Source organism: Hyaena hyaena, unplaced genomic scaffold, assembly GCF_003009895.1.
Source record: "Hyaena hyaena isolate Hyena2069 unplaced genomic scaffold, ASM300989v1 scaffold_153, whole genome shotgun sequence".
Taxonomy (NCBI): domain Eukaryota; kingdom Metazoa; phylum Chordata; class Mammalia; order Carnivora; family Hyaenidae; genus Hyaena; species Hyaena hyaena.
Genome location: NW_024080785.1, coordinates 317,111 through 443,837, shown reverse-complemented (window position 1 = coordinate 443,837; position 126,727 = coordinate 317,111). Strand labels below are relative to the sequence as shown.

General features: G+C 39.7%; 1 protein-coding gene across 4 annotated transcripts; it reads left to right on the top strand.

Annotated features, from left to right (window-relative positions):
• The first annotated feature begins 21,601 nt into the window (after window positions 1-21,601).
• On the top strand, window positions 21,602-125,619 carry DPY19L1 (dpy-19 like C-mannosyltransferase 1). 4 transcript variants are annotated; one of them, XM_039239150.1, is made up of 23 exons: window positions 29,771-30,169; window positions 48,081-48,105; window positions 48,753-48,840; window positions 52,355-52,492; window positions 55,529-55,649; window positions 56,602-56,695; window positions 70,794-70,851; window positions 81,770-81,861; window positions 84,222-84,321; window positions 86,453-86,530; window positions 94,811-94,897; window positions 97,037-97,096; window positions 97,879-97,959; window positions 103,542-103,643; window positions 108,636-108,707; window positions 110,670-110,719; window positions 112,871-112,895; window positions 113,861-113,980; window positions 115,878-116,052; window positions 116,782-116,881; window positions 118,060-118,185; window positions 122,803-122,976; window positions 124,366-125,619. In XM_039239150.1, the coding sequence occupies exons 1-22, from the start codon at window positions 29,878-29,880 to the stop codon at window positions 122,957-122,959; spliced, it is 2,241 nt and encodes a 746-aa protein (XP_039095081.1). In that variant the 5' UTR covers window positions 29,771-29,877; the 3' UTR covers window positions 122,960-122,976; window positions 124,366-125,619. The 4 variants fall into 4 exon arrangements, with proteins under 4 accessions (XP_039095082.1, XP_039095081.1, XP_039095080.1 ...); XM_039239149.1 differs by having other exon boundaries at window positions 122,803-122,984; XM_039239151.1 differs by lacking the exon at window positions 29,771-30,169 and adding an exon at window positions 21,602-21,839 and having other exon boundaries at window positions 122,803-125,619.
• The last annotated feature ends 1,108 nt before the right edge of the window (window positions 125,620-126,727 follow it).

Here is a 126,727-nt window from a genome sequence, read left to right as displayed (position 1 = left end):
TTTCTCCCTAAGGTCAGGAACAAGACAGGTATGTCCATTCTCACCACTGTTATACAACATAGTATTGGAAGTCTTAGCTTCAGCACTCAGACAACACACACACACAAAAAGGCATCCAAATCAGCCAGGAGGAGGTCAAACTATTTTTATTTTTTTAATGTTTTTTTTTTTTATTTTTGAGAGAGAGAGAGAGAGGGAGTGGGAGAGGGGCAGAGAGAGACAGAGAGAGAGACACACACACAAAATCCACGCAGGCTCCAGGCTCTGAGCTGTCAGCACAGAGTCTGACAGGGGCTCAAACTCCAGATCCCTGAGATCATAACCTGAGGGTAAGTCAAACGCTCAACTGACTGAGCTACCCAGGCTTCCCTATGACTGAAATTTCTTAAAACATTATTATTCATCTAAACTGAGTTGCTCTTTATAGGATACAGAAATAGTATTAGTAAATTTTCAACATTTTTTTGGCCTCATGTGAACTAGTGAAGTTTTATGTCCAGGAAAAACTCCCTGTATTTTTAATCTTTAAAATTCTCTGGAGCTCCATTCATATTGTTTGATAAATCCATTGAGTCTCCTCAAAACAGATGGGGTGAGAGATAAAGACAAGTCTTTTTGAAAATCCTTAACCATGAGACACAAAAGGAAAACTTGAAAAGAACAGCTAAGTATATGACTTCATGCATAAAAATAAAATTTATATGGGTCAAGAACTTAAATGAAAACGGCAGAACATTACAACTTTTAGAAGAATATTGGGAAATGCAAATTAAAACCACATGACAGTGGTGCCCGGGTGGCTCAGTCGGTTAAGCATCTGACCTTGGCTCAGGTCATGATGTCGCAGCTCTTGAGTTCGAGCCCTGCATCAGGCTCTTTGCTGACAACTCAGAGCCTGGAGGCTGCTTCGGATTCTGTGTCTCCCTCTCTCTCTCTGCTCCCCACCCTTCAAAAATGAATAAACATTAAAAAAGAAAACACATGACAAAATGTGCAAGTCTGATAATAATCAATGAAAACAGGGAGTAACAAAATGGGTGCTCACGAAATTGTAGTAGGGGAATACGGCCATCTTGGAAAATAATTTTTAATTACCTAGCAAACTTGAAAGCGTGTAGTCCCTGCAGCCAACAATTTCACCCAAAAGAAATGTGTGTACAAATATGCCAGGGAAACCAATTACAAGAATATTTATTGAAGCATTATTGCTACCTTAGGAGAATAAATGCTGAAAACAACCTAAAGGGCCACCAGTAGACCAGATAATGAAGTATTCCCATACGATGGAATACTGTACAGATGTGAATGTGATCTACTTAGGTATCAGCAGGACTCAATTTTAAATATAATGTTAAAAATACTTAAGCTATCAAAGGTGGGGTGTGTATAAATATATAAGCCACTTAACTTTTTTAAGTTAAAAAATAAAAGGGCTGTGCTAGCACCTCAGTGGTTCTTAAACCTCAGAATCTCTTTCAGTGGACCCAGTGTGCTTATGCAAGCATCACAAGTTGTTCTGATGACTGCAGTCTAGCAGCCAAACAAAATGCCAGGCTGTAGAGTTTATTGAGCTTCCATTTGTGCGATTTATTTCTTCAAACAGCAGATGTGATGGTGCCTTTATTGAACACAAACTTGATAGAAATTTGATAGAAATTTGGTTACTTTAAAATGTTTCCTGTGAAAGTAATTTATGTGCATTAAGGGAAAGTTGGAAACCCTGAATAGCACTGAGAAGAAAACGGAGTATAACTTCTTAAATATTAGCACATCATGGTTCATTGGACTTTGAACACACACCTCTTTCATAGAAATTGTATTACAATTCATAATAATGAGCAATATAATGTGATTTCTTCATGGCCTTAAAATAGCCTCCGGATGGCAAGAGCTCTGTTTTTGCCACCCAACACAGTATATGTGATGGCCTATGTCTATTAAACACCCATGCTCTATAATATATAGGAAAATTACAAATTAAATTTGCTTTTATTTTTTTAAAGGCCAAGATTTGTTTTACCCGACTTTAAGCAGTACATTGATTAGGACTTCAAATTAGGCTCCCTGTTTCTCTTGAGTTATGGCAAATTACTTCTTCATCTTTCTGACAGTTAACTATCAAAATTATAAAAAAAATACACAGTGTACCTACTTAATATTAACACATCCATAAAGAGATTTTTTTTTTTTCCAAAACAGCAAAATTTCTAGCCTGGGTTTCAGTAATATTTAACAGGAGATATTGCTTTTCTTTGAAATAAGGTCTAATGAAGTATTTTTTTTTAAAGCTTAGTTATTTATTTTTGAGAGAAAGAGCAAGCAGGGGAGGGGCAGAGAGAGAGGGAAAGAGAGAATCCCAAGCAGATTTCACACTGTCAATGCAGAGCCTGATATGGGGCTCGAACTCACAAGCCTTGAGATCACGACCCAAGACAAAATCAAGAATTAGATGCTTAACTGATGGAGCCACCCAGGCGCCCTGGTCTAATCAAGTATTAACATTTGATACTTCATACTCTTTGAATGCCCTGTAGCTCTCGGCATCCTTCCTGTTTTTCTATTCAAAACCTACAATCGACTGTGTGGATACAGTGTGCAAGTCTGTCCACATGTACTTTTTTTTTTAATGTTTTATTTTATTTTTGAGAGAGAGAGAGAGAGACAGCATGAACACGGGAGGGTCAGAGACAGAGGGAGACACAGAATCCGAAACAGGCTCCAAGCTCTGAGCTGTCAGCACAGACCCCGACGCGGGGCTCGAACCCACGAACCGTGAGATCATGACCTGAGCTGAAGTCTGACACTTAACTGACTGAGCCACCCAGGCGCCCCTGTCCACATGTACTTTTAAAGAGACTATCTTCAAAGAGCTGAGAAGCCTCTGTGTGATAACCACTCTGTGACCAGTGCCCTGGCACAACAGAAGGGACGCCTGAGCAGACCATGTCATTTTACTTTTCTAGTACAGGTGCTGCTTGATCTGTATCCTAAAGAGAAGGTAGGAAGTAACCAACTAAACAGACCAGGGAAGAGGGGAGGCACTTTCCAGGTAGGGGGAGCAGCATGCGCAACAGCCCAGAACCAGTGAAGTGCATGGCTCAGTCCGTGACAGCGTGTGCATGTTGAAGGACTTACTAGAAACTGGATAGAGAGACAAGCAGGTCATGCAAGCAGCAGGGTTTGAAGGAAGATGCTCGTCTGCGGCGGGAAGACTATACACACGCCCTTACTCTCCAATCTGGTAACTCTGGGCCTCCACTTCTTTGTAAATTATTTCCCATGCCTTCCTTACAGAATTGTGAGGATCAAACAAGGTATTCCATGTGGGAGTGCATTATAAAGGACTCCACATGCAATCCATTTTAATAACTTCTAAAGACATTGAGTCAACTCTGAATTGGATGTTAACTAAAGGAAGCTCTGAAAGTATTAATAATCCAAAAGAGCAAATAACAAGATCATTTTTATTTGGCTTTGAATTAAGTTAGAGGAGCTTTTGCAAATACTGGTTTATTATGCCTGGCTGAGATTAAAATTCATTTGTCTCCTTTGAACCCATATAGACAATGGCCTTTATTTGAAAAATTCCACAGAAGGGGAACAATTCCATAGAAGAGCTACAGCTAAGTCATCTATAGATTCTGAGATTATTCAAATGAAACTGCAAAGCCCCTTCATACAATATAGCGAATTGAGTCAGGACTCAAGGACACAGGAATTACTATCTATACAAAAGTAGCACCTCAGTCATTGAAGAAAACAAAACCAAAAACCTGTTCCCAAGGCTTCATCAGGGAGACCTAAGGAATACACAGGGGGTCTTAACAAGAAAAATGTTTTTAGCTGGGACTGGGTGGCTGTCATAAAGGCACACCACCTCTAGGATGTTCCTTCAAGGAAGAACGTACTAGTGAGCTGCAGGAGTACAGTTAACTGATGGCCTCGAATTATAGCACCTGCGGCTTCTGGCATGGCGGTCAAGGAGTGGCCACGTTCCTCTGGGCAGTCCCCGGCCAATGACAGCATGGTGGGAACTAGGGCCTGGCAGTTTCTGCCCAGTGCTGGACTCCTCAAACCAGCAACCTTTTTTCTGAAGCCAAGACCCGGGGAATGTCTCCCTCGCAGTCCCTTGCCCCTCCTCTCCCAGGTATCAGATGGACCTCACAGCCTGCAGGCTGCCTCACCCAATCCTACCTCCTCTCACAGCCATTACCCCTTCCGTCAAGGCTCTTGCCCCCTCCTTTCTCCATCTCGGCTTCTGTTTCCTGGAGAACCTGAGCTAACCTGGGCAGACTGCCGACCCCAATCATAAGCAAAGCAAGTTCAGACTTTTGTTTCCGCCTGTCGGGCTGTCTGAGAGATTTCTGCCATTCCCTGTTGTAGTGGGACTTACAAATACAGAAAACCTGACTGACTACGGAAAACCCACTTTTCACTCCTTCACCCACCCATGCTAGTTTTCCATGGATTTTCCGGACTACTCAAAGATGGTGGCCACCAAGGAAATTCCTCTCCTTTTTAGGAACTTACTGGGGGCCCCAGGGTAATCCCTAGAAGGCTACCCTACAGCAGCCATTGTCAAGAGAGGGGACTGTATGCTTTGAGATGCCTGTCTTTTTCACAGTTCTGGACCCTCATCAAATTTTAGAGTTCCCCAAATGGAGAAAAGTCCTGTGAGAACAATAGAGGCCAGGCATTTAAACCGTTAATAGTACATTCACACTATTTATGACCAAATTTCAGCATTTAACGCTTCATGTACAATTATATGAAGCGTTAAATGCTGAAATTTGGTCATAAAATTAACCTAGCCAAGTTCAGCTATTTTAAATGAACAGTTGAACTTTGTTAGACTCTCTTTACAATATTGTGAAAAGCAAAACTAGCTTAATCTGAATGAAATACAGACTTGTTTATTCCCCCATACTTATCAAAATGGTTTACTGTATTATAAAAACTGGATTAATTTTTTAAAAAATAGACCCACTAAAAAAGGTAGTGTGCCAAATGTTCATTTTATATATACCTAGTGCCATCTGCTGGCTATGACATATTATAACATTAGTCATGAAATACCTATAAAAATTCTAAAGGAGCTAGTTTGCCTTTGTTTTAATAGAAAATGGGAGAAATCCAGGAAGAAACACCCAACTCGAAGACATGAACTACACTTTTTTTTTTTTTTTAATAGAATAGGCTCTTCTTTGTTTACCCACTCTACCTGTACCATGTCTTCCCTCTATCCCCCTCCTCTCTGGTCTTAAGAGCTTCTCTTCGCTTCCCCCCCCCGCACAAGATCACTGACGCTACCAACTCCAGTGCTAATGAACAGCTGGAAATCTCCAGCATCTCCTTGTCCCATCTGGTCTCCCATCTATCAAGGTCTCACCTGCTCTCGTACTTCCTCTTGCTGCTCATCCTTCACGTCTCTGCCCAGAAGCCCCCTCCTCTTGGAAGCTGGTCCAGCCCAGCTCCTCCGTGGTTTGCTCACCACTCTCCACTTGCCACGTCCATTGACTGTTTAAAAATTGTTTGCTTGGAGACGCCTGAGAGGCTCAGACTGTTAAGCATCTGACTCTTGAGTTTGGCTCAGGTCATGATCTCATGACGTGGCTTAGAACTTGGCTCTGCACTAATAGTGAGGAGCCTGCTCGGGATTCTCTCTCTCTCTCTCTTTTTCTCTCTTTTTTTGTGCTTTTTTTCTTTTTCTTTTTCTCTCTCTCTCTCTCAAATAATAAAGAAATAAACTTAAAAAAATGTTTGCCTTCGGGAGTCTCTTACTGTGTACTACAGGATTTATGCCTTATTTATTTCTGTGTTCCTGCCCAGTACCTGGCACATATTAAATGCTCAGTAAATATTGCATGAAGGAATAATGTAAAAAATGGTTAGGACATAGGAAAAAAATAAAGATAGAGGGGTTGGTGATCCCTTTGTGTCATTTTGTTAGTTTGTTTTCTGTCTCTACTACATGGCTAAATTATCCAAAAATAGATCAACCTATTCTTAATTATTTTCTGGGTATCCAGCACTGTATCTGGGTGTTCTGAGGAACAAATGCAAAATATTAGTATGTAGATTAAGACTGGGTTTGAATCCCTGCACTGTCACTTACTAGCTGACAATTCATTGAACTGGGGCAATTCATTTCAATGTTTATATTTTTTCTCATATGCAAAATGGAGATATTAAACTGTATCTCTTGAAATGGTCTTTTGAAGTGAAAAATGAGGTGCTACACACATAAAGCATATAAAATAGAGTAAGTGCCCAGGAGGTTACTTGCTGCTGTTCTTTTTGCCATTGTTCCCGCTAAAGTGAGACCAGCATAGAGCATCCGCTGACTGGATGGGGTTTCTATTCTCCACTCAATACTTTGCTTATTCTTTAGGGACCGTCTGTTCCCTCCGGAGTCTACTATCAACACTTTGCTATGCCAACTTGGGAAGCTTTACTATCGTGTTGTTTCTCTGATGAGGGCTAACTGATATCTTTAATTTTAAGAAGCCATTATGCCAGACATAGAAGATGAACACAGCCTAAATATATGACTATAGTTTAACTGGCAAAATAGCGGGTTGCTAGAGGATAGTGGTATTTTAAGTTTTCAAATAGCTTTGAATTTACTCAAATGGTCTTTACCTCCAGTCACAAAATAAGAAACACAACAACACTGAGCCTCCAGAATTTTGCTTCTGACAAATTTCTTGCTGGTAAAGGCAAAGCAAATTGAAAAAGATGAATAACTGTGTCTCAATTGGAAACAAATCTAAATACCATCAAGAGAGTTGATGTGCTATGCACAAATTTTACCTAATGTCACAGCCTAGTTGAGTGGAGGATGAGGGAAGGTGGCCATTTCTGTTTACTCTTGGAAGGACTTTGTAAATGCTTCTGTAAATTTCTATTTTTACAGCAGATGGTTTTACGATAAGCCAGTCAAAAAACAAAAAGGTAAATAGAGGCAAAGGTTCGTGGCTTGGTTCTTTAATAAGTGGGTATGTTGCTCTTTTTTCCTGTCTCCTACTCCTGAAACAAGGTGAGAAGGGGAGGGATGGTGAAGAGAGAAGATGTAGAGCAACATAGAAGGAAGTGGCAGTTTACAGACAGTAATTGTCTGGGTTGCACCATGTTGGAACAGTTTTCCAGAACCTCTTATTCACATAACTGGGTAGAGCCATGACATGGACATTTCCAGTAGGAAACTTGGGTTATGAGACCAATCTCTCAGATCATCCACATCGCATGGAGAGTCAGTCTAACTGGCCCCAGACTTTCTACACTCTGTTCCCTGTACTGACCATAGCTTTTACTTACCATAACAGGTGATTTTCCTCTGGGCATTATTTTCCCACTGCTACTGTCACCTGAGAAAAACAAACTTAAACTTCAATTTCAGAATATTTTAGCTAATGCCACTTTCTCATCGTAGGTGGTTTGTCATTATCGATTTGCATACCCTCCTATGAAATAAAATACTCTATGTCCATACTTTCAGACTTTCAGATCTTCATAGTTTCAGATCTTCTGGCACACGTGTAGAAACCACGCTCATATTCAGCATGTCCACAGTACACCAGAAGCAGGGCCATAGAGAAGCAGAAAGTAGAAAGAGGCCCTCCATGAAGAGACTTTTCATCAACGCCACTCCCTCCTGCAGGAAAATCAATACAGCCACCACAGTAAAGGCAAGAAATTTGGTGTTATAACACGTTTCTCAACTGAGTCTGTGGATACATCAGACGTTGGAATATAAATATGAGAGGATAGTATACAAGGACTTTCTACAAAGCCCCCATTTTGTTCTCCAGATCAGAAAAATAGGCAAGGATGAAACTTCTGCTTCCTGCTTTAGGTCTCCACTCTACTGATCATGACTCGCACTGCAGAATCAACAACATTTTGGTGCCTTTATTCTCCACTTCCATTTTCCTTAGGGGCATGAAACGTGCCTTAGGAAGAAAGCGGTTTCTTTGCCTGCCCAAGACTGAGGTCAATGCCTGGCTTCTCACAAGTACTTGGCAAATGTTCCCGGAATGAATTTATGTATACAAACAGATCCCACATGCATGGTTCCCACGGAGACCCAGATTTGGGCAGATATGGGAAATCAATGGGGGTTTTAAAGAAAAGGGAAAAGTAACTGAGTGTATTATAGTACTGCACTAATGTAGTACAATCTTTCAGGACACGTATCTATCTTTCCTGGTTGCAGCTACTTCTCTCCTGCCTGACTAGCAGAACACCTCACTTTCAGGCAACTCACTCCAATTTAGATGATTTCTAAGGGCCTCTTGGCTCTAAAAAGCCCATGTTCTGCATATGACTCACTGGTGCTGACACTTTTCCTTCAGGAGGAGAAGAAAAGAGATGCAGTTAAAAACACACAAAAATGTCAAGATGACTGAAGCTTTTGGATTCACCGGGTGGGAGGCGGGGACAGAAATATGTGAGCCCTGAGGTTCTGGAGAGGTCTATCTTCACAAGAAATTGTAGGAGATAGATTAAATAATGAAAATATCATTGAAAGACAAAAGCAAAAACAGGTAGCAAATAGACTGTATAGGAGCATATGCCTCATTTGAAAAGTAGGGAAGTTTCCATTCAATGTTTTTTCAAGGTAGCTCCAGAAGATGAAATTGGTGATTTCTTAATAACATGTTTTGAGTGTTTATTTATTCATTTGTTTTTGGGAAAGAGAGAAGGGCAAGCAGGGAAGGGGCACAGAGAGGGAGGGAGAGAGAGAGAATCTTAAGCAGGCTCCACACTGTCAGCACAGAGCCTGATGTGGGGCTCAAACTCAGGAACGATGGGATCATGACCTGACCTGAACCGAAATCAAAAGTTGGAAGCCTAACTGACTGAGCCACCCAGGCACCCCTCTATAACACATTTTGACCCTGCATTCAGTCGAGGTTAACTCAGTAGTGTGCTTTGTAAGTACTTCTTACATGGCTGGTGATGGAAGGGGTAGCAGTAAAGACCTGTTAGTCATGATTTTTATTATCTATAATTTGATGCTTTGGTATCTGGACCCTTGCTGACCCAGGAGGACTGCTCTCCCAGGGTTAGCTAATGCCCAGAGATAGCAAACAACTACACCTCTCATGTGCAAACTAACCAAACCATAGCCCGCACCCCCAGCTGCCTGTTTTATATGCTCTCACATTCCAAGGTCATCCTCCATCTGCCCTAAACACCAGGGCCAGGTACCAGGCAACGAGGGACGGCCTCTGTGCCCCAGAACTTGCTAGAATTATTCACATTAACCAATTCTAAGCTTATTTACATTTGTTTGCCCATTTCTTCCCCCAGAAGCCACAGTAAAGCCCTGTACCCCCATTCCTACCACCTTCCTCTGTCTCCTTGGCATTTCTCCATGAAGTGTGGCATGATGTGCCCCCTCTTCTCAGACACTAGTGACCTTTCTTCATGAAAGTCATTGCCCTGTCTGTGTGTCTTGCCCTACATGATTAAAACAAATCCTGAAGGCCAAAATCCAGGACACTGACCACCAGGTGGTGAAGGAAATGAAGAATAAGGAAGAGCTAGCTGAGAATAAAGACATGGGCACTCCGGCGAGTGAAAAATACGGTAAATACCCTGCAGTTAAAGAACTGAGGTTCATTGGAAGAACTGTCTCAAAAATGGCTGGCCAAGCAAATTACCCAGATCTTCTCATCCCAGACCTTCTCTGGGTTGCTGGAGGCATGGAAGTGCAGGGCTGGGCTGGACGTGGAGGTGGGGAGCCAGTCTCCACTGGACCAACAGCAGGAGGGAAAGGGAAGCAGGCAAATGGGTCCTCCTAGAACCCAGGAGCTCCCACCCACAGCAGGACCCTGTTCCTTCCATTCCCACTGATAGGAAGCTAATTAGTGGGGAGCTGCAGAGACCTTCCCTGAGCCCCGCAGCTCACCGCCCTGCAGTGGGCTCACTGACGAAGGAGAGGACCCTGCTTCCACATGGGGTGATTCAGCTGTCTGCTCTCCAGACTACTGAGATTCCCTGCTAGATCTGCTCCTGTGCCGGATTCGCTGAAGTAGAAGTGTGTGGCACTGGCCTTTGAAGCATTTTCTGTTTACTGGCGCCCTTTTGCTAGAATTTAAAATTCTCTGGAGGAAATCAAATTCCCATCTAAAGCAATTTGGTGACAGCGCAAGGGGTGTATGTGATTCAGTGTAGTTCCTGAGGGTGTGGAGCTGTTCCCAGAGATATGATAAATGTAGCATTCAGCCAGACAGGGCAGGTGCTCAATTTAGAACATGTAGGTGAATGGCTGATGTGACATCTTGCTGATACCTCTCGGATGCAAAGTTCCCCAAGTAGGTAAAAGCCTTGGAAAATAACGTGAAATTGCCTTGACTGCACTCATATGCCAGTAGAATGTAAACACTTTCTTTTTTTTAACTAAAAAAATATTTGTAAGGCTTTTGTTTCTCCATAGAATGGATGCAACACGGCCGTGGAGCACAGTGATATCAGGGAAGCATGGCATGCCCTGCTTTTGGTTATGAATGCGGTTAGAGACAGAGAGAAAGTCAGAAAATGTGTTCTTAAATGATGTCTTAATGCAAAAGTAAAAAATGAGTGATATTGAGCTGTCTGCTCTGCAGCTGAGGGAAATTGAAATCAGAACTGCCATTATGAGCCTGGGTTGACTCAGATTCTCCCTTTCAATTTCTTCATGGTGATTAATAATTGTAGGTTGATTAGAAAGACATCTGGGGGCATCCGGGTGGCTCAGTCGGTTAAGTGTCCAATTCTTGATCTTCACTCAGGTCATGATCTCATGGTTTGTGAGATCAAGTCCTGCATCAGGCTCTGCACTGATGGTGCGAAGACTGGTTGGGGTGTTCACTCTCTCCCTCTCTCTCGGCCCTTCCCCCACTCATGCTCATGCTCTCTCTCAAAATAAGTAAATAAACTTAAGAAAAAAAGACATCTGACTTTCCAGTGCTTTAGTTTGCCTGTCTCGGAAGTAGAGATGATTTAGAGGGACCTCTCCCGCAAGCTCCAGGACACTCATGTTTGTGAAGTGTTGACCTTTTCAGAGATAAGAGACTGTAATTATAAGATCATTCTCAGAGATGTGTAATATATTATTATTAGCAGACATGTTTAATACGACCAGAAAAATACCACTCATTGCCATCATTCATGCCAGGAATCTGGTAGTCAATTTTAAGGCAAAGTCAGACAATTAAAAATATTTTTAAAATCACATTCCTGTTATGTGCCAGAGACCATAAGGAGCTCAGAAAACAGATATAAATTCTCTGCCCTCAAGGAACCTTGAAGAGGAAACAGACATACAAACCAACAATTACACTAAGCATTACAGGTAATGATTGTAGTAGTAGTAGGGCGTGTCTCCAGAATGGGAACATAAAATTGTGACACTGGATTATTGTTATTTCTGAGAGGTGGAAGCTACCAATATGCAAAGGAGTCACCTGTGGACCAAGAGTCACTGCTCCCCTGACAAAGCAAGTCAAATTCCCTCGAAGTCTCTGGAATTCCCACATACCCAAAAAGGGAAGGACAGGGAGATGCAAGTTATATTTAGGATTCACTAATTATTGGATGTTGAATATAACTGAGACTGGCCAAGATGAAGTGAGCCCACAACAGTCTCTATACCTCACAAACTGTAGCTAAAAGCCAAAACCTCCTACTCCTTAAGGAATCTGAGAAGTAAATAATGGAAAGTAGGCTGGAGAGGGAAAACAAAAATAAGTAATACCAGTACTGGGGGGTTTGGGGTCATTTTTCGTCTCTCGTCCCACGGCCTTGACGGGATAGTGGCCCCAGTTATGGAAAGGCACACAGGCAGACATTAGAACCCTGAGAAAAAACTCCTTTCTTGACCAGAGCAGGAAAGGGGGACACTGTGACCTGAAAAGTATGGCACACGTCAACTTTTATCCTGTTTTCCCTCCTCCCTCTAACACAAGAGTGGACCCAATCTGAAACTTCGTCGCAGTGCTATGGGCCTGAGCCTTAAAGCACTGAGGAAAAACTCGTTTCTCTTGTCACAGGAATCTGGCAAAAGGGCTCTCAAGGTCCAAAGAATATAGTAGAAGTCCCCACTATCGTTTTCTCTTTTTTTTTCTTGCCATTTTGCCAAAAATGCACCACCAGTCATACGGAATTGCGTGGCAGCATGGTCTGAATAAATTCTAAGAGGAACTCATTTTTATGGCTAGAAGAGCCAGGTACAAGTGTCCCTGGGAGCCTGAGGGCAGGAGGGAAATCTTGGAGAGGTCAGACCTAGAGAAGAGAAAGCTCTAATTCTGTGTACAAACTAACACAAGGCCTGGGCTAATGACTAAGTTGCACATGCATGAAACAGACCCAAAAGCAATGTGGCCACCACTCTTGAGATCTGACCTGATGATGAAATCATGGTCTCACAGAACTGCTGACCTGTGTCTAACTAGGCTGGCTAACTGCTAAAGCAAACAAACAAAATCAACATTCTCTAGATTTATAACTGGAGAAAAAAAATTCAACGATTACCAGAGGATTTTAACGGGACCCAGAGTTCCACAGCATGATAACAAATGGTTTAGAATATAATTTCAAGTTAGTTAGCAAAGAATCAGGAAAATGTGACCAGTTCTCAAGGGAAAACCTGTCAACAGATGCCAATCCATTCCAAAACAGCAAAATGCATATTCTTTTAAAGTACTTATATATGCCACGTTCTGATCCTTTAGGTAAACCTTAGAAATTGTTAGATAACTGAAAACATACCAAGTACGTTCACAATAACATGTATGATCATCACAGAATTAGAGGGAAAAAAATAAAAAACAGAAAGATATCTAGTATATACCCGAACATTTGGAAATTAAACAAGGCTATTTTAAATAACCCACTGGCTATTTAGTGGAAAGAAGAAGTTTCAAGGTAAATAAATTTTATTTTATTTTTTAACATTCATTTATTTCTGAGAGACAGAGCACCAGCAGACAGGGGCAGAAAGAGAGGGAGACACAGAATCTGAAGCAGGCTCCAGGCTCGGAGCTGGCAGCACAGAGCCCAATGTGGGGCTTGAACCCAACTGTGCTGATCATGACCTGAGCTGAAGTCAGATGCTTAACCTACTGTGCCACTCAGGCACTCTGTTAAGAAAATATTTTTAAAGAATAACAATGAAAATACGGCTTCTGACAATGGTAGGAAGTGCTTAGAGAAAAAAATATAACATGAATGTACATATTAAAAAGAAAGTCTCAAATCAATAATCTGAGCTTCCACATTAAGAAACTAGAAAAGAATCAACTAAACCCAAAATAAGTAGAAGGGAGGAAGTAATTAAGATAAGAGCAAAATCAGTGAAAGAGAAACCAAAAAAGGGAGAGAGAGAGAGCAAGCAATAGCTAGCAGTATTAGGAACAAAAGAAGAGATGTCATTAGGAGGAGGAACACCAGGAGCCCCTTGTCCTTGGGGGGACCTGGGACCCTGGGACCCTGAAAGAAACTGGAGATTCTTTGGAGGAGATTATCAGGACCTGTGACCTCAGGCTGAAGAGACACCCTCAAGGAGGGACTGTGGATAGTTACTGAGACCTCAAAACAGTGTCAGAGTAATGAATGGGTAAAGCCAGGGTCTGGGGCCATTTTGGAGGCCATGCAGGAGGCACACGGTGGCCAGAATTGTGTTGTAGCTAAATTCTCTGTCATGTTTAGCCTAGCTCTTGAGAGATTTCCAATATCTCTCATGACACCATGAGGTATGACTGTTTATGAGCAAAGATTCCCTCAGGAGACATAGAGACAGAGTCTCTGAGAAGCATGGCCTTCTGATTTGGCCAGAGCTGGGTTGGAGGCCAGGACAAAGTAAGCATCTGTCACCCCTTTCTCTCAAAGGGGAACCCTAGTACAGCTAGCAGAGAAGGTGGCTGACACAGTGCCTGGCATATAGTAGGTGTTCACTACACACTGGTTTCTTCTCACTCGCCTCAGACACCATGCTACCCAAGGCCATTTGTCAGAATTGTCACTTTGGGGCAGAAAGCACCAAGTCCCAGCAGGACCCAGCAGAACCTGTGGCAGCCACGAAGGCCAGTCCCTTGAGGAGGATGAGATACAGGAGAGGTGCTCCACAGAAGAGACTTGAAGTGGGGGAACCTAAGCCTAAGAGACCACGGGCTGGCGGGTGGCCCTGGATGGCCTGTTTGCTCTGGTGGAAGAGCCTCCAGGAGGGGGACCTGGGCCCCCTGTGGGGTTGACTCTTTGTAGAGAGCTGAACAGAACCCCCAGGGGAGAAGACCTCCCAAGAGAAAGGGTGCGGGGGCAACAAGCTGAGCCTGATAACAAAGCCTTCGCTGCTGAAGGAAGGGGTGGGGGGCGGTCCGGAGCTCAGTGAGAAGGCAGTTACTCACCCCTGCCCGGCCCAGGCTCTGGGATGCACGTGCTTGTCCATTTCCTACTGAGAGAAAAGGCACTACATTTTTTTTTTTTAAATAGTAGTTTTGTCGGTAAATTCTAACACAGGGCATTCCCTGCTTGGCGTTCCTCCAACAGCCAGTCACACAGAGCTGCTCCTTCAGTCGCCACACCCGATTGTCACAGGCGACAGCACAGCTTTGCTCTCTAGGCATCAGTGTGGGTGGCACGCAGAGAGGCTGTCCCCCCACAAGCCGTGACAGCTCTGAAGACAGGGCACTCTGGTGACGGGCAGGGCACAGGCAGCAGGCTGGTTCCGGCACAGCAGCGACACGCCTTCTGGAGAGTCCTAGAAATACCAGCTGGAGCTTACAGGTGGAGGCGGTGTGAAGGTCGGGCACCAGGCGGCCAGACAACCAGTGAAACTCGAATTGTCCTGTTAATTTGACCTCATTTTATCCCTGCCCGGTGGAGCAACCTTGGAAAGATAAGGCGAGAGTAGTAATGATCAGTAATTACCATCTACTGAGGCACTATCGTGGGCCAGAACCATGCTTAATGTTCTAAACATATTATTTACTCCTTACTACAACCCTGAAACTCTCCCTCCTTCCTTCCCCTCCTACTCCTTCTTCCTTACTATGCAGAAGTACCTTGCTTAAAGGAAACCTAGAAAGCAGAAATATAGATTTGGAAATGAATCTTTTAACTGGGCTTTGATATTACAATACGCCAAAAAAAAAAAAAGGCTGGTTCTCATTTAAAAAAAACATATTTAATAAAGTCAATACTTGGTAAATATTTGTCGATTTAATTCATGAAACATATACATTTTAAATGAGAATATATATGCCCCCCAAATGAAAAAGATGGCTTTTTTTTTTTTTTTTTTTTTTTTTTTTTTTTTTTTTGCCTATCACACAATAGTACCACAGCACTGCAGCCCCGGTTTCATGGCTCATGGGTTTGTTTTTTTTTTTTAATGTAAGTGGCGCCCCCTGCAGGAAAGCCCCAGGACACCAGATGAGTGCCTGCCACCTAGCAGCCCTGAGTTCATTCCAAGTGAAAATGAGTTTTGTATATTTTATACCCTTTCAACCAATCTCTTTGGAAGAAGCAGATGAAAATTTATAATTTTAACAGAGAATGTTTATTTTAGAATAGAGAAGCTAGATTAAAAGATCAGCTGGGGCCCAGAACACACATATTTTTCCTGTAGATCCAGCCAAATGTGAGACCAGGGACTGGGAGTAATTCATCAGAGCCGAGCAACTCTCTGAAGGCAGGGTGTACGGCACCCACCTACCTTTGCAACACTGCCTGTCTTCAAATGCAAACACAGCCAGCCAACTCCTCGGAGAAGGACGGGAGGCAAAGCCAAGCCTGGCAGCTGGCTTGGCACCTCTAAGTGCCAGAAGCCACCTGCACACAGCATGGTGTAGAGAAATTGCCATAGTGCCCCGGAGCCATTTCCTTCTAGAAACCAGCAGTGGTGGGGCTCATCTCCCGCAGGGAGAGCTTCTGCGAGGGTGAGGTGGAAGGAGGAGGCCTAACCTGGGCAGGGTTTGGGCGGTACCTGAGTCTCCTCAGGTCCCCAGGGACCACCTTGTCTGGTTAATACCACAGTGAATGGAATGCATGGATTCTAGCCCTGGTGCCACATGGACGGCCCTGAGGGATCCTGGGAAGTTACTACTCTTGGGGCCTGCTATACAACAAAGCCCTCCAAACTCAGTAGCGGGAAATGAAAATAAGCATTTATTATCTTTCATTGTTTGGGTGTTGACAGGGCCCCACTAGGCAGTTTTGGGTCCTTCTGCAATTATCATTACACACTGGCTGGGCTCTAGTTCTCTCGAAGGCCTTTCCACTCACATGTCCGCTGCCTGATGTGGGGAGACCTAAACGTCTGGGGGCTTCTTGGACACCCCTCCCTGTCAGAGTGTGTTTTCTCCATGTAGACCCTCTGGCATGGTGGCTTCAGGGTACCCTTCTTACCCAAGGGTACGTGTCCCAAGGGTGTGGCATTTGGAAGTCAGTTGCCTCTTGTGACCCAGCATCAGGTCACACACTGATCTGGTCACCACATTGTTTTCCTGGAGGATTTGAAAGTCCTGTTCATGTTTCTGGGGGAGGGGAATGTATACCCCTCTTCTCGATGGAGAGAATGTCAGAGAATTTACAGAGGTGCTTAGAGATCTCCACAGAGCCTCAGTTTCTCCATATGTTAAATGGAGTAATAATACTTCTTGGGATACATCTTTTGGGGGGGAGAGTGGGCGGATAAACAAGGCTAATGCAGATGAACTTGTGGCAAAAGTTAACGCACTGTCCAAACATGAGAGATGAACAATTAGGAAAAGCTGTCTTGTATTGCTAACTTTCAAATTGGGCTGTATTATAATATTTCAAAGGCTAAAAGCAAGCATAGTTTTCTCAATGACATTCTTCTCTTCAATAAATAGATCACCTAAGCTGAAAGAATATAATTTCTCCCATAGGATCAACAATAAAACCATTTTGGATGGAGAGAAATATAGCCTGTAAACATTTGTGCTTTCTCCTGAATATGTCCTTGATCAAAATAAGATTGCCCACCACTGCTATGCATTTTGTTAACCCCATTGCCAAGCTCAAAGTCTTGCAAAAGCTGCTGCTGAGTGTGGATGTTTATACTGGAAAGAATTTAGGGGCGCCTGGGTGGCCCAGTCAACTGAGCGTCACACTTCGGCTCAGGTCATGATATCATGGTTTGTGAGTTTGAGCCCTGCATCCGGCTCTGTGCTGACAGCTCAGAGCCTGGAGCCTGCCTTGGATCCTATGTCTCCTTCTCTCTCTGCCTGTCCTCCGTTTATGCTCTGTCTCTCTGTCTCTCTTTCTCTCAAAAATAAATAAGCATTGGGGCACCTGGGTGGCTCAGTTGGTTGAGCGGCTGACTTTGGCTCAGGTCATGATCTCACACTTTGTGGGTTCGAGCCCCTCATCGGGCTCTATGCTAACAGTGTGGAGCCTGGAGCCTGCTTCAGATTCTGTGTCTTCCTCTCTCTCTCTGCCCCTCCTTTGCTCACACTCTGTCTCTCTCTCTCAAAAATAAATAAACATTAAATTTAAAAATAAACAAGCATTAAAAATGTTTTACATGCATTGTCATTGCCTATTTATCATGAACTACAATTGTTATTTTTATCTACCCGTAGCAGTAAGATAAGTAAAAACTTTTCCTTTGATGCAGGCAGTCTGGGTCCAAGGACTCAGGGAGTGGCCCATAGATCAGGCCAGAGGGCCTTTGGCTTCCAGTAGGATAAAAATCCAATGCAAGCTGGAGAAAGTGAAAGCAGAGTTCATTGCACAGCATGAATGACAAGACAGAGAATAGCAGACGAAGTGTCTGAGAGACTCAGAAAGGAAAGGAAAATTGAGTCTCACTCTTGCTTGGGGTTAGGGTTTTATATTGGAAAGGGGTCTAAGGTACACGTTCCTCCAGGAATCCAAGGTAGGGTCCAATCAAAGGCAAATGTTAGGTGAACAATAGGTGTTATTCCATAAATTAGCTAAGATAGGGGTAGTGCCAGCAGTAGCCGAGGTTTATTTGAAGCTAACGTTCTGGAAGATGTGTGGGATCCAGCTCTTCTGAGATGCTGGGCCTCAGGTGTTTGGGGCCACAGGTGTTTGGGGCCCAGGATAAAAGTCAGAGAATGATTAGCTTCCTTGCTTCCCCATTGACGTGAGGACGTAGCTTCTTTGGCTTATTCAGGAGCAAAATATAGAACGTGAGTAAATGGGTCTTGCAGAAAAACAGCGGAAACATAGCCATTCTAAAATGGAGTCTGTTCTGCTTTCCTACCTCACCTTCACCCATTTCAACTGTCATATTAATAACAATTCAGTCATTTATTAGTTAGAACTCTTGGTTATAAGCATTTTTTAAAAATGTGAGCAGGCTTAACAGAAAAAGGAACTGGGTGCCTTAAGCCCTGTAATGTTTGAACATGGCCGGACTTCAGGCAGGGTCAGTAAGCAGCTGCTGGTAGGAAGCAGGATTCTTCCAGATTCATTCACTCACCCATTCTCTCTCTCTGTCTCTCTGTGTCTCTCTGTCTCTCTCTGAGTCTCCCCCCTCTTTCTCTCTCTCTCATTCTCTCCCTCTCCCTTCCACCCCTGTTCTCTTGCTGTCTGTTTCATTCCACTCTTTCCACGGATTGATTTTTTTTTTTTTTTACTTCTCAGCTGACATGACAAGCAGAAGGTGGCTGCTCTGTCAGGTTCTATTTTGAGTCCTTCATTCAGCAGACTTGTCCAAACTAAATTAGACAAAATTCTTGGGAGAGATGATACGCTCGGCCCTGTGTGGGTCAGCGTCCATTCATCTGGGGTGAAGGGAAAAGTCCCACAGTAGAGCTGCTATATCCCCGGGTATAGGTGGGGGAAGGAGGAGTGGGGGAGGGGAGGGGAGGACTGGAGGGCGGGGACTGAAGGATGCACTTAGAAGCGGGCCACTCCGGAGGGTAGCTACTACCACTTATACTCACACATTTTCAGATGGCAGGGCAGGACTCTGTTTCATTCATTTGTTCCGTGTCCATATCAAGCGCACTGTCCATCCCATAGTGAGTACTCAGTGCATGCTGGATTTATGAGTGAAAGTTTTTACCATCACATTTAGTAAATAACAAAACCTCGGGCCATGGGGACAGCCTTTGAGAACCTTGTGATAATTAGCACATGAAATGGGACCGTCTCTTTTACGTCCACCTGGATAATTTGAAATGCAACCAAAAGGCGTGTACTAATGTATGGAAACAGACTTCTCCAATGTGATTTCTTCTTTTTGGTGAAATGCATTTTTAGGTGGAGTTCTTCCCATTTGTAATTGGTGACATGAAGAAAAAGTGCACAGTCCCCTCAAGGGGAGTCTTGAGGACATAGTATTTGGATAGATAAATACTTTTTAGGCTTGGAGTCTAAATAATGCTAATATGGATTGAATACAAGTAATGCATGCTTTAGAGTCTGTGGGCTAGTGATGCACCAGGGCTTTACAAAATCTATTCATTAGAAATGAAAAAAGAAAGTGATCTAGAGGTGGATTACTGGGAGAAGATTGAAGGCGGGAAGAAAACATTGAGTGAAAATCTAGCCTTCAAGTGAGCCCTTCTCAATGGGACTAAGCATTATACACCAGTCTCATCTTAATCAAAGCACCACACGTTTCTGAGCAAGAAGGGACTTAGGGGAGCATATATTTTATCCTTTTGCAGTAATATTCAGTGACTTTACCAAAGTCACCTAGAGGACCTGAAGTGTCAAAGGGACCCAAACGTCTAAGCATGCGATGCCCTGGGAGAATTGGCTCTTTCTTCCCCCTCCCCCCCACCCCAGGCTGTCATTTGCTGTTTCAAAGGGAAGAATTCTCGGCCAGCAGTGATTTAATCTTATGCAATACATGCTGTGGCTTCTGGGACTTCTGTCCTGTAGGCTTGGCAGGCAGCAGGATGCCCTGAAGCTTATCTCTGCAGCTCGACTCCAACACTGTGATATTTGCTCTTTCTGCCAGCTGCTTTTCTTGCCCACTTTTCCATAAAGGCACTAAGCTGGGAAGTCTGACACAAACTGCCGATGTCTCGTTTAACGCATCTTCCAGCTACCTTTTCCAACTCAGTCACATAAATATCTTTCCATTTAGGTCTATCCACCAGGCTGCTGCTTTCCAAAATGGTGGCGTTGCAACCCCCTGGGGTGTTGCCATGGGTTGTCAGCAGCAGGGCAAGTCATTGCTCACTAAAAATAGAGTCCCAAAGTCTGCAGAGGACTCGCTTTTGAATCTATAACTTAAAGGGAATTCAAGTCAATCCCTGTGATGTGTCACACTCAGTCACCCTGAACATACTTTCTCATGAAAGCCCGTAATTGTTGGATGGGTGTGTGTAGTCTTTATTTTCAAGGAAGCCGTTTTTAGCTCACAACTCATGCTGTCTGTCTTTCATGAATGTTTCACCCACAAGATAGTATAGAGCTCAGGATTAGGCAGAGGGGCCCCATCTGGGTCAATATCCTAGTCCTATTCCTAACTAGCTGTCTGACCTTGAACAAGTCACAGCCTCTCTGCATTTTCCCCCTAGTATGTTGGAGGTAATAAAAGTATGTACCTTGTAGTTTGCTGTGAGGATTACGTAGTGTGTATGAAAGATACAGCCCAGGACCTGATAAAGGCTAGTTTTCTAGTAGCTGTTACTATTTATTACTGGGGGTACTTTCTGAGGGTTTTCCTTGATGTTTTTACCAGTTGTTTTGGACATAAAGGACACAGACATCATTACTGTGTTGCATAATGCCCACACATAAATACACAGGGTGCCTCCGCCTGGATTTCTTTTGTTTTCAAGATACTTAAAATTCCATGGCCCTCTTCCTTGGCTAACACCAGAAATGTGTCTTGGGCTTGGGTAGCTCCAGGAAAATCGAGAATAGGTACCCACAGTGCGACCCCCACCCAATGTTGGTCTGGGTGTTGGGGTGTGCCACCCAGTCCCCCTTCTTCGGGTCTATAAGCAGGCGCCTAGGTTGCTGAGGGCTTTGGGTCCCTCTCTGGGGATGGCTCTTGGGTGTGCAAGTTCCATGGAGCTGCCTGGCTCAGATCTCTGTCCCCGCTCCTTATAAGGAGCCAGCGTCAATAACCAGTTGATATGATATCAAAGGCTTGAGACCCTTGGCACAATTTGGGATGATTCTGAAGGGCCATCCTAGTGCCAGAGCTCCATGTTGGATTGCCCAAGACCTCTGTGGCAACGGCTCAATTTCTCTTTGCCCAGTTGCATCTTCCTCCCTCTCTTATAGGTTTTGTTCTGGAGAGCACCCCCAGCACACCACTGGCACTCAAATTTTCATCTCAGAGTCTGCTGTCTGGGCCGCATGACCCATGGCAGAGGTTTCCTTCAAGACGCCTACATTCTAACAGAGAAGTTGGACAAACAAACAGGCAAGGAGACTGTGTAATAAGTAGTATGACAGAAGACAGTCTTGGTTACTGGATGTAGAGCCCAGGGGGAGGGCAGAGGAATGTTCCTACAGGAACTGATTTCTAAGTGAGATATGAAGGATGACTCAGCTCTCCTACTGAACTGCTAGGGGCAGCGTAGGCAGAAGTGGGACAGTTCAAGAGAAGAACACAAGTGCAGGTCCAGGGGACTCGAGGGCACAGAGTATTGGGGTGATGTCAGAGATGAGGCTGGAGAAGAAAGAGTAGTGGGAGGGAACGGTATGGCACAGATCAGGATGGCTTAGAACATCATGGGGAGGAATTTGGAAGGGATGAATGATTTTTTTAAAAGGAGCAACATTATCAAATTTGCATATTGGAAATAGTTATCTGGAAGATTGATGGGCAAAAGAGAAAATGCAAAGTGACCAGCTAGGAGGTGCTGCTGAAGGCCATGGGAAAAATAATGGTGAGTCTTGGCTCTAAGGATAGAAGGAAAGGAATTTATTTGGGAGATATTAATGAGACAGAATCAGTAGGTGTCTGTGATTGATGGGATGATGGAGGTAAGAGAGAAGGAATAAGAATGACTCCCTAGGAAGGGAGATAGAGGGAATCCTGGTGGATTTACTGAGATTAGGACACTAGAAAAGAAACAGGTTTGGATTTGGGGGGTTAAGGTGCCAAAAAGACACGTCAGTGTGCCATCAAATGCTCAGTTGTGGATATGGGTCTGAGATTCAGGGAGGAGATCAGGGCTGGAGACAGAAATATCCATCAAAGAGTCAGCAGTGAGAATGCCCAGGGAATGCACATAGAGTAAGAAGGGGGAGACACTCCTTTTTGGACCTGAGGGGACATCAACATTTAGTGAACAAGAAGAGCTTTCGAGGGAGATTGGAAAAGAAGAGCCAAAGAGACACAAGAAGCAAGCATGTGGGTCAGAGAAACAAAAGGCAGGACATGGCCAGATGACAAGATGGAGACTGGGGCATCCTGTGGACCCAGCAACAGGGAGGTTATTAGCAATCTCTGGGCAAGCAGTTCTACAGAGTGTTGGATGCAATGCCAGACTTCCATGAGCTTGAGTAGGAAATGAAGAAGCCCAAGCAGCAGGTCTAAAGAACTCTACCAGAATGTCTATGAATGAGGCAAAGAGAGGGAATGGGCCATTGCCTTGAGAAAATGTTGGTTTGGAGGAGGGTTCTAATTAAAGTAGGAGTCAATTGGGTAGGCTTATGGCTGTTTGAAGGCAGCCTGAATAGGGGAAAGATGGCCAAGCAATCGTTGGTAGAGTGAGGCACCAAGATGCTGGGATAAGATAGGAGAGGTTGGTTATGTATGGAAAGGGAGATTCTCCTTACGATGGAAGGAATGAGAGGCGCCTGGGTGGCTTAGTCGGTTAAGCGTCCGACTTTCGCTTAGGTCATGATCTCGTGGTTCGTGGGTTCGGGCCCCGTGTCGGGCTCTGTGCTGACTGCCAGCTCAGAGCCTGGAGCCTGTTTCAGTGTGTGACTCCCTCTCTCTCTGACCCTCCCCTGCTCACACTGTCTCTCTCTCTCTGTCCTAGAAATAAATAAAAATTAAAAATTAAAAAAAAAAAGGGTGGAAGGAATGAAGACCTTGGTTGAGTTTGTGGGTACATGGGAGAACAGGAAGGCAACTCCTGATAGTGTCCAGTTTCTCTGTAGTGTAGGAGCAAAGATCATTTTTTTCTGGGAGTGTGGGTATTGGTACGAGGGTGGCAGGTTTGAGAAACTAGTTGTCTTAGCTAACTCAGGCTGCTATGATAGAGTGCCATAGCCTGGGGGTGGGAGGGCGGCTATAAACAACAGAAATTTCTATCTCACAGTTTGGAAGTGGGGAAGTCCAATATTAAGGCACTGACAGATCTGGTGAGAGTCTTTCCTGGTTCATGGATGCCCTTGGTCTTTGCTATGTCCTTACAAGAAGGAAGAGGGTAGAGGACCTCTCTGAGTCTTTTTTACAAGGGCACTAATCCCATCCCGAGGGCTCTAATGATCTTCATGATCTAATCACCCCAAGGCCCTGCCTTCAAACACCACCACCCTGGGGATTACGTTTCAACACATGAATTTTGCAAGGACACAAATATTCAGTCCTTAGCACGAGTGAACCTTTGCAATGCCTGCTCTGGTGAATGGGATCAGGGAACATGGGAGGGTTTCCAGCAGCACTTAGGATCCAGCCACTGCTGGAAACGCAGAGTTCCTGGGGGTTACTTCTTTCCACGTTGTGGGATTTCTCCAGGGTTCCACAGCAGCATGGGTGCAGCTCTGAGGTTGGACAGTGACATTTTGCCAGGTTGGTGAGAGAGGAAGGCCATGCGGGGAAGGAGGGGAGGGGCGGGGATCTTGGCAGAAAGAGCTGCAGACAAGGCCCTGTCTCTCTAGATGGAATAACCAAAAGACTTAGAGGCATTGGAGGTGGGGTTGTTTGAATTATAAATGCAGAGGCAAAGCCAGTCCGCGTGGTGACAAGGATCAGGGTGAGCCCAGGAGAGTGGGTGGATGACACAGAGAGTGAGTGCAGGTCACCAGAGACAGGGAAGCCAGGGAGCTGAGAGGCTGGCTGTTAGACCAAGTGTGGAGGCCCCCGGAGCACTGGGAAAAGCTGAGGGCAGGCTGGGGCCAGGGCTAGAGGAAGTGTCCGTGAGGGACAACAGTGATGAAGGGCAAAGGTGACCTGGAGTTCAGAGGAGCTCTCCAGGAGGCAGAAAGGAGCTCTGGGGAGAGAGAGGGTGGCCTTGTCAGGGAATGAGCCTATCACAGGAGAAAGGAGAGAGCGCAGAGGTGGAGACCACCAAGAAGAACTGAGTATATCGGAGATGGATTGGTGGCCTCAGGGAGCACAAGGTAAGGTTGGGCAGAGGCAGCAGTTAGGGGTGAGAGAAAAAGTTGTGCAAGGCATCCAGATGCTTACCCTGGAGAATGGAGACAGGAGACTGACTGTACAATGTCTAGGTTGGTCAGTCCCTTACCTGATCCACACCTGGGGGCCTTGGGGACAGGTGAGAGGCTCAGGCTTCTGGCTAGGAGTCGGCAGAGGCCAGCCAGATGCAAGCAAGTCCTGCCCCAAACCCGAGTCTGGGGGTGGACATTTATTAGCTCCATGTATTTCTTTTCTTTTCTTTTCTTTTTTAGATTTATTTATTTTGCGAGAGAGAGAGAGAGAGCGAGCGAGCTTATGACCTGAACAGCTGAAATCAAGAGTGGGATGCTTAACCAACAAAGCCACCCAGATGCCCCTGGCTCCCAGTTTTTCTCAGGCCACCTGGGTGTGAGTGTCACTCAGCATTCCTCAGAGAGGAGCCTGCTCAGGTCCGGTTAGATTTGTGGGGCTTTGAGAGCCAGGAGCCATGCTGGGACACTCTGGGCATGTCATACTTCAATCATTACTTCACTTATTCACTCTTTAATCCATTTATTTATTCCTGGAACTTACAGCAGCTGTTTCTTCCCTCTCTCATTTCAAAAAGGATTTAAGATGTTCACACTTGCACCCACTATATACCAGGCACATAGGTTTTCAGAAGTATGCTGTCCATCTGCAATGCCTTTTCCATGTTTCCTTCTGTTCAAAGTCTATTGTTCAGACAAGGCCTAGACCAAATTTCATCCCCTGTCTGCAAACCTGTCTGTCATATCAGCCACGGTCTTTTCTCTTTAGAGCTTTCTCAGTACTTACACTCTGGATCACATACTTTCCTACATAACCCTACTTTGTTCTAGCCTACTCTGCCTCTCTGACTAAGCTGTAAGCCCTTTGGGGAGACTTAGTATCTGAAATTTTAATGTCTTTAATGTCTACTGACGCACTAGGGACATAGTGAGCCCTCAATGCCAGGGATTGCAGTTTAGAGAAAGACGGACCTTTGCACTGGAGTGGTTCCTGGTAATGCACTATAGCGACTAATAATGTACTCCCGGAGTTTCTCAGGAACACTCGTTTGAGCATGAACAGTTTAAATTACAAGGTCAGCTACCAGAAAGACGGGAAGATAAAACTTGAAAAGCAATAAAGTAGCAATTTACATTTGTTCTTACCAGAGACTAAAGGAATACATTATAAGGCAGTGACAAGTTAATGTTGGGAGCTTTGCTGGAAGTTGAATGTTACACAGATCTACTTTGTTGCACCCATTTTCAGTTTCTGTGAAGTGTGCTGGGATTTTGTAGGTTCTTTATCTTGACATGAGCTACTACTGAGAAATCTAGAACTTGCCAGAATCTAGAACTTGCCCCCAAGATGCTTCTCTAATGAAGGGATCGAGTGAGCTAGTCCAAGGAAATGTGAAATAGATGCCACGGTCAAGATTCTCCTTTTGCTTCATTCTGTAGGCAGGAGAGCTAGTGGGAGGAAATGAGGATATTTGGAAGTTTTAATGTTTTTATTTACTTATATTCTTAAGAGAGAGTGAGAGTGAGCACAAGCGGGGGAGGGGCGGGGGGGAGGGGAGACACAGAATCTGAAGCAGGCTTCCAGGTCCAGAGCTGTCAGCACAGAGCCTGACTTCGGGGGTTTGAACCCACGAACCGTGAGATCACGATCTGAGCCTAAATTGTATACTCAGTCCACTGAACCACCCAGGTGCCCTGAAATTTGTAAGTTTTAATGGGGCCTTTAAAATACCAGTATAGAGAAATAAGGAAATTGGTTCCCAACGTAGGCTTCTCTTGACCAAATTTTGCTTTTCATCACCCAATTAACAATATTTCCTTGGTTGCTTAATGTCACGAAGCTTTATTTCGGTGCATTTACTCACCTTCCTCTATTATTTTATGCTCTTCCCTTTTATTTTATGCTCACTTCCCCTCTTTAATCTCCTCTCTGTCACCAAAGTTTAAAAAAATTTTTTTTAATTAAGTTTTTATTTCAAATGTCCAAAGTGTAGCTTTTAGCAAGAAAAAGGATTGGGTTTCACGCTAGGGCCCAAATCCGGGATTCTTCAGAAGCAGTTGCTCTGTTCGGTTTCTGGGTTTGGAATCTGTCTGCCTTGCCCCGGTATTTCTATAATGTAACATAAGGAACTCTTGAAAAGAAGAGCACATTAAAGGTGGCCACTAACTATAATGCTTAATCCATATTCATTTTAATCTGGAATCAATTCATTGGATCATCTGTACAAAACACAGTTTTTATTTTTAAATGTTTTTTATTTATTTCTAGGAGAGAGAGACAGCGTGAGCAGGGGAGGGTCAGAGAGAGAGGGAGACACAGAATCTGAAACAGGCTCCAGGCTCTGAGCTGTCAGTACAGAGCCCGACGCGGGGCTCGAACCCACAAACCGTGAGATCATGACCTAAGCGAAAGTCGGACGCTCAACCGACTAAGCCACCCAGGCGCCCCAAAACACAGTTTTTAAAATGCAGCTTTCAGTACCTCCCTTACCCCTTTAAAGCATTCACCACTATGTGGCAGGCACTGGCTTAAGGCTACAGATACAAATAAAATGCATTCCTGGCTCTTGTGAATCTCACAGTGATAAATGCACAATGAAAGCTGGCACGTAACCTTCCGTGACTGTTCTAGTTTCTGCTCCACTAATCATCTTGAGTGAAATATACTTCTTTGGGCGGGGGGGGGGGGGGGGGGGGGGGGGGGGGGAAGAGGGGGAAGAGGAGATGCCTACTACTTTATCTAGATTTAATGACCCACCCATGGGCATCATTTGTAAAGCATGTGTGGGAAGCAGGAAAACTCAGGGGAGGTCACCTGCTCAGATAGCTGAGACGCTTGCATCCCACCCAATGTAGGACTGGTCCAGAGAGCCTACAGCTGTCCTTGCTTTTCTGTGCTCTACTCCCCTGCTTCTTCATATCCATTGGAGACTGTCGGCCTTGGGCTCTGGGAGGACAGAGGACCTGCCATCTTCCTTATATATTGGCCATTGATTTGAACATTTATTGAGCAATTACTCTGACGGAAGTAAGTTATATACATTGTCTTATTTAATCTTTACAAACCTTAAGGGTAGATGTTTTTATCACTCCCATTTTAGGGATGAGAAAACCAAAACTCAAGAAGGTCTAGTATATGGGGTAGGGTCACCGGGCTGACACATGTGGGCCTAAAGTCACCATGTTTTTGACCAAACCCCATAATGCCCCTTGCTGGGATTCTTTACTTGGTTTCCAAGCAAAGAAGAGGTCTCATCAGTACTGGTGTTTATAAAACCCCACTGTCTTAAATATAAGTCTCTTTCAATTAAAAAAACTTCCATAGTCAGGCTCTGGGTTAGGCTCTGTGGGACAATATGAAATTGAATAGAAAAGACTGTCCTCTAGAAATTTGAGACTGTGGGAGAGGGCTACAACAAGGTGACTTTCAAGTGCACTACAGAACACAGGGTTTTGAATTATCGGTTGATTACGTAATTTCTTGCATTCATTTACTCATTCATTCATTCGACAAGTACTTTCTCTGGTGAAATGGTACCAGTTGAAGGGAGGCAGTTCCTGAATCCAGCCGACCATGTACAGGAGGAGGCAAACAGTCCAGTAGTTGAAATACTGAACTTCGTTTTCCATGTATTTTTCCAATCATTTAAACAAAAATCGGTCAATGAATTATTTGTATTACCTTTAACAGACATTGAGTTAGGTTTCTTTCTTTCCTTCTTTTTTCAATGTTTATTTTTTTTTAGAGAGAGTGCAAGGGAAGTGACAGAGAGAGGGGAAACAGGATCCAAAGCAGGCTCTGCGCTTACAGCAGGGCTGGAACTCATCAAACTCACCAACCATAATCTGAGCTGAAGTCAAACGCTCAATCAACTGAGCTACCCAGGAGCCCTGAGTTAGGTTTCTTTCCATATAATCGGTAATAAATTCAAAATTAATCCAAGAGGGCAACACTGGATCCATCTGACACACTGTTTCAAAATTCAAGCACTCCCTGCTTTTTTCCCCTGAAAAATAGTGTCTAAAAATAGTTGTTCCCTGTGCCAATAAAAACAACAGCTGAAAATCCTAATTCACAAAATATAGAGAATGAGGAATTATCAATTAGCTTGACAACGTTTTTTCCCTCTAGAAAAGAATTCATTGTCCCTTAAAAAGGCCTAATAGTGAATGTATGACTGTATTAACTCCTCTAATAAAGACCTGGCTCAGTGGAGAAACTTAAGGGTGAGGATCCAGAGACTCACGAAGCCTCTGGAATTACAATGGAGATAATCAAATGGTGACTTGATTTACAAAATTGGGACTTCAGGACAACTTTCTGGAACAAGCCAACTGGACACCGCAAGGAAGGGGACCTCCCAGTTAACCATAAAGCTGCAGGGCTTTGTGCAAAGAATTCGAGAGAGCGGTGGGGTGGAGAGAGGAGGGATAACTCGGCTTTGCTCGATTTCCTTAATCTTGGGGGGCTTCCTTTACTCACGCATTCCGCTGCTACGTGAAAGAAAATACGTTTTTGGCTGAAGTTTTGTATTTTACCAGCAAATAAAGTTTCTCTGCTCTCTTTTAAGCTACAAGGTTGCAGCACGTGAAACTGACAGAATATACTTGATATCTTTCCTTCTCAGGCCGTTCAGTTTTGTCACCTTCAACCTGGGCTCCCACCCTGGTTTGGAGTTCACGGTGGTAACGTTAGGCACACACTTGTACCTCCCGACGCTTATCACTCCCCCTGAGATACTCTGCTGCCATTTTAAGTCGAGTTGCGCCGCTGGTCGCATCACCGGAGGGAGCTGCACTGGGCAGCATCCCCAGCTGCGAAGCCCCGCACGCTGTGGAGTCCGTGTGACACCGCGGCTAGACTTTAATCCGCTCGCTGTCCAGCGGCGGGGCCACCGAGCCTGCAGGCGCGCGCGCACAGCGCCCCTGGCGGTCGTTCCCGAGCGCCACTTCCCCCGCCCGGCCCACCCCCGCGACCAGCCGCCTGGGCCACGCGGGCTTCTTTGGGCTCCACGCGCACCCTTAACCGGACCGAAACTTCGCCGGCGGCTCCCGCCCCGAACAGACCCTGCCTTCTTCCCAATCACTCCCAGAGGGAGGGACGGCTGCTCCCGGAAGGCGGGCACCACCCTGGCCCCGACAGATTCCTACGCTGGCCCAGAACAGGGCGGGGGTCCCGGGGCCGCCGCCGGGTCGACTCCCCGCCCGCGCCGGAAGTCCGCGCGTGCGCGCTGGCCGACCGGGAGCGCGCGTCCGGCGCTGAGGGGCGGCGGGGGCGGGGCCGTGGCCGCTCACAGGGTGTCCCCGCCCCCGCCCCCCGGCGTTCCGCGGTCGCCGTGACAACCGGAGCGGCGGCAACGGCGGCAGGCGCGCGAGTCCGGCGCCGCCTCCCGGCCGCACCGCCAAAGCAAGCAGCTGCCGCCCGGCCTTGCTGCTCTCCCCGCCTCCCGGCCCGCGGGGAGGGAACGGCCCGCCCTCCGCCCGCCTGCCCGCCGGAGAGTGAGCGGCGCCCGGGCCGCCCCGCCAGCCCGCCGTTCCCCGGCCGCCGTCCGGGCGCGCGCAGCGAGCGGGCGCGACTATGCCAAGATGGTCCTGCAGGCGCGGAACAAGCACCGGGAGGCGGCCCCCAAGCCGCCCCAGCCGCCCCGCGCCTCTCAGTCGCCGCTGAGGGGGGCGCCGGACGCCGGGGAGCCCGGGCCCGAGCGCGCGCCCCGGTCCCCCGGGCGAAAGGGCGCCGCGGGCAGGAAGGGGCCCCGCGCCGAGCCCGCCGCACCGCTCGCCGGAGGCGGGCTTGGGGGGCGCCTGGCGGCCGGGCTGCGTGGGGCGCTGGGCCTGCGGCGCGCGGGGCGCGGCCGGACCTGGACCACGCTCCTGCTAGGTGAGCAGCCCCAGAGCGCGGGCGCCGCCGGGACGCGGAACTTTGAGGCGCGGGCCCCTCTCCCCCTCCCCTGTATTCCCCTCCCACTTCCGCGCCGCGGAGCCCCGCCGCCGTGTCCCCGCCAGTTAGCAGCCTTCTCCGACTTTTCCTGGGACGTCCTCACCTCCTCCTCCCTTCCCCCTCCGCCTTGCTCAGCCTTCCTCGCTCCCTTCCCGTCCGCACTCTGTCTCTGTTTAAAAAAAAAAAAAAAAATGGCCCCGAGATCAACAGCTGCCCGGCCTGGCTACGAACTGACAGGTCTGCGCTAACGAGACTTGGGCGCTGCTGATTGGCGCGGACCCGAAGCCTTCCCGTTATCTCGGCCAGTGCCCGGAGGATGGTTTGCTTTGGGTTGGAAGCGATTCCGTGGAGCTCAAAGTAGAAGCTCGTTCCCTATCCTAGAAAGTTGCTAAACTTATAATTGAATTTTAGCGTGCTTTTTTCTTCTTGGCCGCAAACACCGGCGGTGGCACTTCGTGATTCCCCTCAGCACGTCACTTTCCAGGTTGTGTTGTGTTTTGGGCACTGGAGCCTTAATCCTCTCTGCTGACCTGGCAGCGTTTGGTGCGGAGGGCTCCGCTCGGTTCCCGCTACCATGCACCAAATGGATGATAGGCAGCGATGCGCTAGGGGGAAAAAAAAAGTTGAAACAGTCACAGGTTGTGGACAGACTTCAGGTTTTCTTTGTTTCCTAATTGACATTCTGATAAGGCAAATTATAGCAGTTTGGATAATGGGCCCAATTTTTCCAAGCCAGTAAAATGCCGGGACACTGCCTTTCCTGTATAATACCATGAGTGGATTTTGGCTACTGCATTATTTAACTATTAGTGATTTATGCTTTGTTATCCTTTCAGATTCCCTTAGTGACCCAAAGGAATCTGGATTTCAATATAGGTGAAGGAATAGGACACAACAAATCCACCACCAGAAGAAGCCACTCAATCATAAAAAACCAGAGTCATTACTGTGTGTGTGTGTGTGTGTTTTAATGGTCTCAGGTTGATACTGTTATTCGAGTACTTTTATGTATTGTAGATTCAAGCCTTAAAAAATTCAGTATTTTCAGTATATTCTTCCCCTTTTTAGTAGGGAGCTTGAAAAAACCTTGCCAGTACGCAGGTTAGATAAGTTCACCTTGGGGAGGCAGCATGGTACAATGGATGAGAACAGGCTCCAAATCCTGTTCAGAGTGGTTAAGTTTGGTTTAAGTTTCAAGTTATTTCCTTTGTGATCCTTTCCTTCTCTGTGACGTGGGATTATCGCCTGCCCTACTTACTCTGAGGAGTAGAACTAAAACGGGTGGCTAATATATGGGAAGGCACTTTGTGTCTAAGGCCTTTAACAAGTTTTAGTCGCTATTATAAAAGCACATGCATAATACCAACTTGAGATCTGGTGACAGAATGAAGTTGCATTTTTGTCAAATGGGTAGTACAAACATTAACCATTTTGTAGTGAAATATGGAATAGCATTACTTCTTTTCCAGGGAGGTTACAGTAAGAGCCACAGAATGATATCTTGCCATTTTCTTTTCTTGTAATTGCATTTACTTTGAATCTCCTTTTATTGGATGGCTTATATTTGGATTTAGTGAGCATTGTATTTAACGCTTATACCTAAAGACAGTTTTGTATTAATAGAGGAGTGTGGCACTTTACTTGACCTACCCCTTTGGGCATTGGAAAGAGGTACAGTGAATGAGCTGTCCCTTATTTTTGGGTGTAGTGTGGACACTGGTCATCAGCTGTATGGAGGTTGGATGATTTTCTGTCCCTGCTAACCATCTATAAGATGCCACGGGACAGCTTGAGAGGTGATTCTGGAGAACGGAGGTAAGATGTTTGGTTCTTTCTCTGGCTATATACCTTTGGATCCTGCAAAAAGGAGCAGAGTTTAGACATTTTTGAAAGCCTCCTCATTCCCTCTCTTCTTGCCCTTCACAGAATGAATGAGAATTGAGCTGACACTATACAGGTTTTCAGCATGGGATTTTGCTATGACAAAGATGTCCTCATTTATATTTTGGGAAGAAATTTTACAACTTGAAGCTCCCTGATAGAAGCACACATTTTTACGAGTTAGAAACTGACTGGAGATTCTCAGTTCTGTTTCGTTCGTCTCCTCCCTATAATATGCCAAGCACTGATGGACTCACTGTCCACCATGGGGGCCCTTTCCACCGTCAGGCAGTGTTAATCACTGTTGAAAACATCTATTCAAAAAACATATGTATTTTCCTTTTTTTTTTTTTTGGATATTATTTACTGTTTATTTAATGGTAGGTAAGTCATAAAAAGGAGTGTTTTTCAAATGTGTGTTTTTAGAAGTGTCAGTCCAATAGCTCCCTCTATCAGCCAGGGGGCCCAGTGGTGTAGTAAGAAGAACCATGATGGTGTTCTTCCATCTTTTTGACTGTAACCCACAGTAAGCAATACAATTTATGTTAAACCTGCCCACACTTCTGAAAGTGTAACCTAGTACATTTATGCACAGTTCTGTCTGTTACTCTGCTTACTTATGTCAGTGTCCTGGCAGGAAACAGATTTCATAAATGGACTGTTTTCAAAAGTGAGCAATTTTGCGGAACCCACAGAGGGCATCGAGACATCCAGCCTGTCAGCAGTGGGAAGGTGCTCCCACCTCTGGGCCTGATGGGGGAAGGGGGGCTGTCATCAGGAGCTGAACCGGAGGAGAGCTGGGCTGTGGGAGCAAGCTCTCCCAAGAGGAGTGACCCCAGCCTCTCCTTCAACCTTCTACTTTCCCCACTCATGCCACTCACTGGCTGACCAGTTGGACCTCGTCAGGCAAGGGACCCAGCTGAATCATTCTATGGGGCTGGGAAGGAGGCAGAGAAGGGAGGAGGATGGATTTAGATACGCACATGAAGTCTGACCAGCAAATATGTGCATATGCTTTAAAATAACTTTAAATATGCTTTAAAATAAAAAAAAAGATTTTCTCTTTTGTCCTTTTTAAAACAAATGCCATTTATAAACTGTTGAGTTTTATGGTCTGGTGTTATAACCTACAGTTTGAAAACACTGCCTTAATAGAACTGTTTTCTGATTTTTTACCTGTTTCTAACTAGTTGGGTACCCGAGCAAAGAGCTTAGCTTCTCTGAGCCTCAGTTTGTGCACATGTAAAAATGGGAAGCCTGGACTAGACTGGTGGCTCTCAATTTTAGCAGTACTGGACTAGAGTCATCTGGAAGCTTCAAGACATACTGATAGCCAAGCCACACATCAGACCAATTAAAGCAGAATCTGGGGGTGGGGTGAGGTGGAGGGAAGCATCAGCAATTTTAAAGTCGATGTCCTGCCTCTCCTTAGAAGCAGATTGTCTAGCATCACAGAGCTGATGTTCCTACATGGCAGTGACTTGCTACTACTAAGTGGTTCTCACCTCCCCTCTCTTAGCTGGGGACACAGACAGTCCAGTTTGCCCAAGTTTCTCCTGGTCTGTTGTCTTCTCAAAACTGTGGCTGTGAGTTGCCATTCATCATCTGATATGGCTGTTATTTTAATTAGAGTTGAGTAAAGAGTGATGTGTTTCTTGTACCCATGTCTGTTATCAAGAGGGAAGAAAAAAGCATAGTTGGAGAGGGCTGTGAGTTTCAAGGAGAAACGGAAGGGGTGCTGTCCTTTGTGGAAATAAAGAATAGACATGTTAAACATGCACATAAAGCATGCCTGTGGTGAAAGACTACAAGGTAAGATGCCATTTACAAAGCATAAATTTGTAACCCAAATATGGAAGAGAGAGATAATGAAAACTATTGTTTTTTTCCCTTTCATCTGTCCCGCTTGACTCACATTACCTGCCTGGTTCCTAAGGTCAGTGGCAACAGCACCCCTGCTGAAAGCTGGTTCTTTATTGGCAAGGCCTCTCAACCACAGCGTGACAACATGTTGGGTTGTCTAAATCTTTGCCGGGATTGGGGTGGGGGTGGGGCCCTCCTGTGCATTGTGAGATGTTTAGCAGCATCCCTGGCCTCTACCTATTGGATGTCAATAGCATCCCTCAAGTTGTGACAACCAGAATGTCTCCATATATTGGCAAATGTCCTTTGGGAAGCAAAAATTCCAAATTTAGGGCCACTGCTTTTCTTTTCCACAATTTATGGGAGTGTGAAAGCCCATATAATAGGAAAGAAATATAACTTCTTAGGGACAGAAGGGATAAGAAAGCAGGTGGAGGCAGAGGATTGAAGCAAGGTGTTAGCTCTAGGGCTGGGTAGGAGGCAGTGTGGTGTGTTTGAAGTAGCGCAGGCATCTCAATACTGACCTGCATTTGAGTCTTGTTTCTACGCTTAAAAGCTATAGATTCTTTAATATCTCTGACTTGTGGCTGCCTCTTCTTTAAAATGGGGATTATGTGGGGCGCCTGGATGGCTCTGTGTGATAAGTGTCCGTCTTCGGCTCAGGTCATGATCTCACAGTTCATGGGTTCCAGCCCTGTGTCAGGCTCCACACTGTCAGTGGGATTCTTTCTCTGCCCCTCCCCAACTCAGGCTTTCTCAAAATGAATAAATAAACTTTAAAAAATAAATAAAACAAGGATGATAAATGCCCCACACAGTATGGTAAAGAATAAATAATATATGTAACAGCAGCTTTATTCACAATTACCAATTACTGAATGCTTACTACACCTGATGCTAGTTTTGGGGGATGAGATGGAGGACAAGACAGCTGTAGCCCCTGTCTCCAAGGAACTCCATTCTAAAAGGGGCAGGAACAAATAAAAACAAGAATACGTTGTAGTAAGTCCAGTGGAGGAAAGAAAAAGTGGCTGAGATAGAAAAGACAGGAGAGACCCACTTTAGGGTCAGAAAAGTCTTTGCGGAGTTGACCTTAGAGGCAGGACTGCAGGTGAGAAGGTGCTCACTGTCCGAAGAAGAAGGGGCATTGTGGGTGTGGCACACAGCATGTGCTGAGGTAGGCCAGAGCTTAGCCTGTTCAACACGAGAGGGCCACAAACCAGAGCTCCTTAAGGAGCTGGATTTTATTCCTAGCATGACGGGAAGCTACCGAGGAGAATTAAATGGGAGAGTTTAAGTTTTATGATTTAAAAAACATGATTTAAGTTTTATTTTGAGTAATCTACAGTTGGGAAAGTGGGCTGGGGAGCAAAGGGCAGAGCTGAGGGAAACTAGTGGGGAGGCTTTGGCAGGAATCTGGCAAGAGAGTTGTTGATCATGAGGAAGGGGATAGATTCGAGATCTGTTTGGAGGGAGAAGTCGGAGGACTTGCTGGTGAATTGGGCTTGGATTGAGGGAAAGGGAAGGGCTAGGAATAATTTCTAGGTTTTGGCTGCTGTAACTGGGAAGATAGGGTGCATTCGCTGAGATCCTGAAGACTAGGGGCATAGTGAGGGGCTAGCTTTGAGGGAAAAGGTCAGTATTCTATCCTGGACATGTTCCCTTTGTGCTATTTGTGAGATGTGCAAACAGAAATGTCAAGCAGGCAGTGGGACATGAGGGAAGATGTCAGAATGGAAATAAAATAGGGCATCACTGCCAAATGGGTGTTAATTCCCAAATTAGTGGGAATTAATAATAACACCTTTTACTGAAATGGGGTTTACTCTGTGCCAGACACAGTTCTAAGTGCTTTAGATTAACTCATTTATCTTAGACTCATTTCACTGCTAACTCAGTCCTGACCATGACACTGTGATTGCTATGCCCGTTTTATCAGATAAGGGATCCGAGGCACACAGTTTGTTAAATAACTTGCCCAAGACCATCTCTAGAATGTGGAAGGCTCAGGATTTGAACCCAGGCAAAGTGGCTTCAGAGTTCATTCTCTTAACTGCTCTGCTATATTTCATCTTCTCTAGGGAGAGTATAGCAAAATAAGAAATGAAGCCCCAGGACTTTCTTGTTGCTTCCTTTAGCAGAAATAAAGCTAAGAGGGATCATGCATAAAGATATGGGGATAAGAAGTGGAAAGAACATATTAGGGTGGCATAAGGGGCAAGAAAAGCTGAGGGACCCCTGGCCATCTTGGTGGGATGGCTTTCAAATAAACACTTAGACACAACCGAGCATCAGCTCTAATGATGTGTTAATACACAGATATTGGGCCGGTACATTTCTCTAGGAAGCCAGTGAATAAAATGGAAATTTGGGATTTAAAGGGTTTCTTCAATGTTTAAAACCATTTTTTCCCCTCTCTGAAATAGACCCTGGTTAACTCTAAAGAACATTCATAATCATTTAAACATATTTTTTATTAAAATATATAATTGGAGAAGTTCTGCATATGTTATATTGGTGTGTGCTCAAATAACAAATGTGATGAGTTTAGATCGTGTAAGTATAAGGATATATTACCAATATGTGATTGATTTTTGGCCCATAGTCTGGCATCAATACTGAAAGCATGTAACACTTTATCATACACATATGCATTTTTGGATGTTGATAAATTTGAACTATAGCCATTTTTATAAGTTTTATATGTTTAACCTGTCAGGCTGTTTTAATGTGTCTTAAAATTGATGTTAATGAGATATTTACATTATCATAGAGACTATAAGCCTGTGTGCATATTTCTAAGCAGGGCAGCTTTAGACTGTGTATATACTTTAGATGTTTAGTTCTAAATTCTTCCGTTGTTAGTTTATCTTTTGCCATCAGATTGTACTTTACCCAAACCACTGGAACATTACTCTTCCTGGAGAGAGTCTGCTAGTTTTCTTTAATTACCATTCAAATGAGTATTTGTCATCAAAGTCCGTAAAAATTACATCTATTTCTAGGTCAAGACCTTTAGGCTGCTGTTTAATTCCATAAAAGGCAGTTTCATAGGAAAGACCAATTCTTCATGGATGAATTTTCACAACTCAACAATCATTGAATAGGAATAAATTCAAAAGTGGAAGAATTGATGTGTAGAGTACGTAATACAACCATTGTAACTTTTTTCTTTTTTGTTTTCATAGTGTTTTTTATTTCCTCTCCATTGTCATTTTTCCTCCCTGAATACATTTAAACTAACGGCTCACATACCTATCTTTATGTTTGTCTGGCTTATTCCTTCATGTTTGACTTCCTTTCCAGAGTAACCGATTGTCAGGTGTGTTTGTCACCCCTGTTACTACACATGATCAGCGCTTGGACAGCGTTTTGTAATTTTAACTTCTAGCAGCAAATGTTAGTATAATAACCTAGTCACCAAAATCACAGGAGTTCAGTGTGAGTCATTGTACCAACTAAGGATGGGGTGATTTTGTCTTCTATTTTACAGTAGTACCAACTGTTTCTTAAACACGGTATGTAAATTACTTTGGCCAATTACTTTAACAAATTTTTAACTTGGGAAGATTGTTGTAATTGAAAAGAGTGAGGTTCTAGTCATATTTTTATACAACTCAACTCAAATTTGCCCAAAATGCTATTGCGCTGCATTGAATTTGTCTATTACTTCCTAACAGTAATCACTGGTTTTTTGTAATGCAGCTTTTCAATGCTGCTATTGTCAAATGTCAGAATCTTTTCTCCACATTAAAAACATTTTTTAATGTTTTATTTATTTTTGAGAGAGAGAGAGAGAGACAGTACAAGTGGGGGAGGGACAGAGAGAGAGGGAGATACAAAATCCGAAGTAGGCTCCAGGCTCTGAGCTGCCAGCACAGAGCCCAACATGGGGCTCAAATTTGTGAACTGTGAGACCATGACCTGAGTCAAAGTCAGATGCTTGACTGAGCCACCCAGGTGCTTCTCTCCACATTTTAATAACCATCATAAAATACTTATATAACTAGCACAGTACTACTGTTTTCCACTATATTAAAAAATTTTTTTAGTAAGACCTCATTTCTCATTCTTTTGTCATCTTTGATCTCCACGGAAATATAATAAAAAATCCAGACTGAAAGGTTAGTTACTGGAATTTTACATGCAAAGAAAGTAAAGTAGGCCAGGTGAATGGCCTGACATCATTAGTGAGTTCACAGGGGGAAGTTTGAGATTGAAGTTTAGGTCTCTTGGTTTGTTAAGCATATCTGTCAAATTGTAGGCTTCAGATCTATAGTTGAAGGCAATTGTCAAAAGATAAATTAATGGGAAGATGACCCAATAACTCTTTTGGCAGGAGTACTCCTTTGCTGGCTTCTGCTTATTTGGGGGAGTCACTCTGTCTTATCCTATGGTCAACCTGTTAATTTCCATTTTGTTTTTGCTTAACTGTTTTTTGAAGATGACTAAATCATGGATTATTTTTTATTGTGTTGGTTGGGTGTTCGGCATTAGTATAAAAACAGTAAAATAGTAATCAGTGGTATCATGGTTTCTTAACCATATAAAGAATAAGGTACACTGTGTGATATCCAAGGGCAGTTTGCAGTTTGGAGGAGAGGCAGTAAATCTATAACCTAAAGACTGGAATGGCTTGTTGATTTATGAACTTACTAAAATCTTTTACTTAGTGTGACGGACCTGGGTTTGTATTGTGCACATGTAGATTTTCTTTCCCCTCTAATGAAGAGATGCAGTGTCTACACTTTTCACATTAGGTTCACAAAAGTTTTAACAGTTTTGCCACGATTGCTCAGAAGCATTAAGTGAGCTAGCATATTATTTTGGGTCTATATTTATCTAACTACTTGTACTTAAAACACTGAAATGCCTTTTTTCAATAAGGAGAAAGTTACTTTATGAAAATTACTAATGTAGGTTACTGTTTGATTTAGAAATATTTGTGTTCATATTATCTGAGAATAAGATTTTTAAAGGAAGTTAGAATTTATTGCTTTAAGAGCCCATATATCGAGTAATTGTTCAATTAACTATTCCCTACTTTAATACATGTATGTATGTAAATATTTGAAGATGTGAACATTTATTTTGTATATTTTTCTGTTTAGAATAGCCTAATTATATTCTTTTTGAGGATGGTGATATATTTTCTATGCTCTGTTTTCATATATTCACTTTAAGCCTTTGTCCTTTATTTTTAAATTATTTCTAAAGCATTTCCTCCCATATGTGAAAGCACTCTTTTGTTTAAATGTGCCTATTAACATTTTCATACCTGAGCTTCCAGTCACAAGGACATCAGTGGCCAGAGTCCCCAAATCCAGGCTTTCCTCCAGGCCTTGGTGCATCCAGTCTTGTGACCTTGCACCTCATGGGCAAATCAGAGCCATACTTGACTCATAAGAGCCATATTTGACTCATAAGAGCCATATTTCACTGGTTCTTTTTGCTTAATATGTGAAAATGTTTTGTAATCTGCAATGGATAAACAGATGTTAGAATTGTCATTGTAATTGAGAGCTTCCTAATTTTTTCCTGTTGTAAGGTAGTGTTTTGTTCAGTGCCGTATATATGGAGGAGATTCAGTGATCTAAAGTCAGCCGTGCAGCCATCATCACATAGATCACTGAATTCTAGATCTTAGTAGTAGTGTCTTCAAATCATGCCTGAATTTTGAAGCAGTCCTGGTTCTTAAGACTCAACATCTCTATTAATAAATTGAGTGCATTCCTTTTTTTTCTCCATTCAAAAAAGAAAACAAATTAAAAGGACCAAACCCTAAAAAGGCTTTTAGTTTGGGGAGCAGGAAGATCAAAACGAAAACAGAAAATAACCAGGGAAGCATCTTGGAGAATGTGAAGTCCAATTTATTAGTGGAAATTGTTATAGCTATACAGTGTCATTAAGTGTGAGGAATAGAGATAACCAAGTAAACCACCTACTCACATCTGGTAAAAATGAGACTCAGAGAGACTAAATGACTTATAATTCATAGAAAATCCAGGGACTCTTTCTTTTTAGGAGTAACATTCTTGCCAAGGAAGTTAAAAAAAATCATTTTTAAATTTTAATTCTTTCCCTTTCTTAATTATTGTTTTCTGCTATCAGGATTTTGACAGCTTCTCTATCAGAGTATCGTTTGAATTAATATTCCTAATAAAAATTGCTAAAAGTGTAGATTTCCAAGCCCCAGGTGAGAGCTACCAGAATCAGGGTCTTTGCAAATGAGGGCCCATGGCTGCAATGTTAACATGCCCCTCCTAGATTACTGTTTTCAATCCTAGCTGCACATTAGAATCACCCCAGTGTCAAACCTAGCACATTCAAAGCTCCCAGGGACTCCACTGTGCTGTCAGTGTTGACACATTGTCCTTAAAAGTGTTTATAAATCATCTGAGGGGTCTTGTTAAAATGTAGATTTTGAGCCCAGGGGTTTCTGGGATGGGACCTGAGAGTCTGCATTTCTAGGGAGCTCTCATGTGACCGAGGACACTTGGAATAACAAAGAGCCAATGCTCACGTTACATTTTGTGGACAACTACCTGGACTCTGTTCCAGTCACTTTTGTGCCAGTGATAATTAGCCCTGACTGTACATCAGAATCCCTTGTGAATTAAACAAACCAACCAACCAACCTGGAGTTTCAGAGTCAAGGGTTCTGGATTAATACTTAAGTATCTCTAGTTTTATTTAGTGCCACGGATGATTCTAATGCAATCCCTGCGTTTAGACCACTGTGACTCTGTATTATTGTATTAGGATATATTCTCTGCAGCTTTATTTTACTGGGTAGATCAGTGCTTCCCAGCCTTTTTCACATCATGGCACACATAGAAAATGATAATATTTGTGTGGAGAGGGGTGGGGTGACTGCTCTCTTCAAAGCCTGGAGGTTGCGCCCCCCCCCCCCCCCCCCGGCTCCCCGGACTCTGGTGCTGCCATTCTTAGCAGTCCCATTGGCTGAGAAGCTTTGTCAGACTCCTGTCCTCGCATTCATGGAGCTCTGAGAGCCTGGCACACTGTATATATAGTGAGTGGGCGGTGAGTAAATGTTGCCTTGTTATTGCCATTATAATTTATATTCTGTACTGGGTATCAGTGATGGGACTTCTCCTTTGTGTTGGAGCCCAGTCCACCTACAGCTTTACTGTAGTCTTCTTTTCTGGCTGTCCACCATAAATCCCTACCCAAGTCCTACTCATGTCCTGAGCCCTGTCCCTCTACCCCCCTCCCCCCTCCCCCCACATTGATAGACCTTGCCCCGAGAAGGTCATTACTGATCTGCCTTCTCAGATTTTTTACAGTTTGTAGACTTTGTGCCCTTTGCTTGAGTGCCTAATGTGTTCTCTCATTATACTGTATGCCTAAATCATATCTCACAAAGATTTTATTTTTGATGTTGGATAATATTTCTTAAAAAATTTGTTTTGTGTCTTTATTTTGTTTTGAGAGAAAGACAGAATGCGAGTGGGGGAGGGGCAGAGAGACAGAGGGGAACACAGAATCTGAAGCAGGCTCCAGGCTCTGAGCTGTTAGCACAGAGCCTGACATGGGGATAGAACTCATGGACTGTGAGATCATGACCTGAGTCGAAGTTGGACACTTAACCTACTGAGCCACCCAGGTGCCCCAATGTTGGATAATATTTCTTTAATGTTGTAGTTTCTAGAAAAATGTGTTGTGAATCTAGTAGGCATTTAGATACTTATTGACTTGAAAGCACTCATAATTATAAAAAATCTAGGTGCTAGAAAGAAGGCAGGAGGTGAGCTTATGGTATACATGACTATTTTTCTTAAACTGGGTCCTACAAAATGTCTTTTCACCTGTTACTTGATTACACAGAAACTGGCCTCTGTTTCCTTTGAAGTACTGTAGACTAAAGATATGATTTCTTCCTATATATTAATTTTATTGTAATATATATACCTTCATGTGATGGGAACCCTTTGAGAAGTTTGGAATGCTTAGACATTGTCTTTCAGTATTTAGGTTTTTATTTAATGGAGTGCATTTTATAATTTCTCTTACATGGTGATCGTCATGTAACAGTTCAGCCCAGTGGGGTGCCAGGCGTGATGCTAGGGTGTGTGGATATTAAGAGCTCAACCTCAAGGCCTTTCCATCCTAGCAGAGGGAACTGGCTTATGCATGACTAGCTGTTTTAGGTGCTGTAATAAAGGTCTTTTAGCTAGGATGGCAGGATCAGCTTCACAAAATGCCACATTTGAATTCCTCTGACTTTGAAGGATAAAGTAGGAGTGTACAGGCAGAAGCAAAGGCATAGCATCATAAAACACTTGGTATTTTAGGGGACTGTTGCCCAGTGCAGTGCTCATGAGAGGCATGTGGTAGGAATCAGCTGGAAACAGACCAGAGCGTGGGCTCCATGGTTTGAGCCGTCGGGAGTCATGGGACTTTCCAGACAAGAAGAGATGCGTAAACCTGCACATTTAGAAATCGACTTCATTCTCTGGGATGGATTGTCAATGTGGAACAAGGGGACTATTTACTGGTGACTTTACCTTCTGGAAAGAGGCTTAAACTCTGAATAGACCCTTGAAAACAATAAGAAATGGTTAGTAAGGATTGAGTATAGAACTTGTCAACGTTGATTTGGAAACCTTGTCCAATAGATTTAAGGGGAGCATCCTTAACCTTTTTTTTATGTCATTTGTCACTTGAGTGTTAGGGAGGCTAAAACTCTTTAGAATACTTTAAGTATGGATTAACCTCAATTTAGGAATAAATTGTATTAAATTTTACAAATCATTATGGATTTAGAATACATTTTTTTTCCATATAAACATTGTTACAAGATGAGGTCAGCTAATGCCCACAAATGGGAGAGGAGGCAGCTTCTTCCCAGTGGGAAGAAAGGGAGGTTTGGAATTAGAACCCTGGCTCCAGGTGGTTCTTGCCATTTATTAGCTATGTGCCTTTGGGGGAATTGAAGGCTCAGTTTATTTTTTTTTAAATTTTTAACATTTATTTATTTTAAGAGACAGAGACATAGCATGAGTATGGGAGGGTCAGAGAGAGGGGGAGACACAGAATCTGAAACAGGCTCCAGGCTTTGACTGGTTAGCACAGAGCCTGACGCGGGGCTCGAACTCAAGCTGTGAGATCATGACCTGAGCTGAAGTTGGATGCTTAATCGACTGAACCACCACGCGCCCCCCGCCCAGTGTTTCATTTGTAAAATAGGAATAAATACCCCCAAAGCTGTGTGAGAATCAAATGAGAGCGTTTGTGAAGGTGCTCTGAATTTTAAGTCAGATGCTAGTTATGAGGTATGCGTGTAAGGGAAAATGTAAGACGGATGGGATAATGTATTCATGATCAGAAATACCAATTACGGGAGAGCCTCCTGCAGGTTAGCACAGAAGAGCAAAGGCAGAGGCAGCCCACCTTGACTTCATGGTTCTTGGTCTCACACCTTGAGGAGGTAGAAAAGCAAAGGAAAGGACTATGCATTAGAGTGCAAAAGACTCAGCTGAGTATCTTGAAAATGCAGATCTCAGGGCTCTGCTTACCCCCTGAGGCAGGGTGGAAGATGTTCATAAAGGGGCTGTGGACTTCTGAGTCACCTGCTGGGGAGAGGCAACTTGGGGGAAGGGAAGGAGCTGGGAGAAGAGGTGAGGGTGGGCAGGGGTCACGTGCTGGGCGGAGAGGGATTTAGGAGGGTTTAGGAGCTACTGAGAATTGAGCTGAACTTATGGAAGAGCCCCTTCTCCCATTTCTTTTTCCGTTCCTCCTGCCCTCCCTGCTGCTGCTGCTGACCACTGTGGGCCAGGCATTGGGGTGGGGACAGTGGATGTCTCCTTCCTGCTTTCCCAAGACTCTGGGCTTGCTGGTGTGGAGCCATCCAGAGGAAAAGAACAAAGGCCAAGACTGGCCTTGGGGAGCTATGACTGGAAGGAAGGGGGTCAGAGGGAACTGAGCTGGGGTGGACTTCTGGGACTTTGCCTGGGGGCACTGGTCATACCTTGCTGCTGTGCTGGGGTGGGGGTGGGGGACTGCAAGTTTAGGCACCTGGCTGCTTGTAGACGGAGGCTGGGGGGGTGGTGTCTAGTTTTGCACAAAGTAAGAGGGATTCAATTTTTGGAAGAAAATCTATTATATACATACAAGTGTGTGTGTATATGTATCCATCAATCAGAGTACAGTCAACCTTATTATGTAGACATGATTTAGATGATTTCATTTCCCTTTTAATTATATCAAGTAGTACCCATTAATTCAGCAAACATGGGAGTTGAGCTATGCGCTGGACTATGTGCTCTGCTTCCTGGTTAAGTACAATAGTGTAAACCTCAGTAAAACATTGTTTTTCCCCTCAGGGAGTTACATTCTAGTTTGTTTAAACAAGATTCTAAGAACAGGAGAAGAACAATTTTCAGTGGCTAGGCCTCTTAAATCCCGTGAAACTGAAAATTGATATAATGTGACACATAATCTGGTACAAAATTTCTTTAATCAGAAAGCGGAAGGAGTGTCCAATTTAGCTGCAGAGTGTTGGTAATTTAAGCGCTTCCAGCAAAACATAAGAGCCTTTCAGAATTCTCATCCATAGGATTGCAATCTTTTGAATTAGATTACAAAGGAAACCTTCTTTCCTTGAACACTTTTATTGGCTTGGATTTTTGAAAGTTCGGGTTTTTTCTATGTTCTGATTAAAAGAAAAAAAACATGCTATATTTACCACAGTACCTTAGAATGACAAAAAAAAATAGCATATGTATTAAAATGGAAAAAAGCGTTATCAATTTTGTGACACTCCCAAAAGACTATAGACAGGGTTGATAATCACTGGACTAAATTTAGAGAAAGTCATTTATAATCTTTTCTGTAGGCAAGAAAGCAAGAAAAGCTGTTTAGGGGTGGCCTCAGAAGTTTTTGTCATTTTAAGTCTTTCTGCTTAAATTATATGCTCACAAGTCAGTATCTGCCTTACTGAGACTTTCATTTTCAAATGAAAAAATATAGGTATATAATATATACACATATACACACACATATAGCTTATTTCAATTTCATAAATTAAAGTGTAAATTAAATTTTAAAAATTCTACATATTTATATAAAAATTAGTAGTTTCTATAAAATATGCTTCATGTATAAATACAATAGATGAATTGCAACTTTCCGCCCCTTTTATCTTAAGGAGGAAAAAAAAAAGAAAGAAGGGAATAAGATACCATAAGGTAAAGAAGCCCCCGCTTTTGCCTTATCCACGCAACCCCCCCTCCCCCCCCCGCAGTACGGTATATGGCTTTCACGTTAAAGTTCTTGTCTTCGACTACCCTTTCTCTGTTTACTTGCTTTGTTTCCTTGGGCAAGTTTCTCAAGTTTCTCACTGTATAGTGGGGAAATACTGGTATCTCTACCCCATGGATTAGTTGTGGGGATCTACTAAGTTGGTTCAGGTAAAGCACTTCGAAAGTACCTGGATGTAATAAGAATGAAAATATCAGTTGCTTTATTATTACTACTACTAAATTGAAATGCGCAAAAGAATTGTAAACACTGAGCATATTATGAATTGACCCTTGGGGGCTATGAAAGAGCTGCATTCAAATGCCCCAAATTCCAAGAACAGTTTAGTGCTTCACGGATTGAATTAGAGGAAGGCACCAAAGGCTACTTGGTACCTTCCTTTCTACTCCTGAAGAATTGTGGTATTCTGAGGAAGTAGAGAGGTGATGGCCTTGAGAAATCCTATTTATCACTCCAGAGTCCTGAAGGTTAAAGGCTAATTTAAAAGCAGATGTGAAATGCATTGCCACTGAAGTCAGTAGAAGGCAGGATGCCCTCTTTTACCAGAATTACTTAGTATTGTTCTAGAAGTTTATTATTATCAAATGGGAAGAATATACTAAGCAAAATTATAAAATTGGAGCAAAATTATTAATATTTTTAAAATATTTATTTTTGAGAGAGAGAGACAGAGTGCGAGGTGGGGAGGGGCAGAGAGAAAGGGGGACAGAATCCCAAGCAGGCTGTAGGCTCTGAGCTGTCAGCACTGAGCCCGAAGTGGGGCTTGAATCCACGAACCATGAGATCATGACCTGAATGGACGTCAGATGCTTAACCGACTGAGCCACCCAGGTGCCCCCCAAAATTGTTATTTTTAAGTACTATTGTTTAAAATAGAGAATTGAAGATGATAAACCAAAAAACTATGAACTTAATAATAATTTAGCAAATGAGTCAAAAATATATAGCAAAATAATTACACTTCAAAAATAAATACATTAACAATATTCAGTAAAGCATAATAAAAAAAGATTTCATGGATATTAGCAGAAAAATGTTAAGGTCACAAAGAAGACCTAAGAATTATGAATTAACTATGTAACTACTATATTAACTATACTGGTAGGATTTTTGTGAAGGACAATTGAAAAGCAAGTCAAATAATTGAAGGTATATACTATGTTTTTGGGTATAAACATAGAGAGTCATGTCATTAATGTGTAGCTTATTTTCAAAATAACTTATAAATGAAACCCCAATTATAATCTCAAAGGGATTCCTGAAGTAGTGTGTCAGGTGTTCCATACGTTAAAGATGACATTTACATTCAGTGAGAGACTGGTTTATTCAGAACATGATAGATAGATTATTGAGAAAATAAAGCCCAAACCGTGTTATGGTGAGGTGAAGTCTTTGAAGGCAGAAACCAAAAAGGAAATGGATGTGTCAACAAGAAAAAAATCAACATTTTGAAAGATCAAAGTACCGTATATAAACAAATGTCAAATGACAGACGTAGTTAAATATTTGCAGTTTTAGTGATCCAGAAAGAGTAATCAATCTTTTATAACCGTTACTCTCTTCTAGGTACCATGTAGTTTTAATTTTTTAAAAATATAAGTACCTGTTTAAGAATAAGGCAATAAGATCTAGGCTGTTTCTCATTTCTAAGAGTATTATATAGTTCAGTTCCTTAGTAGTTATTTAATAAGAAGGCTGCAATAAGCTGAATCTTGTGGCAGAAGAAAATTGGTATTTTCTGGATTCATGTTAATATGTTCTTTGTACTTGGACAGAAAGCAACTATTGATTCTTCTATGAGACTGATTTTATTATTAGCTTGTTTTCTCTCTCTTACTTTTTCTTTCTTCCTTTTACCCTGATGAGAGAAAATAAAACAAAACCCTCTGAAGGCCTGAGATATAAGGGAAGTTAGTTTAGATTTCTAAGTCAGCATGACTGTACATAAACTTGGTTTAAACCAAAAGCTTGATTTATGGCCCGCCACTCATACATTATACACCAGCTTTGTAAATGAGTAGCCTGAAGGAAAACCACTTTGTCTTTAAGATATCGATCAGTGCTCTTACTTGCATTCCTTGACATTAAACCTTATGTTTTCTGCCTATATGCTAATCTGTAATCTTTTAAGCTTTTACAAGATGTAAAAAAGAATATGACCTTGTAAAAACTGTTTATTCTCTGAAGCACTTTATTCTCTGTGAAGAGTGTGTTTCCTGGGCATCTGTCCTAACCTAGGCTCCAGTAAAACTCTCTAAGATTTTTAGAGATCCTAAAATGTTTGCTTGTTTTGTGTCACCAGCTCCATCTGTCCCTTCCTTCTTTACTATATTTCATTTTAAATTTGTTTAAAAAATAGTAAAATATATAAAAATCCAAATATTGCGGCAATATACAAAAATTGATAGTTTCTTATTTTATTCATCCTCAGTCCTGCACCCTGACGTCACCATATGTCTTTATTCTTGAGTTCCCTCTCACTGTTGTTTCTGTTCCTCTGGCAGTTCTGTTTGTGGAAGTTCCCATCTGAGGGTTCCTTGTATAGTTTTTGGCAAATAATAGGGCCCCATTGTGTTGCATGAGTGAATGAATGAAATTTGTAGATATATGCCTAATTCTTTTCTAATCCAGGCATTATAAGCATGTGGTTTTAAGCATAACCCTGGGGTTTCTTCCAAAGAGTCTCTCTTCTTTCCCCAGTCGCTAAGAGTCCAACATTATATATATCTCAAAATTTACCATCCTTACTTTTGCAGTGCTTTTCTATAAGGTGAACACATCTCTTTGTGCTAACATATTAATTTAAATTTCTTCTTTCTTCCAGCTGCCTTTGCAGCAGTGTTGCACTGGTAAGATTGGTTTTTTTTCCTCTCCTATGTTTTATGCAGATTGTTACAACTTACCAAAGCTATTTCCCATATATATAAAGAAATAATTTCAGTATGATAAAGATGAATGTACATTAATTACCACATGCAACACAATAGCCTGAAAAGGTAGTTTAATTGATAAATCAAGGTCAGAATAATGTAATTTTTTAATAAAAAAAGAAATCCATTATTAAAGAGGTTATATTTGAGGCTCAGTTTCACTTAACATTAATATAGTGTTCATGTTGAAAGGAAGATTAATTTTTTTAATCTTCTAGATAGAGTGAAATATGAATTTCATTAATCAGACAATTCTGAAATGGGAGCCCAATGACATTTATAGTTCAACTTATAATTTTATTGTACTTAATTTAAAATATTGTTATTCTGGTTCATTCTAATTTTAAAAGCTAATTTGAATGTGTTTTCTAATAGAAATTTTAGTAGAAATGTTAAGACATACAGGGTGGAAAAATAAATGTGGACAAAAACCCTTGTCTTTGAGTTTTATTACAAAATTATGTGCAAATTTCTAGAATCTTTTACTCTTGCTTTTAGTTTCTTTTAAAAATAATACTTAGCGTAAGTTTCAACATGGCTGCTCTGTTACTCTTTTGTTTTTGCAGGAGCCATATAACACACCTCTTTGAAAATGATCGCCACTTTTCTCACCTCTCAACCTTGGAAAGGGAGATGGCTTTTCGCACTGAAATGGTTAGTTTTCATGTGGTATTTTGGGAATCTAAAAACTTTAAGCTTTTTATCAGGGGAATTTTCAAAGATGTTCCAAAGGACAAAAAGCAGAGACACCTCCCATGCCCCATCCTGCAGCTTCAACATCTGGAGACATAGCCGTCTTTCTTTCATTTCCACACCTCTACGCAACCACCTCTTTTTGCAGGAAACCTCAGACGTCATATCGTGTCATCCATAAATACTTTCATATGTAGCTCAAGAGACAGGACTATTTTGTTACCCACAGTACTGCTGGCATACTTGAAAACAATGAACAGCAATTGCTTAATATTATCAAATGTCAGTCAGTGTTTAAGTGGCCTACTGGCTTTTTTTGTTTTTTCTTTTTACGATCAGTGTGTGGGTAGGATTCAGACAGTGTCTACACATTGCACTTAGTTGACGTATCTCTTAAGTCTTTTAATCTATACATTCCACTTCTGAGTTTTGTTGTTTTGCTATTTATTTGTTGAAGAATCCAGGTTATTTATCTTATAGAATTACCCACAGTAATTCATGTTGTTTATTATGATACACTGCCCCGTTTCCTGAATAATTGAGAGAGACCTGGTAACTGAAGATTCAGTGGTTTTCTTCTTCTTTTGTGTTTTGGGTTTTTTTGGGTAGGAATATTTCGTAAGCAGTGTACATTTACTGTGTCATACAAAGAGACACACCATATCTGGTTGTCTCCCTTTCTGTGATGTCAGGATTGATCAGTGGCTTTAGATATTGTCATGTTGATCCCTCCATTAGAGGTTGCCATCAGCCTAGATCAGGATTACCAAATGGTGCTATCTATTCTAATTATTTTTTCTTCCATTTGTTAACTGTAATTATTCTATAAAGAAGAATTTTCCCATAATATATATTTATTATTTAATTATATATTCTCTGGTGTACACTTTGTACAGGTAAGACAGGTGAATGTTTGAGTTTTTTTCTTATTTACAACGTTCTAGAAAAATGAGTTGGTTTCCTAGTATTTTCTTCTGGTAAGTGATGGAGTTCCATCTTTTGGAATATATCATTATGATCTGATGGATTTTAACATGTTTTGTAAACTTACCTGTCTTTAGCTAATGAGAGCCCTTGAAGTTGACTCTGTGTCACTCACTAGTATTCTATAGCTTTCGTACTTTCTGGTATCATTAGGTATTTCCTCTCCAGACCTGGAGTCATCCAGTTGTTCTCTTAAGGAACCCCCCAACACCTTTCAGTAAAAAGTGGTAGTTAGAGACCACAATTTTGGTGCTAGAGATGTTTGTTGCTACTACAGTTGACCCTTGAACCACAAAGGGGTTAGAGGTGCTGACTACCATGCAATTGAAAATCCATGTATAACTTTTGACTCCTCCCACATTCAACAGTTAATAACTTACTGTTTACCAGAAGCCTTACCAATAGCATAAACAATTGATTAACACATATTTTGTGTGTTACATGTATTATAAACATTATTCTTCCAATATAGTAAGCTAAATATACAGTAGTATACTGTATTTATCCAAAAAAGCTGTGTGTCAGTGGACCTGCATAGTTCAAACCTGGGTTGTTCTGGGTTCAAATGTATTTGATACTAGATTGGCCATTGTGTCTAAGCCTTTTTAGTAAACAGAATTAAGAATCAATTTTTTAAAGAGAAATTATTATCTTAAATTCATATTTTAAAATGCAAATTTAGGATTAGGTGGTTTTTACTTACTTTGTATTAAATTTATATCTTTATACCTTGTATACCTTTTATACCATTAAATTTATATCTTGTTAGCTCAAGAATCTTGGTTTCAAGTTACTTGTTTTTGAGGAACCAAAGTACCAAAGGTATTATTAAAAATATGATTATTGAAGACATTTTAGGGCTTTCTTGTATTTCTTTTTGACTCTAGGATATATTCCATTAGTGATATACAGTAGGACTACTATATCTTAAAGTTATTTGAAATCTTCTTCCAACTTGATAGTTAATTCCTTTATTTTTATTTTGATATTTAGGGTTTGAAATTTTTTTATTTTGTAATTCAATGATATATTAACATGATTCTAAAACAAACCTATAAAACAAGATAGGTTGTAGTAGTTTTCTACAGCTACCGTAACAAGGCTACGATAAACCAGGTGGCTTAAAAGCAGAGATTTATTCCCTTGGAGTTCTGGGGGCTAGAAGTGTGAAATCAAAGTGTGGGCAGGTCCACATTCTGTGGGAAGGCTGTATGGAACTGTCCTTCTTTGCCTCTTCCTAGTTTCTCATGGTTTCTGGCAATCCTTGTTTTCCTTGGCTGGCATTGGAATTGCCTTCACTCCAAGCTCTGCCTCTGTCATCATGAGGCGTTTTCCCCTATGTCTCTATGTTACAATTTCCCTCTCTTTGTAAGGCTATCACTTATTAAATGACCTCATTTTAATTTGGTTATGTCTGCAAGGAACCTATGCCAAATATGTTCACATTCACAGGTAGTAGTGGATATGAAATTTGGGGGGATATTATTCAACCCATTATGGTAGGATGTTTTTAAAATAGTGATCTTTTTAAAATAGTGATATGAAAGCTAACCACAACAGTATGGAGAACCATTTATTTTTTCCTTCTCAGTAAATATCAGGGTATGCAAATTGCTTTCATATTTCTGAGCCTTAAATCTCATATGGAATTTGAGGGCTGATGTGTGCTGGCTGCCAGGGCAGCTCTAGGCAAAATTGTATAGAAGATGCAGTTTATTTCCTGTCTTGCCCTGTACTGCCACTTATATTCCCTCACAAGGGGGTCAAGTACTAGTACTTGCTTATTTTTTGTTCCTTTTATTATTCCAACCTCCATATGTCTTATTCCCTCAAAAGGGGAGTACCACTGCTGTCCTCCCCTGCCCGCACAGGCCCACTCCAATGGAGTTGTTACTATATTCTGAGCTGGAAGGAAGGAAGACAGCCTGGAAAAGCGGTTGGCATGTGAATGTAATAATTGATATGTAATACATCAATATGTAGCCTTCCTAATATGTTTTCATTTTTACATGTAAATCTGGAGGAAAGGTGACTGATAGCACCATTTTGGGGATTCAGATAGGAAGGGGGAAACATTTTTGGTGAGGGAAGATTTCCTGGATTATGGTAATTTATGTTCTACAGTAAACTAGTCGCTTGCCCTGTTCATAAGATAGCCTTTTCTAACAAATTAGGATGGGATCTAGGGTTTTCTAGATTATGTATGCTGTCTAAGTTATATTACTTTTCACATGTTAAAACTATTTTTGGGTATATTTTTAGTTCAAATATTTATTTTTTTGAGTTCAATTATTTTAATTGAGGTTATACTAATATATGTAGTTCTTTATTTGTAACCTAAGATTGTATTAGTGATTGGAAACTGAAATTTATTGTAGCTATTATTTGCCAAGTTGCTTTGTTTTTCAAAAACAGTGTATTTAAGTTTTTTTAAGCTGATAAGCATAGTAATTATGTACTTTTTATTATATCTATAACATGTTTGTTTCAGGGACTGTATTATTCCTACTTTAAGACTATTGTGGAAGCACCCTCATTTTTGAATGGAGTATGGATGATTATGAATGATAAGCTGACTGAATACCCTCTTGTTATTAATACATTAAAAAGGTTCAATCTTTACCCTGAGGTAAGTTACTTTTTCAATTGTGATTTTTTTTTTTTTTTTTTTACTTTTTAAAGTATCATTTGCATTAAATGCTGATTCTGAATGTAAGGTGTAGTTCAATATATTCTATTTCACCTAATTTTTAAAAAGAAATTATGTATCTTTTTTTGGAAAGAAAGATTGGAAAAAAGATTATTATTAGTTTTGGTGGGCTTTAGCCAATTTCATGGGAACTGTTATGATTGCATGGTTTAGAAAATTTGAAATCTGTCTAGGTCTGGTGTGTTTACAGAGATGATAGCAAGGGAGCGCCATTACAAGTCATTCGCCAAATAGTGTTTCTCCCCTGTTTGGGATGCTTCACTTAATTGAATGCCCTTTTTGGGGGGAAGGGAAGAAGGATCCACCCAGGAGGTGATATCAGTGATATCCGTAACTTTTTTTGGTCTCTCTTTTACATCCCTCCATTCATTTGACACATCCCTGAACATTTTCCAGGACTAAATTGAGATGTGACTCAGTGACATCCTACTTGAGTTGATATGAGCTTCCTCTGTTAACACTGTGCCGTGACTCCCCCTTTTTAGCTTGCCCGTGCTGCTAGACAGCGTGTTCTCATGCCAGGGCAATGGCCTCCTTGGTATCTGGGATCTCAAGCCTGAGCTCAGTACTGGGACTTAGCAGAACTCTCCATCGTTCCCATTGCATGAGAGAGGAGTCCCAAATTCAGTCCAGATCAGTGAGTGAGCTGATTGATTAATGGATTGACTAATGAAGAGATAGTGATAGAGGAGGTAGAGACCAATAACCACCAAGGTTCAGTTTTTTTTTTAAGTTTATTTATTTTGAGAGAGATGGTGCATGGGAGGGGCAGAGAGAGAGAGAGAGAGAGAGAGAGAGAGAGAGAGAATCCCAAGCAGGCTCCACACTCAGCATGGAGCCCAATGCAGGGCTCTAACTCAATGAATTGTGAGATCATTACCTGAGTGGAAATCAAGAGTTGGAGGCTTAGCCTACTGAGGCACCCGGGTACCCCTGTGTTGTTTTACTACTCAGTACTGCTTATTGAGTACTTTCTATAACCATGCAGACATTTATTTTTACAGAAATGGGATCACATAGCAAATATTCTTTTATAAGTGCTGTCTTTTAGAATATTTTTAACAATCTTCCTGTGTTGTCTTTTCTTCCACAGCATCATTTTTAGTAGCTGTATATCCAATCTCCCATTATTTATTTAATCCATCTCTTATGAAAATTTTGACTGTTTTAAATTTTAAAATATTCTAAAGCTGCCATGAGCATCCTTGAAGCTAAGTTTCTATATGTGTCCTTGTGTTTTTTTTAAAGTATAAATTTGTTGATGTGGAGCCCTTTGGTTCAATAGAAAATAAACTTTCATGACTTTGTTACATGTTGCTAAAATGTTTTCTAGTAAGTTATACTTATCGGAATTACCACTGACAGTGTTTTCGAAAATTCTTGTTTCCTTGCATCCCTGCCAATTTGGTAGACAAAAAAATTGAAATCACATGGTGTATTTTTCTCATTGCTATATATGTGTGTATATATGTATTTCATTCAGTGCTATACATTAAAAGTGCATTTTTACTTTTAAAAGTAGTGCTTGTTTATGTCCTTTGTCTATGTGTCTATTGAAATTTTGTAGGAGTTTATTTATTATATTCTGGGTGTTAATACTAGGCTACCTGGGTAGACCTTTCCCCCAGCTTTATGTTTGCCTTTAATTTTGTGTATGATAATGTACTTTTTTCTGTATAGAAATACCATACCTATTAATCCTTTAAATTTGTGATTTTTCATATTTGTAAAAAAATGTTCATTCTTTATTTTAATTTTTTTGGCATTAACGTTTTAAATATTTCTGGAGTTTGTTTTATTGTACAGTATTGGACTAGGAATCTAACCTTTTAGATTAGTGTATAACCTAACACTTTGATGAGTGGTCTGTTGTCTCCCTACTGATTTGAAGTAGCTTTCTTTATTATATACAGAATTATTATATGTGTATGCTTGCATTTGTTTTTGAACTTTGTATTCTGTATTGGGTTAGGTTGAGATCCTGGAAAGTAGGCTTTCTGATGGAGATATGCATATAGGAAGTACCCAGAGGAGTGCCCTTGGGGGTAACACCTAAAGGGGATGACGGAAGTTGGCCGAGGTGGAGGAGTTGGGCAGTGATGCAGTCATAATAGAGGCTGCAGGCAATCCACCCAGAGCTCTGGAACTGAGATGGCCCTGCATAGAGTTGTCCCAGCTGAGGCAAAGACTCTTGGCCTTTACATCCCTCCCTGTTGACTAGTCTGGTATTGCCTATGGATTGCCTTTGGGTCAGGGTGTAACCTAGAATGAATTTACTGTCCTCCAGTGGAGGGTAGTTCCCCAGAGAGGGACTCGGCTGAGAGCTGTCAGCCACCAACCCTCCCAGCCCCTGGAGAAATGAGTGTCTCAGCCCTGGAGGGGGATCTGGTAACACTCATCAGAGGCCTCTGCCATGATTACTTTGATCTGATTCTTGTGCCCACATCACACTTTTAATTTGTGTAAGTAGCAAGTTTTAATATCTGTTAGATAGAATATTCCCTTTGGTTAATTTCCTTCTTGTTATATTGCCACAGGGCACTTTTAGATAGACACTTGGGATTTTGCTTAGCATTGTTTTATGTTTATGAATTAATTTGAGGGAGAAGTCACATCTTGAGAAATTAGATCTATTCAAGAAGACAGACTGTCTTTCTGTTTGTTCATCTCTTCTTTTATGTTCCTTGTTAGAATTTTATAGCTTTTGAAAAATATAAATCTTGCGTGTTTCATGTTACATTTTATTCTTACGTACGGATGAACGGTTGAAGACTGGCTAACTTGACTGTGAGGCTTATTTGAGGCTAAATTTAAAAGGAGCCAAGTGGATACATATCGGAAAGGAAGGTTTGATAATTATCAAAATATTTCAAAAATAGTCTAGTAATGAAACTGTTGATGATAATATCTTTTCTCTAAAAATCTAAAAGAATGTCTCTATTTTTGTAAAAATAGGTAATCTTAGCCAGCTGGTACCGGATTTATACCAAAACAATGGACTTGATTGGTCTTCAAACCAAGATATGTTGGACGGTTACCAGAGGAGAAGGACTCAGTCCTATTGAAAGCTGTGAAGGCAAGGTTCTTTCTGTGATATTGCCCAGTTATTTGTTGGAGCATATTAAACTCACTGCAAACTTAGTGATACAAATAAGCATTTTATTATGCTTATGGATTCTGCAAGTGAGGAATTGGGCAGGGTATGTCAGGGTTGGTTGCTTCCACAGTGTCAGAGGCTTCTGCTAGATTCAAATGGTTTGGGAAGACTGGAATTCATTGGAGACTGCTTCACCTACATTGTCCCCTGTGAGGCTGGGGTCAGTTGGGGCTGTCATTTGGAATACTTACATATGTCCTTTACATGCACCTTAGGCTTTTAAACAGCACAGCACCTCAGGGTAATCAGGCTTTTCATGGACTCCAAGTTGGTAGATACTGTTTGGCCTCTTCTAGTCTTAAAGTCAAATAGTATGACCTCTGCCATCGTCTGTTGAAGTAGTCACAAGCCCAGCCAGACTTGAAAGCAGGAGCATAGACACTCCCCCCCCCCCCCCCCCAGCCCCACTACCTCTGCAGGAGGAGTGTCTGAGTTTGTAGCCGTCTTTTAAAACCACCACGGTTGGGGCGTCTGGGTGGCTCTGTCAGGTGTCTGACTCCTGACTTCAGCTCAGGGCATGATCTCAGCCCCACCTGTGATCAAGCCCTGCCTTGGGCTCTATGCTGGGCTTGGAACCTGCTTGAGGTTCTCTCTCCATTTTTCTCTCTGTCTCTCTTTCTCTTTCAATAAATAAATAAATAAATAAACAAACAAATAAATACGTTTAAAAATAAAAACAATAAAATAAAACCATCACAGCTACTGCCCTGTCCTCATCTCTGTTCTGCATTAGTGTCATGTGTTCCTATGGGAACCAAGGCAACCATTGAACATATCTGTGCCATTTTCAAAATAAGCACATTTTAATATAAATTGCCAGACACACAAAGTAATTTATAGTTAGAACATATGTGTTTTTTTATTTTTAAAGGATTGGGAGATCCTGCTTGCTTTTATGTTGCTGTAATTTTTATTTTAAATGGACTAATGATGGCATTATTCTTCATATATGGCACATATTTAAGGTAAGACTATTCATTGAGAATATTTTGGTATGTGTTATAATACTATATACTAGAATAATAAAAATGGTGAGATAACGATTAACTTATCAGTTTTATAACATTTCTAATGGATCTACTTGTAGATATAAAATTCTTTCCAATTTTAATGATTTCACCATTGACATAGCCAGCCAAATTTAAAATAATTTTAGAGGCTTAAATAGAGAAGGGTGGGGATATTGGATCAATTTTAAATATATAGGCTTTTGAGCATAAGCAATATTATTATTTACGTAAAATATAAGGAAAGGACCACTCATTATCAAATGGTGTTAATGATTCTATTTTGCTGATGTTCAAATAGAAGTATTTTCTATACAGATATTGAGTAACGGACCTGATATACTTCACAATTGAATAATATTCCTTAAAGTAAAATTTTGACAAATTTTGTAAGGGTTTTGTTTATTTTTCTTCTTTTTTTTGACAATTTGTTACATTGTATACTTACTTGAACAGTTTTGCCTTGAGAGTATCTTCAGAATTTTCTGTTTATTGCTTACTGACTCCTTGTAGTACAGAAGTATGAGCTTAGGTATATGACTTTCAATTTGGGTTAATGAGTTTGAATCTGCTATTATCCCATTATCTTTTGCCTTGGAAGTTCTGGCATTTTCAGTATAGTACCTCAAAGATCTACTTCATTCCTACCTCAGTGTTTGAGCAGGTAACAGTAACTTGATAAGTATTTGTCAAATGAGGAAGTTATTAGAAGATTGATTTAAAGTATATTTGCATATAGATTTAAGATACTTTGATGCTAATATTTCTGATTTAGCTATAACAAAGTTTTTTAAATCATGTAACTGGAGGAGACTGAAATGAAAATGCCTGGTTAAAAGATGATATGGAAAATTTTGTTTTTGACACAAGACACACAGATTATCTTAACCAGAAGTATATGATAATTAGACAAGGAAGCTGACCTGAAGGAAAGCATGGCCAGTCTGCCTCTTATTATGAGGAGCCAAAGGTCTCTGCTTTGGGAGGGGGTCCATCATTTTGCTAAGTACTGCCTAGCTGTCTAATGGATATATAGCTGTACTGTGTTTGGGAGATTTGATTTTGAGTAAAAGAAGTTAAAATATGGAACATGGCACTGTTGCTAAATTGCCGATCTATAGTTATGCTACCTTTTTAATTGAAAAAAGAATTTCTGCATGTTTATTAAGCATACAGTATCATTTCCTTATAACACATCGTTTCAAAGGCCACAGGTATAACTGCTGCTACAGAGAGCCCATGCTGTGGTTTTGACTGGGAGGTTCTCAGTGGTTTGGGCCCTAACATAAGATTTCTCAGTCTTCAGCTCCGTCTGTCCCCAGACAGCAGTTTTCTCCCTACGTAGGAGACACATGTTCATTTGTCCAGTCCACATAAAGTACATACCAAGTGGCTTCCTTATGAACTGGCGTGCTTGGGTTTCGACAACGTGTGGTGAGTGAGGTGGGAGACGGAAGTGGTACTGAGTGCATATAAATGGGAGACAGCCAGCAGAGATAAAGTACTTCTAGTGCTGGAGGCAGACATTTGTTCTGGGTGGAGGGTTGCTTTAGCCGTGCCTTGGAGGGTCAGAGCATTTTGGATAGGTGGGGGAGAGAAGGATCCCAGGGAGAGGCAAAGGTGGAAAGCCTTGAATGTAGAAAGCAGATGAGTTTTACTAGGATGCGGATTATTGCGGGACACTGTAGAAGATTACGATTGGAGAAATGGTTTGGGCTGGTTGGTGCGTGACTTTGACTGGTTTGAGACTTATTCCAAATTAAGTGAGGACATTCAGAAATTTGACTATATAGGGACAGGGTTTAAACTAAACTATGATCTCATGAGATCCTTGACTTTCACCTGTCACTGAAGTTAGCCAGTAACTCCTTCAGCACAGTGTCTGTTAAACTGCAGGGAATGGCTACTCAGTGATTTCGGAGTCAGTTTAGTGGGTTTGGCTGAGCAGTATTTTTCACATGAAAAAGAAAAGAATACAAATGTGAATAATAGATTACACAACACTTTGTAAGATAGGTAAGATTTAGAGAAACTTCTCTTTGTTATTTATTGTATATACATGTAGTCTCATTTCTTATACTTTGAATATATATAAAAAAAATCTGTAACCACTGCTTAGAGTAGCAGGAGGGAATGACTACCTTATGCGTTTGAGTCTTTCTAAATAGCCGCTTTTGGTTTCTCTTCCTGGCTCCGAGGGCTGCAGCCCATTTCAGCTTCACCCACTTGCTTGTTTTGGGCCCCAGCTGGCCCCTTAGGCTGTTGCTCAACTCTTAGACTCTCGGGGTGGTTTGCCCTCTGCACCTGTGCTTGGATATAGACCCTGCAGTAGCGCCACACGTTTTCACTTTTCCCCTTCTCCCATTGCTGTTTGTGGGCTTTTTTTTTTTTAACCCTGAGTAATCACTTTAGCTTGAGCCAAAGACATCCTAAACTCATTTCTTCTCAGCCCCAAATGACTATCTAGTTCTTGGACATTATTGAGCCCCTTCTAGGGAACCTTGACTATTGCACTGTGCCCTGAGGGCAGATGTGTAAATTAGAGTCCAGTGGTGATCCCGATTTACCTTGTGTTGAACAAAGTCTTCAGCCACTTCTTTTCTATCAATTTTTTTCATCATATTTTAAAATGTTCTTGACATGAGTATTTTTAGAGGTCTAAAATTGCTAGGTAGTTCTTATTGTTTTCTTCCTTGGTGGTTAGTTGTGTCACCCTTCTAACTTTATAAAGTGGGATAAAGCTGCAGACTTCTTAACATGTGGGTTAAGCATAAAGAGGAGGATATCTATAACTGTGGTTAGAATCTTTTTATAAATTGTATTATATAAATTTACAGGCAGATTGAGTATGACATTTTTACTCCAGAAGTAGATTTCTTTTTAAATAGTACAGATATAAGTTTTCTGAAGTCAGATAAGCCAATCCATTTCACAAAAATGAAGTGGAAGGAAAAATAGAAAACACAGCCAAATGGTGAAATGGGGCTGGACTGCCAAGCTCTGACTTGAGGAGATGAAGTAAGATGTTTTGTAAATATAACCTATTCATGATGTATCTCTTTTTCTGGACTTTGCAGTATTCCGTTTTTTTTTTTTAATAAAACACGTTAATTATTTTCTAAAAGTTGTTTTGTTAATTCATGATTACAGTTATTTATTTCATAAGATACCCTGACCTGTTTTAGCTACAGACAACAGTTTCTGGAGGCCAGTTTCATGAGACCTGGTACGTGCAAGTTTCCATTCTACCGGAAGGAGGATTCCCTGAGGGAACCTTCAGGGACTGTTAGGCGCTCAGCAAGCTAGGAGAGGGAGCTGAGCTGTCACGTATCGGAGTCGTCAATTAAAGCAACAAGGCAAAAACAAAAGACTTAAGCCTTCTGTCACTTACTGTGATGGTGTAGCTCTAAAACCAGAGAAAACACAGACTACCCCGGTCCACTTTGCTCTATGGAACAGTGCATTGGTTGAGGATCGGGGTACCAGGGCACACGTGGGGGTCATCTCACTGTTGAGGAAGCCCTGAACAAAAAGCTCCAGCAGTTTTATGGTGCCTGGGGTAAGTGGGGGAAGGGGAGATGGCTAGGAATGGAAAAGTACTTGGTACTGAGCCAGACTGGGGGAAAGTGTCTTCAGAGCTGCCCCCTCTCACCCTCTATAAGGAGCCCTTGGCAGAGGCACCTGAAGAGGACCTCTGATCATAAGTCTTAGATAAAGAGACCTAGGAATGAAGGCAGCTGTGGGTAGGAGTGCAAAGATGTGAAGGCCACGACTGGCCAGGGCATCCTGAGTCCTCCGAGGCTGCCATGCACCACGTGTGTAAGGAGGGTAGCCTCAGGCAAACCTTTGTAACTGTCTGTGGTTGGACCTTAGAAATTATATACGGGTTTTTAACCAGGAGCCCAACTCCCTAGGGCATCTGTGGGCTAGATCATGAGCTAGTCCTAGGATAAATGTAGGTCTCATTTGGTAGAGGGATCTGGAAGAATGGGCCTGGTCTAAATGTCCAGCAGAAATGTTGTCAGGGGAAGAGCTGTCCCCTGTTTCCAAATTCATCCCTGTTTGTCTTGCATCTCAAGATTATTCTAAAGCAGAACAATTTCTGTATGTGAAATGAGTGTCTTTAGCTGATGCCAGCAGTAAGGCATGTAGAAGCCAAGACAAAATGTAGACAACAATCTGATCTAGGCTCACCTGGGCATTATTCTCAGGTTGAATAAAACATGAAGGGCACCTGGGTGGCTCAGTGGATTGTGCACCCGAGTTTAGCTTAGATCATGTTGCGGTTCATGAGTTCGAACCCCACAACGGGCTCACTGCCTTCAATGTGGAGCTGGTTTCAGATCCTCTGTCTTGCTCTCTCCACCCCTGCCCAACTTGTGCTCTTTCTCTCTCAAAAATAAATAAACATTGGGGCATCTGTGTGGCTCAGTCAGTTAAGTGTCTGACTTTGGCTCAGGTCATGATCTTGCGGTTCGTGGGTTCGAACCCCATGTCAGACTCTGTGCTGACAGCTAGCTCAGAGCCTGGAGCCTATTTCAGATTCTGTGCCTCCCTCTCTCTCTGACCCTCCCCTGCTTGTGCTTGCTCGCTCGTTCTCTCGCTCGCTCTCTCTCAGAAGTAAAAACATTAAAAAAATAAATAAATAAATAAAACAAACATTAAAGAAAAAAAAGAATTTTGGCATGAGTGAGTACTTGGTTCTGGTACTGACTGCTTTCTGTTGTTTGGTGTCCATCTGTCGTCTTGGCATTTTCCTTCACCACCCAGTGTTCGTTCCTTCATTGCTCTCTTATAATGGGATCTCTTGTGCCATTTCCTGTGTATTCCTCTTTCTTGGTTTATTTTTTCACTTCAGTACATCTTCTAGTGAGTAGATGGGAGGTAAATTTTTGCATATTTGAAAATGTCTCTAGTTTGTCTTTATTTTTGACAGTTTTACCGAATATTGAACTCCAGATTGGAAATCTTTTTCCTTCAGAACTTTGAAGGCATCACACTGTTGTTGTCTTGCTTCACATAGTGCTGTTCAAGCATTCCTAAGTTATTCAGAGTTAAATTTTTGTACATGACCTTTTCTCCCCTTTCTTTCCTTTCTGAATGATTGTAGAATTTTCTCTTTGTCACCATGGTTCTGAAATTTCACAGTCTATCTTGCTGTAGATCTGTTTCCCTTTATCATCTTTGATGTGTGATGAGATGTTTCAGTCCTGCAGTTTATGCCTTTAATTTCAGGGAGATTTTCTTAGATTATTTCTTCATTCCTCCTGTTTTCTCTTTCAAAACTTCTGTTATTTGGGTATTGCATTTCCCGATCTTCTAATTTTCATATATTTTCCTATTTTTAATATCATTGCTGTTCTACATTCTAGAATACTTTGTTTTTCCAACTCTTTGTTGTTCTACATTTTAGAATACTTTATTTTTCCAACTCTTCTCACTTTTTCATTTCTGTTATGTTTTAATTTTTAAGAATTTTCATTTGTTTTGTGAATGTTCCTTTTTTAAAAGATAGTATTTAAAAAAGATAAAGATATTTAATATCTTTCTCTTGGTGGATACTAATGATTTTTTTCTTCCTTAAATAACTTTGGTATCTTCTAGTTTGCTTTTTTAAATCTTTAGGTCTTCACCTACCATATTAGTTTTCCTTTGCTGTCTGGCTACCTTAGGCTGTCATGTTTGAGAGAGGAGGACACAAAAGCTGTATGGAACCTCCACATCGTGGGTGGAACCTGTTAACATTGAGTTTTTATATAATTTGAATAAATGACGTGGGAAGAACTTAGAGTGACTGCCAGTTCTTTGGTTTGCCTTTAGATGTAAAGGAAAATACAATGTAACAAAGGTTTTTCAGGGTTGTAATAGGGAGGTAAACTGCTTCATCAAGTTAACTGGAATGAAAGATTATAGAAAAACTTTTAGGAAGTGACTGGGTAGGGGGGGAAACACCTAAATGAGTTAGGAGGCACTGTCTTGTGTGTGAATGCAATAAGATAATGTTTGCAGGGCACTTAGCAGAATGTCAGCTTTCAGAAAATAGTTTTTAATTGAATGAAGTGAATAAATAAGTAATTGGGGGAAAAACTTAGCTCTTGATTGCTATTTGCAAAAGGCAGAAAAACAATATATTCTTATCTAGCACATAAGCTTTATTAGCATTTTACCAATTTAGGAAATATTTTTTCAGTGGACTCATTTGAAGCCTTTCCTCTTCAGATTCTCACTTAAAGTTATTTGTTTACTGAAGAAATACATATCTAGCACTTTCAGAGGTAACTCTGAGGAAACAGAGTAATAGGAAAGCCTTGGGCCTCTCCTAGGGGTCAGACTTGGGCAGCAAACTTTTGTTGGTTATAAGTGTCATTTGCTAGGATAGTGACCTAAAAGGGAAAGGCTTTGGAGAAAAGATGCCAGTATTTTCGACCAATAATTTTCATCAATTTATGCATACTGAAGAGAAATACTTATCTTTTAAATATTCATATACAACTGTTAGACCAAATGACTAAAGATGTGCTAGTAGGCCAAGTTAATAGAACATTCCAAAAAATAAAAATAAAAAAGCAAAACAAAAACAAAAACCAAAAAAAAACCCTCCACAACAACAACATAGAGCTGAAAAAATTTGAGCCGGTGCATTTCATAGCTTATTTAAGTCATATTTTAGCCAAAACTCCAGCATGCATAAGCAGAAGTGCTTGATTTTTTAATGAAGCACGAACAACAGAAAAATGTCAAATAAGACAATGGAAGCAAAGCAAAATTGGTACAAAGAATAAGAAGTTCAACTTTGCCTTAAAACAGGTAGCAGAAGGGGGAGTAGTATATTGATTGATCTTAACGAGTTGATATGAAAAGCCACTCTATTCTGCCACAGAGCCTAAAAAGGACATTGAATCACTTCATAGGTAACTTGGATTAGATCATGAGAAGAGACTAGAAAAATGGAGTATTCACTATCACTACTCAGAATAGGATAGAAAGGGGGGCTGTTAAGCAAAATTAAAAGGAAGATTTGGATATAGCCATGCCTTCAGGGCTTCTGGAATACCTCTTGAAATAAAGTAGTCAGAAATTCTTTCTCGTATCAAAGAAGCATGAACCTGCAGTGACCAAAGAAAATACTAGAGTAGAGCAGAAAATCAGAAGATGAATGTATTATGCTCTGTGACTCATTGGTTCCTCTTGTGGAAGAAAAGGCATTTTCTGATGACTAGCTATGTCTACAAAAAAATAGCCAGGATTTTCTGACAAGAGCTGAGAAGCATTAGACAACAGAGTAGAGACAGAGAAAGGTAAATATTCAAGAAGAGGAGGAAGAGATCAGAGACAGATCAGAGTGGCCACAGTGATACAGAGTAACAGGCATTAAATGTAGAGAAGTTCATAAAAACGTTCTCCTCAAAAAGCCACCCCAGTGCAAGAGAGAAAGGGAAAAGAGGCACAGGGAACCCTGAACCCTGTCTCTGTGAGTTAATATTCTAGGTGTGCCTGTAACAAAGGAGAACAAGTTAGAATGTTGGGAGAGAACTGTTATGGAATAGGGAAGTGAGAGAAATGAGCTCAGAGGGGCAGGCTTTCACGAAGGGTCCAGGATGGTGTCTGAAAGTAGCAACAGAGGAAGCAACTGGCCTGGCCTCTGAGCCTTGAGCCATTCAGGAACATGGTGGTGTGAGGAGGGGAAGCTTCTTCTCAGAGGAGGATGAGGTTTCCAGGCAGGAGAGGGAAGCATATGGGTAGAGGCTGAGGGTGCCGGGAAAGAAGTTGTTTACCATGGGATAGAGGTTCTGGAGGGCTCTGTAAAAGGTCCGGATGGGGAGTCAGGCAGTGTGATGGGTCACAGTAGAGGCTCCACTGAGCACATGACGCTGTTGATGAGCAGGAGTCTACATCTAGGCCAGTGATTAAGGACAGCAGTGACGTGAGGTGTGGGGTGTTTGACTGAAAGTGCTCCCCTTCCTTCCCCTAAAAGAAAAGAATGCCTTTTTATGTTCGGATCCTTTTTATGTTTTCATTTACTCCTCAGATACCTTGTGACTCTGCAACAGGCAACGCTCTGGCCACGTTAGGCATCATGGCAGCTACCATGATGAATTGGGAAGTTCACAATCTAGTAGATAAAAGATTCTGCTTTTGGCTCTGGCAGAAAAATAGTTAAATTAAAGGCATTAATTAGTTGCCTTTAATAGACTGGTGGGCTAAGCTGAGACCTTTCCTAGCCTTCCTGATTATCATTGTTGTTCCTTCCCTTTACTTTCTCTGGCTTTCCTTAGTGCCCCTGAGGAGCCAAAGAATCCATGTGTAAGCTTAGGGGAAGATGTTCATTGGGCCCGCTGGCATTTCCTCATCTGGCTAGCAAGGGGCCTAAGCCTTACATTTCTAACTTGAGACTGAAATTCTCTTAATTCAGTAATTTCTACATTATTCTCTCATTTTCTCCTTCTTAAGCATCTGCACAAGAGTTATTTGACTCCAAGAGTTAGTTAATAACATTTTGAATGAACTGTGATTAGTTTTTCTATTTTTTGGTAAATGGAGGTAGAAATGGCAGTGATTAATGGAGCCCACAAAATATGATTGGTTTGAATCCATGCCACTTAAAGATGTCAGAAAGGAGAGAATTGTAAATTATTAAATGTCAGAACTGAAGAATAGTTTTAAGATCTTTTACATTCTTACCTGCTTATTTTATATCCAATGAAATTGAGGTTCAAAAGGTGAATGAGTAAATGTGATAAACGTTTAGCAACTTAGAATATTTTAAAATTTGCATAGTATGTGCTTTTGTATTTTCTGATAGTTGGTGGTAATATTGCAGAAGAAGCTTTTTTTCTTAACCACTAGGGAATGCTGAAATATCAACTGATCAACTGCAATGAGGAAAAAAAAATCAGTCTTAAGTTTTCTGATTATTACATCTTTTCTTTTTAGCAAAATAAAATGACCTATGTGGTAGTTTGTAAGGATCATAGGAGAGGGAGTTAATGCTGGGGGACGCTATTTTAGATTTGTTGCAAGTCACGTCATTTCAAAATGATTGTAACTCAGTTATTACTTGTGAGAAAGCAGATTTTGTTCTCCCTTCCGACTATATGGGGCACGAGTGTGTACTGGAACATCTGCCTCCCTGGTTAGTAAGCATAGCTGTTTGTGTTCATGGAAGATACTGGGCCATCACCTACGTTGTGATAATTTGGTGAAAAGGGAGTGTTTCTGCCTTTGGGAAAACGTCCGGTTCCAGAGCCCCACGGGTCGTATGGCAATTGTGTAAGCAGGGGAAGCCTTCTTGAGCAGACCGCATCATGAGTTTTGGTCGGGAGGTGAAACTGGACTTGTGATCCTTCTGTCCTTGCCCTCTTTTTATCCCCATCCCCATCCCTGTCTTTACTCTGCCATTAAAAAAAGTTCAATTCATAAAATTTCAGTTTTGACTCTTGTGCTATTCAGGGTATTTAAAAAAAAAATTTTTTTTTAATGTTTTATTTATTTCCGAGAGAGACAGAGTGAGCAGGAGAGGGTCAGAGAGAGAGGCAGACACAGAATCTGAAACAGGCTCTAGGCTCCGAGCTGGCTGTCAGCGCAGAGCCCGACATGGGGCTCGAACCCACAAACTGTGAGATCCTCAACAGAGCGGAAGTCAGACTCTTAACCGACTGAGCCACCCAGGTGCCGCCAGGGTATTTTTAAAAGGGAATTTTACATTAATTTCTCAAATTGGTGGTGGTGTTTTCAGTCTTTCTTGTGTTTTAGGTTGTTTGGATTATAATCAAATAATGATGTGTCTTTCCAGCCAGGTGCTCTGAGGACATAAAAAAAAAAATCATGTATATTCTCTGTATAGTCAAGGTACTATATATGTTCATAATATTGAGCTTATTGATTATCTCATTCAAATCATTGGTATGTTTTCTTTAGCTTATATGATCTGCCAAAATCTGAAAGTGCTAAAATATTATAGTATCCTCAGATTTTATTATATGCTTGTACTTCTAGAAGTTTTAACTCTAGTTATCTGACTGCTATATTGCTTGTCCATAAAAGTTTTGTTTAAAGAAGTATAATTAGAATTGAATAAATAGAGGGGCGCCTGGGTGGCTTAGTCGGTTAAGCATCGGACTTTCGCTTGGGTCATGATCTCGCGGTTCATGGGTTCGAGCCCCGCATCGGGCTCTGTGCTGACTGCCAGCTCAGAGCTTAGAGCCTGTTTCAGTCTGTGACTCCCTCTCTCTCTGACCCTCCCCTGCTCACGCTGTCTCTCTCTCTCTCCTAGAAATAAATAAAACATTAAAAAAAAAAAAAAAGAATTGAATAAATAGAGACATACTATCTGACTGAATGGGCAGGTTTACATCACATAAATGACAATTCTTCCAACATTATATGTAAATTTAATGACATTCTGATCAGAAAGCCAACACTTTTTGTGCATGGGAGGGGACACTGGTTAGAATTACCTTTAAAAATGTTAAAAAATAAGAGTACTTGAGGGTGGGGAACTTTACTTCTCATATGTTAAAATTACCAAAATGCGGGGTACTGGGGTGGCTCAGTTGGTTAAGTGTTGGATTCTTGGTTTTGGCTTAGGTCATGATCTCACATTTCATGAGTTTAAGCCCCTTTTTGGGCTCTGAGCTGACAGTGCAGAGCCTGCTTGGGATTCTCTCCCTTTCTCTCTTCCTCTCCCCTGCTCACTCTCTCTGTCTCTCTCAAAATGAATAAATAAACTTTAAAATAAAATTACTATAATGCTACAGGTATAAAAACACTGTGATATAGAAAATACAGAGTTAAATCAATTGGCTGGAAATAACAGATTCTAATATTGTAAGAAATTAAAGTATGATAAAGACTGAATTTCATTACACTGGAAAGAGGAATGTTTAATAAATGGTGTTAGCATAATTGGCTATCTGTGTCAGAAAGAACAAAATTAGGACTTTATACATACATTTCTATGGATGAAAGATTTAAATGTAAATTACAGTGATACTGGAAGATATTTTAGAACACTGTATCATTTTGAGGTAGGAAAGATCTTCACAGACAAGACAGGAAATGCAGAAGAAATAAAAAAATATTGACATTTAACTACATAAAATTAATTACATAAACTTTTATATTTCTTTCTGGCAGAATACACCATAAATTATTCAAAAGAGTCACACATATGACAGTCAAAAAATTGATACCCTTAGTCTTTGGGTTTTTTTTTTAATGTTTTATTTATTTCTAGGAGAGAGAGAGAGAGAGACAGAGAGACAGAGAGACAGTGTGAGCAGGGAAGGGTCAAAGAGAGAGGGAGTCACAGACTCTGAAACAGGCTCCAGGCTCTGAACTGGCAGTCAGCACAGAGCCTGACGCGGGGCTCGGACCCACGAACCGCGAGATCGTGACCTAAGCGAAAGTCGGTTGCTTAACCGACTAAGCCACCCAGGCGCCCCTACCCTTAGTCTTTGAATAGGAAAACAGACAATCCAATAGAAAAACAGACAAGAATGTAAACAGGCAATTCACAGAAGAGAAAATGCATATTGTCTCCAAAACCCATTACAATGATGCTCTGTATAGGCAGGAAGGACATACAAATAACAATGAGAAGAAAGTTACCACCTATGCAATGGGCAAAATATAAAAGGGTCCGGGCCCATGAGGTCTGTGTTATGGAGAAGCAGACCCCTCATATGCTGTGGTGCATGTGGACTGGTATGGCCTTTTTTGAAAGTTCACATTCTTTGATTTGGCAATCTCACAGTAAGGTCTGTCCTTTAGAAATGAAAGCACCAGTATATGCATATACAAGGATACTTATTTTAATGTGTTTTTAATTAATTAATTATTTTATTTTAGAAAGAGTGTGAGCAGGGGAGAGGGGCAGGCGGGCAGAGAGAGAGAGAGAGAGAATCTTAAGCAGAATCATAACCCTGGGGTTATGACCTGAGCTGAAATCAAGAATTTGACGCTCAACCCACTCAGCCACCCAGGCATCCTTTTAGCGTGTTTTTATTATAGTAAGAAATTTTTAAAATATCAATATGTCTGAAAATAGGGAAAGGACAGAACAAACTACAGTACATTTATATGATGCAGTATTTGACATCTATTAATAAGAATGTCTTGAGTTACATATATTGATTAGGAATAATCTTCATAACAGATTGTTGAGAAAAGGAACAAATTTATTTGTATGGATTTAGGAAAAGATTTGGGAGAATGGACACACACACAAATGTTGTTATTGTTTATCTTAGGTGAATAGAATTGGGAGAAGGGTGGCAAGGAGACCAATTTTTAAACTATATAGACCTTTGCGTTTTCTGTTTTTTCGGAGTAAGTTCAAAATATCAATATTTATTTATTTAAACCCATAACTCTTGCTTATGTTTTCTGAAGTCTCATGACTTTCAGTGAAACGCAGGGTTGGCCTGTTTGCTGGTCTTTTTAAGAAGACATGCTGAGCCTCCAAGGGGCGAACCCTGGCTTTCCCTCTCTGGCCTGTACTACTTTCTGGCTCCTTTGTGTGTCCCTCTTATTTCTGTGGTTCATCACTGTAGCCATTTTCTGGCCAGTATGCTGTTTCTTTGCCCCTTTATAGTTCATTTGTGCTCATTCATCCTGGTTGATAGTTGGTGGAGAAAAATGACACAGTTCTTCCATTAGTGTCCTATAAGTGTACGGTCTTCAAGGTCCCATGATCCTGTAAGATTGCTCAGCAGTCCTGTTTTCCCTCATTAGCTCTGTTCTTAAATGCACATGGTGTTTCAGACAAGCCTCTTCCTTCAAACTTTAAGCACTGCCATTTCTTCTCTAGAGCAGCAAGGGAGGGGCTCAAGACTCTGTAGGGAAAATGGCAATGCCGTAAACTACATGCTGCTCCGAACATGCAAACTTAACCTTCCTCTTGTGCCAATGCTGATTGGCCACCTGTGCTGGGGAGGCCAGCCCTTCTTATCTCCTTCTGGGGGTGGGGTGTGGATGGTGTGTGTGCTCCTTCCTTGGACTATCTCTGCCATCTCATGTATCTCCTCTGTTTCCTCATTCATTCATCTCCAAGAGTAAGTACCATGGCCTAGAATACTTCTGTGTCTGTTTCTTCTTACCTTCCTGACTTGTCTGTGTTATACACATACTTGTTGGGTAGATAGAAGGAAGGAAGGCTATTCAGGTACAATAATGAGAAAACAGCATGAACTAAAGACTGTAGAAGACCTCAAGAGTAAAGATGAAAGAAATGACAGAATAAACTGGAAACAGCCTTTTTATCCCCTGTCTGGCTGGGAGGAGAGTGGGGGGACACGTATTACTCTTACCTAAGCAAATGAAGGTTTGTTATGACTGCCAAACTATGGCATTGTGATTTCTTAGCTAGAGTTAGAAGCCTGATGGCTATATTTTGATATTTGTGTTCTTTTACAAGTTTTGAAAACAGATGGAAGGTAAAAACTTTATCTGTAAGCTGGTGTTTGCCAAGTATGTTCTATAGGAAAGCTTGGGATGGAGTTTGGAAAATACTGAATTAATCAAATCTTTAATGGGCTGGCATGCTTTCTGAATTTCCAAGAGTAGAAGACCGTATGGTGTTTTCTGCCATAATGACCACTGAGCCTTTTTCTGCACTTTTCTCCTTTTCTTTCTGGAATCTTTTATCTTATGTCTTCAGAAAAATAGTTTGAGAACTCCTGGATGACAGGAGTGGGACTAAATAAGTACATGGTACTAAAGAGTGAAAAAAAAAGAGAAAAATATCAGGTTGTTTCATGCCCAGTAACATGACTGTTCACAATTTTTATTCCCCGTCAATTTGTGTGGGGTTTTTTTTTTTTTGTGGAAAAAAGTTTGAAGATGGAAAATGACTTTTTAAAAATGAAACTTATTTTGACTAATGTTACTCTAAAGGGAGTGAACTATTTATTTTGTAAATAAGCACAGTAGAGTTCTCTTGTGGCTAAAACCTTGCATAGTACTAGAAGTTTATCATCTTATGATATTTCAGAGTTTCATTAGGATTGGCCTGGATTCCGTTATTTGAGTTATGTTTTCTTATCCACTTTTCCAGCGGCAGCCGGTTAGGAGGCCTGGTTACAGTGCTGTGCTTCTTTTTCAATCACGGAGAGGTACGTAGTCAACAAATACTTTCAGAATCTTTAGGGGATTGTACTTTTAGAAATGCAAGTTTCTTCTTTAGGTAGCCAATCAAGTGTTTAAAAAAATTTTAGGTTATTTTACTTCTAGAAATACAGGTTTCCTTTTAAAATTTAATTTTCTTAAAATTTAGTCTATAGTAGCATTCTTTAAATGCTTGATCTTGTTTTAATTCAAATTTTATATTAGCATTTATTTTAAGCTAACTTTTCATGAATATTATATCTTTTATGTCATATATCTCTTAATGATTTGAAACAATATGGGTCTGCATCAGTTCTTTATATAATTTAAAAGTGTGGAAGTTCACGTATAGTGGTAATAGAAATAAGCCAGCCATGGATATAGTTAACTTCCTTGTGTAGGGGTAACTTTTTTTTTTAAGTTTATTTATTTTGAGAGAGAGAGCAAGAAAGAGCCTGAGCAAGGGAGGGTCAGAGAGAGAATCCCAAGCAGGCTCTGTGCTATCAATGCAGAGCCTGATGCAGGGCTCCATCTCACAAACTGTGAGGTCATGACTTGAGGTGAAATGGAGTTGGATGCTTAACCAACTGAGCCATCCAGATACCCCAGGGGATAACTTTGTGTTGTCAGAGTTATACAGTGTATTTCTATTTTAATGCATCTGTTAAACTTGGATGTATTTTTAAGTCTCCTTTGTAGAATATTATATTATACCTGTAAACTTGCACATCTCCAAGGGTTTTCTGAAGAGAACACCATTGTAAAAAGTATCGACTCTGCCTCCAGGCTACCTGTGTTCAAATCCTGGCTCTGCTGTATAGGGGCTTTGTGACCTGAGCAAATCATTAACCTCACCTGCCTTAGTTTCATCTTTGTAAATGGGTGTAATGATGTTACTCATCTCATGGGATTATTGGGGAGATTAAATGAACTCATGAGTGTAAAGCATCTAGAACAGTGTTTGGCACGTAGTACCTGTTATGTAACTGCTACCTTTTATTACTAATAACTTAGTTTAGATTAAATTCTAATATAAATTCAGGATGCCAGTGAAATCCTTCCACTGAATCAATTGTAGTTGTAAATGTATTTCTATTAGTAGATCTCTATCTGGGTTTCTTTCATGGTAAATTTTGTATGAGGGAAAGAAAAAAAAATTCAGCTTGTTTCGTGTGAAGTAACTCAGTCCTTTTCTGCATTTATAAACTCAGTGTCTACAGTATTTGAATATGCATACATTACAAAGCCCTCAGAGTAATCATACTAAAATGCAACTGTAGGGTCAAGGTTGAATTTTTTTTTTTTTTTTTTTTTTTATTGTTCAGCAGGTTACTAATGGGTATTGAACTAACACAGGCTTAGTATTTAGAATCACAGAAACTTAGAGCCAGAGCAGCTTTAGAGATTAGAACATTTGAGACAAATCATTGCAGCATTGTTTGTCTGACTTTTGAGCAAAAAAAAAATGTTTTTACCTCTGCTTGACTGTGGATGCTGTTCAATGTCATAGTATGGACCATGGGACATGTGGAAGCACAGATCTGGGGAGAATGACCTAAGAATTCAGAAATAACTACTTAACCACGGAGGAAAGGAGCACTGAGTGTTCACTGTACGATGTTGAAGGAAAGAGTTTATAGAAAAAGTTGAAGCCAAAGTGCAGTTTTAAAGACGACTGTTAAGCAGAAATGTCTGTTGTGTTACCCTCAGTCTAAACTAGAGGTTGTCAATTCCTGATCTTATATTTTTCTTACACAGTTTTGATACTCACATAGCATGGACATCATTCCTTACAAAGTCTTTTCAGTTTATACCAATGAAATTTGGACCGTTCAGTTCATTTTTCAAGTTGAAAGACTTTCCTTTTGATACTTTTTGGCTACTTAGTGTGTTTAAACATGCTTTGACATAACTTTCTACTTAGGAAAGGGTAAACTAAATGTGACAAGAATTAGAATTGCAGTTTTACTGAAGTAGTGAAATAGATAATTGTACTTAATCAGTAACGTAGCTTTAGAGTAGAAAAATGACCATTTTGAGTAAAGACCATTTTGTCTTTACTCAAAGACATGGACATTCTGAGAATAAACTGCAGTTTTGGGTAAAATAAGGGTGAGAACTTAAGTAACTAAAACCATTTATTTTATAATTTAGTATTTATTTTGGTTTTCAGACTGTGTGATTGTCAGACCCTGGTTTTTTTTTCCTGAATTTTAAAAATGTTGTCCAAAGTCTATAATTTTTATGAGAGGGAAGCATCTACTCAGGTCATACCTATTCATGTGTTTAGTGACCTGTTCTAGAGCCTCAGGGTGTTTTGTTCACCAGAATTGCTGGTGGTTACTAATTGGTACCCCTCTTTCTTAGAAGAGACATCTTAATTACGCAAGTGAGTGGTTTATATGCCAAAAAATAGTTATGAATTGTTACTTGCTTTTAAATTCCATTTCCATTCTTGCTCTCTACTTGAGTCTAAGATGGTATATGATATGTTTTTGAAACTAGCCTTTCACTCAGATGGTTTTTACAAGGGAATATTTTGGCCTTAACAAAAGAACTACAAACTGTGTAATATAAAAGAATTAATCAAGTGATCTCAAACAGAAATTTAAAACCTCCAAATCTGAAACCTGTGAAAATACAACAAAGGACTTATTAATTGCTTAGAGTAATAATAATATTGAGCTTGCACATTTCATCGTAAAAATTATGTAGCTGTTTTCACTTACCAAGCTTTTTTTTTTTATTATTGAATGTTGATTCTGTCCCTATTGAGAATTACTGCTAAGATGAAAGCTAACAGTTTTGCTCTGCCTTTTAAATCCTTCCTAATTACAAGATCAGATGTATGCTGCATGGGTTTTTATTGCAGGATTTTTAGCATACTGATTGAAAAGCATTTAGAGGAGTGTATTAAAAAAAACCCTAAATACAATATTTCTCTTTAATTTTGGACTGTTAAAAATTCATTATATGTGAAATGGGTTTGTTTAGCTTTTTCATGATGAGATTTTTAAAAAGTTATTACCAAGCATGATTAATGGTGTTTTATATAAAACATGTTCACAGATAAAATGATAGGCACATGTGAGGAGGAAAATCCTTTTTTTTTGAAACCAAAGTAAGTAATTCAAAGTAGTAGGAAAGGTTTGCTTTAGAGGCGTATCTAATTAACCTTTTTTTTTTTATATATATATTACCCGTAATATATTTCTAACCCATATTAGTTTCTTAAATATTTTTGAACTGCACTGAGATAATGTACCTGTTCCTAATTAGTTATTGACATAATTATGTTATTTAAGATTTGGAAAGCAGTTCTTAGACCACTTTGAAAACAGTCTCATTAATCCTTGGGATGTTCTTGTATGGTAGATAAGTAGTAGATAATAATATTCTAGTTTGCATAATAATTGGAAGCAGTAAAAGGTTAAGTGTTTGGCTCAAGGTTGCTCAGCAGGGACAGGATTCTAAGTTTTCTGATTAACCAGTAACCTCTCCAAACTTCTCTCAACTCAGATAACTCTTAGAAAAGGGAGTAGGATTTCAAAGATAACACAACAGTTTATCTTTCACAAGTAAAAAGTACAGAGATCTTTCCTTGCTAATTTTGGAACTTTTTCTCTTTACTTTCTCTTCTCTCTTCCTTTCTTTTTCTCTTTCTTCTTCCCTCTCTTGCGATGGTAACATTTTGGCCAGGACATTTATTCTGGGTCTTCTGTTTCTTCAACTCAGTTAAAACAGTGTATACAGAGGGCTCATTGTATGCCAGGTACTTGTAGATGCTGAGGATATGTCAATATGTCAGTAAAACAAAGACCCTGTCCTAGTGGATAAGCATCTGAAGGTGGGAGAATCCTGGCTTATTTGGAAAGTAGCCAGGAGGCCATTGTGACAGGAGCAGAGTGGAAGGGTGGAGACCAATTAGTGATGGGGAGCAGATGTGGAAGAAGCCAATTCTGTAATACTTGTTGGTTCTTTTGGAGTCCATTGTAAGGTTTTTTTGGAGTAAGTGGGAAGGACAGTGAGGAGTTACATGCAGGAGAGTGATGCAGTTTAAATTATTTTTTTACATTGATTTGGAAAATTGTACAAGTGTAAGATGTGTTGTTTATTCAGGCTATTGAGAGGTGTGTTTATCAATTTGCGAATTTACATTAAAATTGCATTAACTCCAAAATTTAAAAAAAAAAGTGTTCTGATCTTAGGTGGGAATGTGTCTGTGTTGATGAGATTTGAAAACTGCCTATAATATGGTAGAAAACTAGCCCCTTGATGACCTGGGCCCTGCTGGGTGTCAGCACTGCCAGGCTCTTTTTTTTGCTTAGGTCCCACTGCCTTTCCCCCTCTACTTCCCAGAAAGGACCACTCCTTTTCCTTCCCCAGAGCCTTTGTTCATGCTGTGCCCTTTGCCCTGCAAACTCTCCCTTTTTACCTCCAAGCCATCCTTCACATCTGGACATTTGTGTTTGGGTTTCAGTGATATTTTTCATCCTGCAGATCTGGGGTTCCATCTGGTATACTTTTTCTTTGGTCTTGAGAACTTTATTTAGCGTTGTGGTGCAGATCTGCTGCCAACAAGGTCTCTTAGCTTCTGCCTGTCTAAAAATGTCCCTACTTTCCCTTCTTTTTTTTGAAGTGTATTTTTGCTGGATAAGAATTCTAGGTTGATAGCTTTACCTTTCAGCACTTCAAATGTTATCCTGTTGTCTTCTGGTTTCCGTTGTTTGATGAGGAGTCAGTTATCATTCTTATTGTTACTCTGAATGTAATAAGTCTCTTCTGCAGTGGTTTGAAGACTTTCTTTTTATATATGGTTTTCATTGTTTTGATGGTAATAAACTTAGGTATGGTCTTCTTTGTATGTGCCCTGCTTAAGGCTCACTGAACATCTTTGTTCCATGGGTTGATTTTTTAAAATCAGTTTTGGAAAATTTTTGGTTAATATCTTACCTTTAAGTATTTTGTGTTTTACATTCACTTCCTTGAGGATTCTAATTCTGTGTATTTTTGATGTTGTTCCATGAGTTTTTGATACTCTCTTCTTCTTTTTTTTTTCATGTTTTTTTTTCTATCTTTGTCTCTATTTAGATATTTTCTCTTGCCATGTCCTTGAGTTCACTGGTACTTTATTCTGATACATTCAATCTGCTACTCAGTCTGGTGGATTTTTCATTTAAGATATTGTGAATTTCAATTTTAGAGTTTCAGTTTTTTTCTTGAGCTTCCATTTCTCTGTTAAAAATTCCCATCTGTTCACCCATTCTAGCTATCTTCTTCTATAAATTTTAAAACCTAATTATTATTAGGTTAATTCCAACATATATGTTGTCTGTGGGTTTAATTCTGTTGACTAGAGTTTATCTCTTGATTGTGGGTCCTGTTTTTCTGCTATTTTGCATGTCTCATAGCTTTCTATCTTATGTAAGACATTTTGTATGAAAAAATGATAAAGCCTGAGCTAGATAATTGCTTTCATTTGTTTTTTCTTTTTCCCAGAAAAGGAACATCTTTTCCTGGGTCAGTCATGGAAGGTGAGGCCCTGAGCATCTGGATCTCACCATGAGTTCTGCTTTAGCTGGACGGGACTGTAGTTTCTATTGTTTTAGTTCTGTCTCCAACTTTGGCTCTATTTCCAACTTCCCAGACACTCAGCCCAGGGCATTAGCTCTTTGATCTTACCAGCATTTGAATTGGGAGGGAGGGGTTCATTTTTAGCCTTTTAGTTACTTTCAGACAATCTCTGAATTCAACTTCAGCAAGTTCCTGGAAGCTAAGCATTGTGTGAGATTGTGAGATCTCTGCTTTTACGCCTCCCCACTGCTGCCTACTCTGCCATATTTGTGTGGTGTGTGTGTGTGTCTTCAGGGTGGGTGTGAGGGGGAAGATTGTCAAAAAGATTTATTTTTGTGTTGTGGTTTTTCCAGATTCCAGTTTATGTTGTTACAAGTCTATCTGTTTTATATCTGGCCCCAGCAAAGACTGTCTGTGGCAGGTCCATGCCTAAATTATGCAATTGTTCTCAGGTGTAAAGGTAGAGCCAACAGATGTTCTGTATCTTCCTTTGGGCTATATCTAATTTCCATTGTACGTTTTGTCCTAAAAAGGCGGTACCAAAAAGTACATGTTTCGGTAATTTTTTTCTTCAGCTTTTTATTTGGAAAAATTAGCATACACATTGTTCTAGATTCACTTCATTTGCCAGTTTTAATATTTTTCCACATTTGCTCTCTCTCTTATACACACTCCTATACACCACAGGCATTTTTCTAATCCGTTTAAACTAAGTGCAGACATGATGACATACATTTATGTTAGATTAATTCCTAAAGATTTTGTGGGGAGTTTTGGTACGATTCTCTGCCTTTGATGGGGCCCCATTGGTCTTTGAACATATCCTTTCTGGAAAAAAAAAGGGGGGGGTGTTTCAGGATCACCTTGTACTTTCTTGTCTCCAGATGTGGAATCCACTTTTTTTATTTAAAAAAAAATTTTATTGTTTATATTTGAGACAGAGAGAGAGTTAGAGATAGCATGAATGGGAGAGGGACAGAGAGAGAGGGAGACACAGAATCTGAAGCAGGCTCCAGGCTCTGAGATATCAGCACAGAGCCTACTGTGGGGGTTGAACCCACAAATGGTGAGATCATGAGATGAGCAGAATTTGGACACTTAACTGAGCCACCCAAATGCCCCTTTTTTTAAATTTTTGCAATGTTTATTTATTTTTGAGAGAGAGAGGGAGAGAGAGAAAATGAGCCTAAGCAGAGGGGCAGCAAAGAGAGAGTGAGAAAGATTCCCAAACAGGCTCCACAGCCAGGGCAGAGCCCAACATGGGGCTTGAACTCATGAACCATGAGATCATGACCTGAGCTGAAATCAAACCCCAGACACTTAACTGAGCCACCCAGCCGTCCCCAATTAGTGGAAAATGACATATATTTAGTTATTTTTAAATGTTTATTTACTTATTTTGAGAGAGAGAGTGAACAGGGCAGGTGCAGATAGAGAGAGAGAGAGACAGCATCCCAAGCAGGCCCTGCGCCATCAACACAGAGCCTGATACAGGGCTCGAACCCACAAACTGTGAGATCATGACCTGAACAGAAACCAAGAGTCAGACACTTAAGCAACTCAGCCACCCAGGCACCCCAAATGGAATTTAGAGACCACAAGCAGGGTCCTTGGTGAACTCACTGGTATTAGGATATAATTATTTTTAGCTTTTAGCAGGCCAGTAAATATACTTTTAAAATATCATTGATTCCTACTGATTCCTCCAATAATTATTTTAGGGTTCTTCTTTACTTTCCCCACTCCATATTTGTATCTTCCTCTTTCCCCCAATTTAAATAAATTTACTTATTTGCTTTATTCTATTATATACATGGAATAGCTTCAAATTTCGTATACTCATCCAATAATAAATTTGCTAATAAGTAAGACTCAAGATTTTTTTTGCAGATCTTTTTCTTGTAAGAGTATATTCTACTAAGGTTATATACTCAGTTTAAAAATTAAACAATTCAAAAGTTATTTGAATTAATTTTGTTTCTCTGTATTATTAATTTGATAATACAATTAAAATCCCTTGTAGTTTATACTGCCTTTATATCTTGACTAATATTTTCATACTATAGACAGAGGTGTAGTTTACAACCACATGGTAAAGGAGATGATACTATTAGCATATTGTCAGATAATATTTTATGTTTTAAACGAGTGAGAAATGGTCAAGTTTGAGTCACTGCAGTAATAGTTGGAGGCATGAAGATGTAATTCTTGCTTTTCCAAGAAAGTTTACTGATTTCACAGATATTTTGTGTATAACTAGGATAAGATATACTGTTATTCTGAAAGTTCAGACAAAAAAGATAAGTCTTTCCATAGAATCAGCAGAAATTCTTTGTTAAAGTAGTAAAACTTAATGCTAGCAATTATATATTACTGCAACATTAATTCTTGGGTGAGCCAAAATTGTGTTACCAAGTCAAATTGACATATATGACTGACTGGTAAATTGGGCAGCATATCAGTACATGGTTCAGAAAGAGACAAAAACACCAAGAAAGGTACTTGGCTTATTATCAAGATGCAACACCATCAGCCACACAAAGCCCATGCCGAGCTAAAGGTCTGCTAAGTAGTGGCACTGCCCTAAGTAACATCGAAGAGGTGTTCACGTTGTGATTGCTACACCTAACATCTTTTATGGTTAACATCTAAGGAATAGAATTTTTTTTAAGTTTACTCTTTTGAAAGAGAGAGAGAGATCATGTGAGTGAGGGAGAGGGAGAGAATCTCAAGCAGGCTCCATCTGGTCAGCACAGAGCCCAGACGCAAGCTGAAATCAAGAGTTGGATGCTTGACCAACTGAGCCACCCAGGTGTCCCAGAAAAAGGATTTTTAGACCTGTACTGTGTTCTCTGCAGAAAAGTAACCCATGGTGGCCAGAAATCTTTTTTGGAAGCGTTTGTAAGTGCATGGTTAAACACAATGTTATAATTAACATTAAGCAATATAAAGCACTATCATAGCTAATATAGCAGTGTAGCATTCAAAAGTGGGATAATTTGTTGTAAACCTAAACGTTATACCAACAAAAATTTATGACTAATCCTACAAATATCAGCTCGGCCAAAACTCTCAGAACAAGCCTTAAACATGATCTTTTCGATATTAACTGTAATTTATAATTCACGAGTTAGCTGTTCTCCTACTTAGTTTTACATTATAAAAAGAAGTAGATTAGATTATGCTAGATCTCTAATAGTGTAAGTAAGCTATTTGACAATAGAGGTTGACAAATGAAGCTGCCTGCTGCTAAAATTCCTTGGTTTTTGGTTCTTGAGTAAATGATTTGAAAGTCAGGCTTTCCTAAGCAGAAAATTTGAACTGTTGTTGTCAATACCTAGGCAGTATTATGCTGCAACATTACTTAGCTCTTTGAAATGTGTGCTAGAAATTATATGCTGTAAGAGGACAGTTTAAAGAAACAGTGAGATGTTCATTAAGTTCATTTTCATAATTCAGGAGTTTCTTGTATTTTATCTGAGTGCATAAGACAATGTGTAACCCCTTGTGAAGGAGCTCACACATTTATTCCCTTCTATAATTCCTAAATTTCAAGATCATGCCTTTAGAAGGCATTTTGAACTGTCATCCTATATAGAGAACTGTATTACAATTAGAGGAAAATATTTATTTGTTGACACTTAAGGTCTGAGTAAAGCAAATCTGGTTCCTGTTTGCAAATTTCTTGGGGTTGCTGGACCTGCAGTTATGTTTGTACCAGATCTAGTAAAGCACGTGGTGTTATTGGAGAAACAATAAGCACTTTCCCATACATTTGCATTCATTCACTCTTAACTTTGTAGAAGACCTTGCTCTTTGTTTCAGTTCTGTAATTTGGCCTTCTCATCCTACTTTTTACAAAGAATGTAATCGAGTTTTAGAGAATTGAGTGACTTCAATTCTAGTAAAAGTGACTTTTCTAGTAAAAGAAATGGATTTCTAAGAGATGGCACCATAGTTGAATTTGGGTAATAAAATAAATACAAGTGAATAGTCTGAAGGAAGCAAATTCTCAAATTGTGCATTATATAGTTCAAATATTACTTCTTGGTTTTTGCACAGAGATTGATAGCTTTGTAAAATATGGTTATATATCTATCTCTACTATCAATCATACTGACATTTCTAATTAATTGGGTAAACTAAAAGATTTTTAAAATTGCATTCCAGTAACAATAAATATGCATTTTGAAAAGACTTTTTCAATCTTTTCAGAATTCTCTTGTATGTATCATTTATAAATAGATATCTATGTTAAATGTAATAGAGGATGGTGAATTTTGGTTACAAAAAGAAGTAGATTGGCTTAAACTTGCTATAGCAGTAGTGGAAATATCTAATAGTCTGAGGCAGAGCTAAAATAAAGGAAAGGTTTATTTCCTTTATTCACTGTGGTCTTTGTAATTTATGTAACCTTTAAAGTAGCTCTGCTTGGAGCACCTGGCTGACTCTTTTGGTAGAGCATGTGACTCTTAATCTCGGGTTGTGAGTTCAAGCCCCATGTTGGGTGCAGAGATTACTTAAAAATTTTTTTAAAAACTTAAAAAAATAAGATTAAGTAATTCTGCTTGACCTGAAAGATGTAATGATTTCTTCTAGTGTGACTAACTTTATAGTAGTAAAATCAGATTGTTTATATCTCACCCAGTGTAGTTTTCCTTTCATTGAAAGATAGACTTATTAATATATTTAGTAGACATGCAGAAAAGTGATAGAGTACTAAAACTGGGATGGAACATTATTTAATTATGTCCAAAGTGAGTTCTTTAGTAGAGTTGGTACATATTTTTATTTGATCCCCTCTGCCACTTCTAAACATTTTGCAGCCCAGGGTAGCTTGGGCAAAGAAAAAGTAAAAACAGAAATGGAGTGCCTGTTCTTTTTTTAAGCAGCATTGTGAATAAAAATACTGACATTGATAACTACAAAGAGTTTTGAAGTATTGGTTATGGATAGTTTTGCTGAAATTCAAGTGGAAGAAGACAAACCAAACAGGTTTCCACAACCAATTCACAATGAAACGCTTTTCATTTTGGCAGAACGTTTTCTTGCTGGCACTTTCCCTACTTTCCTTTTAGGCTGCAGTTGAAGGTTTTTGGTATTTGTTCTTGACACTTCATGTTCCTATTTCACAAGATCTTATGCCATGTGTATCTCCTTCTTAATAATGTTTCCCTTCTCACTTTCCAGTTTTGCTGTTGGTGGAAAACCTAGCAGCTTGTTTTCCAACAGACCGTTTAAATTATGTGTGAACAAAACGGTTTTTTGTGTTCATAAATAGCCGCTTTCGATTAGTATGTCTTACTTAACAAATTCAGCAAGCAGACCACACATTATGAATTTTGCTTTCAGTGCACGCGTGTGATGTGGACACCACCTCTCCGCGAAAGCTTCTCCTATCCGTTCCTCGTACTTCAGATGTTGCTTGTGACTCACATTCTCAGGTAACCTTGACTTCTCCTTCGGTCTTGTTTGTTTGTTTTTCATTGAATAACATAAGGTAGAATTTTTTAAGCTTCCATAATAAAAACAGTCAATGGAATGAAATAATTAAGACAATGCTGTTGCTAGGTTGAATTCCTGGTTATTTTAAGTGTATAACTTCAAAATATTTACCAGCAAAAATGTTTTCTTCATCTGCCTTCCAGTCTTCTCCCTTTTTCCTAAGTGGCCCACAGATCTGCTCAAGGAGCAGTAAATCTACTTTCACTACCCTTTCCCCAAGTCATTTTCTGCCACCACCCCAGCTTCCCAAAAGTAGGCAGAGAGAAGGGGGAAGACTGGTGGCAGTAGAGTGTAACCTGTAAGATGCAGTCCCTCGGAGGAAAGAACAGTTCATGGAATGATTGTGGCCAGGAATGTTAGCACGTGTGGTTCTTCCTTCATGTGTTTCGCAGCCCCTAGACTCAGATAGTGGGTGTAAAAAGAAACCACTCAGCAGACCAGAGACACACTTGCTAGGACAGTTCCTGCTGGAGATTCAGGATTGGCGTGGACTTTCTCACGTTCCTCTGGCCTTCAGCTAGAGACCTCAGAGATTCAAGCACCGTATGAATGGAAGAGAGTAGGACCAAGAACACTTCTTTCCCCTTTGTGTGGATGAATATTGAGTTTGGATGGATGTTGCCTTGATTCAGAGGGTAAAAATAAAACAAAATGGGGGCTGTGAAAAAAATAGAACAAAGCCTGACGAAAATCTGAAGATGACTCAGACTAAGAACTCCCTTCAATGATGTGCAGAATGTAGGAGGAGCTGGTTGAAGTCTGTTACACCAAAACCCTTGGGACAATCCATTTCCACCTGTGATGACCTCAGAACGACTAGAGCCTAAGGGCTTTGTCCCTTAGGGAGATGGGTCTCTCTCTGAATGTGGGATATATTCACTCCATTAATAATAATTACAAGTTTTTATCTAATAAATTGATTTCATAGTTCAAAAAAGGTTACCTGGATTTTAAAAATACTTGATTTAGGGGCATGATATAAAGAGTTGGATTAGAATAGCAGAGAGGGATGTCCTTGGAACAGGGATATTTAGGGAAGTAAAGATATTTAGGGCGCTCAGTGGCCCAGGTAGGTTCATCCGGAGGAGGATTTCCTTAAGGTGTACACCTTGTAACTGCAGTGTGTTACCATATACACTTCATTTTGTTTTGTTGTTGTTTTCATGTTTCATTTATTTCTGAGAGAGAGAGAGACAGTGTGAACAGGGGAGGGTCAGAGAGAGAGGGAGACACAGAATCCGAAACAGTCTCCAGGCTCTGAGCTGGCTGTCAGCACAGAGCCCGATGCGGGGCTGGGACCCATGAACCATGAGATCATGACCTGAGCCGAAGTCGGACGCTTAACCGACTGAGCCACCCAGGCGCCCCTACGCTTCATTTTGTGAAGATGTTAGATCTGTTGGGGGCTTCTCATTGTCTCACTGATTTAGGAGAAAAGTACTTTTTTTTTTTTTTTTATAATTTTTTTTAATGTTTTATTTATTTCTAGGAGAGAGAGAGAGAGACAGCGTGAGCAGGGGAGGGTCAGAGAGAGAGGGAGTCACAGACCGAAACAGGCTCCAGGCTCTGAGCTGGCAGTCAGCACAGAGCCCGATGCGGGGCTCGAACCCACGAACCGCGAGATCATGACCTAAGTGAAAGTCAGCCGCTTAACCGACTAAGCCACCCAGGCGCCCCTAGGAGAAAAGTACTTCTTAAAACTAGCATGAAAGATGAAATTCCCTCTCCTTCCTGAAAGTCCCCTAAATTACAAGTCAGGAAAGTGAAGCTTCTACAGGTGCTCCAGGAAGGCTCCTTGCCTCTATTGCCTCTTTTCTGTGTCCTGCCTGGGCAGGACCCAGCTTTTATCCCACACCATCCACAGATTTTCCATCCGCTCAGCGCATATTCTGAATTCAACTTCTGTGCAGAATACTTAGCACTTAGAATATACTACTTGTGATGCTGGTTTACAGACATCCTCTGACTCTCCAAACGAAACTACTGGATGTAGCATTAAATATGTTTCATTATAAATTCACCAAAATACAGTTTGAAAGAACTCAATGGGTATACCGACCCAGCTGCCCTCTGTCTCTTGGGCAAGCTTTGTTTTTATAGTGGATAATGGATATTTACTTTTCATGGAAAGGTGTTGTAATTGAGTGTCAGGAAGTATAATTTCTAACCCATTGGTTCATTTTCTGTCTGGTTTATGTTATAACCAGTTTATGTCCAGAGATACTAATTTGCAGCGTTTGGTGGCCATGCTAGAATATCTTGTGATTAAACTTACTTGTATTTATTTTATCTTCCCAAGGGCTACAAAACTTTATAGAGGAAGCTTGATCGCACTCTGCATTTCCAATGTGTTTTTCATGCTCCCTTGGCAGTTTGCTCAGTTTGTACTTCTTACTCAGGTAAGGCGCTTGCAGTTTCAAATGGAATTAAGATTAGTGTGGTTGATTATGTGAACCCATTTGTGTAAAATTACAGAACTGAGATATTGCATGATTCTAAGTCCTAAAATGTTTTTTAGTTAATGCTTTTGAAGAAGGTTCAGGACAGGCAAATATGTAAGATTTATTTATTAGTGAGTATTCATTATTGTCTTACTAGTGGAATGCCTTTATTGAACTCATCTTGATGAGAATACTTGTCTTTGTTATTCGGTGTTGCTAGTATCCTTAAAAGAGGACCAGTGGTAAAACTTCAAGTATTTCTCTTAAATAAATACACTTTTATGAACAACGCTGTACATTCTTACCCAGAACATAAATGCATGTAGGATAACGTAGGACAGGTAGTTAAACAGTTCTTAATTATAGAACCCTCTCCCCACCAATCTATAATTTATCATTATTCTGTGCATTCTTGCCCCCTTCTCCCTTCAAGTAGAAGTATATGAAGCAAGGTGAAGGTGCTTGCTGAGAGAGGGAGTGAATTGTGTGTGCTCTCTCTGTGCTGCTCCCTGCCCCTAGCTACTTCTGCCGCCTCATTAAGCTGGCCATCTTCCTATTCGTATAAAGCAGATTACGAGTTGCTTTGTAATCTTGGAAGTGTCTCGCTTGAGATATGAAGTAGGATCTGGGCTTGGTTCCTAACTCTGTCTGCTAGCCGCTTGACTTGGACAAACTGCTTAACTTGGCTTAGTTTCAGTTTTCTCCTTTGTGAGACAGGGAAAATGAAAGAACCTACTTTATTGGGGGTTAGGATCAGATGAGGGAATGTACATTAGACTTAACACAGTGCTGATTCTTAGCACGATGTCAGTAAGGTTAGCTGCTTTTATCATTATTTTTAAAAAAGAGCCTCTATTTGTACTTCATTTCTTCTTTGATCTTACCTTTTAGGCTCCAGTGTCTTCTTTAGCTTGGTGACATTTTAAATGTTTCTGCTTAAAAATGTCCCTGAGAGACACTCCTCAAGGGCCATTGTAGGCCTGTGTATTGTTTGGCCCTGGGGTGGAAAGGGAGAGTCCTATTGCTTCCAGCCAGGGGTGATAACCTGTTTTGGGGGGGTGAGTGGGGGAGGGGGTTCCACGGAGTGGGGGGCTTATGTTGAATAACAAGGCCCACTTCCTCCTAGTTACCGTGTCCTGTGAGTCTCATCCTTAAGCAATGCAGTGTCCCTTGGGTAAATCTGGGTAAAGGGAAATCTTGTTTTCTTGCTAATGAGAAAATTTGTTGTAGATTGTTTGGAGATAAATAACTTGGCGAATGCAATTTAAGCTCTAATTTAAGCGTTCAGCTACTCTGCAGCTTGTTTATACCATATTTGTGTAGAAGGGGAAGCCTGGAATTTAATCCGAGTTGCTCCCTCCATGAGGAAAGGGTGGAGAGGCATTGTTTGACAGGGTAACTGTGTTTTACCAAGAGGTACATTGTTATCATTTAATCAAGTAATTCATCTAAATAATTGCAGTACTCTCTGAATTCTTGGTAAATACATATGCAGGTTTCTTCAAAACTGAAGCAAGTTAAAAGTAGTGAAAGTTCTCCTTCTAATTTGAAATTTGATAAATTTGATGTAAACAAGCGCTTGAATATTATATAAATGAAAGAGAACACTAATGGAGATTTCCCTAAGAGTGACTAATAAGCAGAACTTACTGCATTTTTACACACACACTCATTACATGATTACTTTTGAGTCTAATGTACCTTTCCCAATTATGTGTTATGTGTTATAATTAATTTTTTATATTTTTTGATTGGGCAAGGCATTGTGTAATTGTACAGTTGTAATTGTACATTGTCAGAGTCAGCCTGACATTACAATGAGTATTGTTTTGAATAATCTACAAAGTAGAAAATTTACATGGTTAATTGAGAGAGCTGTGCATGGAAAAGAAAACATCAGTATTTCCTATATTAATCTATTGACCATATTCAATAGTAAATTGGCAGGTAAGAGGGAAACTAAAGAATTCCCTTTTAATATAAATACAAACCAATGTGAAAAAAACCAAAAATAATCTTTTTTCATTCTTATAGCTATTCATTATGTATATAATTTTTTTTCATAATTTAACTTCTTCTTAAATTTCAGATTGCATCATTATTTGCAGTATATGTTGTGGGATACATTGATGTATACAAATTACGGAAGATCATTTATATACACATGGTAATGGTTTAAATTTTTTTTTTTCGATTTAGTTTGACCTTAAACTCCTCGTTAGTATTTGTTTTACACATGTTTGAAACTGGTTGTAATAGGATTCCATAGCTGAAACAAGTGTCATTCAAATACTGTGATATAATTAACAGACCATGTTTTAAAATAGGCCACCCAGAAAATTTTAATTTGGGTCATGTTATCTGATTTGAGATTGTGCCTGACTTGCTACAAGTAAAAGAGATAATTCGTGACAGAGAAACATAGAATGGTATATTATCCAGGAGCCTTCTGTTAAAATGAAGTGAAATGTTCATTTCTGAGCACCAACGATCCAGGTGTGTGGGTCATACCTGAGACTAGAACTACAAAGATCCCAGCATCCGTGTTAATCACATTCTGGGAGAATGGGGAATAATGAACACAGTAAATGGGCAAATCTTATACCATTAGAAGGTGACACAGGACTGTAGAAAAAAAGAACAAATCAAGGTACTCCAGGGAGATCAGGAGTGCCAGTCTTTTGTTTTTTTAAAATATAATTTATTGTCAAATTGGCTTATATACAATACCCAGTGCTCATCACAGGTGCCCTCCTCAATACTCATCACCTGTTTCCCCCTTTCCCCCATCCCCCATCCACCCTCAGTCTGTTCTCTGTATTTAAGAGTCTCTTGTGGTTTGCCTCCCTCCCTCTCCGTTTGTAACTATTTTTTCCCCTTCCTTTCCCCCATGGACTTCTGTTAAGTTTCTCAAGTTCCCCATATGATTGAAAACATGATATCTGTCCTTCTCTGACTGACTTATTTCACTTAGCCTAATACCTTCCAGTTCCATCCACATTGCTGCAAATGGCATCATTTCATTCTTTCTCATTGCCAGGTAGTATTCCATTGTATAGATAAACCACATCTTCTTGATCCATTCGTCCGTTGATGGACATTTAAGCTCTCTCCATGTTTTAGCTATTGTTGAGAGTACTGCTATGAACATTGGGGTACATGTGCTCCTATGCATCAGCACTCCTGTATCCCCTGGTTAAATTCCTAGCAGTGCTCTTGCTGGGTCATAGGGTAGTTCTATTTTTAATTTTTTCAGGAGGGCCAGTCTTAGGTGGTGGGAGATTTAGATATAAAGTGAGTAGTTAGAGCAGGTCTTTATGGAGAAGAAGAGATTGGAAGGAGAAGGAGTTAGCTAAGTAGATGTCGTGAAGAAGAATACTCTAGGTTGGTGGAACAGTTAGAACAAAGGTCCTAAGGCTAGATGGTTGATTTTGATGAATGTTTATTCTTCAAGAATATCTGTCTTTGTCACTAATTCTTACAACTTGATGTTTTCTTTTTCCTATAATTTTGATGTTGTTATAATATGCCACTATGTTTTTTATTATCTATAAAAGGACATTATAAAATATAGGGAAGTTTTGAATACAGTTATAAAATTAACAAGCATGAGCCCAGTCTCTAACTGAAAAATAGAACCGTCATCACTTGGAAGTCCTTGTGTGCCCTGGCTATGCCCCCTTACTTCTCCTAGGGATAACCATTCTCCTCACTACTTAACCTGCCATTCTTGGTGACTTTACCTTTTATGTATTCCTGAGCAATATATGTTTGTTATTATAGATTATTATTGTTTTTAAGGTCTGTAAAAATGGTATCTGTTTATGAGACTTTTATATTTTTACTTAGGTTTCTGAGATTTTGATGTTACTGGAGTTCAGACATTTTCTTTGCTTTACATTTTCCATTGTATAAATAAAGCACAATTTATTTACCCATTTTCTTGTTGAAAGACATTTAGCTTTTTCCTCTTCTTTTTTCTTTTATGAAATAATGCTGTATATTGTCACATGTACCTCCTGAGGCATATATATTAAGAATTTCTCTAGAGTATTTACCTAACAGTAGAATTCTCTTGGCGGTAAATTATATACATGTGCAGCTTTTTAATTTAATCCTGTATTGTTTTTCAAAAATGATTAGACTACCTTGAACAGTAATGGATAATATATAGCTCATATTATTGTACATCCTTTTTTTATTTTGTCTGTCGGGTGAGTATAAAATGGTATCTTATGGCCTTAATTTGCATTTTCTCTGAGTGTCAATAAAGTCAAAGATCTTTTGGTGTGTTTATGGGCCCTTTGTGTTTCCTTTTTTGTGACATTCCTATTCAAATCTCTTACCACTTTCTTTTCTAATGTCCAAGAGAAAACAGCATCTGTTTTATTCACTGCAGTATAACCCACTATTTTCATTATTTATTTTTATGCTTTTATGCGTGACTTGTTCCTGATTTGGCCAGCATCTTAAATCTGGCTTCTTTGTCTTTCTAACAAGTCCTCAAGCTTTGAGCACTTCTTAAAAGAAATTATTAATAAAAGCTAATCTTCATCAAATGCTTTTCTGTGTCAATCTAGATGATCCTGTGTATATTTGCCTCTAACATGTTACTGTGGTGAATTATATTAATTGATATTCTACAGTAAGAAACTTTGCTTTTCTGGGCTAAATACAATTATTACTAGATTCATTTTGCTATTGTTAGAATTTTTAAATCTCTGTTCATGAATGGGATTGGACAGTAATTATCCTTTTGTTACACTTGCCTTTTTTTCCCCCAGACTGTTTAATGTAGTTTTTTGTTTTGTTTTTGTTTGTTGGTTTTTTGTTTTTATGCTGCAGGAAAATCAGAATAATTGTTTAGGGGTGCCGGGGTGGCTCAGTCGGTTCAGCGTCCAGCTCTTTTCCCACTCAGGTAGTGATCTCAGGTTCTTGGGGTTGAGCCCCGTGTCTGTGTCTGCGCTGACAGTGGAGCCTGCTTGGGACTTGCTCTCTGATCTCCCCTGTTCGCTCCATCTCTCTCTCTCTCTCAGAATAAACAAACATTTTTTAAAAAAAAAGAATAATTAGTTAACATTTAGAGTTAGTCACATGGTCACATAGGTGACTATGGATGGATAAGGTGTTTGACTCAATTACAGTTATAAAAGTACTAACATTACTCAAGTTTATTTGTAGTAGAACCTGTTTTGGGTGAGTGGTATATGGTTTATGACGTGACTTACTAACTATGGAACTAGTTTCTTACTGTGAAGTATCTTCTTCCATTATCACTTTACAAGTTCCTAAATCCCTATAGTATATAAAGGAAAATAAATACATAATTATTTCCAAACAGGAATTTTTTCCATTTTTTTATTGTGGTAAAATATGCATAAAGTAACATTCAGTGTCTTAATCTTTTTTAAGTGTACATATCAGTAGTATTAAGTGTATTCACATTGTTATGCACCCATCACCACCATCTCCCAAACTCTTTTAATCTTGCGAAATAGAATCTCTATACCCATTAAACAATACCTCCCTATTCCCTTTCTTCCCACCCAGCTCCTAGAAGCCCCCATTCTGCTTTCTATGTCTATGATTTTAACTGTGCCAGGAATTTTTTTCTTAATGTATTATTTTACTTAGCGTAATGTGTTCAGGATCCATCCATGTTGATGCAAATGGAAGGATTTCCTTTTTTTATAGATGAATAATTTTTGCATTGTGTGTGTGTGCGCGCACGTGTGCATGTGTATACATCCACACACACATCACAATTTCAATATCTGTTTATTCATTGATATAAACTTAGTTTATTTCCATGTCTTGACTCTTATGAATAATGCTGCAGTGAATATGGGAATACAGATATCTCCCTGAGATCCTCTTTTCATTTTCTTTGGGGTTGCTGTATCATATGGGATTTCTACTTTTCATTTCTCAAGAAACCTCCATACCGTTTTCCATAGTGGCTGTACCAATTTACATTCCCACCAACAGAGAACAAGGGTTCCCTTTTCTCCACATCCTCTTCAACACTTATGTCTTGTCTTTTTTATAATAGTCATTTTAACAGGTATAAGATGATGTCTCATTGTGGTTTTGATTTGCATTTACCTGATGATTAGTGATGTTGAGCACCTTTCTATATCTGTGGGCCATTTGTATGTTTTCATTAGAAAAATGTCTTTTCAGGTTCTACCCATATTTAATCAGATTATGTGGGCTTTTAGGTTTCTTTGACTCTTGAGTTGTAAAAAATACTTCTATAATTTGAATATTCACTCTCTGTGCTAGATGGTTTGTAAATAGTTTCTCTCATTCTGTAAGGTGCTTCTTCATATTGTTGATCACTTCTTTTGCTTGCAGGAGCTTTATAGGTTGATACAGTTTCGCTTGTGTATTTTGCTTTTGTTGCCTGTGCTTTTGAACTCGTGCAGGACTGTTTGTGTCTGGCTGGATAGCTGCTGCTGAGGTAAGAGCTGAAATGGACTCAAATTAACTCAGTTTCCCATTGAAGAGTTCTCCTGGAAGTTGTAACTCTTAATAAGACTCCCGAGTTCCAGAACAGTTCCATCAACCAGATTTGGCCAGTGCTATTGCTGTCTAGGTGAGCAGAGAGATTCCTGCCATTCTCCCAGAATCCTCCAGCCACTTGATGAATTTTGATATCAGATTTATTCTAGCCACATAGAATTTAATTGTAGGTGTCTCTACCTTTTCTTTCTGTGCTAGATTTTATTTAAGACTGGAAGGTGGGGCAGTCGGTTAAGCGCCCAACTTCAGCTCAGGTCTGATCTCACCATTTTGTGAGTTTGAGCCCTGTATCAGGCTTTGTGCTGACAGCTCAGAGCCTGGAGCCTGCCTTAGATTCTGTGTCTTCTTCTCTCTCTGACCCTCCCCTACTTGCACTCTGTCTCTCTTTCTCTGTCTCTCTCTCTCTCAAAAATAAATAAAAATTAAAAAATATTTTTAAAGAAAGACTGGAAGGAATATTCCCTGAAAGTTTGGTGGATCTTGCCTACTAAGACCTATATGGACCTGTTGTTTTCTTTGTGGACAGATTTTAAATTACTGATCTAACTTGTTTCATGGTAATAGGACAGTTTAGACTTCTTTCCTGAGTAGTTTTTGATTACTTTTTCTAGGAGTTGTCCCATATCATCTAAGTTTTACAGTTCATTAACATAATGGGACACCTGGGTGGCTGAGTTAAGTGTCTCACTCTTGGTTTCAGCTCAGGTCATGATTTCATGGTTCTTGGGGACTCTTGCGTCAACATGGAGCCTGCTTAGAATTCTTTCTCTCCCTCTTTCTCTGCTCCTCCCCTGCTTGCACTCACTCATGTGCTTTCTCCCTCTCAAAATAAATAAACTTAAAAAAGAAGTTCACTAATAAAAGTCATTCACAGTGTTGTCTTATTTCTTTAACCAACAAAATACAGACACTCAAGAAAGACAAATACTAAATAATTTGTAATAATCTCTATTCTGCACCTTTTAAGTTCTCACTTTTCTTGCTTTATTAAGTTTCAAATATTCTTCAGATTTGAATTCATTGATGTTTTCGAGCAACGAGTTGTCTGTCAAACATTTTCTGGGTTCTAAGGATAGAAAAGTGATAAAAACAATAAAAAAATAAGTAAAAAGACACCCTTCCCTTCTGGAGCTTGTATTGCAGTGTACAAAGAAAGCAAACATGTAAAATAAACAGTGTGTTAAATGTTAGTAGGTGTTAGTGAGGAAAATAAAACAGACAAGGAATGTGCGGAGTATGTAGCAGAGGTCAGAATTGAAAAGGGTACAAAGACAAGGCCTCACTGAGAAGGTTACACAGGGTCAGCTAAGGGAGTTGAGGTAGCAGCCATTAGGTTAAGGGAGACAGCAAGTAAAAAAGCTCTGAGGTGATGGTGTACAGTATGTTCCTGGATGTGCAAGATGTGGCTGGATTGGAGTGAGATGGGAAAGGTAGTGTGAAATGAGGTTCCATGTGTTAGTGGGGAAGGCCCTGGAAGTTTTCTATGTGTTTGTAAGGGCTTTAGCTTTCCATTAATAGTGAGAGTCAAAGCTTTTGGAGGGTTTGAGCAAGTAAGTGACTAGACTGGCTGCTGAGGTGAGAATGGATCACAAATGTTTCTCTAGAACTTTAGGACCTCCTTTTTAAATACTGCCTTAATTTTTTTTTCTTGAGTACCCTTGACATTGCTTTACCTGATTCTTGGTTATGAATCTGTTTATTCAAAGTGATGTTATTCTGCTAATTTTTGCCGAAATTGATAGGGAAAGTTTAAAGTTAGTCTTAAATTTTAGCACTCAGGGGAAAAAGCTATTGTCATCAAATTTTGAGAATTTGGCTCCTTACCCATTTAGTAAGTATATGTGAATAACGTACCACAAAAAGTTAAGTTCATTCCATGATGATGTAAGAAAGGTTTGACATTAGAAATCCTAATATAATTTATCACAGTATATTTTAAGAGGGTCAACAATATGATCATTTTCTGTGATGCTATAAAGGCATTTGATAAAAGTCAATATCTTGCTGGTTTTAAGATCTTAGTCAAATGAAAATAGATGGATATTTCATTGAAATTTTAAATATATACATATACTTCAAAAGCTAGCAGCAACACACAAAATGATGGATCAATAGAACTATTCCCATTAATGCAGGAAGCTTGACAGATATGCTTGCTGCCATTCTTCTTAAATTTGTAGCAAGAATATTAAATAATACAATTGATTAAAAAATACGACTCTCAAAAATAAAAGGAAGATGAAGAAATTTTATTTGCAAATGATCTGATTTTGAATATCTAAAAAAACCAAAATTAATAAACTACTACTAGAAATAATAAAAGATTGTATTCATTTCTGTATATTTAACATAATTTTTCTGTATGCTGTCTGAAAATATGATGAAAAAAGATTCCTGATAGAATAGCAACAGAAATCATATACTCTGAAGTAAAATTAATATGTTGGATCTGTATGAAGAAAATTTTGCATTCTGCTAATGAAAGTATAGGAACACGTAGAGAAATGGAAACAATGTGGTATATTTGGATCTAAAGATTCAATAGTGGACAGATATAGCTATAAATATGATGTGATATAAATTATTGAATAAAATAGTCCTAATAAAAATGTCAGTTTTGAAACTTAAGCTGATTCTGGAATTCAGAGAAAAATTCATATGTATGGCTCAAAAATAAAACTTCTAGAAGAAAACATGAATTATTTTATTTTTAAAGCTTTTCTAATAATGGAAGACTTAAAGGAAATGAATGATAAATTTGACAATTATAAAAATTTGGAAAACAACCATAATACAGAAATCCCACAAAGATAAAAATGCACCCAGAAAAATATTTACAAGATGTTTGCTTGATTAGGAGAGATTTTTTTCATAATATATAAAGAGAGCTCTTAAGGAAAATAACTAAAACCCAGTAGAAAAATGGGCAGTAGAAATAAGCAATTCAAACACACAGCAACAAAAACAGCAAATAGAAGAAAAGATGGTGCATCTACCCAGTATTAAAAGTATGGAAGAGTGAAAGAAAGAGGCAACATTTTTCTTAAATTGTCAAACAGGGGCGTCTGGGTGGCTCAGTCAGTTGACCATCTGACTCTTGATTTTGGCTCAGGTCATGATCTCCTGGTTCGTGAGTTCGAACCCCCAGTTGGGTTCTGTACTGACAGCACAGAGCCTGCTTGTGATTCTCTGTCTCCTTCTCTGCTGCTCCCCAGCTCTCACGCACATTCTCTGTCTCTGTCTCTCTGAATAAATAAACTACAAAAAAAAAAAAAAAGATTGTCAAATATTTCAAAGAATTGGCAGGCGTGTGTATCAGCAGGAGCTCTCATGTCCTATTGGTGGAGAGTAAATTGGTACAATATTTTTTATGGCAATAAAAATAAAATAATTTATCTCATGAGTGTGTGGACATGTATATAAGATATACACCTAAGAATGTTTCTCATAGCAGTGTTTGTAACAGGAAAAACAAAATAACAGCAAAATCAAACTGGAAAGTACTTACCTGTTCAGCAGTAGTCATAGGACCGTCATTAAACTACAGAACCACTTTAGAGTGATTTTTTTTTTTTTTAGCTATTCAATGGAATGAGTTAGGTTGGTTTGGATTCATGGGAAGCGCTCTGAAACAAAGTCAGAGTAAAGCAAGCAGTAGTATAGCTTATGGGCCAAGTTTCCACTTGTGGTTTTTAAAAAATAACAAAGTAGAATTTGTACATCTGAATATGTGGAAGGATGCACAGGGAACTATTGATGGTGGTGATCTTTTGGGTTTCAAAGTGTAGGATAGAACATGAGCTGTTTTCATTATTTGTTCTCTTGTGAATGGTTTGAATTTCATCATGGGCATGTGCAATTTTAAGGATAAAAATCCGTGTTTTTTATGTGTATTAATTATATTTTTCTTGGATTTTTCCAGATTTCTCTTGCACTTTGTTTTGTTTTGATGTTTGGAAACTCAATGTTATTAACTTCTTATTATGCTTCCTCTTTGGTAATTATTTGGGTAAGTGCCTATTAAATAATATGGCTGTTTTTGAAACTAATGGCTGACCAGTTTTTTAATCACTGACTTGGAATTTGTGAGGGATTTTCTAGAAGAGTCATCTGAGATATTTTCATCTCTGTGGATAGAGTATGACAGTACTCACTTCTCAAACAGGGAAAAAAACACAAGAGTTAATACTAGAAAACACAGCCCCTTGCCTCATACCCCTACTTGGCCCTTTCTCTTTCCTTGTCTTTCCTGTCACCTAAGTTTTGGTCCCAGGGTTCATTTTAGACAGGTTTCATGCTTTCTTCTTGTTCTTGTTACAGTTTTTCTTATTCCTACACCGCTCGCTGACCCCCTTGCCTCCCTGTGGCACCTCACACTAGCCTCTCCTGGCTTTGCTGTGATCAGAGGTGTGGGGCTTTGGGCTCTCTTAGTTTTTCTCCTGTTCTATTTGTGTGAAACATTTAGATAGTTTCAATCAGGTGATGATTCAGTTATATTTTGCGAAATGACTACAAAGAACAGTCAGATTATTGGGAGACTGTCTTCTAGAATTAGAGCAGACAGTGAAAGGTCATCTAACTCCTTCTGCCACTTTTGGCAGGATGACCTTCTAAATATAAATCTTCCTAAAGTTAAGGACTTCAGAGGTGGGTATGCCTTTTTTATTCATGGGTCTCACCATTCTAATGTTTAGTGAACCTAAGAGGAAAATACATATTTTCCTGTATTTCAAAGTGCATGTGCTTTAGCAGGAAGCTGCTATCCTGAAGACAAAGTGTATTGTATTATCTTAATTGAAATATATTCTGCTCCTTGAATAAACTTTTAAGTTATTCAGATTATTTTGGCTTTCTTGATATCTAGAACCCATGAACAAATTGGGAACTTTCTATTTCTTTGACCCGTTTCACAAATAATATTTATTTAAGATCCCTTTCCCCCAGAAATATGCCTCTTCCCACTTAGACCATGGAACCCTTTTTCAGGTTGTGTCGCTTGAGCATACACAGTCACAGATATTAGTAATTAGCATATGGTGATGCTGGGTTTTCAGCAATGACAAAAAAAGTCATTAAGTGAGCTGCTGTACTTTGAGATTAATGGTAGTTCTTATAGGCAGTGACTTCTGTTTCTAATCAGGAAATGTAACAGCATACTCAGTTCTGCATTTTACGTGTGCACAGGCAAGTCCTGCTATTACTTAGATTAAAGTACATGACTCTTGGTACTTGTATTCAGGTACCAATAAAATCTAACCTAAGTACATTTTACAGGAAACTTCTCTTCAGTTCAGTCCAGGACCTACAGTGTGTCAGGTTTCCTTTTAGGGGCTTGACACTGAGGTGTGTCTTAGGTATGAATTAAGCATGTATATGTATATTTCCTATTTGGGTATATAAAAATAAATGATGCGAACAGTTACAGAATATAGCATATTTATGCATATTTAACTATAAACACACATTTGCCTATTTTTATTTGTAGTTACCACCTTGAAACCTGAATCCTATCACCTTTTGTGTTCTCAGATGTTCAGAAACTTCTGAAAAGATTTCATTTGGGTTCATGTATTTATTAATGTTTTGATTTGTAATTGTGCTTTTACTGAGTTGCAAGTACATTTAGTGCCCAATAGGTACTGTACTTTGGGAGTCTGTTCATGTCCTAGAGAGAGAGAAGATTTGATAGAGGAGAAGTATTTGATAATCCATTAAAAACTCATTTGTAGTTTATTCTAAGAGTTGATAATATTTAACTTGAGTAAAATTTTAGGACTGTAAGACAGCTGTCTAAAATTCTGATATTATTATATACATTTTATATGTTATTATATGCTATTATATATTATATTGGCTCTTAGGTAAATCAGAGATGTAAAATCAGTCATAGAAATTTATACATGGTAATTCTGTTTTCAATTTTACAAAGTCACTAACTGACCTAATCTACTTTGGATAAAATAGGACTGTTGCTTAAAGTCAGTGAACTTGCTATATGGAACATTGACAATGTGCTGAATTTTAGATTTTTGAAAGTCTTATTATAAGTGGTTTTTGGTACTTGAATTTATGTGTATAAGTATTAACTGCATGCTATTTATTATGTGTATAAGTATTAACTGCATGCTATATTGTTTTCTCCATGAAGGGCATACTGGAAATGAAGCCACATTTCCTGAAAATGAATGTATCTGAACTTAGTTTATGGGTAAGAATCAATCTATTTGAATGCGTAAGTTTTTCCTTCTCTAAAATGTATCTTTGATTTTATGTTTTACTTTTTAGGACATTATCTATTTTTATGTAGTGCAGGAGATCTAACAGCTTTATGACATAATTAGGGCTCCATTTTAATGTGGCAAATTGCCCTTTTCATGTGGCAAGTTAAAAAATTAATATTGGATAAATGAAGAATTTTAGTTTTACTTATTTTATTACCCATGTTTTTTACTGGGGAGCAGTGTATGTGTGTAAGAGATTGTTAGTACAAAGGGAATTTAACTGTAATTTCATATAAATCTATAATTATTATAATTTTGATAATATTGTATGTATGTATTTTTATTTTTGATAGCCCCCTTCATTTTGGAGTAGCATTCTTTTTTTTTTTTTAATGTTTTATTTATTTCTAGGAGAGAGAGAGAGAGAGACAGCGTGAGCAGGGGAGGGTCAGAGAGAGAGGAAGTCACAGACTCTGAAACAGGCTCCAGGCTCTGAGCTGGCAGTCAGCACAGAGCCCGATGCGGGACTTGAACCCATGAACCGCGAGATCATGACCTAAGTGAAAGTCGGACGCTTAACCGACTAAGCCACCCAGGCGCCCCTGGAGTAGCATTCTTAAAGCTCCATTTTTTATCATTTTTTCTTGGCTGTGGAACTAGCTATTTCACATGTGATTAAAGCATTTATATTTTTCTTCCTCTGTTACATCCAAGGAATGGCATTCAGAAGCATCAATTTATTTTTGTTTTGTTATGTTTTCCTTTATAGGTTATCCAAGGATGTTTCTGGATATTTGGAACTGTTGTACTCAAGTATTTGACATCTAAAATCTTTGGCATTGCAGATGATGTAAGTGCATTTTTGTTTAAACTCGAAAGACTTTAAAAGAATCAAACAAGCTAAGAATGAATTACTTGAGTTATTAAAGTACCACTATTTAAGCCAAATTCTAATATAAAGTCTATTTGCTTAGTATTTTATCTATTTACTATAATAGAAAGTAAATGTGACTCTTTGTATAGTCTCTATTCTCCAATATTAATTTCTTGACACAATTCTGTTATTTTAATTTTTAATCGGTCCTTCTGTATCACAAAGATTTTGAAATTTTAAAGCAAGAAAGTTCTAGAGACCTATGCTCAAATGTTAAGGTCCATACAGTCATTTTTCTCAGGTTTCTTCATAATTCCCCTTAGTAACACATCAGTTTGCCATCTTCAGAGCCTCTGTAGCTATAGACTGTATTATAGTCTCATACCCCCCATCCCGGGTTTCTTGGTCAGTGCTTGTGAAAGGTTTACTTATAAGCTTTTATAGGTAATTTAATCCACGTTAGTCTCATTAAGAGAAAAGTTTTTGTTATTCTGTTTTGGTATCAGGGTAGGACAGAAGTCTGCTTTATAACTTTAAGGATTCTTCCTATCCATAATTTTGCTTTGCCTATTTTATTTTGGTGTTTTAGTAAACACATTAATTAAAAAAGAAGCAACATGTTGATCAGCACAGAAAGAGTAAAGTAAACCATGAATTTTTTTTTCCTATAACTTATGCTAATGGGCTGTCTTTCCTCTATCCATAATAGATTAAAGCTATAGTTTTGAATCTGGGTCTTGTGAAGTCCTGAGACTTCCAAGGACTCTTCTGTGAGCTCCACCTACTTCCCAATCCTCCTAGAAGTCCCCCCTTTCACCCAGGGCAGTTCAGCTTTAATTTCTTCCACATTGGATAATTATATAGGTTTTCATTAGAACAAGGGAATTTTTTGTTTAAAAAAGATGAAAAGCAATTAAGTTGTTCAGTGGGTGATCTGCAACCTATGGAAAGTCTTTCTAAAGTATAAAACTAGAGTCTAAAATTGCCTATTAATTCATTCAATATGTGCCTCCTTTGTGCCTGACAGTAGAACGCATCCTAAACACACAAAATTGAGTAAGACATGATGTAGTGCGAGATAGGAATGATTTCTAGCAACCATAATACAGTATGATGAAGGCTAAAAACAAGTACAGAGAGCTGCAGAAACAGAAAGGAGGAGAGGGGAAGGCTCCTGCCTGAAGTCAGCTGTGAAGAGGGGAGCTAAAAGGTGATTGAGTCAGTGAGGACGCAGAGAAAGAGCAGAAAGGCAAACAGCCCAAGTCCTAGGTGAATGGAATCTGTCTCCTCACTGGGAGGAGGCACACCAGCTAAGGTATTGAGTCAGGTTAAAGTGATGTTGTCATTTCTGTCACAGCCTGATGTTGTAGCAGGACCAAATCACAGTTATTTCCAAATCAGAAGTAATTTAATTGCAACATTAATATTTCTAGGAATCTGTAACGCTGATCAAGGACATCAGCTCATAAATTCTGAATTTTGACACCAGTCAGAAGAAGAGAATGGCAAGGTCCCATAGCTCTCAAGAAGCACTTTCGCTCACCCTTTTCTATTAAGATAATTAGACACCCACCTGCTCTTTAAGAACCAAGTGAGCCCATTTCTCAGTGCATCCTGTCACACTCTTCCTGGTAGAAGACTGAGGTTGTCTCCCAGGGAAGCTCAGTACTCAGTGACACACAGTTTTCACTGGGGGCTGGTAACATAGGCACCCTCTGCCTGAGCCGATTTAAAGTCCCAGACTCTCAGAAGGAACGTAGGTGCTGAGCATACGCCAGGGTTTGTACAATTTAGGCACAGTGAGCCACTGTTCATTCTCACGTAGGGTGGAAGGAGCCATCTGAAATCTAAGTTCCCTGATGCCAGCCGTGCCAGCTTTGCAAGCAGAGATTCAAAGGGTAGCAGGCAGACCTATGTTCACTCATCCGAGCCTCAAGTTGGCCCCATCTTTTCCTGTCTTCCATGCCTTCTTGGATTGTCCATGCGTCTGTATACCGCTTCCCAGTCAGTCATAGATGTGTGGAGAGCTTGGGCTCAAGGATCCCTCTGCCCGTGTGTGCAGCTTTCTTGTCCACCAGGCATGTGAGAACTTCTTTACCTCCTTGTTGGTTTTCTCATTTCCAGAATCTTTTTAAAATTTCTGACCAGTCTGCTGTTCACTGCATGAGTAATATGCTATTAGGCTGGCAAAGCTGGGAGCTTTCACCATGCGTTTCCTACTGTTGGATACTTTTATTCACAGTGTCTCTGAGCATAGGCCTTTTGCTGCCTGCCCCCAAACAAGGCAGCACCCTCCAGTAGCAAGGGTTCTGCTTTCATGGCCAGCCCCACCCTCTGGGACTTACTGGTCCCACCAAGCTAAGAAGTGGGGGTGGCACTGATCTGATCGAGGATGGGCCAGCCCAGGCAAGAATGCTGCAGATGCCTGCAGCTTCCACTCCCAGTTCATCAGCTCTTGTGTGAATCAGTGCTTCTCAGTTTGCTTTCCTTGTGGTCAATTTCTAGAACCTGATATGGTTGTTTTTGACAGTTTTGTCCAATTTTATAGTTCTTGTCGGGGAAGGGATTTCCATTTCCTTTGATAGGAAGTATTCATTTCCATTGATTCTTAAGTGTTTGTCCTGCCTTGTATTCCCCAGATAACCTCGCTTGCTCACAGTGTAGTACTCTTCCTGTATATTGCATTTGGATTTGGTGGTTAATGTTTTTAAGGATTCTTGTCTACATTTATGAGAGAGATTAGTCTGTAGTTTTATTTTCTTATAATGTTTTTTGTCTGGCTTTGGTTTCAAGGTAATGCTAGCTTCTATATTTCAAAGAGAATTTATGTAGAATTGATATTATTTCTTTGCCTACGGTGTTTGGTAGAATTTGACAGTGAATCCTGCAGGGGCTGGACTGTTCTTCATGTGAGAATTTTCTTCTACAAATCCACTTTTTTGAGGAAGTCATTGGTGGTTTATGTCTTTAGATAAAACTTACCCATTTCATATGTGTCATCAAATGGATTCTATTTAAATATATATATATATTATATAAAATATATATTTTATTTATATAAATTTATTATATATATATATATATTATAGTCTGGGGCACCTGGGTGGCCCATAGTGGCTCACTATGAGTTCAAGTCTTGCATCAGGCTCTGTGCTAACAACTCAGAGCCTGGAGTCTATTTTGGATTCTATGTGTCCCTCTCTCTCTTCCCCTCCCCTGCTTGTGCTTGCTCGCTCTGTCTGTCTTTCTCTCAAAAATAATAAATAAAAATGTTAAAAAATCTAAAAAATTATTATAGGATTCAATTAGTGAAAATTCTTATTAGAATTTTTGCATGTATATGAAATGGTTTTACATTCTTTTATGTATTCTTCTTGTTTGGATTCAGAATCAATATTGTATTAGTCTCTTATAAAAAGCTGTTTTTTGGGGGTTTTTTGAGGTATGCTGTTTTACCTGTTTTCTATTTACTGTATTAATATTTTTAAAGTACCATCTTTTTTTGAGTCCTCTGGTTTTGTTGAATTTCTCTTTGTCAACAAATTCTGTCATCCTCATTTCTTATTTCTTTCTGCTTGTCTGTAGCTTTTCCTAATGCTTGAGGGAAAGTCTTGGCTCTTTTGTTCTCAAACTCTCCTATTTTCTGATAAATGCATTTAAAGCTATACATTTCTCTGTAAGTAGTACCTTTTGTGTGTCTTACAAATGAACTATTTAGTGATTTTCTTTTTAGCCAGAGGTTTATTAAGTTTTATGTTAATCATGTTAGCTTCTAGCCAAAGATTTTTAAAGACATTTCTAGTTAGTCTTTTTCCAATTTTATTGCAGTTATGATTAGAAAAAATAATTTGTAGTATATGAATTCTTTAAAATGTATTGTGGTATGGTAAGTGAACATTTAAAAAAATTACTGTGTTCAAGGGTAACATGTAGTCTCTCTTGTGAAGTTTGTATTCTCCATGAGCATATTATTATTCAGGTGTTATGTTAACATATGTCTACCCTTTTCTGTTTTAGTGAGAAATATTTAACATTGCCAGTGAACACTGTCAACTTACCTATTTCTTCCTACATTATTTTCAGCTCTTGCTACACTTTGAATCTATCCTGTTAACTGTACATATGTTCATGATACATATGACCTTGCTTTGCTCTTCATTTTATCAGCATATAAGGTCATTCTGTCTCTTTTCATATATTTTTGCTTGAATTCAGTTTTGTGAGATGTTACTATTGCTAACCTAGATTTCTGTGGTCCAATTTATCTAACACATCTTGTTATCCTCTTTTATTTTCAACCCTTCGATACACTTTTGTCTTAAACATGTCTTTTGTAGATAATGTATATTTGAATTTATTCCTGAAACCCAATTTGAGCATCTATCCTTTAATTTGTGAATTTAAGCTCTTTATATATTATGGCAGTTACCGATATATTGGGACTTATTTCTTCCATTGTATTTGAGAGTTTCCAAATATTTTACTTGCTTTTTAGATTTTCTTCTCCTTTTCATTAGATAGACAGTTTCCTTATGCCATTAAAGGCACTGTATGTTCTCCCTATTGATTTCTTAAACTTTTCAGAACACATTTCCTCCCCAACAAAATAGAGTATTTTGGAATTCTTCAACTCATTCCCACCACCCTTTATTTAGTTCCTCTCTCCTTCCATCTTCCCACTTCATGTAGGTATCATTTAGGATTTTAGCTGTGGGTTGTTATGTAATTTCCCCCCTCTTCTTTGGTTCTTGCTCTTTTAGACAATAATGAATTGAAGATGTAGCCAATGTTTTCTCATTTTTAAATGCAAATAATCCCACCTTCCCTGCATGGCTTTTGTGGGAAGTAGATGAGAGGATGTAAGCGAGAGCACTTGTTAACATGTAAAGAATTACATGGGTAATCGATTGTCATTGAAAAGGTGGATTTTATTCCAAGACCTGACCATTTGTTTAAAAGTTTATTTATTTTGAAAGAGAGAAAGAGAGAGAGAAATAGAATCTCAAGCAGGCTCCAAACCATCAGCACAGGGCCCAACACGGGGCTTGAACCCACAACTGTGAGATCATGCCCTGAGTGAGCTGAAATCAAGAATCTATTGGACTGAACCACCCAGGTGCCCCTTTCAAAGAGTCTTTTCAATCCCTTTTTCAAAAATCAGAAAGAATGTCTCCTTCTCCCTCACTCCATTGCACTTTGTCCCTTATAATTGACAGGTGTCTGTATGTGCTACCACGCCTGCCCTTCCTAGAAGGCTCCAGAAAAGGAGACGGGTAGTGTATTTCATCAGGCTTAGCACACTGAGCAGGGAAACCCTAAGGATGAAAGCTATGGTATGTTGATGATAGATTGTGGAAGGCAGAGTGTTGTTGGAGTTCTCATTTGTCAGCGAAAGAAGGGAGACCCATGAAGTTGCAGCTCTTTAACAGAAGAAGCCTGGCATGGGAACAGTGAGCTCTACAATGTAGTGAAAGCTAGTTTTCGATGCTATTAAGATTAAAATGCATTATTACACTATATGGCGTAATCTAATGGCACCTCACTCTATTCCTTCCTAGGCTCATATTGGCAACTTATTAACATCAAAATTCTTCAGTTACAAAGATTTTGATACTTTATTGTATACCTGTGCAGCAGAGTTTGACTTTATGGAAAAGGAGGTAAGATGTGATTTCTAGTTTTCCTTCCCCAGGTTCTGGTCCATTCATTTTTCATAAAGGGCGCTCCTGTTATCTCAGACTCTCCTCCGTGCTGTTACCTCACTTGGAAGGAAAAGGAAAGTGACGGCTTTCAGGAAGATGTTCCTACTTACATTAGTACAGCACCCCGAAATGTATGGTCTTTTCTCATTTTGATAATTTAGAAGCATGCATTCAGACTAGCAATAGTTTTTTGGATGAGTAAACACAGAGGCATTTCAAGATGCCTCTTTTCAGGGACAGCATTAATTCAGTGACACTCCCAGGCTCTTACATTTCCATTCACTCAGTGGTTGTTTGTTGGAATAATCTCATTGCTTTGAAATATCATTGAGTACAATTTTTTTTCACTCCAACAGCATTTTTCTAAAACTGTATTCAGACGTTTAAAAGGAAATCAGGCAGTAGTGTGGTGGATTGTGAAATGGAAGTCTGCAGTACTATTCTTGAACACGTGAATCTCATTTTGTTCTTTCTCATAGCTTACTAGTTGCTCCTAGTGTGCTGCAAAAAGATATTATGAGGACCAAATGAGATACAGAGGAAGGTACTTTGGTATTTTAATGGTATTTCTAATAAAATATTATTTTGCAGTACTCAGTGAGCTGGTTTGGTTCAACAAATACGCATAAATGCGTCTTTTCTAACACCACCCATGAGGCCCCAATTTATTATGATATTTTACTATCTGTGAAACATTTTCCTTCAAAGCTATGTGTGTGCATGTATGATACCGGTCAGCAGTACTTTGTTGGCACTTTCATTTTCCTCCTGTTTCCCACTGGGTTCCCTCTGTGCCCTGACTTACACAGACCAGTGGATGATAGTGCCCCCACTGCAGAGTCAGACGTTCTGAATTGAGCATGTCCCGCAGATGTGCTCTTTACTCCAGTACCTACCAGTCTCCATTCGCAGGTTCTGGGAAGTATTGATGCAGAATGGCTAATAAAAATTTTATGAATGAATGTATTGAGCCCAGTGAAAGAATGGAAGGAAGAGTTTCTTGCAAGACATTAAAATGCGTGTTCACAGCAGCTTAAGACTCCTTCAGGCAAGTGGTAAAACAAGTAGAGGGTGAACAGCAGCAGAGCGTGAGGACTTGGTGGAAGTCCTCTGACATGATTTAGGGTACACAGGCCACTATCACCTGAGAGGAAGAACCATCAGGTAGGTGATAGAAGAAATTGCTTTATTGAGGCACAGCATGGCCTCAGTCAATTTGAAGACAATAGCAGAGCTGTTTGCAGCCTGCCATTCCTCATCTCCATAGGTATCTTCACAGGGACTGTGCCATAGCGATAGAGTCCCATGCCAGTTTGGAGAGTGCATCCATTGTTTGATACATCCATGTGGTGGGGAAAAGGAAACACTTCAACACAATGCATATGAGAATGATTAATAAATTTGTATGCATATAACTTAAAACATCTGACATTAAATATTGCAAATGACCAAGTGGGATGATTTTTGCCATAAATATGACAAGGGAAACTAGGGAATAAGGTAGTGAGTATAGGAGATTGTCCTAATCAATAAAAAGTTGCAGAGGACTTTGGGTGCGTGGGTGGCTCAGTCGGTTAAGCATCCAGCTCTTGATTCCAGCTCAGGTCATGATCTCACAGTTGGTGAGATCAATCCTGCTGCATCAGGCTCTGCTGGAGCGCTGAGCGCAGAGCCTGCTTGGAATTCTCTCTCACCTCTCTCTCTACCTCTCTCTCTCTCAAAATAAATAAATAAACATTACAAAAAATTACCAAGGACTCTTACCCTTTCCCATCACAGAGAACACATCCCCACTCCTAACACATATGCAGAAATAGGTGAAGGGTGTGAACAGACAACCCACTGGGGCAGAAATGCTGATAACTGGTTAAAATGTGAAGTTGGTTGTCTCCATTTTATTTGTTTATTTCTTTGTTTATTTTGAGGGAGGAGGAGAGGCAGGGAGAGAGGGAGAGAGAGGATCTGGAGCAGGCTCCACACTGCCAGCACAGAGCCCTATGTGGGGCTCAAACTTATGAATCGTAGGATCATGACCTGAACCAAGATCAGGAGTCAGACACTTAGCTGACTGAGCCACCCAGGCACTCCCTAAATTGGTTGTCTCCTTTATTTTTTCTGCATTCTTTTTACTTTTTACTAAATGAGCATATATAACTTTTATGCTTAGAACAAATCCAACAATTCATAGAAATATTAAAAGAATTTGTAATTCTAATATTGCACACACGGGTGTACACACATGAGTACCTCTCTCCCTGTGTGGTTTGTTTCCCTTGCATTTGTTCTTTTGCGTATTGGACCTTTTTGTATTGAGGAAATTGTATTCTTTTGTGTCCTTTGTATTAATACTTTTATATATTCACTCCAGTCCCTTCTGTTGGTTTCCTACTGAGAGTTATACTGAACTTAGTTTCTTCTTGTCCCTCCACTACTCCCCCCCATTCCTACTGTAATACTATAATCAGTGACATTATTCTACTTTCCATGTACTCTCCCCTCTGACCCCATTTTAAGAGATTCACTGTACCTTAATTATCTGCACATGTAACCTCTCATGCTATTCTGTCACCGTTATAGCGCAGTCTTGTCGTAGTTCTGTAGGTTGGTGTTTTTAACGCTACGTGTTCTGGCATTGAAGCCTCTCCTGCCATTTCTCTATTGTGTGAAGCTTGCTCTCCAATGGATTCCTCAGGAAGGGCCATAGGGGCAGTGATCCCTGAGTTTTTACATGGTCACATATTCTATCAGTGCCTTTTATATGTGAGGTTCTGGCTAGATACAAAATCTTTGGCTCATGTATCTTTCCTTTTTTTAAATTTTTATTTATTTATTTTGAGAGAGAGAGAGACAGAGACAGAGACAGAGAGAATCCCAAACAGGTTCCATGCTGTCAGTGGGGAGTGACATGAGGTCCAAACTCATGAACTGTGAGATCATGACTTGAGCCAAAATCAAGAGTCAGACGCTTAACTGACTGAACCACCCAGGCACCCCTAAAAAATACTTTCAAAATAAAGTTTTGAAATGTGTTTTTAAAATTGTTTGAATTCTTTGTTAAATTGTTAAGTACTTTTAACGCAGTTTTGACATACTGCCTTTTTAGGGTAAACACCTATATTTCACAACTTTTCTTAAGTTGATTGTTAGTTGTTAATAGCAAATGTCTAAATTTTAAATCATAGTTTGGGTTATATGATCTTTGTCTAGACAAAGGTCTCAGTAAAGATGTAATTTAAAATTTACTAGTTAGAAATATATATATTTTATAATATTAAATACTATACAAATGCTTGTTAATAGTAAAATAAAACCATAAAAAATCTCCTCTTAATGGGAATTATAACTATGAAGTATGCGTTATGGCCTAATAAATTATCAAAATTACTTGTCTAATACAGAATAACAAGTGAGAAAATTGGACTAATGAGAGGGAAAATCAGAAAATACTACTTTGTAGAATTAAAATGTACCAGCATTTTTAATATGATTAAAGCTAGATTTCTCTTGATAAACATATTTGGGAAAGTGTGTACATTATTTAAGTCAATAATATAATATTGTTTTTGTGAGGGTAAAGTTGGTGGTAAGCAAATCAATTGCAATTTAGAAATTTCAAGCCCGGAATTGTTTAAAAGTATGAGTTCAAATGATTGAAAAATATATAGGATTGCAATGTGTCAGACTTTGTTATTAAATATTTCTGTAGCTTTTAATCTACTATTAAGAAAATGCAAAAGAAACTGGTGCAGCCCCTCTGGAAAACAGTGTGGATGTGCCTCAGAAAGTTAACAATAGAACTCCCCTATGACCCAGCAATAGCACTGCTGGGAATTTACCCAAGGGATACAGGAGTGCTGATGCATAGGAGCACATGTACCCCAATGTTCATAGCAGCGCTCTCAATAATAGCTAAAACATGGAAAGAGCCTAAGTGTCCATCAACAGATGAATGGATCAAGAAGATGTGGTTTATCTATACGATGGAATACTACATGGCAATGAGAAAAAATGAAATCTGGCTTTGTGTAGCAACATGGATGGACCTTGAGGGTGTTATGCTGAGCAAAATAAGTCAGGCAGAGAAAGACAAATACCATATGATTGCACGTATAGGAGGATTAGGAGGAACTTAACGGAGGACCATGGGAGAGAAGAAGGGGGAAATAGTGGGGGAGAGGGAGANTGATGGATGTGGGGGGGAGGGGAGATGTGCATGGAGGAGGGCACTTGTGGGGGTGAGCAATGGGTGTTATATGGAAACCAACTTGACAATAAACTATTTGTAAAAAAAAAAAAAAAAAAAAAGAAAAGAAAAGAAAGAAAGAAAATGCAAAAGAGGCGCCTGGGGTGGCTCAGTTGGTTAAGCGTCTGACTTTGGCTGAGGTCATGATCTCACAGCTTGTGGGTTTGAGTCCCACATCTGGCTCTCTACTGATAGCGCAGAGCCTGGAGCCTGCTTTGGATTCTGTTTCTCTCTCTTTCTCAGCCCCTCCTCCATTCATTCTCTCTCAAAAATAAAACATTAAAAAAAATTTTTTTTAATGCAAAACTGTTTTTCTCTCATAAACATTGGTTATTAGTGTGTGTGTGTGTGTGTGTGTGTGTGTATCTTGGGATCATGGTTATGATATTTAACCCCCACCAAATATCCAGAAATGCTCATGCTGTTTGAAGGAGTCTTGACCTGTCTCGTAGGAATTCTTGTGTACAAAATATGCACAGTAATCTTCCTAGTCACATTTGATACTTACAAGTGTTCTTGTTTTCCAACTCAGCATTTTGGGGATGTTTGTTTCTGTGGAAATGTGTCTTCATTTTTATGATGGGAGTCAGTGGGTCTACTGGGTGGATGCTCATGTTTCTCTACTTATGCTTTTAAAAATTCACTTTGTTATTTGAAATTTTGTCTGGAAATATTTTTCTCTAACAAAGCATCTCTTTGAATTGCAGACTCCCTTGAGGTATACAAAGACGCTGTTGCTTCCGGTTGTTCTGGTTGTGTTTATTGCAATTGTTAGAAAGGTATGTCCGTTACTTAAGAGCTCTTTCTTATAATAAAGCACTTTCTTGTTTCTGCCTTAGTAGTTAAGTAGCTAACATGTACTAGGTTACATATTAATATGACACAGTACTTTAATGGATTTGTTGAAACATATTCTGTATTTTCTTACTAATAGCCCTTGAAGAACATTATAAGCCTTAAAAATGTTGTTATCTGTCCACATAAAATAGACATAGAAAAAGGATGGCTCGGGATTTGATGATCATGTATTTTAAAAGACATGATCAAAGAGACCATATTGACCCAGATACAGTTATTTTTGTCTTTGTAAATTACTACTGACTGACTTTTAACTTTATGTGATATTTCCCTAAAACATTTAATATATGCCTTTCTAAGTCATTTGTGCAGTGCTAACTCCTATATTGAGTTTATTATTATTGATCAAGAGGAAAAAAGTAGAATATTAACAATGTATTACCAACGTCGTTAAAATTGTTAGACTTCCAACTTGGCTTTGATAATGAAATTCTAAGCCCAGATTTAAATCAGGTCAGGGAAGTTCCCATCTTTAGCAAAGAGCAGGGGTGATAGTCTCTTCTTTTTTCTTGTAGGAGTTGGTGAATTCTGTAACTGCAAGTGTTTTAAGAGAATAAATAAAGATTAATCTGTAATCAAAAAAAAAAACGATAGACCCTAAAAGTTTTCTGATTTGTAGTTAGTGATTTCTGGGTTAACAGAATGTCGTATATTTGTAGAACATTTTGTCCTAGGATTATTGTTCACTTTATATATTTGTACTCTCCCCAGCCATATCACATGTGTTATTTCACCTGCTAATTTGACAGCTCTGTAGGGTACACAGATATTATTGCCCCCATTTTGACAGATACAGAATTAGAAGATCAAAGAGGTTGTTAACCAGCCTCACATCATGTCCATTAAAAAGCAAGGAAAAAACAGGTATCCGACTCTGCACCTTTCTCCCCTTCTTGGGTCTAGTGTAGCATTCAGTTTTGTAGTTGCACAAGCTTCTCAAATCTAATGAGTTTGTGGTCAGTTTCTGACATATGCCAGGCTCTGTGCTTCCTTTGCACTTCTGCATACTTGCGTAGGTATGCACCTAGTGGGTATTCGGGAAGTACCAACGTTGGCAATCCGGAATGCATTAAAAAGGCAGTAATCTGGATGGCTAGAGATGATGAAAGCAATTATGTCCTGTAAAAAAGCTGAGATGTTTGATTTAAAGAAAGATTCAAATGGACAAAGGATAATTATTTTCAAATATTAAAAGCCTACGCCTTGGAAATAAGATTACAACATTCTTTTTGGCTCCTTAGAATTATGGCCAGTTGTGGAAGGTTGGACTTTGGACCAGAATGGATCTGGGCTGACTAGAAAAGTGTTGTAGATTCAAGCAGCAGTTGGGTGGTTCTTCCAGGAGCTGGATTAAAACGTGTCAGCAGTGTCAAAGAGGACATCGATACTGGGGATAGGCTTTAGATTAGATGACCTTCCGGTGACTGCTAACTGTGCACACCAGTGTTCAGTTAGTTGTGCTTATCAGTCTCTGAGCCAGTTGTCTGGGTATGTGTGCATGATTAAGGAGAGGCATTGCCAGTGACCTTGGCATGTGGAGTTCGCTGAATGCGGACTGGAAGCCAGGAGGTTAGGTTTCACGACCTATTAATGCTTCCTAGTTGTTGTCTGCCTTCCAGGAGATCATCTAATCCATCTGAGCCTGTTGCTCATGTACCAAATGAGGATAAGAAAATCTCTTTGAACAGAGTTGTTAGGTATTAGATATAATCAAGTTTTGTACAAATGTAAGATCATGTTGTTGTAATGATCATTTCCTGAGTCATCTCTTATTTCTGTACTTCTTATATTTTTAAGTAGAGCTTGAAAATTTAGAAGGTACTTTAGTTAAAACTTTGTTTTTTCCCAAAACAGCTCTTAAGTGTTAAAAAATCTATTTGCAGATTATTAGTGACCTGTGGGGTGTCTTAACTAAACAACAGACACAAATGAGGTAAATATGCTATTCATCATTTTGTTATATTATCTATTAAGTAGATATTTGCAAGGTATTAATTTTATAATTCATGTGGTAACTCACCATTTGATCATTGACGTTTTCGATTATTGCCATTCCCCTTCTTTGCTTTTCTCATGATTCCCTATGCATGCAGAGCTCAGCACATTACTTACTCATACCTCAGATTCCATCCATACAATTTGATATTAGGCCTACACATAATCTGTACTTGAAGGACACTGCTTTGTGCTTCAGTTTATCAGGGAAAAGAAATTATTCTGTTGATGGTTTATGGACCAGTGGACTGCCTTTTGAGAGAAGAGCAGGGAAATAGAAAACTGATTTCATACTTCACTTTTTACACAAAATAAATTCCAGATGGATTAAAGATTTAAATGAAGGAAAAAAACTAATGCCCCAATATTAAGCAAGAGATTATTTTAGGACTTTTAGGATGAGAGAAGCCTGGTTAAGTATGACGTAAAACCTGTAAGCTAGAAGGAAAGATTGAAAAAGCTGAGCAGATAAATATTTTGGTTTGATAAGATACCCTAAGCATTGTTCAAAGACAAATTGGGTACAATATTCACAATATATGACAAAGGACAAATGACCGACATATATAAAGGACTTCTATGAATTAACGGGAAATATGGTAAAACCCCATTGGAAAACGAGTGAAGTACACAAAAGAGGCAATTGAGAGAAAAATAAATTCTCGCTTTCCCTTTTCCCACCACACTCAAGTCTCCTGGACCTTCTTGCCGCTCTGTAACTGTGGCATGCTGCTTCCTGCATCTGCAGTGTTGTGCTGCTCATGCCAAGGCCGTAATTGTGCCTCTGTTCCCCAAAGTCAGGCTCTGTACGTGGCCAACTCCTTTCATTTTAGTGTTAGAACATTACCTCCTTCAAGAAGCCTTTCCTGACCTTCACTTCCGTGGAGATTCCTTGTGTCCTGGCTTGTCATTCTTCATCATCACATGCCCTTATCTTCCTCTCTCAGCATTTCTCACCATTTATACTTGAACATCTCCTATGGCACCACCATTCCCCAACCTCTGTCTTCACTGCTCATGGTGTCTTTGTAGTTAGCCCATTAAGGACTACTTCACACTATGGGGCTATGCACTATCTTTATCTCTGCCTCAAGTGGTCTTCCTGAGGGTTGCTCAATATCTCTGCTCCTTCAGGCCTTGCTCAAATGTCACTCAGTGACCCCATTGATTGATATACCCTTTCCCCATCCCCCTCTGCATCTTGTGCCCTGTTTTTGCTCTCTCCACAGTACTTGTCACTGTTTCACATATGTTTACTTATTTGCTTTTTGTTTCTCCCTTGACTTATATGTAAGCTCCGTGAGGGCCAAGGTTTTTTTCCCCATCTTATCTACTCCTGTGTCTCCAGTGTCATTGGTGCTCAGTGGGGTTGGGGATGGATAGATCTGTACCCTGTAGTCCTGAACGGTCCATTTTAGTAGGGAGAGACATGATCATAATAAATGAACATTTTTGAGGAAATAAAACAGGGAAATGGAGTTGGAGTGATTATGGAGAGGGGCACCAAATATGGGATAGCAGGGGAGGGGTGGCGGCGGGGCCAAAGGGAGATGCAGAGACCTCTAAGCGTGCATCCTTTCCCAGGAATTAAAACTGTCAAGCAAAACTAAATGGAGAATTTTGTGGCTATTTGTATATTCCTGAGCCACTGCTGAAAAAATCTTTTATGTGGTTTCCTAAATTATCTTTATAGCAGCTACAGCTTGTGGGGGAGCTCAGGTAACCCTGGGGATGGGAAGCAGGGCAATAGAACTATGAAGTCTTCAGGGCTGCCTTCACTCCCCGCCCCGCTTTGGCAGCACATCTCAGGGAGGTAGCCGGTACACCACAGTGTGCCTTTTATGGGCCCAGGAATTGTCCATGTAATCAAATCTGTGAAGTATGCAACACAGTCAATTTCTTAAAAATAAGCCATCTTTTCAAAGATTATGGCACCAGTTTTGGTTCATAGCTTTTAGTTATTTTTATTTACATATATATGTACTTGGAATGTTAAAGACATTGTAAAATTTCTATTGTAAGATAAAAATGCAAATAATTGAAGTGCTTCAATAATGATTCAATAGCAATATTTCTTATTCCATTTCAGAAAACACCAGTTTGATCATGGAGAGGTAAGGACTTAACATTACTGAAATTTACTTTATTTCAATGTTTGTATATATATATATGGACTTTTCTTTAAGTTCCAGTTTCTAAGTATTGGTATTTATCACTCATCATCTTCAAAATTGGCCTATATGTGTTTCTATCAGACTGTCAGAAACATGACCTTTCATTTGTTAAAATAGTTAAGTAGGAACCCCATTGGGTCTGCTCTGATCATCCTCAGGAGATCTAGTGTATTGCTGAATGCATGTGGAGGGTCTTTTGCTTGACTGGAGATGATTTTCCTCTCTCCTCACCTCCCCCTGAGGCTTTGGAGGTATGACTGGTTGCTGCTCCCATCTCCTATGGATTCCACCTGTTTTTCTTTCTCTCTGTTTGTTTTGTTTTGTTTTGTTTTGTTTTTACTTGAGGTATAATGGACATGTAACATGATACTGATTTCAGGTGTACGGCATAGATAATCAGATTAGTACACATCGTGAGATGATCACCACAATAAGTCGAGCTAACATCCATCACATACATAGTTATAAAGTAATTTTTTTTCTTGTGATGACCTTTAAAACTACTCTCTTAGCAACAGCACGGCGACTATAGCTAGTAATACTGTATTGCATATATCAACCTGATTTTGGTGACTGTTCCAAGGCAGACTCTGGAATCTTAAGTATTACTTAGTTTTCTTTACCGCTTTCCTGTGTTAATCTGATGGTATCATCAAGGTAGATTCAGAAATGTGGGCCTTGGTAACTATGGCCTTAACCCTGAGCAGAATTCTAGAACCACTTGCCTTAGTGACTTGATGATTTTAGGCTTTTATTAAAACAGAGGGGTTTGAAAGTGAACTTTAAGACTCATTTATTTCAAAAATTAAAGTATTGTTGCCAAGAAAAAGTATTCTTCTGGGTGTTCATCTATTTAACAATATAGTAAACTATAGGAGTAAAAAAATATTTTTTCTTTATTTCAGCTAGTTTATCATGCATTGCAACTGTTAGCATATACAGCCCTCGGTATTTTAATTATGAGACTAAAACTCTTCTTGACACCACACATGTGTGTTATGGCTTCTCTGATCTGTTCAAGACAGGTAAGATGGTTGTTATGTTGACCTTGTAGCTGCTGTGATCACTCTACCCCAGCCTATGTCATTGAATGGTCTAAAATAATATTGAATGACTCAAAATTATTTAAATTGTCATAGTTAAAGTTCTTCATGGTTTTATATTAATCTTTCATAAAGGGTAAGGGCCAAAAAGGGTCATTTATCATTCTGATTTCTAAAATATTCCTTGGCTTACAACAGACACTCAAATACTCTAGGCTGAATCATGAATGATCACTACAGATGTTGATAGAAAGCAGAGCTTCACTGTAGAAATATTTTTTTGTTATTTTGACATTCCTATCACAAAGAATTCTAACCAGTGATTTCAAGTTACAGTTGCTTTCAAATAGATGTTTTTTTTCAGTATCAAGCTTAATTTCTTTTGAGTATACATTTGTATGTACATCCTTGCCTTTTTAAAAGTTGTTGTGCACCATTTTGGTTATTTGTTGCTTATTTTCCCTGGATAACTGCATCCTTGGTCTGTATTCACAGATTTATGGTTCTGCATCATGCCATCTTTTCATCAACCAATTAGCCAAGGTCCAGGAGCAGTACCTCTTTTAAACTTAACAAATATTTGCTAAACATCTATACCAGACTCTAGGGATGAAGGTAGAATGGTAAATAGGAAAATCAAAAAGCAAAAATATATATATGCCCTCAAGAAGCTTAAAATCTAAGTCTAAAGACATATAGAGAAAGTAAGGAAATAATGAACAGGGATAAAGTGTTATTATTGAGTGGAAAATATTCCATTATTTCAATATTTCCATTATTGAATGGAAAAATCAGCTAGCCTCAAGTTTCCCAATCAGAATGTTGGTGTTGTGTTAAAGAGGGACGGCTTTCCAGAGACCAACCTGCCTTGGGATGAAGCCGCTCTTCCTGATTCCTACAGGCTGGGACAGGAAAGGAGGCTGGTGGGAAGCCTTGCATCCTAAATGCTAGCCCGCCCCATGGCTAAAGATAGAGAGCATAGCCCCAGGCTGGCTTCCCGTGTGTGGGACCTCTACAAACACATGGTGGGGGAGGGCACTCAGAAGGACCCTTCATCTAGTTGGGTGCTCTTCTGTTGGTCTTTTGAACTTCTGAGTACTTAAAAAAATTCTTTTAATGTTTATTTATTTTTGAGAGGGCATTAGCAGAGGAGGGGCAGAGAGAGAGAGATAGAGAATCTGAAGCAGGCTCTAGACTCTGAGCTGTTTGTCAGCACAGAGCCTGACATGGGGCTCCAACTCACAGACCATGAGATCATGACCTGAGCTGAAGTCAGACGCTCAACCAACTGGCCACCCAGGCACCCCATGAGCTTCTAAATACTTTTTAAACGAGAGACCCTACATTTTCTTTTTGTATTGGGCCTGTCAAATTATGTAGGTGGTCCTGGCATCACCTGAATCTGGAATTAGAACAAATTGAGAGAAGAGCTTCTTTTTTTTTCTTTATGTTTTTATTTATTTCTGAGAGAGAGAGAGAGAGACAGCGTGAGCAGGGGAGGGTCAGAGAGAGAGGGAGATACAGAATCCAAAACAGGCTCCAGGCTCCAGGCTCTGAGCTAGCTGTCAGCACAGAGCCCGACGCGGGGCTCAAACCCACAAACCGTGAGATCATGACCTGAGCCAAAGTCAGACGCTCAACCGATTGAACCACCCAGGTGCCCCGAGAAGAGCTTCTTAAATTATATCCCACCTATATAAGGCTGATGGTAAAATTCTTTTAATCCCCCTGGTCATTGTTTCTGAAACTTTTTGTTAGGATGATTAATCCTTTATCTGAGACTCCACCAGAGGCTGTGTTCTTCTCTGGGAAGAACTTTTGTTTATTTGATACAGGTTGCTTTGTACTAATTACCAACATATTCTTAATTTGGTTTCAGCTATTTGGGTGGCTCTTTTGCAAAGTACATCCTGGCGCTGTTGTTTTTGCTGTATTAGCAGCAATGTCAATACAGGGTTCAGCAAATCTACAAACCCAATGGAATATTGTGGGGGAGTTCAGCAATTTGCCACAAGAAGAACTTATAGAATGGATCAAATACAGTACCAAACCAGGTAAGCTTTCCTTGCGGTTTTTCATACCACCGCCAAATCTTAAACCCAACCTACTTCCAGTGGCCTTTCTAAGTAGTGTTGCTTCCAGATTATTCAGAAAAAGAGAGATATCCATCTTGCTTAAGTGGTTTGCAAAGGAAGTGTTATATAAATTTCTTAGTAATCTATTTTGCTATTTTCCGTAAATGCTAATGCTTTTTTCAAAATGTATCCAAGTTTTTACATTACATATCTTAAAATAAATTTATTGTGCTTATTATGAGTTTTTAATCTTAGTCCTGCATGTGCTTTCTTGAAATGAACTCTTGGAGTACGACATTTTATCCAAGGGAGATTTTATTGTTGTCTCAGTATCAAATGACTGAATTTTAAATCATTTTCCAGGATCCCTTGGTGCTGTAAAACTTTCCTAGCCAATTTGATACTTCTTTCCTAGGAGCAGAAAAGATTTCTAAGACATTACAAAAACATACAAACAAAGAAAACCCCAGAAATCCTCAGTGATGAAATGAGGCTCTAACTTCCCAAGAAAATCGTTTACCCAAGCCAGTTTGCTGATAGCCATTTTTCCAGCCAGCCAACTTCACTCTGGTTCTTCCATTGAATCTTTAAGTCATGAACCTCTCTGGGCTTCCATTTTTTCACCTGGGAAGGGATTGGGTTGACCAGAAGGAGGCCCTTGTGACGCTCACTGAGTCTCTTCCTGGGACCTTCTTTCCGGCTTTGCAGACGCGGTGTTTGCGGGTGCCATGCCCACAATGGCGAGTGTTAAACTCTCTGCACTTCGGCCCATTGTGAATCATCCACATTATGAAGATGCAGGTTTAAGGTTAGTACACAATTCTCATGTTGCCCAAAACAAATTTCCCACACAAATAGCGAGTGAGGGAACCAGCAAAATAACGAGGAGTGTTTCCAGAGGGCCGTGGTGAACAGGGACTTATAGAGCTGGGGAGAAAACAAAGCTGAAGTAAGAGGGCTAAGTTAGATACAGACTGTTAAGGCTCCACAGGGCAATAAGACTGCAGCATGTGCTGCCTTCTGTATGAGGCGGCAAAATGAAATCATAGTGTGTCCGTTTCTCCAGGTGAGCAGGGCTGCAGACATCCAGGTCTTTGTTAGTTGTCACCGTCATTATGCTCGCCGGAAGATTCATTGGCCTCTAGCTTTTATGAAGTTTCCCTTTTGGCTATTTTTCTTGAATTCTGAAGAGTCCATTGAAATGGAATCTCATTCAAAGAGATTTTATTCTGATTTTCACCTGTGCAGCCTACTAGAATGATCTTGGGTTTTTTGTTGTTGTTGTTGTTTTACCATTTTTCATAAGTTAGAGTATTGTGTTCTCTTTAAAAAGAACATAGATTTAATTTTCCTGCAATTTCTGGGATAGGTCAAGCTAAGCTATTCACTTCCTAAGTGATTGGGTGTTTCCTGTTAATATATTCTCTGTGTAACAGTGAAACATACATTTTATAAATAAAAAAAACTTTTTCATTAAAAAACCAATTTCCACAAGCTTATTTTCAGAGCAGTTGTGTGAATTGGTTTAGGTGTTTTTTTTTTGTTGTTGTTTTTTACTCTAGGACCAAAGTGGAGGGCCATTTATGCCCATTATTGTTGCTGTCCATGTCAGGGCTGTGCTGCAGCTTTAGTCTGGTGGCCGTGCATGCGTGGGCCACCCTCCCACACACAGCACACCTCACTCTAATGTATGATAGAGTGATGGAGAATCTGAAATGAAAACAAGCAAGCAAACGAACAAAAAGACTAGGTTTGGAAAGGAAAGGGTTCACCAAACTGCACCTCTTCTCCTAGGAGACTCATGCTGGTTCTAAATGTCCTTTTTACCTCCCTGGAGCCCCTGAGCAGCAACCCTGAGAAGAAAGTTCTCTTGACCTGACTCTTCTGTAGACTCTTTCTTCTTATTCCGTTCAGTACTTTCGTCCATATAGGTTGATTGCATCCTTTTAATATTGAAAATCTTTGCCCAATTATTTTTCTTTAAAGAGCCAGAACGAAAATAGTTTACTCAATGTATAGTCGAAAAGCAGCTGAAGAAGTGAAGCGAGAATTGATAAAGTTACAAGTGAATTATTACATTCTAGAAGAGTCCTGGTGTATAAGAAGATCCAAGTGAGTATTCAACACAGTTAATATTTTATATGCATAAGGCATGAAAAATTAATTCAGTCTTATGGCAAGTGCTTTACTAGTCGTATGCGTGAGATATATATATATAACATTTAGCAAAGTATAAGTGGAAAGAACTTTTTAGATCATTATTTGAATTGCAATTTTTTCTTTTCTAGTCATTATAAACATGTTTCTTTTATAATGATTTGCATGTGTATACAACCTTAAACGTATTATATTGGCACTGGTTGATAGCTTCCCAAATTGCTCGTATCTGTCTGTGACGTTTTTAAAAACTTATTTAAGTTGAGTGTATTCTCTTTTAAAAAGACTTGCAGAGTCTGAAACCAGTAATGGAGAGTCTCACTGTAATGAAGTCAGACAGACAGATGGCCGAGAGTCAGAGCCTCCTCTGTGCGCACCACCTCTCTGCACGTCACCCCATGTCCCGTGAGAGATGACCTCCCCCCCCCGCCCCCGGCGTCCCCTTACAGTGACATTTCTTTCTTGCTGTTTCACATCTTATTTGAGTGGGAAAATAATTAACTTTAACCTACATTCTGTTGGCATTATAGTTTTTAAAACTATTTCCGCAGAGAAGTTCACTAGGCAGAGTACAGCAGAAGTTAGTAAGATCATAAAAGCAAATATGACTTTTTTTTTTTTATAGTTTATTCATTTTTGAGTCAGAGAGAGAGCACGAGTGGGGGAGGGGAGGAGAGAGAGGGAGACACAGAATCCGAAGCAGGCCCTAGGCCCTACTTTGGTGCTCGAACCCACAAACCATGAGATCATGACCTGAGCCGAAGTCAGACGCTTAACTGACTGAGCTCCCCAGGCGCCCCAAAGCAAATATGACTTGTAAAAGTGACTGTTTAGAAATGTACCTCGGTGACTAAAGCACAGACGACTGTAGCTCCTTGCTGTTAAAATACCAACGCATTGGATTCATGAGGAGCACAGACACGAGCAGTTTCGTTAGAAATTAAAGAGTATTTTATGGAGAACTTTTATTTTTAAAATTCTCACTACTCTTTAAACAAAAGCCTTCAGGAGGCTGCTGTGTTCGTTGCTTAATCATACTTATTCGCCATGCATTTCAGTGACACACAAGGGTGTTAAGACAAAATAATTAAATATTGACTCAGGAGTGAAAATAATTCTGTGACACAGTAGCTGTCAACATAGCCCACAAGGAAACTCAAACAACTGTTGATTATTGAATAGTTTTCCTGTGAATATGTCCCAAGTGAGTTGAATTTAATCAGGATCTATGGAAAATGTTTATGTTCCATAATTTAGAAAATGTTTTAGGTCCTTGAGCACTGAGTGTTATGTGGAAACTAATTTGACAATAAACTATTTGTAAAAAAAAAAAAAAAAAATAAAGATGTAGGGAAAAAAAAAAAAAAAAGAAAATGTTTTAGGTCCTTATAAACAGAAGGATATGTATGAAATTCATATACCCACTTTTAATTAACTTTGTTACACAAATTTAGGACAAAAGAGTCATAAGCATCTCTCATAACAATTTTAGGAGGACATTGTAATAAAGGAATGGTAGGCTGACATTTGCAATTAGAAGAACTTAGTTTCTTGACAGAGATTTCCACCAGCATTGTGATCTTTATTGCCTTGGGCTTCACTCCCCAGTTGGATTATCAGCCTGAGACGCCTATAGGTTACTGGAACATAAAAATAATGTTTTACGACCTCTTTCTTCCCATGCTAATGATGAGCCTTGATTCAGGATTCTTCATTTTTTTCCCAGATCTTGCATAGTGTTTTGAATATGTGGAAACTGTAGAGATCGGAGCACTTTATATTCTAAGATGTTGATGGAACTCCTTGGATTTGCATCACTGTAGTAGTCTCATGTGCTGAGGGGCAGATCACTGTTTTGTACACAAGAAGGGATGAGAGACAAATTTAGGAAGTATGGCAACAAATCTTGCTCACTAAGCAAGGTCAGCAGTGAATTCACTGGCTTTGGATCTTCTCCATTTAGTGCCCACTCCTGGGCACCAAGACTGAGAGTTTGGGGTGGGAGTGCACACTCAATTTCCCATCTGGATCTCGGCTTGCCCCTGCTGTATTTTTTTGGCAGGAGTGGAGAGGAGGAGGCTAAAGAAGTGACTTTCTCTAATCTGTTTCCTCACTGCGTAACTAAAACAGCACTCTCCGTCTATTACAGGATTTAAACCAGACTGATAATAAATCTCAGGAAACCTAAGACAGGTGCACTCTGCTTAAACCTTGAAACAAAACACAAGCTGTGCTTTCTGTTCTGCCGGGGAAGCAAATGGGGAACTCAGACAGAGGAAAGGGAAGAAGGACTAATATTTAGTGCAGTAGGAAGACTGCATTTCTTGACAGAACTTTCTACCAGAACTAGGATCTTCTTCAATGCCTTGGCCCCCACTGCCTATTTCAGTTATGCCTGAGACATTTGCAGATTACTGGAACAGAAAAATTTGTCAGAACAGGGGTAGCAGATGGAGAACTCAAATAGGAGAAGAAAAGGAAAAGGACCTAGTATTTCACACTTAAGCTGTGACCAGCACATTGGTGAACACTATATTTATGTGATCTCATTACCAGTGGCTTTACTTTTAATTTTTATTTTATAAAGTTTATTTATTTTTGAGAGAGAGAGAGAGAGAGGTGGAGAGAGGAGGACAGAGGATCCAAAGTGGACTCTATGCTGGCAGCAGAGAGATCAATGCAGGGCTCGTACTCACTAACTATGAGATAATGGCCTGAACCAAAGTCAGATGCTCAACCGACTGAGTCACCTAGTCGCCCCACCAGTGACTTTAATTGTGTGACTTGATTATTCCTTAAATACTTGACACCCCATGTTCAAATACAGGTACAAAAATACACTCGAACGCAGGTTGTAGATGAGTTTTTAATTAACTACTCTTTTATTCTCAGTTCTCTGCTTTCTTTCTCATTAATTCTGATAATAGAGTTGACATAAAATTAAAACACATAAATTCAGAAGAAAATTATTCCCATTTTCAGTAATGCTATTTAAAGACCTAGCTGGCTGGCTTGGGGGAGCTCCAGTACATGCAGGTAAAGACTAAAGGATGTTACACTCAGGCAGACAGAGCTTACAGAGGCAGCTCTTACCTTCTCTCTTTCCTGAAAGCAGTTGAGTTCAGGAGCTGGGTAGTTTCTACTGCCTGTATGTTTTGTTCTCTACTACCCATGGCCTGCAGTGTTGTAACAATTTGGCCTTGGCATGTGTCAGAAAGTTAAATGGTAGAAAACCCAAGCCCTGTTATTCTATCATATATGCTCAGTGTTGGTGGAATCTAGTGAACAGTCTTCCTGGGAACATTCACTGAGAGATAATCTGATAGAAGCAAAGTAAAAATTGTATAGCCCTGTGATGTGATGATGGTGCTGCTTCTAGAAATTTAACTTGCAGTTGTGGGTTCAAGCCCCACGTCAGGCTTTGTACTGATGGCCCAGAGCGCCTTCAGATTCTCTGTCTCCCTTGCTCTCTCACCCCCTTTCACTTTCGCTCTCAAAAATCAATAAACATTAAAAAAATTTTTTTTCAATGATAAATGGACCTAGAGTTGCAGGGCTATCTGTATGGAAAAAATTAAAATTAAATCTCTATCTCATACCATACCGAAGAATTAATTCCAGATCAGTTATAAGTCTAACTGTGAAAAGCAGACTCTAAAACTTTCACAGAAGAACATACAATGCATAGTCTCATGATATGTGATAGGGAAGAATTTGTTAAACAAGACATAGAAATCACAAGTCCTGAAGAAAATACTGACATTTTGGAATATTATAACAAAAATCTTCAATGTAACAAAAGCCAAAGAAAAAGAAGAAGAAGAAGAAAGAAATTTGTGAACCCTAGTGAAAGCCAGCAGTTATATATACTGCTTTAGATTTAAAATAAATGTTAAAGCTATCTGCAAAGTTATTGGAACAGATATCACATAATATCAGTTTTACTTCTATTCTTCTTTATAAAATATATTGCTTTTAAAATTTAATTATGAAAAAAAATTAATTGTGCATTTAGCTAAAACTTGAGCTGAATACCGCAGGGTTTTCTTTACATTGACTCATTCTCGGAGACAATAGTGAGAAGTTGCATAAATGTGAACTAAGCACATCTGCCAATTACAATTTTTAAGTCAATATAATATATTCCCTCTTACTGTGCTCTGAGCACAAGGCTAGCTAGGTGCAGTTTTCCTCTCTGAGTCCTCATAACATGGCCGCATCGTGTTCATTCCTTGTCTGACAGACCTGGGGAGAGACTGTGAGCGCTCCAGCGCCATATCCCTGCTAAACAGCTGATGCTGAACTGAAGCAAGATCTGTCTTACCCCACCACCTGCATTCACGTATTTTGTACGTCTGTTTCTTTCTTTATAATCCATTTGCCGCGTTCACCTTGTTCCAAAGAAAATTTATGGCAGCTTAAAAAAAAATAGATAACTATAATAGGATTTTTTAAATGAAGGGAATTTACATAGAAAAAAGGAAATGAGGGCAAGAATATAAAAAGTGTGCTCTGCTTCATCTGTCATATATAATGTACTTTGATTCTTAATCTGTACATTAATTTTTCTAGGCCTGGGTGCAGTATGCCTGAAATTTGGGATGTGGAAGACCCTGCTAATGCTGGGAAACCCCCCTTATGTAACCTCCTGGTGAAGGATTCCAAGCCACACTTCACCACTGTGTTCCAGAACAGTGTTTACAAGGTCTTAGAAGTTATAGAAGAATGACTGCTGCCTACAGAGAAGTACATCAGTAATGGTTTTAACATTTTGCTAATAACTCATGCCTTGTTTTTAATTCAGATCCCAAAAACTTTTATAGGTAACCGTTTTCAAATAGAAAACACTTCATTTGGTCAATTTGAATGTCGTTCTGATTGTAAAAATACTTACACCTTAATCAGTTGGTTACTATTTCAATGCACCCCTTAAAATTTGCTATGCAAATGAGTATATATGTTTGTACCTGACTTAAATATTTGTTCTAAAGTGAGTGAGCAAAGTTACCTGTGTAAAAAACACGAGGGCTCATGACAAGGATGATGTGAAAGTATCGTGAGTTCTCAACTACGTAGGGGCTGATTTTAGTTTATGGACTACTGATGCCCCTTACTTCTTTTTCTGCCTCTTTGCTCTTGTCTTTTGGACATTTCAGTGATTGTTGTAAGCTCCTCGGTCATGTCAGCTCCTGTCACCAACTTCCATAAAAGCAGATGGGGCAGACAAGGGTATTTGCTATGTGGACTTACCTGTTTCACTTCTTGATGTTCTTCTGGTTCTTGTTGCTCTTGTTAGTGAAGCATTTCCTGCCCATTACTAATCCAGATTCTTGGACCTAGTGGTCAGGACCGAATTCCTCTAACTACCAGCTGTGTGACAACGTGTCTTCTCTCTCTCCTTCTCTCCTGCTTTCTGTCCCAGTGTTCTTTGTCAAATAAGTGTTATTTACTCATTTAGTTGCTTAGGAAGTACTTATTCTTGGTTAAAAAACCTTAATGGCAATCGTGTATTTTTCTCATTTTTAGTATTATTCAGATGTTTATATTTTAATACCTTTAAGCCATTTAAAAATTTTTTCATGTTTAATTGTAGTTTTAAGAACAACTATTTTGAATGACTCAAATGTAGTGTATCTACAAACTAATGTATTTTGAGTAGACATAATTTACAGTGGGACAGTAGATGTAGTATATGTAGTCTTTTTTGACTATTAAGATACAATAAAACATGACTAATTTTTCTGTCAAAAAAGTAAATGAATAACGAGAAGCGAATGGAGTTTTTATATTTTACTTTCTAAAATTGCCTGTCTTTAGTAAGACAAAGCCTTAAGCCTTATGTTATAATTTTGATCCCCAAAACTATCATTTCAGTACGAAGAATGACTATATTCAGCCTTAGTCCTTATTTTTTCCCCTTCCTATTTATTTTTATTTTGAAAGATTCCCGATCCTGCTCTGAATTCCTAGTACGAATTTCTGTTTCTTAGAAGTTAATTTGTGTGAAATGAGATTCTTCAAAACAGTGAATCCTCCTAGTTCTGAGAAACGGTTTTAAGGTTTTAAATTCTGAGCAAACCATGACTCTGACGGACTACACATTTAATTATACAGTGTTCTCTTTATTAACCGCAGGCAGATTAACCTCATTGCGGACTGTCCTTGAGACCCGAGTCCTCAGGGATGGCTTCCCGTGCCCACTCCTGGGAGCCACTGAAGAGCTGTCCCCTTTCTGCCTTCTCACCAGAGCCCCAGGACCAGCCTGGTCTGGGGGAAGCACTAGCTTGCTTAGAGCAGACAGCTGCGAGGACAGCCTGGGCGGGGAGCGCGCCCCCGGCCTGCCCCGGAGCCGCCTTCCCGGGAGCCTCCTTCCGGCCCAGCCTCCCTGCCGGTGTCTTCGGGTGCCCGCCCCCTCCTCCTCGCTTGCTGGGTGACTTTGATTTCTTGGGCCTTTGCCAGTTTCAGAAAATAGGGAAGCAGCTGGGGACTTGTGGATTGGGAGTCGAATTTGAGCAATGATGCAGCGATCCAGAAAATGGGAAGAGGGCACTTGAGGCCGAGGCGGAGGTGGCTGAGGGTCGCGGCGGGTGGGAGGAGGGAGGTGTGCTCTGCTCGACGACTGTTCTGCACCCAAATATGGCTGTTTGGTACCTCCAGCGGTTACAGGTCTTTTTTAAAAAATGTACTTTTAAAGCCGTTCTCTAACCTCTCCGCCCTACCGTAATTCGCTTCCCAATAAGTTCACATGTAATGATTGGAGATTCTGTACAGGGAAAACATGAAAACACTGTTTTGACTGTTTCACATGCCGGGAAAAGTTAAAAGTGGTCAAATTAGTTTTTTTTCTTCTCCCCCCGCCCCGAGAATCCTATTGTAATGGTATTTCTTAACGTGACTCTACCAGCAAGCTATGATTATATTTTAGGCCAGTGAGTTTCGAACACTACACTCATCCTTGGTCACATCTGGTAGCAGCCGGTGCTGTCGATTATAAATATCTTTTATGGAAACGTAGAATAGTCGTAGTTTCAATATACATGACAAAACAGTATTAAAGCTCAGTATTTTACTCATTTTTAGCATTTAAAAATATTTTTGCTTTAGTGTGGGGAAGGTAAGGATGGGCAAGGAGACGATAAAAATAGCCATTGCTGTGACCTATAAAAAAAAACAAAACAAAGTTGGGGCAGGATTTCTATAAGATAAGCCTCTAAAAGTGCTTAGCAGAGAAAGGATTGTGTTAAGCGTGAACAATGATTTTAAGGAGAACACGAAAGGATGTATCAGGAATAAAGTGATCTTGCATAGAAGTATTGTATTTTTATGAATTTTATGCCAGTTGTTTTACATGTACTATGTATGTTAAATAAAAAAGATCATGAAAAGTATAGAAGGTGGTTTTCTTAATTATTATTTTCATTTCTGCCTTGAATGTTGACATATTCATCCTCATTCTATAGTCCAATAACCATGAGCTGGTTTGTGGGAGACTGTAGTCCTCAATAATGGGGAAGAGGTATGGCACAGGGGTCCATGAATCTACTTGGTCCACTTCATTGATGGTGGTGTAAGCACTGGGGTTACCCCTACTCTTCTTGTATTTATGCTGCTTCATATTTATCTTATCATTTACGTCAAGGGACATAATAATTCTTGAAAATGATAGTTTGGGGATAATTTTAGAGTTGCTGAAAGCATTTTCTTATACATTAACTATAATTTGGTCTCATGATATATCCTAAACTATAACTCCATGTTCTTGCTTGTTACAAGCATCAGCTTTGTCTGTTTATTTATTTAGCTAGTTGTCTGGTTGGAGGAAAGACAGTTTAGTTCATGCCTGTATAATTAATTTCTTTACAAAGCGACACCTTCACTCTCTGACATCTTGGGGGAGTGTTCATTCTAATGCAGTGTTCTCAGATGGAGTGGGCATCAGAATCACCTGGAGGATTTGTTAAAACACAGATTGCTGCACCCCACCTCAGAGGTTTCTGATTCAGTTGACCTAAGGTGGTGGTATGGTCTGAATGTTTGTGTCCCCCACCAAAATTCATATGTTGAAATGCTAACACCCAAGGTGATTATATTAGGAGGTGGGACACTTGGAGGTGATTAGGTCATGAGGGTGGAGCCCTCATGAATGGGGTTAGTGCCCTTATAAAAGAATTCCAAGAAAGCTCCCTTGGACCCTTTCACATTGTGAGGTTACAGTTACAAAGGTGCCATCTGTGAACCAGGAAATGGGCTCTCACTGGACACTGGATCAGCTGGAACCTTGATCTTGGACTTTCAGCCTCTAGAACTGTGAGAAATGAATTTCTGTTCTTTATAAGATAACCCAAAGGGATTAAACAGGTGAGCCCCCCCGAATTTACATTTCTAACCATTTCTCAAGAAATGCTGATGCTGTTGGTCCAAGGACCATACTTGAAAACGGCTGCTCTAATGGATGGCAAAAGACTATTTGGATGACTGGTCTCTAGAGGGCACTCCA

Coding starts and splice junctions, on each gene's coding strand:
- DPY19L1 (XM_039239150.1), top strand. CDS start 29,878: ATGGTCCTGCAGGCGCGGAACAAGCACCGGGAGGCGGCCCCCAAGCCG. Junction 97,960..103,541: donor TCTTTGGCATTGCAGATGAT/GTAAGTGCATTT, acceptor ATTCCTTCCTAG/GCTCATATTGGCAACTTATT. Junction 113,981..115,877: donor CTCTGATCTGTTCAAGACAG/GTAAGATGGTTG, acceptor ATTTGGTTTCAG/CTATTTGGGTGGCTCTTTTG.